This window comes from Manihot esculenta, chromosome 2 (genome assembly GCF_001659605.2).
Source record: "Manihot esculenta cultivar AM560-2 chromosome 2, M.esculenta_v8, whole genome shotgun sequence".
In the NCBI taxonomy this organism is placed as follows: Eukaryota; Viridiplantae; Streptophyta; class Magnoliopsida; order Malpighiales; family Euphorbiaceae; genus Manihot; species Manihot esculenta.
The window spans coordinates 1,307,436-1,445,884 of NC_035162.2; the positions used below are offsets into that span (position 1 = coordinate 1,307,436).

Below are 138,449 nucleotides of genomic sequence, written 5' to 3' on the forward strand. Positions count from 1 at the left end.
ATGCAACAGATGCATACGGTGTGTCTGCAACACAAAGATTTACCTGGATTCCATATAAACAAAAATGTGCTTTGGGGTACGCAGTCGTGGAATAATAATTTATTCTTTAATAAATGGGAAAATTTATGAAAACTATTTTGAAATTGCAAAAAAAATTAAAGGACTTTAGAAGTCTTGGGTATTGAAAAAGAAACCTTCAAGGCTGTAAAGCAGCGGATAGCAGCGCATGGGTCTGGTGGCATAACCTGCAAGGTGGGCAGGGTCAAGGTCTTTTTATCCTGGACTGGGCCTTGGGTTCTCAAATCTGCACGGAGCAGCTTTAGCACCTGTCTTCACCTTGAGCATAGTTCCTAGCTCCCAACACAATTGACAAGGTTTTGTAGCTTTTAAGGTGAATTACGGCATCAATGGGATATGCAAGTGGTTTCATTGGGTAGTTTTTCCCAATTTAGGCAGATTGTGAATCTTTTTGCTAATAAATCTGGTAATCAATGTAATAGGTGTCCCCCTTTTTTTGTCTTTTTCTTTTCTCTTCGTTTTTTTTCTTTGAAGGTGTCCCTTTACTATTTGTCTCTGACTTTGTGCGTAGACATATCTCAAGGTCAAACTGAATTTGTGAAGGTATACATCAAGATGGCTTTTTTTTTTTTGAAAAAAAAAGGTTAAATTTTTTGGAAGATTTCCCACTTTGCAATACACCCAAGAAAAGTGCACGCATACTGCATTTACATGTGCACACAGCACACCATCATGTATATTAAGAAGAAAAAGTTAGAAGAACTTGCTCAAAAGATCATGGCTTTAAAAATAATACAATTAAATGTATAATTTGCTCTATTACATTTTTACAAAACATCATTTTACTATTTTGATTTTATTTTCATCTTAGTTATCCCATAAGTAACTTAAGTCTTGTAACGTAACATGAAGTTAATATATATTACCACTTTAATTTTTTATTTTGTAATAATTTAGCCTTGTAATATGAAAGCAGGTGAATATTGTACTCCAATCACTTTAAGTTATTTTCACAATTTAAAAAGTTAAAAGAAATAAATAAATTAAATAAAATTACTTCTAGTGAAATTTGAAAAGACACGAGAGGAGAAATTATGCAAGAAAGTTATGTTGATATTTTTTTTCTTAGGAAGCATGATGAGTCAAAGCTATAGTGGGGTTTCTAGCATAATTATATAAAGTTAGGAAAGAAAGAAGTCACTTAGTAATTAAGGATATATTGCAATAAATGCATCAGTTCGTGTTGTGAGTCTTATAATCAAATGCGACCAAACTGATGGGTTCTTCCCTAACAACTGATCAAGGCTTCACCAAAATATTGATTCAGCAGAGATCAACCAGTTTGGGTCTTAACACCTTATTAACTGCCGGTAGCTTTCAACTTAATTCGTTTATGTCTTATGCACTTGTACACAAACCAGTTTATTTAATGTTTTTATAACTATGCATAAATCAAAAAAATACATCTGTAATATAAATCACGGATTGACGATTAGTTTGATAAATTTTTTTTACTTTTAAAATATAAAAAATAAATAAAATCTCGAGTTTAAATTTTTTTAATAAATTTATTTTAAAATATTTTATTTATAGTTCTTATAATCAAAGTATATTAAATATAATTATTAAGTAATTTTTAATATTGTTTAATAATATATAATAATAATAATAATAATTGTAACAACCGTATCAAATAATTAAATATTCAACCGGCAAAATGGTCGTGCACAGGAGTTGGAAAGTACCCTAAACCCTGCTAAAATCAGGGCTCCAACTGTTTGAAGGTTTGTCTCTACTGAAGACAAAGCGAGTGATTATTAAAAGCTGACATTCCACTTATGTTATTATCTTTGTTAATGGATGACATGGCCGTTGTCGACTCCATCGAGTCGCCACTCAGTTGGACATCTATGTATGTCTGTGCTTAATAATTTGGTTAATTTTCTTAATTAACTAATCATCAGTTTCAGAACTCCAACATTTTCTAATTATTACTATGATCTGTCCTTCTAATTAGCTCTGTTCATCACTATTTATCCTTTGCTAATGTGTTGGGTGGCTTGCATGTTCTATTAACGCACGCATTGTCATTATACTGTATAAGAAGCAAATCTCATTAATGAAACTTAGGGATATATATCTAATAATTATGAGATCCAAAGGTTTGTAAGATGAAAACATGCATACTAGTGTTGAAGATTTAGTTGAGTAAATGAATTTGACTTAGTTAATGAGAATATTAATGGGTCGAGTGTGTTCTTCGAATAACTTAAAATTGGAATTGCAATTCTATTTTTTAAACTAGTCTGATTCCTATCAATTCTCGAAGCATGCTTACTAGCTTAAAGACATGGGTTTAACAGCTCTTAGTTGTCGTGAAAGCCATTTTAGAGCATCAATCTTGCCCTTGGGAGATAAAAGCCTTTGGATCCAAATGTTTACTAAATCTTTTTCAGTTTTCTCTGTTGTAAAAATTGATAGGAAAGCAAACATCGCCGCTGATTGTTTAGCTAAACTATCTATTAGAAATATTCTTCCTTGTAATTGGCTTACAATTCTAACATTTGTTGGTCCCAAATTTAAAGCCTTAGAACCCAGTTTTCAACTAGAATCCAGCATTTACAATGGACAAACTTTAGGAATATTTTTCATATAATTTGTAGTCTTTTCTCAATTCCTATCTGCCTTTTTGTTTTATTTGGTGGAGTTTTGTCTTTGAATAATGAATATACAGCAAAAAGTAGATGAAATATTTATTTAATACACAGAAAGTACAAATTAATTTATGAGGTGAATTGAAAATAATATATGATATTCACTTTAAAATTTAATTTATTTTAAAATTAAATGAGTTAAAGCTAAAATTTAAGACTCCTTATATGACCAAGTTGAGTTTCCAACATTTTTACGATATTACTCGTGTTGCTCTATTAATAATTATTATTGAAGTTATAATAATTTATAATTTTAATTTTAAAATCAATCTAATATAAACTCTTTTTGTATAGAATATAAAAATGAATTTTATACTTAATAAAATATATATTTATATCAAAATTCATATAAAATTAATTAAAATATTCATAATAGTTATATAATTTAAATATTAAATATTAATAATTATGACAAAAATCAAAGTTTTTCTCCCTTTTTTTTTTTAAGGTCATTGTGGGCCTTGACTAGCCTAGCGGGAAGATGTTGGCACGTGGAAACAAAACAACAGCATTAATGATTTTCTTTTTTCTTTTTACCTCTCTGTCTTCTGTATTGAGTGGCTCGAAGCTTTGCTTCTACACAGTCTCGGAAACTATGCTTATTTTGAAACCAACGCATCAGAAATTATTCACTCTTCTTAAAATATTACCTCATCTTAATTAATAATAATATATATTATTATCATAAAATTATACTATTAAACTTATTATGAAATTCAAAATTAATTAATTAAAATTTGTTTTTAATTAAATTATTAATGCATGAAATGATATTCAAGTACAAATATGCTGATAAATAATTGAAATAACAAAATGATTAGGAATTTCGTAGTTTGAGACTAACAAGCCAAAAACAAACGTCAACTCTTAATAGATTTTGTCCATTCCCATGTTTTCTCTTTCTTTGTTTTTTTATTTTTGGTTCCAGCAGCCTTTTAATAATTCCAAACCAATGTTTCTCCTTTTTATTTTTCATTTTATCACTTTCTTCCATTTCCCACCTTTTCAATTTCTTTTCTCTTTTTTCTATTCAAAAATAAAAAGTTATTTTTCAAAAAAATTACATTTTATCTATTTATTTTTAACATTCTATAAACAACATATCATTAATCAAATAAAATTTAATTTATTGAAATTCTTTTATTTTTAAACTTTTCAAACACACTTACAAATGAAAAATTTTAATATTTAAGATTTAAACTCAAAATTACTAATTAAATAAGGCATTCAATCTTACTTTTGAAAAATTTAAATCTAAACATGTATGGATATTGATAACAAGACAAAGTTTAGCTTTGTAATTTTCTTTATTCTGGCCTAAGTGCCGCTTATGCTACAAATTTTATTTAATTTTATTTTTTCCTTATCTTACTTTAGTTTGTGACTAATCTTTGAGATATTTGTATTATTCATAAGTAACTGCCAATTAATTCCAAAATGATACAAGTTTAGGTAAATCACTCAATCACCCATTTCCAAATATCTACAAAATTACATGTTGCTATCCATCAAATATTTACACAAATATGTGACTGACCACTACCCATCACTAAATAATCCAACCTTTATTATACAACAAAACGGCAAACGATGTCTGATATTCATTATTCTAATTTTGATTTTTACCAGTCAATTTGCCAAAACACTCTTCGCTGTGATACTGAGAACTCACTAACCAATCATTTAGTGAGACCATATAACAGAATAAAAACAATCTTTTTTTAAGGTTGGGCTGTGTCTAATTTTAACTAAAGCCTACCTAACAAAATAGCTAAACCATTTCAACATATGATTTATTAAAAAATAAAAAGAATTTTCCTGAGGTTGGTTGGGATCCTTTTATTCGATGATAATTATCTTCATCACAAGGGTTATTAATTACAATACATACTATTTTGAAATTAAAATTTTAAATTTCCCCACATAAAGTTTTATGTAAATTTTCTTTTAATCTCATTACACAATAACATTTAAACTTTAATGTGCTTATGAATTTAATTACTCGATATATAAGAACAAGCAGCAAGTCGCCCATATGGAACTCTGCTACATTTGTTGCGACTTGTGGAAGGTAGCATAGGCATCTGCACTCTATTTTTATTTATATAATATCATAAAACTACACCGTAGCGTCTACCAAAAAATAAAATATAATTATAAAATTAGTTGGAGACAGCCAACTAGATGAGAAAAACAAACAAACAGGGTCAGGGGCGGCTTCTTTGTTTGACGCGTCGATCGAGATATATTTCGGCCCAAACAATTACGGGCCGGACCATTTATCGAGGCCCAGTTTCTGCATGCGTAATATAATTTTACCTCTTTTTCTTTTCCTCCATTTTCTCGCCTTCTTCTATTGTCGATTGTCCTTTGCCCATGAATCACTGGTCCTAAAACTCCTGGGATAAAGGAATGTGAAGTTATAGAAATATAATATATAATAATTTTGAATTTTAAATAAAATTATAATAATAAAATTCAAGTTAAGGGTTAACTCTGCTGGTAACCGTTAACCGTTCATCTCAATCCCCGTTTCCGCTCCTGGCTGTAAATTACGAGAAGTAGAGATAAACGGTAAAAAGTAAAAGTAAAAATATCAAGGCTATTACATGGTGCAACGGTCTTCAGAACTTTAATCAGTAATTAACAGCAATCAATGGGCTATTAAAGCATTTTTAAGCACATAAGAAAAGGTTTAATATTCTTAGTCAAAAGGTAAGACTGAACCAAAGTGTCCCGTCTCACGTGACCTGAATCCCTAATTCCAAGAAGAAAAATCTCTTGCCGAGTCAGCTCCGATACACTTTCTTATTGGTTCAACACCTTTACCGGGCCCACTTCTGCCACGCGTATGAATCAAACGTGCCATTTTATGCGGCGCCTCGTGAAATTATCTCCACACCGTCGCCGGAATCTAGCGCTCTCGCCTTTGGATTTTCGGATACGACGTGTCGTGCAAATACAAGGAAATTTTTTTTAATAAATAGTAATTACATATGAAACCGGGTTTAGCTAGTACGGCTAATTAGGATCCTATAAAACAGCATCCCAACTGCTGTGCTCCTCTTATCTCTCGAGAGTCCAGAGTCTCTCCTCAACTGAATCCTTTACATTTTCCTCATCTTTGCTCTTCTTCTCAAATCTTGTAGAGAAAATACTTTCAGCTGGGTTTTAGGTTCTAGCCCGTTTTTATCTAGCAGTAGTTAGTGGCTAAGGAGTTAAAGCAGTTCTTCAACAGCAGTGGTGGTCATTCTCGACATTTATTCGATTATTCCCCTTCTTTTTACGGTAAAGCTATTGGGCCAGAGCCTTCCTTTCCTTTTCTTTAAGCTCTGCAACTTTCTAAGAAAAATTTCTCACTTTTGCTTTATATTACTACCAGTTCTTGGTCACTCTCTCATTCACTTTGCAACTCTCCGTACTGTTCGTTAATCTTTACCCAGTTTGGGTCCATTCAGTCTAGTTAACATTTCCCATCTCTCCCACAGAGGCACAAACACTCGCTTTTTTAGTGTAACTTTCCTTGAAATTTCTCGTCCTTTTTTGAGAGAGATAGAGCATTCAACCTCTCTCCGTTTCAAGCTTCTCTTTAACGTTGTGTTGTTTCTCTCAACTTTCTTTATATCCTCTGTCTCCGTTTCTTTATTCTCCCTCGTGTTTGGTCTGAAAGGGAATCTCCTCCCTATTCTTTTCTTTTCTTTTTTTTTTTCCGTCCCCTATATTTCATGCTCTCCTGCTCCTTCTTCCTGGCTTACTTCACTTTCAATGCGAATCTGAAAGAACCCAAAACCTCAACAAGAAAATAGAACGAAAAAAACCCTCGAAATGGATCAAGATTGTGTGATGTCCATGAATCCAATCAAGTTCAGTGAGCACCGAAATCACACCAAACTTGTAAGGTCGTTCTCAAATCCGACAGCAGAGGCCAAACCACCGAGAGTTGTGCGGATATCAGTAACAGACGCAGACGCTACTGACTCCTCCAGTGACGAAGAAGGTGAGCTCTATAGGCGACAGAGAATGAAGAAATTTGTTAACGAGATTACAATAGAGTCGTCATGTTCAAGCGAAAGCGACTCTATTTGGAGAAGCAGGTCATCCAGGAGTAGTCGTCCAAAGTGTTCTGCCGGAAAATCGGGCGGTTGTCCGGTGAGTCTTCGTCCGGTAAAGGCTGCAGCCCCTGGAACAGGCAAGAAGTTCAGAGGTGTGAGACAGAGACCCTGGGGAAAATGGGCGGCGGAGATCAGGGATCCTCTGCGACGTGTACGGTTGTGGTTGGGTACATACGACACTGCTGAAGAAGCTGCCATGGTCTATGACAACGCGGCTATCCAGCTGCGTGGACCAGACGCGCTCACAAACTTTGTTACCCCTCCAGCAAAATGTTCGCTGCCAACAAAGCCGGCTGTTAGCTCTAGCTACAACTCCGGAGATGAATCTCATAACAACAACACGATCTGCTCTCCAACTTCCGTTCTTAGGTTTCCCTCCTCAACTTCCTCCAACGAAGAAGCCGAATCTCAAAGCGGACTTTGCAGAAAAGAAGTCCGAGAATTCAAAAAAGAGTCGAGCTTGTCGGAGAATTTGTCGGAGTTCTCGGAGTATTCTTCGATCAACACTTGCTTTCCCCACGATAATTTTGACTTCTATAGTTCCATGCGGGATATATTTAACGAAGCAAGTATGCAAAACGGATTTCTAGAAGACGATTCCGAGGACATGTTCGTGGACTCCAGTGGGGATTTCGGTTTTGGATTTTCGAACTGGAATGTGGAAGATCATTTTCAAGATATAGGGGATTTATTCGGGTCAGATCCTCTCGTCGCCATCTGAACCGGTTTTCCTCGAATCAGCATTGCCTGTTTGCTAGTAAATTTTGTATCGGCGGAAGAAATATCGAACGTATTCCAGTATCAGTTTTTTTTTTTTAAATAATAATTTTGTACCAAGTGTGGCAATGTGTATTTTAATGAGAGAGAAGAAAAAAAAGAGCGACCGTCACGGTAACGGTGACGGCCGAGTTTTTGGGTACGTGGTATCTACAATTTCTGAGTTTGTTGTTTAGATTAATAGGAGGTTTCAACTTTCAAATGGTGAGAAGGCACGTGGAGAGTGCACGTGACAGGAAATCAGAGCAAGAGATAAATAAAATGTAGAATTTAATTATAGAAATGGGACAGGGGTACACGTGCAGGGAACAAGGCCGGTAAAAAGAAAGAAGTGGCTTGACTAGCAAGCCAATGCAACAAAAATCCTAACACGTGTACCTTTTTGTCCACAGCTTAAATGATAGTTTCGATATTTGAATTATTAGAAGCATTTGAAATGAACGAGTATTAATCACTTGTCACATCCCCTAATTACATTTTTTACTACCATAATTAACTAATAATTATTCTAATTCTTTTATAAAAAAATACAATTCTTATTTTTTAAAAAAACAAGGTCTTTATGAAGGGTGGAAATGTGAAAAAGAGAGAAAAGGACGTAATATGTTGACGTGGCAACAGTTGAAGGTGGGCAAGAGCCCCATGAAGTTTTGGGGTTTCGGGACAGTTTACTTTAGAAAGCAACTGGTTCCGTTTTCCATTTTTTTAATTTTTAAGATAGTTTTTCTTTTTCTTTTTATAAACACGAATAAAAATATGTTTGCTCGTTAATAATAATAAAATTAATTTTCAATTTAAAGAATTGAAAATATTATTTATATATTTCATTAAAATAAATATTTAATTGTAAGAATAAAAATTATACAATAATATTTATTGAGTATACATCTTCTTCCACTTAAAAGAATAATCTGGAATCCTCAGTTTTTTATTATAAAAAAAAATAATTTCCATTTTTTGTATAAAAATTAACAAATACAAATATAAACCTCTAATTTTTTTTCTTAAAAAAAATAAAATATTAGCACCTGTTTCCTAGAAAGAACAGCCTTTACGAAAATTTCGGAGAGAAAATGGGAATGCAGAGGGGTGAGTAATCCATGGCCGTGAAGCAGAGAAAGGCAAGTGGCAGCGAAGTTAGCATAACTGGATACCTGAGGCTTGAATTCATAATGCTCCTTCCACGTTTCATTAACCCACCAGCACCCTTCGCAGTTTTTCCAATCCTAATTATAAATTCAGACGACGCTTGCAAGTTAAAGTTATTATTGTTTATATTCACATATCCAATTATAATTCCATATAAAGTGAAGGTGAAAAGGAGATTTTTATTTAAATCAAGTACTTTTCAAGTCTAAGTCGTGAACTCCACTAGGGGAGACACGATGGATTTGTCTGAAATAGGACAAGATTTTATATGTCAAAATGGAAGTAATTCACACCGTTAGAAAAAGATGGGTATTAATTATGTTTCAGAAGATCTTTTGGAGTATTTGTGATTTGGAGCATAAATGATAATGACTGGGGCTAAGACTTTTTTTTTTTTTTAATCGCTAATAAAGCTAAGGCTCTTCAAGGCATTTTCCAGGTGATGACACTCCTTATCCTGTGTTTGTCAGTTATATTTCGACATATTCAAAACCAAAGCCACGTAGCAATATTTGCATACCCATTTTGCGCCCACACTTCCAATCTTTCTAATCCAAATCCATAAACTCTATTATTGGTAAATCATGACGTTCGCCCATCTGGGCTCAACTCTACGGGATGAGGTCCAACAATCTGGGCTAATAATCACCGCTATTGCGTAGACCAACGAAGAAAGGGACAAATCTAAAATAGTTATTATGTCTAATGATAAGTAATTAGGAGGGAATAGGCCCAATTTTATAACATCAGATGGTCCCCTTTCATTGGCTGTAGCAGCAGAGAAGCCGCCAGATTTTGCCATTCAAATCTGCACATATACAGCTTACTGTACACATTTCCTTAGCCTTCACCATGCTTGTAAGATAGCCTTGGACCTTCCTGCCTAACAAAAACATGCCCTTTCTAGGCCACAGAGTCTATTCAAATCCTGAGTTTTTTGATATCAAAATCTATGTGAGATTTGAAATGCAAGGCATGTCAACAAAGACAGTATTGATGGCAAATGGAGAGGTCGCTCTCTGGTAGATCTTGGCAATAAGTGGAGCTGGTTAGGGTCACAGGCTTTAAACATAATTGAATAAATGGACAACATTCAGTACAGAGCTAGTTGGAAAATCCTAGAACTGGGATTTTTCTGGTCTTTTTAACCCAATTGTTGCATAACGACAGCAAGCAATTGATTTGAATCTATCTTGTTGGAGGATTTTAAAACTTGGGTCCCCTTGTATTCCAGCAAACACATCACCATCTCTGTCACAAAATTTTACCATGCGGTAGAAATTAGTTTCAAAGTTAGTGAACCTAATAATTGATATTTATTGTAATGTTTTAGTTGTGAATATTCAATGAAATCATTATATATATATATATATATATTAAAAGTCAAATATGTAATTGACCTTTTTGTATTTTCATTAGAATTACTTTACCCCTCAAAACTATGTTTTTTTTTTTTTTTTTTTTTGAAAAAGTGAATAAAGTTCATGCAAAGTAAAAGTGCCTATTACTATTTTAAGAATAATTTAAAATTTAAAATATAAATAAAATAAAAATAAAGTGAATAGAATAAAATAATATTTTTTAAAAATTAAATAATATTTGTAGGCTATTGATATATCTGAGATTCGGTGAGTTTAGGAGATAATGGCAAGTGGCTAAAGGGTTTGGTTTATGGGAAAGTTAATAGATCTGATTGGATAGTTGAGAATCGATCACAGATGGGACTGGCTTTTTTGGCTTTAGGAAGGTTGAGATCTCGGGAGAGGTGGAGAGCTTTTAGGGTCTTGGTTTTCTTTTTTATCTCTCCTTCTATATGATTGGTTCAGAAATATTAATACATTTACCATTTTGGGGCGTTTTGACAGATTGTCCTATCAGATGCGACGGTGGAGTATTGTGGCAAAAGTGTCAGGCGGCTCATTTATGACGGGCAGTCGGCTAATAAATGTTGAGCCGCTTCACCCATACCCAGTCCATCATTCATGTCTTGTCTATCAATTCTACTGTGTGCGTAATTATGATCCTAGTGAAAATCTGCGTACTTAAAAGAGGTCGACCTGCTTGCTTCGAGCATGGGTGAGGTCAGAGAGGTAGGAAGTCTGACCTGCATTTTATGACGGGTGGTCCTTCCGCAAGGTGGTCGGACCGGATGCGCCAATGTGAACCCTTCTTCTTTCTTTTATATGCATCATAATCTCAAAGAGTCCATTATTATTATATTATCAGATGTCTATTTGCTTTTCTAGGGTTATTTATGACGGTTGGAGATCAATTCAAAATCGACACTTTCATTACCAAATGTATATCCATTAACTCCTTTTAATTCACGAGACGTTGTTATAAATATGCATGACATGCATGTACATCCTTCCGGAGGCATCTTGATGACTGCGACTGTTTGGGTTTTCGAAACACGATTTTCTAAAAGCTCATAAATGCTTGACTTGGGGTATAAAATCAAGCCTTCATTTTTGTTTTCTCACTTTCGACATTCTTGCTGTTCTTGCTGCTTATGTTCGCTATTTCTTAGAGTTTCTCTCGCTTTTTTCTTTTTCAATCAAGTTTTTCGAATTTCAGGTACGCGCTTCTTTTTTAAAGGCCCATCTGCCATTCCCTCAAATCGAAAAAATTGTTTCTAGAGTAACTCCTACTTTTCTCCAGGAAACTTTCATTGATCCTTCCTTTCCACGAAGACCCATTACATTCGTGCTCGAATCTAAATGAACGGATTGCTCTGTTTTCCTAACCTCCTCCTCCTGACCTAATGGATGTCCAATAAAAAAGGAGGCTTGTTTTTTATTTAAAACAGATTGATTATGGTCTTTCTTTCCCCTTTTTTCGAGTTTGTCCATTCTATTTTTAGGTTTACTCGATCACTCCTCGGATGTTGATCCTGAATTCAAGTTTGTTCATGAGTGCCTTTGAGGCGATGTGTCGGGGCTGGGGTTTTGCCCCTTCTTTAAATTTGTTTAGGGTTTTTTTTTAAATTTTAAAGGTTAATAATGGATTCTTGAGTTTCTGTGGCCAGAGTGGTCTGGCCATTTTCACTAGCCACAAGGATTCCATCAAGCATTGGATGGATAGTTTTACCATGGTCGGAGTCAAAGGAGCCTTTGATTAGGATTTAGAGCTAGGATGGGAGTCCGTGGACATCTTTTGCAAAATGCTTTCCCTTTTCTTTCTGAATTGGAGTAGTTGTATTTTATCCATATCTCTTCCTTTCTCTTTAAATACAATGTTTTCAAGTGTCTGGATATCCACCCGTGGGAGGGGTATTATGCTGCTGGTATATGATTATTCCTTTGTTTCTGCTTCTCTATCTATTTAACTGCTTCTCTGTCTTCATTTTGTTCACGCGGGTTAAGATCTACCTGAAGTGAGATGTTTTTCGCTTTGAACTTGGTTTGTAGCTTTTGTATCCGGGTTAAGTACCGCTTCATTATTTCATCTTGGACTTCATATATTCCTCGAATGTGGTTAACCACCAACTGCGAATCGTTGAGTACGTTCAGGTCATTCACCTCGATTTCTAGGGCCAGCTGCATCCCATTGATTAAGGCCTCATATTCAGCCATTTTTTTGTGACAGGAAAATTAAAACGCAGGGCATTCAAAATGACTAGCCCATCTGGCCCCTTCTGTATTGTTCCTGCTCCACTTTGATTGGGCCCAATTTCTCCATCTACATGTAGGGTCCAGAGGTAGGTGTGGTTGTTTTCACCGACTTTTTTGGTCCGCTATCCCCCTTCCTTTGTTTTCAAGCTTCATTCATTGAATGAACATTCGGCTAACACCTGTGCTTTTATCATCGTTCATGGTCTGTATTTCAAATAGTAGGATCCCATTTCCACCGACTAGGCTAGCATCCGACCGGACATCTCCAGCCTATGTAAAATTCTTCTCACTGGTAAGTCTGTGACTATAATCCCTTGGTGGTTTTTCAAGTATACTTTGAACTTTCTAACGGCCAGAAGTAGGGCCAGCGCAGCTTTTTCAATATTAGGGTATCGGGTTTCTGCTCCATTCAAACTTTGCTCGCATAAAAGATTGGCTTTTGGACCCCGTGCTCTTTTGTACTAGGACTGCACTGACCGCATGGTCAGAAGCAGCTAGGTAGATATAAAAGTCTTCTTGGCCTATTGGTTGGCTAAGGACTTTGAGGGAGCTAAGGTAGCCTTTTAATTCTGTAAAGGCTTGCCGGCACTCCTCTGTCCATTTGAAGTTGGAGGTTTTCTCAATTTTTTGAAGAATAGTAGGCATTTTTCTGCTGACTTAGACATAAATCTGTTTAGAGCTATGACCCTTCCTGTTAATCTCTGAACATCACTGATACAAGTTGGCTCGGGCATTTCAAAAATGGCTTTGACCTTCTCCGGGTTCGGTTCTATTCCTCGTGCACTGACCATGTAACCCAGAAACTTATCACCTTTAATGAAAAAGGCACATTTGGCTGGATTGAGCTTTATCTGGTATTGATCAAGGACCGTAAAAATTTCTTTTAGATCTCCCATGTGGTCTTCGAAGGAGTGAATTTTGATTATCACGTCGTGTACATACACTTCTGCATTCCGACTTATCTGGTCTTTGAAAATTCTATTCTTTAACCTCTGATAGGTTGTTCCTGCATTCTTTAGCCCAAAAGGCATTGCTCGGTAGCAGTAGGTCCCAGCCTCGGTAATAAAGAAAGTATTCTCCTTTTCTATTTTATGCATGGAAATTCGGTGATATCCTAACATTGCATCTAAAGAAGACAAATACTTAAATTTGGTCGTAGCATCGACCAATTTATTAATCTCAAGTAGAGGATAATAATCTTTTGGACAAGTTTGATTCAGGTCAATGAAATTTATACACATGCGGTATTTCCCATTGGATTTTTTTACAAGAACGGGGTTAGCTAACAATTCAAGATAAGCTACTAGCTCTACTAACTTCTCTACCTCAGTCCTCATAGCTTCTCTTTTCTCTGCCCCATACATCCTCTTTTCTATCTCACTGGTCTTGCATTTGATCACACATTCAGTTGGTGGGATATGACCTGGGGTTCGATTCTTGGCATATCGGTCAGTTTCCAAGCAAAGTTGTTAGCATGACCTTGGACTAGTGCTTTCACTGTTGTTTTCTGCTCTCGTGTTAGGTCTGCATTCATGTTAAAAAAATTTTCTGGTTCTTCATTTAAGATAAAGCTTTCAAGCTCTCCTACAAGTTGGATTCTTTGCTTTTTTTCTTCATCCCTGACCTTCATAACTTTCAGATGTACCTCCTTATTTTCTTCTTTTGCCATAGTTGCCAGGTATACCAATCGGGATTCTTCTGGCCTTCCCCTTATGGTAGCCACCCCAGCTTTAGTGGGGAATTTCATGCATAAGTACTTGATGCTCGTGGCTACCTCAAAGTCATACAAAACCGGTCGGCCCAGGATGACATTGTATGCCAGCAGTAATTTGACTATGAGAAATTGGACATACTGGGTCTGGGTGGTCAAAGGTGTTTCCAAGGTCATCAGTAGCTTAATCTTTCCTTCTACTGGTATAGACACTCTGCCTATGCCTTTCACTGGTGCTTGGTCTTTGATAATGTTCTCGTCTGCTATCTTCATGACTTTAAAAACTCGATACCAGAGGAGATTTACCTTGCTTTCATCGTTCACCAAAATCTTTTGGACCCTGAAATTATGAATAATGGCTTGTACCACCAAAGTATCATCATGCGACATCTCGACCCATTCTCCGTCGGCTGCTAAAAAACTCACTACCCCTAGATTATGCTCGGTGACTTACATGACTTCCACTTCTTTTAGCTTGCCACCTAGGTCTTCTTTTTCTGTTAGCTTAGAGGGGCTATTCTATCTCTTCTCTTACTATCATATTTATGGTCCCACTGGATCCATCATTGATGAGTCTTGCTGCACTTTCCCTGATGGGTTCCCTTCTCTCCTCTAACCTGCCTTCGAGTGTTGTCTCTTTCTTCAAAAAATTCTTCAAATGGCCTCTCTTAATTAGCTTTTCTATTTCATTCCTTAACTGGTAACAATTATTCGTGTCATGACCATTAGTTTTGTGTAACTGGCAGTACTGGTTGGGGTCTCTAGTTTTGGGGTCTGACTGCAGATGTTGCGGCTATGTGATTAGGTACTTGTCTTGGACAACAACTAATACTTCTGCCTTGGAGACATTTAAAGGAGTAACGTCTCGATGGAGAGGGGGCCTAGGTCGGTGATCAACTTCCCTATTATCTTAGTATCTATTTAAGGCCCCGACATTTTGATTAGGCATCCGATCTACATGCTCCTTCCTTCGATCTTTCGGCCGGCCTTTCACCTGGTCCTTCTCTTGGGATTCTCTAACAAATTGACTGGTCATGAGGGCATCATCCTGCCCGATGTACTTTTTCACTCTTTGCATGAGTTCGGTTAATGTAGATGGTGGTTTTCTTCTTAGCGACCCAAAGAACTCCACCGAGGTAGTCCCCTTCTGCATGGCCTCCACTGCTTGAGGTTTGTCCAGGTTAGGAATTTGGAGGGCTTCTGCATTGAAATGGCCAACATATTCCCATAAGGTCTCGTCCTTCTTTTATCTAACCGTCTCCAAATAACTAGTTTTCCTTTGGACTGGGACACTGGCTATGAATCTCCCCATAAATGAGCTAGCCAGGTCATAGAAAGTCTTGATACTTTCTGCTTCTAGGTTATTAAACCAGGTTAGAGTTGCACCAGTGAGGGAAGAGGGGAATACTTTGCAAAGTAAGGCGTCAGAGTGAGTCTGTAACTCCATGAAGGTTTTATAGTTGATTACATGGTCCTTGGGATTGCTCGTGCCGTTATACGCACCCATGGTTGACATTTGAAACTTCTTGAGAATAGTCTCTTCTTGGATATGGGCTACAAATGGAGAATTTGTTCTTAAGCGGGGGCTCCTGCTTGGCTCTTTAACTCCGCCAATAATTCTTCTTTTAGTTTTTCAGCTTCTCCGCTACTCCCTCATATTTTGTGCTGGTTTTTTCACTAAACAAGGGAGCTTTCGAACTGATGCCCTTGTCCTCACTTTCTACTTTGTACCTCTCCAGACCGTCAGTATCTTTATCTATTTGATTTCTTACCGTACGGCTTCTAGACTTGGCTGGAGGTTCTCTAGCAGACTCACCTTCTTTTCTCTTCCTGGTTAAATGTATCGGGCGGTTTGGTCATGATTTTCGATTTCTGGGATAAAGGTTGGCGTAGGTACTTGATTAGGAGTTGTGATGGGTGTTAGAATTATGGGCATGGGTGGGGTGAGACCCCTTTGCTGCACCACATCTTCGTTTGTTACAGCTGCACAGACATCACTTGCAAATCCTGATTGGATATATGTGTTTGTGGAGAGGTGTTTGCTAGAATGGGGTTGCTATTAGAAGGTGTGTGTGGTAATATTTGAGTGGGGGGAAATGGAAACAACGTCATAGGAAAGCCTTGAGGATTTGGGATTTTGGGGGTTGGATTTTCATCTCCAATGGGTGTCGACAGATTATTTTCTTAATTTTCGATGGTGGATCTTAGAGGGTTTATGTTTGAAAAACTTCGGTTGATTGGATAATCTTCCTTCGTTTTTCACAGACGGCGCCAATTGATATATCTGAGATCCAATGAGGTTAGAAGATGATGGCACGTGGTTAAAGGATCTTATTTATGTGGAAATTAATGGATCTAATTAGGTAGTTGAGAATTGATCGTGGATTGAGCTGGTTTTTTGAGCTTTGGAGAGGTTGAGATCTCGGGAGAGGTTGATAGCTTCTAAGGTCTTGGTTTTCTTTTTTTATCTCTCCCTCTATATAATTGGTTCAGGGTATTAATACTTTTACCGTTTTGGAGCATTCTAACGGATTGTCCTATCGGATGCGACAGTGAAGTGTTGTGACAGAAATGTCAAGTGGCTCATTTATGATGAATAGTCTACTAATAAATGCTGAGCTGCTTCACTCATATCCAGTCCATCATTCATGTTTTGTCTATCAGCTGTACTGTGCGTGCAATTATAACCCTAGTGAAAATTTAGACACTTTAAAGAAGTTGATCTGCTTACTCTGAATATGGGTGAGGTAAGAGAAATAAAAGTTTTGACCTGCATTTTATGACTGGATATTTTTTTTAAAAGTGATCAGATCGGGTGCGCCGGTGTAAATCCTTTCTCTTTCTTATATATACGTCATGATTTTCATGGGTCGATCTGATATTAGCTATATTAGATTAATAATTATACTAGTAAATTGCATAAAAAATTTATGCGATGGCAAAACCAACTTGCACCGTGGACCATGTTAGATAACCAAACAAATGACACGTCAAACATTTGTCTTTGTCTGAAACGCATAACATCTTTTCTTCCTTTTTTTTATCTTCCTTTTTTTTTTTTTGCATTTCCCAATATAATTATAAAAAAAAGAAGAGAAATATATAAATAGAGAGAGAGTATCTTCATCGTGATTCTGCAGCTCCCTTCCATTCAATCATGGCCGTAGACCTCATGTCAGCTTAACGGTTTTATCGCCATTTTGTACAACTGCACTTGTAGGCGCCATGGTCCCGTATCTCAAGCTCCAGCTCATCCCTCACTGTTTTTCATTCTAGGTAGACGCGGCAGACCCCGACCGTATGTTTCCAACTGATTTCTATTCAAGGGTCAGTGTTAATAAAATTTGGATGGAATATTTCATCTTAATTTTAATTTTATTTTTCTTATTCGATTTAATTGTAATTAAATTTAAAGTTGATATTTTTTATTTTCAAAATATTACAAATTTAATTTTAGTATAAAACTGATCAATTTTAATAATTTTAATTTGAATTCAATTTGTAACTAAACGGTGAGGTTCATGTTTAGATGTGGTCCTACCTTGGATACCGATTTGGACCTTCCATTTTGGATATGGATACATCATGCAAGGATTCTTTGATATCTATACATACTTGAAGTGAGAAATTATAGGACAAAATGATACTTCCACGTGTTTTTTTTTATATAAATGATAAATTAATAAATATGTTTATAAGTGAATTGCATAAAAATTATAATTATTAAATATTTTTAAAAGAAATAGTGGTGGAGTGGATGTGGCCTTGGTGTTAGGGTGAGGTATGTACGGAAGTATAATAAAATTTTAGTGTTTCGTCTTGTGACGTCCAATATTCATTCACTCTTCTCTTGAGGTCAGTAAACAGGCACGTATTGTGGGTTGAAAACCAGGCAAGTAGGCCCATTTCACCTGCTCAATTTAGAGATTAGCTTCAGCCATCCTACAATTTTTATTATTAAATCTGTGTAATAACAGTGGTGGATGTTGGCATACATATCACATGAATTTGTTCTCAGCATTTAATTGCATGAAACATAAGCCCACACTCGTACCACGCATTTCTTGTGGGGTTTGCCTTTACAATTTACTACTACCCATGTCCTTGATTTTCATGAATTCCTCAATTTTCAGCAGCATATAATTTTTTATATTATATATTGTCAATTTCCAAATTTGCAAAAGCTCAGTTCAAAATGAATAAGAATATTGTAATGGGCTTCACCTTAAGGCCTAATGGGCCTTGTGAATTTAAATTTTCTGGCACGGGAGAGAGAAAGAAGAGTCCATAAAAGAAAAATTATTGACAAAAGAGGTTTGGTTTATGAGGGAGAGGGACAGGGCCTATAACCCCAACTCTGGAATCGAAGAAGGGGAACAATGGAGGAAAAACGTTCAAAGGCAGTGTGCGAGCAAGAGGCTTTGGATCTCCTCAACCGCGTACTCTCATTTCTCTTGCCAACTTTCAGAGAGTTCTTTGCTCAATAAGGTATCCGTTTTTTTTTTAAATAATGTAAAAAATTATTCTTTTATGTTTATCGTATTCAAGGGCTATATTCTTCTTTTTTTTTTTTTTTGAAATAGATATTATTCTTCTTTTTTAAAAGTAGTGCTCGTTATATAATATTAATCATTCAAACAATGTAACTATGAGTATACTTAATTATTTTAAATTAATTATATATATAATATTGGCATTATATTGACGGACAATACGAACTGTAAACTACGATAATTTATAAAAACTTCAATGAAATTTTATAAAATTTACATAATAATTTCTTATTAAATTCTAAATTTAATTTTTATCTAATAAAATAATTATTCCATTAATAAAAACTATAAATTGCTGTTAATAGATTTTATACATTTTAATTTAAGTGGTCAATTTTTTTAATTAAAAGTTATTTTTATTCATTATTTTAATAATAAAAAATAAAAATATTATTTTAATTTTTAAAAATTAGTGAATTTATAAGTTTTATCCATTATTTTTTATTTATTATTATAGTAAATAATTTTAATTTTTTTTAAAAATTAATATTCTGTATAAAATTAATTTCTATATTATGCAAGTATAAAAATTACAGATTGAAAAATTAAAGATTATTTTTTTTATTTAATTAAAAATTAAAAATTGATTTTTAGGAGTCCGTCTAAATTAATTTTTATAAATATACATTTTTTTATACTTGACTAAAATTAAAAATTAATTTTTATACTTACATATTATATGGTTAGAGTCTACCTAAATTGATTTTTATAAATATAAATAATAGAATATTAATTTTTTTATTTAAAATTAAATAATAATAATAATAATAATAATAGATAAACCCTACAAAATCACCTTTTTAAAAATTAAAATAATAATTTCTCAATTCTTTATTATTAAAATAGTGAATAAAAATAATTTTTTATTAAAAAATACTAGTCACTTAAAAAGGTATTTTAATTATTAAAAAATATAAAATCTATAGCTAACAGTAAATTAATAACCATATATATTTTATATTAACGTAATGATTATTTTATTAAATAAAAATTAAATTTAAAAATTAATTTGTTATTGAAAATTGAATGAGAGACTGCTTTTTGTCAATCTTGTTAAATTTGAGGGTGATACTTATAAATTACTCTTTAAACTAATGTTGCCCTTGATAGCAATGCCTTTTAGTGAAAGGCCAAGGCCCCATTGGTATTCTATTATTAATGCAAAAGAGAAGTATTCCTGGCAGAATGATTTTTTTTTTTTTTTTAAATTCTGGTAAAGTGGAAGGAAATGGGAAGTGCTCATCTGTGCACATGAAATGGGGCCAAGAATTACTCAATTTTGCACCTGAAAATAGCAAAAATCTGTTCATGGCAAGACTCAACCGTATTGACATTGCCAGTGAGAAACTGGGAACTTCACACGTGATCCACGTTCAAAGTCCCACTTGTTTCTTGTCTGGACACAACAATAATTCCTCAAAACACAAAAATCAACCGTGTAATCATTATTTCTTCCACTCTATTTTGGCTTCACTCCATATTATGCTGTCCACTGCCCTCCTTTTCATGTAGAAGTAGAAGATAACGCTCTGGCGCTCTGCTTTGCTGGTTGCTCATATTTTCCATGTAAAAGAAGATATTTGTTCATAGTTCTTTGTATCTGTAGCTGTAGATGTCCCATATTTCTGACTGATAATACATGTGTATGTGATTTCTAATAGGACATTGCATTGAATGGTTTGCGAAGAGAGAAATAAACTTTGTTTCATAGCAAAAAAAGAATTTTAAGTTGCCATCAATAGAGATGATAACAGAACCAAACAGCACTAAGTTCATAACATTACACATTCGTCCAATTCAAAACAGCTTCAATCCACAGATACAAAAAGAAAAAAGTAATAAAGAGAACCTTGATCACATATAAGCATTAAGATTACATGCAAAATCCTCCTTCCTATTTGTCTCTATCACTCAAAACCCAAAGTCGGCGGCATGGATGAGGTAAGTGAGCACCAGGGCTACCAACATCAGCACATAGGCAATCCCTTGGTCAATTGATGTCCCTGTAGCACAATATCAGAGTTTAGCATTTACCCTTGCCATTGTCAAGCCAAAACGCCCTTCATTTTGGCTTTGTATAAAATGCTCATATTCTACATTGTAAAGTAGATAAATAAATCTTTCAATCTATATATGGAGGAAGGGATTCGAATCACAAAGAAAGAAATTGGAACTAATTTGACCTCAGATCTAGAAATGCGAAAAAAAAAGGCATAGAGAGAAGCAAGTGCTATTACCATCGCTGGTAGGGGCAGGAGCTGGAGCAGGGGAAAGGGCCTGCACCGCCGGCGAGCCAATGACAAAAATGAGAGCAATAGCAACAGTCAGAACTCCAAAAGCAACCTTTGAAACCGCCATTTTCTTCTTCAAAAATGTCAAATGCCTTCTCTCTCTGTCTCAGAAAGGTCCCTGCTGTAGCTCCGAAGAGCAGCGAAGGGAGGGGGATCACAGGGACCGAAGATTCGAAACTCAACAAGTGGAGGGATGTTTATCGCGCAAAGTTGGAGTAGAACGCTTTATTATATGCACAAATGCGAGGCCGAAAGTGGGGACTGAAGAGAGAGAGAGAGAGAAAGAGAGAGAGAGAGAGAGAGAGAGAGAGAGAGAGAGAGAGAGAGAGAGCAGAGAAGGTGTGGGGCCTAGCCGCAAGTTTCGGTGTGGGCCGAGTGCAGAAACGCCATGTGACCGCCCGGGGTTTGGATTCCCGTCACTGCCTCCACGCAGGCACCCGTCACTTGTCGCTGTCTCTTTCCCTTATTTGGCGCCATATGCTACGATTCTCATTCGTCCACGTTTCTTTCACCTCATCTCTCTCTCTCTCTCCCCCCCCCCCCCCCCCCCCCCCTCTCTGTCTCTCTCTCTTTTTCGTCCCTAAATCACACACTCTCTCTCCCTTTGCTTAAAACGGGTTTATGCTGAAAATCTATTTTTTGGAAAGAATCGTTTTAAATGTTATTAACAAGATTTTAATTATTTTGCAATTAAAATATATTAATATTTGCCTTTGAGATTTAAAAATATCTAGTTGTAATAATTTTAACACTAATAACGGGCATACTTTTAAATACTTTTCTCATTCTTTCTCCATATGTGATTTTTTTTTCAAATAATGGATATTTAGATTTTATATATTTCAAAAAAATTGTAAATTAACTGAAATTCTGAGCTAAAATTTTAAATTATTTTATCTAAATTTAGAAATTATCATTAAGTTAAACGTGATTATGTACAAATAAATTGAAATAAGATTTTTATAACTAAATAATTAAAGTTTTATGTGATTATAATAATTTTAAAATATATATATAATTAAATCATACACTGAAAATCAGTGTATTATGAGTTATTGAATTTTCAGTTAAAATTAAATAATTAAAAAAATTAAGACCGAAGAAAATAATAATAATAATAATAATAATTTAGGGCTAGCAAATGCCAACAAAGAATCAGAGACAGCGCAGCTGGAGAAAATCTAATTACAGCAGAACAGATGCATCGCTAACGAACATTCCATGGTTGAAAGGTTCTTTGCAGACAGAGAGAAGTTAAGCAATAATGAGAATTAAGGTCTCAGATTAGTTGAATCATAACAATGTGTTTGAACTAATAACTTAGAATCAGACCAAAAAAAAAAAAAAAAAAACTAACAACTTAGAAGATATACAAGGGCCGAGTGAGATGATATTTAGGAACAATCAATCTTTCAGCCGTGGATTTGAATTGTCCATCTCAACATTAACAAGACCCAGTCACCCAACCATCTTAACTTATGAGGCTAGGGCTGAAATTCCATTATTTATTATTTTTTTAAATTTCAAATTATTTTTAAGACGTGATTAGTTGGCTTTACCTTGGATGAAAAGGAAAAAAAAAGGAAAATCCAACCTTATGCGATCATCTAGTCTTGGCCACGAGTGGATAATAGGGTAGAGACAGTTTGGAATTCCGATTCAAAACGGTTATATTTCGAAAAAAGTTTTTAATTCAATTACAGTTTTATTTTCAGAAAAAAACCAATTATAGTTGTAGTTTGACACTGGTTCAGAATTTTAAAAATATAATGATTATAATATTGTATACATTATAATATATAAATTTTAAAAAAAATTAATAATTTCTTTAAATTGAATCGATTTTGATTCAAAATTAACAGAATTTTTCTGTTCGATTTCAGTCTCCAATTAAGGCGGAGAAATCGGTAACTAATTATGGATACTGTATAGATTAAATAATACTTTCTTTTACATTAAGTTTTATAAATTTTGCCAGTTTCATAAATTATTAAATAGTAAAAGTCAGAGGGATTTATTTCTAACTAATATTAAGGAAAGTAATGGAAAAATTTTTTGAAGACAGAATATTACGTTTTACAGTAGAGACCAGAGAAAGTTGAGTCACCATTTGTAGCTCTCACTGAAAGGAGCATTTCTCTTGCCACATACATAGATTATGTTAATGCCAAGTCAATTACTCAAAATTGAATTACATAAATATGGAACATTACGTGGTACAGTCCAAATATAAGTATCTTTAATCACTATTTAGTAAGGAACAAACAGTAGTAGCTATTCTAATTAAGAAATAAAACATCAACTTAAAGCTACTGCTTCATGTTTGTCAACTAGGGTGCTAATCAGTTTCAACATGATATGTATTGTTTGAAGAAAATGATGATCACAATTTACGTACTTAATTAGCAGCAGCTTTCAGTCATCTGAAGGCCAAAGAAAGGCTCCCATGGCAAACTTTCTCTTTTGATCAACATCTCCAGAGATGGGTAGTCCATATTCTCTGAGCAAGCAGTCCAATCTCCATTCAGGCATGGCCTCGTAGTCACTCTTCTTGAATCTTGGATAGTGCAGTGGTATCTGGAAACAACACCACTTGTCCCTCTTGCTCTCTTCATCATGGTATCCGTTAGACCTGAGGCCTGCCGCAGCATAGCCATTGGCATTGTTGGAGCAAGCAGTTCCACTCATCTTCACTTTTAATTATGATCTCTCAGCACATATCATGACTGGCTACTTCGCCTTTTAAAGATAACCTGGAGTAGAGCGCAAGGAAACTAGAAGATGGGAGTGTGGACTAGAACAAGACAAGCATATGTAGTGATCTAATTAATTAATGCCCAGAAAATGGAACTATCTAGGGCAAGGAAATTATGATGATTTTTGCTTCTTTCACTGTGGTTTCAGCGTCAAGGGTTAAGAACCAATATCATGGAGGCTTTCTGTCATAATCCAAATTAAATGCCCAAAGAATTGTGTGGTTGATTTTTTTCTTCCCCGCTTTTAGCTTTCCTTGTTCATGTCTGAGTATTAAATGCTCCAATGAGATAAACAAGTTGTGAACGAGTGAGAAGGAAAAAGAGGGAGAACCTAGAATAATGTACAATAAAATAATATCAAATATTCAAAATTTTAACACAGAATTATCTCCTAGAGTTAAATGACAAAATTATTTATGTAGCTAATCCCACATAATTTCAGCCTTAATTGTTATTATTGTTTTAATTTTCCTAATCGTTCATTAACAGCATGAAATCTTTTCCTTTTTTTTTTTTCTAATTATGATTATGTTTTTTATAATTCTGTATCTAATTCCAATTAAATCTAAATTCTAAATGATCAATTTGGTTTCAAGTAAAAAAAGAATTTAAAAATAAAAAATTTAGGTAAAATTAAATAAAGAAATAAATATAAATATTATTTAATTAAATACAAAAAATGTATATTTACATAATATAAAAAATAAAATAATATTATATTTAAATAAAATAATATTTTTTATAAGTAAAAAAAGTTGAACTTAATTATTTAAGAATTAATTTATCTATGCATCATTTTTACTAGATTTATTTTAAAAATTTAAAATTAAATTGAATTCAAAATTAAATTAAAATCAAATTAAACCGTCAATTCAAAATGGCCAATTTCAATTTCAGTTTGGCTAATTCCAGTTTGATTTCAGCTCTAGTTCAGAAAATGGAGATCTATAACTGACCGGAGTAAAAGAAAAATGCAAATGAAAGAAAAATTAAAACTCTCTAATACAAGATTTCCGTTGGATTTACGGTCTGAACTAGACTGTAAATAGGCCTATCCTATTGCTAGAGGTAGAGAACGTAAATATGTGTAACCTGAGCTCTCTTCTACTTTACCAGCCTTGCACTACGCGAGGCAGAAATCAGGTCGCAAGTAGTCCATCTTAATTAGTATGTTCTTGCCAAATCTATGTCCTTCACCAATCCAGTAGTCTTTTGACCATAGTAGTTTCTAATCATAAATATTTTTGAATGTTTGTCGTATCACTTCTATTAATTAGTGGGACAGGACGTCCAGCGAGGTAGGCATCTTCAGTACCGAATTGGCTCAAGTTGCGAAATGTACCTGAAATATTTATGGGCTTCTGTGCATTCTTTACCTGAGTAGAGTAAAAATCTGCCAATTTCTGGCGAAGGAATTCTGCAACACTTCACAACTTGAGATGAAAGACGAGTCTTTCTAATCCTCTCGAGGATCTGTATCACGTGCAAAGTGTGTATTTCAATATTAAATTTCTTGCAGCGACGTGCAAGTGAGAGATTTATATAGATTCTATGGGATTAGCGGGTCGATATTAAATTAGAAAATTGATAATAATCATCCACGCAGCGAGTCAAAGCCCGCCACAAGAAGTACATACGTAACTTTCTTTATCAATCCAACAGAGTCCAAAAGCATGCCTAATTCCATTAATAAATAACTAGATTTTAATTTGTGCACTCTTATCTGAATCACGGCATGCCTCCAAGTTAATTTCCAACATATCAATATTACAAGTTTGCTTTGTTGCAAATTATATTCCAGCAAATATCAAAAGAATGTGTTTTGCCAACAAACTTACCTGTTGGGATTCCTTATGCAACTCGCATGACGTCTCACCAGATGGACAAATCAGTTCAACAGCATTTGATAGATTTGGAGAAGGATGACGCTCTAAAAATTGGCTCAACACCAGCCAAGGAGGCATATCCATATGAATTAAAAACCATTTTGCAATACAACTTTCAGTGAGCAACTGGCAAAAGAATTAGTTTATATAATATGAGAAATATCAGGAATCTGTTCGTTGTTCAATAGAAACTTCTTTTAGGCCCTCAGGAGGATGCGGAGCTTTAATTGTTGTCGGCAAATCCACAAGCATGTTTGGAGGGGCAAAATACATGTGCAGTGACATCATACAGATGATGATACCCAGGAAAAGCTGCAGCAAAAGACCAGAAAAATCAAGACATGCAAAGATTAAATAAAATAAAAACCATTTCATGCTATAGGGAGAGGATCCTAAGGCTTGCACAAATAGGGAGTCAATGAAAGGTCACCTGCAATGTAGGCTTGAAGCTAAAAAGGTATATTGATAATACCATCGTCAGCAACATTGCCATTGATGTGGAATATACCTGAAATTGCCAAGTGAAAGCTAGTCATTTTAAGTTTTCTCACAGCACTAATTGCAATGGGCCAATGGCACACAAGTACTTTACCAAATTAATGTCATGCCTACAGCTACATGAGTCCATGTATTTGGATCATTACTCGGTTACATTTCAGTTACACAATTGTGAAGAAATGGGAAAATATATTGAAGGAAACTAATTTCAATTAAATTTTTACAAGAAATAAATGCTGCTATTCCTTTTTGTGGTAATTGAATTTTTCTTGCCATCTGCATCACTTGTAAAGCAAGCATTAATGGACATGTTCATGTTGCCACTTTAATGAAGAAGACTGAAAAATATATCATAAGGAAACATAATACATGGTCCAAATAGCTAGAGGAAATTCTACCTTCACAATGTTGTCAGCATACTTCATCAACCATGAAACCAGTAAGCCAGTGGATCCGAGATTCAAAACCACCATCCATGTAGTAATACCATAGCCATTGAGAAGGTGTTGCCACCATGCCCCGTTCTCAAATCCGCTTCTGAAGTCATCTAGAAGAAGCCACGCCATATTGAATATCACACCAAATCTGAAAACATACAAAAATAATTAAAATCCCATATAAGAGCATGGTGGTAGAAAACAAGATTATAACTAAACCACAACTTGAAGAAAGAGTTTATCTTGCTGCATGCACATGATAAAGTATATTGAGAATTGCAATAAGATTAGAAATTCTCCTACGTTATCAGTTAACATTCTGAACAGCATAAAAAATGGACAGTTGGAATAATCACGATGCACAAGAAGGCAAGAGATGCCTACTCAAAATGCATTGGATACTGAAATATGATATGAGCAAGCCATCAAATGAAGAAAAAAAAAAAACCTACGTATACAACTGCACATTCTGCCAGTAGAAGCTGTCATTGTTCTTCTTCATCAGAAACTCCGTATAGACACCAGCCAAAGCTGATAAGCAAGCAGATAGAATACCCAACAAATAGCCTTGGATTGGAGCTGAAAATAGAGAATCACAAGAAGCTTCTCCACAACCTTTAACCTGCAACAACAACAACAAAATAAAAATAAGAAGCCATTCAATCACAGAGAGAAATATCAGAACTATATCAGGTATATGAACTGTTCAATACGTTCTCGGAATGTGCATTTTCATCAAGCATATGAATTCTGGGAGTGGATTGCATTTATTTGATACAAGTGATGGAGTATGACTTGGACTTAAAGAATCTGGGGGTTGTGGGTTCTTTGCATGAATTGAACAATAAAATCAATTAATACAAAGAGCAGTGCAATTTGTAGTTCCTTCTTTTCACAATCCTAAGATTTTAATATATTTAATAAAAGGTTGTCAAAGATGAAACAGACATTCTCATTCCAACCTCATGATTTTAGCATATTAACCATAAATAAGAAACTACATAGATAAAAACATCTGTATATTTACTATAGATTCCAAAGTAAATAATGAATTATTACTATTATCAATTCTTTTGGGGAAGTTCTAAACTCTTGCAGCCAATTTGCATCTGGAGGTATAATGCAAAATAGACGTGCCCCATGCATTTCTTCTTTTACTGGGATTAAAGAATAGATTAGCATGAATTCAATGATAGAAACGTTAATCTCAAAGAAACTTCTAGTACATAATAAAACACCAGAATTGAAATGAAAGCACTTGAACAAACAAAGTCGAAGTAGCAAGATACTCACAGAGCGCCGGGAAAGCAGTTCTTGGTTACAAGGTGACAATCAAGGGAAGAAAAACAAAGAACAGCTATGAAATATGACAGGTATCTATACTGGACAGACGGAAGTCGATACAAGTAGAATGACCAACCAAAGTACGTTCAGTTTTATCACCCGGTCCGGACCAACAGGAAAATGCTAGTTTCAACAATTGGACAGACAGTCACAGTTCCCTTGTTACCTGACTTGTAGTTGTTCCAACAGCTAATAGAACAATTGCCATCCACTGCAAATTAGACAACTTCCTCCTCAGAAACAACCTTAAGCATAAAAACAATAATCAAGCAATAAGTTTCAATTATGATAAGCTTAATTCCAAAAGACATCCAATTTAAAAAAATAAATAAATAAAAGACGCTGGTAAAAAAAAAAAAAGTAACATCCATGTACATTAAGTGATCTGAAAAAGTTCACAAAGAAGGAACCTGAATAATATGCCAGTAGTAACAATCTTTAAATTACCCATTATCTGATATGTTGATGTATCCACATAAGTCAGTGTAGCAAACTGGACATTGTTATGAATTAGATATATTACTGATGGAATAGGATATAAGCGCACAGTTCTCCAGTCTGTAGTCATCCTCACAGATGGTGATGTCCGGTGCTCTCTCCAAAGAAGCAAACCAGAAACCACTAGCTTTGGTTTAAATAACAAAATACATTACAACATAAGCTGCAGTTAGCTTCTATTATGTTCAAAGTTGTGCTAAAGACTTGAGGATAAATTAAGTGAAGAATACCTTAAAAAATTCAGCAAGAAATGGTACAGTCGCATAGTCGTACAAATACCTTCCTTCACTTTGAGATAGAGTTGTCAAAATTCCCTATCGGTTAATACAAATACAGGCAGATACATTAAACTTGATTAGATACAGAAAATAAAAACTACTCCCCTAATACAACTCCATGACTATAATTTCTGACACCAATCGAATTGAACTCGAAGAAGAAAATTTTGATCAAATAATACAATGCAAATAGCTATCTTCAGATTCATTAACATAAGACTGCTAAATTCGTGACAAGGCCAGTCATTAACTGCACTTGCCGACACGCTTTTGTCCATCGTCGGCCTACATTTTCAGAACGACCGAGGATGTAAGTTCCAATCAAAATATGGTATAGAGTTTACTTTCAGTGATTTTCAATTACTTGAAAAATGATAGCTTACAGTTTTCATTTTCAAAATCAACGACAAGGCATGATAATGGCGATTCGCTCTCAAATCAAGCAATCCATAGTGAAATTGTTCGTAGATTCGAGATTTATAAAGCTTGAGGGCGAAGAGAAGGAAGAAATTAGAGCGATCTAGTTGTTGAATGGGTGAAGGTTACTGACCTGAGAGCTAGTGAGAACGGTGAGAAGCGCGGCAACCAAGTACCACTGCATTCTGCTCTCCTCTTCCACGGTTAGCTAGAGAATTTCATTCTTATATCCTCGTTTGTTCAGATAATCGCTTGTCCATTTCCCTTGTTAGAATATAGTAAAATTAATTTATTACAAAAATAATTTAATTCTTTTAATTTTTTATATTCCATATTTTAAATTTATATGTAAAATAATATTTAATCAATAAAATATAGTAATTAATAGTAAGAATAAGATTGAATTATTGAATTTAATTAATAAAATATAAAAAATATGTATCATTAATTAAAATATATATGTATATACAATATTATTAGTTTATTTTCTTATAAATAGTATCATTATTTTATAAAGAAACAAAAAAATTATTTATATAAAATTTGTGACAAAAAATATTTATTTTATTTTATTTTAAGCCGGAATACAGCTCCTTGGATTTGTAATTTAAAAAAGCAATCAGGAGAGCTTGCTCTATACTAAACTCTTCGTTATTCTCTTTATAATTCGACCCTAAATTCAAAGCTTGTCGAGATGACTCGATCATGCTCGTCCCCAAACTTATCGCCATTGAGTTCTCTTGGGTAAGAGGCCGCATATCACAGGCCCAACATACTGTTTGATCTTTCCCAAGCTTGTATCTGTTTACAATTGAAAAAAAATAAAGAAAGAAAAAATAGGAGGAGATGAATTGCAAAGCTGATGCACCAATATGAAGTTCAACTACCACCTGCTAGCTTGGGTAATGAAGGATTCCAAGCTCATAATGTTAATGACTCGAAGAGTTGAAATTAGTGGGTGAGGCACGATTACGAATCAGAAAATTTGGTTTTTTTCTGAAATTCAATTGTGTTTTTTATTTTTTCCAAATATGTTTCAATTGTGTCCCAAGAGATACGAATGGCGATCTCTTCACAGAAATTCAAGAGGCGGGTTTATCGTTTGGGAGGAGAGAAACTAACTAAACGGAAGAATGAAGGAAAAAAAAAAGAGAAAAAGCATTTTAGGGATTTACATTATGTCTGTTTTATTTAATCACTAATTTTAACCTAAAATGACGTAAAATTGGATAGACTCATATACTGGACGAAATTAAAATTTAAGATGAAATATTGATATTTAAAACTAGGTGAATATATATATATATGGATACTTAACCAAAATATTTTTTATTGTAAATATCCAGTATTCCAAGGGTCTGAGTTCTTTTTGGATTAGAAAACAAATTAATGTAATTGTCCATATGCTTATTACGGAAGTTATTTTCCATGCCAATCTCAATATCTGAGAAGGCTCTTGGTTTTCTTAATTTTATTTTTGCTTATGTTTTAAAAATATTTTTCACTTATGAGGAAGACATATGAATGTGATTGGATAAGTTTTTTTGAATTGTTTGTTAATAAAAGATTAAGATTAAGTTTATTAAAAAATATATAACAAATTTTAACTTATAAATCAATTTAACCAAATCCTAGGTAAATGTAATGGTAAATAATCAAGCCTCTATATTTTGATAAGATATAAATTTTCACCATATTTATATATATTTTTTCAAAAATTAAACTCTTTAATTATTTTATAAAAATATTATTTAATTTATTTAAACAATATAAATAGTCAAAGTTGCTTTCAAAAAAAAATAGTCAAAGTTATAAAAAAAATAAAAATCATTAAAACTATAGAAATTAAATTGTATATAAATTAAAGATTAGCTGACATGTTTTTTTAACAGAATAATTATTAAAGAATTTAATTTTATAAAATATAAAAATATTGAATTAAATTTAAAAAAATAAGTAATTAAATTTATCAAAAATATTGACAACCTTGCAGGTAATCACGAGGACATGGGAAATCCCATTCATATTTATTTAGGATAACCTTAGAAACCAGCAGGACTTCTATTACTACTTGTAAAAGAGTTTCATCAGCAAGGGACAAGTCCCATAAAATCGCCACTCCCATATGGTATAAATATCCACTTTCTTAATAATTGGTACATCTTTTCTTGTGAAGAGCTATTTGAGGGTGCTGCATTCATCTATGAATTGCTATCACTCGACGGCCGCTGTATTCTGATTGGTACGTGTTTAATTTACTTTCGTTCTTTAACAATCGCTGGTTGTAGCATTCAATACTGTAAAAGTGTATATCAATTATATATCTTCTTCAATAAGAAGTTATGTTATGAGAATCTTGAATGTTGATTATAAGGCTCTTGAGGTTGAGAGAAAAGCTTGATTTGATTTCAGAAGATTAGTCAGTGAATACGGTAGACAGATTTATAGAAACTAGAAACGACTCTTTAGCATTGATTTATTTAAGTTATTGTACTAATTGACGTAAAATTATACTATGTGCATGCAAATATTTTAACCTTTGAGCGTATTGTTTTCTTGTATATATATTTCCTTTTTCTCTTTATAGTTCTTTTGCTCCCGTCTCTTAGTTGTTTTTTTTTTCTGCTTTGGGTTTTGTATAGTTAAAGAGACATATAAATGGCTTGGAGAGCAGCACAGAAAAGGGTAAGATATAATTTACCTTTTTATTTCTTTTGCTACTTGTGTTTGTACTTGAAGGATTTCCACCAAGCAGAAATTGAAACTTGAGCATTATGAAATTAGATTTCTTTTTTTTTTAAAAAAAAAATATTAACTGAGTTGATATTAGGATTCTGACTTCAATGGATCCCTAATTGCTACAGGAGATTTGGTTTTAATGGGTGATTCTTGGTTTTAGAAGCATCTTATATTTGTCTTGAGAATTATGTAGAAAATCAGTGTGTAGAAGAGTTGAAATAAAGACAGTTCTTAGCATTTCCTTACAGCTGGATTAGGACTAATGGTGTTTGTAGTTCTTTTTATTTCTTTTCTTTTCTTGTTTTCTTTTTAAGTACACTTTCCAAACTTTGAGCTTTATGTTGACAGAATAGATTTAGTTGTATACTTTTTGTTTTTCTATTTTCTTATTTCTGAGGCCAAGAATAAATGCCAGACAACTCCATTACTTTTATCTTTTCTATTTCAACCTGCAACCAAATGCTTACCGACTGATAATGATATTCTTAATAAACCACCTTCGTCACTTTTTCTCATTGATATGACATGTTTAATTAACCACTCATCACATTGCAAATCTGAAGATTACTCGTCTAAATATTTTGCAGTGTGCTCATGGTGATCTGGTTAGAGTCTGGACTTCACCATCACTAGGGCAAGCAGTGGGGTTAACTTCTAAAAGTAATCTTGAGGTTGCAGGAAAACTGGTTCCTGCTTCTGTTAGAGGCATACCAGGTAACTGAAAACACATTGATGTTTCCCATGCTTTTCCTTTATATCCTTGTCCTACCCCCCTCCCCACCCCCTGGTGCCGAATTCAACTCGTAGAAATCTTTGTTCCCAACTGTATGGCTTTCTTATCTTCACTTGCTCTGCTTCTCAAATTTTGTGATGCAGAGTTTTCTTTCAGCTCATTTTTCAGGGGGCATCACATTTTCTCTACGAAAGAATCCTTTATAAGGTACATTTATATATTTCTTATGGCCTTTGGTGTATTTTTTACTTTGTCCAAATAATGCTAGGTTTAGTTACCGTATGTTGTGAGAATAGAAAAGGAAGAAGCAAGTGGAAGCAAATCTCTTATAGTAAAAGAGAAAGAAAAATGAATAATTTATAAGTTAGGTGAAGCTTATTTTAAAGCCCTTGTCTAAGAGCATTTGCATTTTGGAGAAGACCACCGTAACGAGTCCAATCAAATTCCATTTAGAGTCCAATACTCTTTTCTTCGCGTGTAGACTTGGAGCGAACCCATAAAAAATTCTAACATTGTATCAAGAGCTCAAATGGCTCATAAAGATCTATAGTCCAACAATAATTTCTTATGAGTTGGGCCGGCAATTAGGGCAGAGCCACAAAAAAATATTCAAAATTTGAAATTCAAGGATGAAGACTCAGGTATATTGAAGACCAAGGCCCAAGACCTGAACCCTAAGAATGGAGGCTTAACGTGGAACATTCAGTTCAAATTGCTGAAAGCCTGTGGCCTCTGAGGTCTAGGGTTCAAGAAGAATACAAGTCCATATGAGAAAAAAAAGAAGAAAAACCTGAGCCCTCTTAAATTCAAATAACACAAGCGTAGATGAGCAAATGAATGGCAAGTCACAATTGGACAGTCGAGTTGAACATGAGGGGAGCGTTGGAGTAAACAAAAAGGAAAAGCAAGTGAGAGCAATCCCACATCCAAAAAAAAAGAAAGAAAAATGGATGATTTATAAGTTAGATGGAGCCTAATTCAAAATGACCAAGGGCATAGGGCACCGCAACAAGCCCAATCAAAAGGTCTAACACTCTTACCACATCGAGATTTGGACCAAGCCCGTCAGAAATTCCAACACTGTCTATCTTTGGTCCAAATAATGTTTCCCACTCTTTGTTCTACTCTTTGTCAGTGCATACATGTCAAGTGCATATTCACTATTTCACAATTGTAAAGTTAAAGCTAGACTGCTGTTCAGCGTTCAAAATATTCATAAAAGTGTAACTTTGTGCAACTTGACTTGTGAAAGTAAATGGCAACTGTCAGACCTTGAGCTGGTAGACTTGAGATGAAGTTGGGCCTTGATTTCAATGCAACTGAGAGTGTGCAGGGCGCACTTGATTGGCAAGGCTGCCTGCTTGGGCAGACTGGTGAGTTGGGGTGAAGTTGGGCCTTGAACTGGGAGTGTGCAGGGGCGCACTTGATTGGCAAGGCTGCCTGTTTGGGCAGGCTGGTATTCTGCTGGATGCAAGAGCTGAACTTCGGATGTCAATTCAGTCCATTATGTGAGGATGCTACTACAGTAGGGAGGGAAGTTGCTAAATGCAAAAGAGAGGCCTACAAACGTGGGGATGTCAATGTGAGGATGCTACTACGGTAGGGAGGGAAGTTGCTAAATGTAAAGGAGAGACCTACAAACGTTGCTAGAGAGGGAAGTTCCTAAATGCAAAGGAGAGGCCTACAAACGTGGAGAAGTGATGCTGGAGTGGGGCATATTCTCCCATGAGGGGTAGTGGGTAGGGATAGAAGTTGCTGAGTGATGCTGGAGTGGGGCAACATGAGGGGTAATGGGTAGTTATAACTCCCATAATGGATAGTGGTAGTTATAACTCCCATGATCAGTAGTGGGCTCGAACACTGTGAGAAGAGTTATGTGAGAGGTGTCTCTTGAATTGTTTCCTTTCAGTGAATGAAAGGTTGGAAAAGTTATTTCATGTAGTGTTGCACTTTGTTTGATTGAGAATCTGTGCCTTTCAAACCTCACTTTGTGAGAGCGTGTGACTGAGTCAAGGGGGATTTCTTGGTTGCCTAGCAGGTTTCTAAGTGATTATTGCCGCTGCTTGTGTTTTCACTTAAACCCCTGTGACAGCAACTATGGTTACTGTTTGATGGTTGAGGCTATTCCAATTGGAGTAAATTGTGAAACACTGTCTATCTTTGGTCCAAATAATGTTTCCCACTCTTTGTTCTACTCTCTGTCAGTGCGTACATGTCAAGTGCATATTCACTATTTGACAATTGTAAAGTTCATGCTAGACTGCTCTTCAGCGTTCAAAATATTCATAAAAGTGTAACTTTGTGCAACTTGACTTGTCAAAGTAAATGGCAACCATGGTTACTGTTTGATGGTTGAGGCTATTCCAATTGGAGTAAATTGTGACGTCAATAAATGTATTGCTTTGGAACCTAAATGTTTCTTTATATTGCTTAGGTGTTTTCATGCCACTCCTGAACTGTTGGCTAGAAGAAGAAATCATGATGAGCCAGTTGGTTTAAAGATCCGACCTAAAGGGAAGTTTAGGAAAAAGGACAGAAAGCCACCTATTGAAGCTCTGTATGTGGCTCCAGAACTGAAAAGAAATACCAAGTCTCTGCAAGATAAAACTCTGGACGTATTTGGTGGCATTACTATTGTTGAGCTTGCAAAGCGCACTGGTGAGTCCATTGCCACTCTGCAGGATATCCTTGTTAATGTTGGGGAAAAGCCTGGTTCAGAATTTGATCCTCTAAGCATTGACGTCGCAGAGCTGGTTGGAATGGTATTTTTCTTTCTTAGTTGCAAGACTTGTATCATGCTTCTCAATACAAGCTTAAAGATGACAGAAAAATGGAAATGTTCATTTTATATCCAGTTCTCAATTTTTTACCTGAAAGCAAATTTATGTGCCACAATATGCTGCCAAAGGAGCTAATCTGTTTTCTGTGGCATTTGATGATACGGTATCATTGTTTGACCAGTAACTGGCAGGCTGTTTGACACTTTATGTTGAATAAATTATGAAGCATGACTTTATTGTAGTGCAAGGATTATAAGCAGCAAATTTCTGTTGCTTTCAGATGCTAACCATAAAAGTGGCCTCTTTAGGATTACTGAGATGAGTTTTAGGCCACTGATTTCCTCTTTTTCTTTTGTCCCTTCCCCCCGAGATCACCCTGATCACTTCTGTTTCAGCTGCTTTGAAACTTAAAAGGGATTTATGCATATCAATTTATGCAGGAAGTTGGGATCAATGTCAGGAGGCAACACTCTAATGAAGGTGCAGTTATTCTTCCACGTCCTCCTGTTGTGACTGTCATGGGACATGTTGACCATGGTAAAACTTCACTTTTAGATGCTTTACGTCAAACATCAGTAGCAGCCAAAGAAGCTGGAGGGATAACTCAACATCTGGGTGCTTTTGTTGTTGGCATGCCATCAGGGTCATCAATCACATTCCTTGATACTCCTGGTCATGCAGCATTTAGTGCAATGAGAGCAAGAGGAGCAGCAGTGACAGATATAGTCGTGCTTGTTGTGGCTGCCGATGATGGGGTGATGCCTCAAACTCTTGAAGCCATGTCCCATGCTAAGGCAGCTAATGTACCAATTATAGTTGCAATTAATAAATGTGATAAACCTGCAGCCAATCCTGAGAGAGTTAAAATCCAGCTTGCCTCAGAGGGCTTGCAGCTGGAGGAGATGGGTGGCGATGTTCAAGTTGTTGAAGTTTCAGCTGTAAAGCATACTGGATTAGATGACTTGGAGGAGGCTTTACTTCTTCAGGCAGAGATTATGGACCTAAAAGCTCGTGTTGATGGCCCTGCTCAAGCTTATGTAGTAGAGGCTAGGCTTGACAAAGGACGTGGTCCATTGGCTACTGCAATAGTTAAGGCAGGGACTTTGGTTTGCGGACAGCATGTGGTTGTGGGTTCAGAGTGGGGCAGAATAAGAGCTATTAGAGATATGGTGGGGCAGTCGACTGATAGGGCTAAACCTGCAATGCCCATAGAGATTGAGGGACTTAAGGGGCTTCCTATGGCCGGTGATGATATTGTTGTTGTGGAATCTGAGGAGCGAGCTAGGATGCTTAGTGAAGGGAGGAAAAGGAAATTTGAGAAAGATAGGCTTTTGCGGATGATTGATGAAAGAACAGAAACCAAAGAAACATCAGATGACATGCCTGTGCGCAAGAGGATTGAAGTGCCAATAATTGTAAAAGCAGATGTGAGGGGAACTGTCCAAGCTGTCACAGATGCATTAAAGACTTTAAATAGTCCCCAGGTATGCCAAATGATGCAGCCATGTTGTTTGAATTAATCCTTCCTTCATTGTTGCTTTCATATGTGCTAATGCTTTAATGCAATTAATATTATCATTGTACCTGAAAATAATTAACTTCAATTTTCTAAACATGTTTTAAATTGTGCTGCCAGGTTTTTGTGAATATAGTCCATGTTGGTGTGGGGCCTATTTCTCATTCTGATGTGGACTTGGCACAAGCCTGTGGTGCATGTATAGTTGGGTTCAATGTGAAGACTCCACCTAGTTCTGTTAGTTTGGCTGCAACTCGAGCCAAGATAAAGGTACTGGCATGTTGTTAACTTTAAATCATTATGGGACAGATTTGTTTATGTTTTTTACCCTCCAGGGAATAATTTAAAAAAAAAAAAAAGGAAGTAACTTTCATGAGCATGGGTTGTTGATTTGTTATTTTTATTGATTAATTCAATGGATGTAGATAATGCAACACCGAGTGATCTATCACCTTTTGGAGGAAGCTGGCAACTTAATGGTGGACAAGGCCCCTGGAACTTGCGAGACCCAGGTAGCTGGGGAGGCTGAAGTGCTGAATATCTTTGAGCTCAAGGGGAGGAGCAAGTCTGTAGGAGCCGAAGTGAAGATTGCTGGCTGCAGGGTGATTGATGGCCATGTTAGCAAATCAGCAATCATGAGGCTTCTAAGGAGTGGGGAAGTTGTGTTTGAAGGATCTTGCACATCTCTCAAGAGAGAAAAGCAGGATGTGGAGAAAGTAGGGAAAGGAAATGAATGTGGACTTGTGCTTGGTGATTGTGATGATTTCCGGATTGGAGATGTCGTACAGTGCTTGGAACAAGTTGTTAGGAAACCAAAGTTCATTTCATCGGAGAGTGGTGCTGTTCGAATTGAGTGCTGATAGTGGTTTTGTGACCGAGAATTCATAAAAAAATTTTATCTTCTAGTTATATATAATGCCTGCATTTTAGTCCTGAGTTTTGGTTGATTTGCACATGTTTGCACATAATCAGTCTACTTTTATTTTTATGCAATTACTGATTTTTTAAATTTAAATAATATTAACTACAATCACATAAAAAAATATTTTTTAATTTGAATTAAACTTTAAATCGAATCTATATGAATTTAAATTATAAATTACATAAAAATTTTGTAATTTTTATTTTGACTTCACTACAATTTTATATATTTTATATATAAACTTGGTGGTAATATAAATCTTTGATATGACCCTTTGTGCTAATTTTAAGTCTTATTTAATTGAGGTAATTTAGTTAAAGAATTTAAAATTTTTTATAAGTGTAAAAATTATATAATAAAATAAGAAAATTAACTTATTTTTTTAAAATATAATTAAATTAACTATTTGAACTAAATAAAATCTTAGTATCCTCCAAGCCACATAGTTTTCCTTTGTCATATCAAATATTATTTGTTGTTCAACGAATTTTCAGACCTGCTAATATTATTTTGACATGGATGAAAGGTAAAAGAAAATTACATTTAATTAACATACTAAAATAATTTTTTTTTTAAAAGAATATTAGCTCTAACGACAATATTATATGATTTTCTGTCAAATTACAAATTACATTACTTCCTTTTTCTTTCCGTTTAAAATTATAAATACTTTTTTTTAAATAGTAATTATTAAAAACGTAAAATTTAATAATTTTAAGTACCATTTAACAATGGAGTAAATTGTTGATTTTTTTCGTCCTAAACCCTCAAAGGTTGAATCAAAGACAGATTCCTACCAAATCTTTTAATAAAAAATTGAAATGACTGTGATGTAATGCCCTAAAATAATCCCCACGCTTATCTTGCGATACTTTAAAAAGTACAAATTTGCAATTAATTACATAAAAAATTATTGTCCCTGTTTTGGAAAAAATGGATGGGTTTACATCACTAAACAGTCAAGGCACCATTTTCATCTTGCACTGCTCAAATTAAGAGCATGGACAACTCCATATACTTCCACCACTAAATTCTTGAGGTAAGAACAAGCAAAGCCCAAGCTATATATACACGTTGTTTGATGCTTACTCTGATATGGTTCTTTTGCTTGAATATGAGTATTAAAAATTTGATATTTTTTAGTGATTTTCCCTTTGAGATTTGCAGATTTCTCAAGCTGTTGAGAAACAGCATGGAGAAAGGTTTTTGGAATGTATTCTGTAATGGTTCTGAATGTTCTACTGATGGAAAATGTGCTTCAGGATTTTACGAATTAATAAACCCATATTCGTGTATCAACCACACTGTCATTATTTCTGTTGATATTCTAATTCTGTTGATCTCCATATATAAATTAATGTCAAGGAAGACTGTTGAAGCTCCATCTCAGTCTCTACGTTTCTCTCCATTGCTATGTGTTTCAGCCATCTTCAATGGATTTCTGGGTTTGGTTTACTTGGGTTTGGGAATATGGATTATTGTTGAGAAACTAGTTAAAGATCATAGCGTTGTGTTGATGCATGGATGGCCAGTAATGTTATTCCAGGGATTCACATGGTTGCTGCTGAATCTAATAGTAAGCCAACAGAAACTGTTTCTTCCACATGCTGGAGCTGTGAAGTTTTGTTCGATTATCGCCTTCTTGTTGTCTGGATTTATCGGCATTTTATCTCTTTGGGAAGCTATTATGGATAAAGCTCTGTGGGTTCAGCTGATTTTGGAATTTCTTTCCTTTACTGGAGCTATGCTGTTTATCTTTTGTTGTTTCAAAGGACACACTTATTCAAGCACCGATTCAGGCAACGACAACGACGCTTCCTACAAACCATTGCCAAGTAAGGAAGCAAATGCTACTGATGAAATGAGTTCAAATGAGAATGTTACTCCTTTTGCCAAATCTGGACTTTTTAGTCAATTGTCATTTTGGTGGTTAAATCCATTGATGAAGAAGGGCAAGGAGAAAATACTTGATGATGCAGATATTCCAGTACTAAGGCAGGCAGATCAAGCAAAGACTTGCTACTTGGCGTATTTGAAGCAAATGAGAAGGCAGAAAAACAAAGGGTCATCGGAGTCCCCTTCAGTTCTGTCAGTGATAATTTCTTTGCACCGGAGAGAAATTTTAATCTCAGGATTATTCGCATTAATCAGGGTGCTCATCAGGTCTTCTAGCCCTCTATTTTTAAAAGCCTTCATCGAGGTTTTTCAAGGCAATAAAGCTCTTAGCTATGAAAGTTATGCACTAACGGTTGGACTATTTCTGGCAAAATGCTTAGAGTCTCTATCAGAAAGACAGTGGCACTTCCGAACTAGGCTTATTGGGATCCAAGTGAGATCCATGTTATCTGCAGCTATCTATCAAAAGCAACTACGACTCTCCAATGCTGCAAAGGTAACTTATTCTTCTGGTGAAGTTGTGCACTATGTTACTGCTGATGCTTATAGAATTGGAGAGTTCCCTTATTGGTTTCATCAGATATGGACAACAAGTGTTCAGTTGTGTCTCACCTTAGCTATCGTCTACTATACTGTAGGGTTGGCAACTGTTGCATTTGTTATTGCCATGATAGTTGTTGTGCTTGCAGGCTATCCATTCATTAAGTTTCAGGTTAAGTATCACAGAAAGCTCATGGCAGCTCAAGATAAGATGTTGATGGCCATCACAGAGGCACTTGCAAATATGAAGATCTTGAAGTTATATGCTTGGGAGACGCATTTCAAGAATCATATAGATGGTGTAAGAAAAGAAGAAACGCAGTGGATATCAGGCGTCCTGATGCAGAAAGCTTATCATCTGATTTTATTTTGGTCATATCCTGTTCATGTTCCAGCTATAACTTTCTGGATATGCTACTTCCTTGGAATACCACTCTCTGCTAGTAGCGTATTCACATTTATGTCAAGTTTGCAAAATGTACAGGAACCAATTAGGGTTATCCCTGATGTTGTGGGAATTTTCATTGAAGCAAAGGTGTCATTAGATCGGATTGTCAAGTTTCTTGAAGCACCAGAATTGAACAAAAATGCAAGAAAGAAGTTCAGCAGCAAAGAGCTCAATCAGTCCATTTTTATCAGGGCTACTGAAATCTCATGGGAAACTGATTTGTCCACAAAGGCTACGTTAAGGAACATAAATTTGGTGGTTAAAGCGGGAGAAAAGGTGGCTATCTGCGGGGAGGTTGGCTCTGGAAAATCAACCCTTTTAGCTGCAGTGCTTGGTGAAGTTTCAAAAGTTGATGGAACAGTAAGTGCACAAGATAAGATTAATTTTACATTTCCTTTCTGACTTGTACATAAGAAATTTGTTGATAGATATTTCAGTTGATGGAATAGGAAAACTATTTATATGAATTGCTTCCAAAGTCTTTGCATCCTAAACTTGTATCGACCATCAAGGAGTCCATAAAAAGAAAACTCTTACTGAAAGCTTTTAAGTCTGCATTTTGCAGGTTCAAGTTTATGGAAAGATAGCATATGTTTCTCAGACTGCATGGATCCAAAGTGGAACTATACAAGAAAATATTCTGTTTGGCTCTGAAATGGATCCAATTAGATACCATGATGTGCTAAAGAGGTGTTCTCTGGTGAAGGACCTTGAGATGCTTCCTTATGGGGATCTCACTCAGATTGGAGAAAGAGGTGTCAATCTGAGCGGTGGACAGAAACAGCGGATTCAACTTGCACGTTCGCTGTATCAAGATGCAGACATCTATCTCTTGGATGATCCGTTTAGTGCTGTTGATGCACACACAGCAACCAGCCTATTTAATGTAGAGCAGCTTTCATCTCTATTCAATCTGATTTTCTGATGATCTGATTATTTTACTCACTGAAAAACTTGAATGTTTCAGGAATATGTGTTAAGTGCTTTGTCTCAAAAGACAGTTTTACTTGTGACCCACCAAGTGGACTTCCTTCCAGCTTTTAACTATATTTTGGTTAGCAGCTATCCCTCCATTGTTCTTCTTGAGTTGTAAACTAGGCTTACACATAATATCATGTTCTTGACAGTTAATGTCTGCAGGAAAAATCAAAAGAGAAGCTAATTATGATCAGCTTTTTGCTTCCAGTAAAGAATTCCAAGACCTCGTCAAGGCACACAAGAACATAGTTGGTTATGAAAGCCAGGTTGATCATCCTTCTCAAAGAAGTGCTACTACTGCCAAAGGTGAAATCCAAGAGATTCATGTTAAAGAACAGTTAATAGAATCTTTAGGTGATCAATTGATTAAGCAAGAAGAAAAAGAGACAGGAGACGCTGGTTTCAAGCCCTACTTACAATACTTGAGTCATGGCAAGGGCTTTCTGTACTTCTGTTTGTCAAACATATCCCACATAATGTTTGTGCTTGGGCAAATGGCACAAAACTATTGGTTCGCTGCCAATATCCAGAATACTCGTGTTAGCAGAATTCTCTTGCTTGGAGTTTATACAATAATCGGTTGTGTTGTCGAAATCTTCTTGCTCTTCAGATTCTTCCCCATAGTTCTATTAGGTTGTGGAGCATCAAAATCTATTTTTTCTACACTGCTATCCTCTATTTTCCGAGCACCAATTTCCTTTTATGACTCAACGCCTTTAGGAAGGATCCTCAGTCGAGTAAGAAACAAGAAAGTATAGTTATGTTCTCATGCTAAAAATAATAATAAGAATAATAATGGGACTCACTTGTGCTTTTGTTCTTGTAGGTATCATCAGATTTGAGCATTATTGACCTTGACGTGGCTTTCAAAATATCCTTCACTTTAGGCACAACCATCATTGCATGCTCCAACTTTGCAGTATTGATTCTTCTTACGTGGCCAGTCGTATTTGTCATCATTCCCATAATTTATTTAAGTATCCGCTTGCAGGTACGACAAGCATCAACACCTGGAAAATTTGTTGTTTGTACCTGTTCTTCCAATTGTTCATTTAAGTATAATCTTGGAGGAATTGAATTTATTATGGTTCTCTGACAAAGAATGAAAAGATCGTCTACGTGACTAGACTGAATGAGCAACTGCATTCCCCAGCTAAGTTTTTGGTAACAGAGCCTATTACTGTTTAAAGATTCTATTGAACTGGAGTCCTGGGAAGAGAAGCCCGGGCTCCAGAAAGAATTAACACGTTTTTACAGAGTGGCTTAAACATGCAATATTTAGTTTGCAAGTCTGAAACTCTTACCATTCCATTAATAATAGCCATTCTGCCTCAGCTATTGATGCTGTGAGCATTAAGTACATCGTCATGCTTGTTTAAGTACTCCATTGGTACTTAGCAGTATCTATTGCTTCCACATACATCAGTGCCTTCCTCATTATGATTTCTTAGAAGCACAAATTTTGAGAGACAACTTTCCCTGTTTGCTTTTATTTTTAACAATAGGGATGCTATTTCGCTTCTACAAAAGAGTTGATGAGAATCAATGGCACAACTAAGTCCTCAGTTGCAAGCCACCTTGCTGAATCAATTGCAGGAGCCATGACAATCAGAGCTTTTGGGCAGGAAGAAAGATTCTTCTCAAAAAATCTGGACCTTATTGACAGAAATGCAAGCCCGTATTTCCATAACTTTTCTGCAAGTGAGTGGTTGATCCTACGTCTGGAGTTGCTAAGTGCAATTGTTCTCTCATGTAGTACATTTGCCATGGCTTTGCTCCATCTTGGAGCTTCTGACTCAGGTAAGTGATCAGTCTCTAGTCATTTTTCTCATAATGTCAAAATATTTATTGTTCTTTTACATGTCTGGGGGACGTTGTGCTCTTCACTGTAAGTGACTTTTTTTACTTTATCTTTCATACATGCATGTTTCCTAGAACTGACAAATTAAACTCCCCAGGCCAGCAGCTGTATAGACCTTGGTATAAAAAAATTACTATTCAACTTGATTTATTTCAATTATATCTTGCAGCCTCCATGTTTCTTTGCATAGTTTTCTAACAGGAACTGGGTTTTTGATAATTTGATGTCAGGGTTTATTGGAATGAACCTGTCATATGGCCTTTCATTGAATATACTCCTCGTCATGTCCATACAGTCCCAATGCATGCTTTCAAATTTAATTATTTCTGTAGAAAGGCTGGAACAATATATGCATATTCCCAGTGAAGCTCCAGAAGTAATAGAGAGTAATCGACCTGAGCCTAATTGGCCTGCCTTTGGTAAAGTGGAAATATGCAATCTGAAGGTAAACATTGAAAGCAAGCATGCCTTTATATTCACAGCATCAAAGAAGTATGACAAGTTATAACTGAATGACTTGAAGCAGGTTAGATATCGACCAAATGCACCACAAGTCCTTCAGGGGATAAACTGCACAATTGAAGGAGGTCAGAAAATTGGGATAGTTGGCAGAACTGGAAGTGGGAAGACAACTCTCATCAGTGCATTGTTTCGTCTGGTTGAGCCTACAGAGGGAAAAATAATGATAGATGACCTTAACATTTCGACAATTGGACTTCATGACCTGAGATCTCATGTTGCAATTATCCCACAAGATCCAACACTCTTTGTTGGTTCTGTGAGATACAATCTAGACCCCTTATCAAAGCATACGGATCAAGAAATATGGGAGGTAAGGCTTCCCCTATGTTCTTCCTCTGCAAGAACAACAGAATGCTTGAAGTATGTCAACGGACAGACATTTTATTTTCCTAACCTATTTTGTTGTGATGAATGTGCGAAAGGTTCTTGAAAAATGTCATCTACGAGCAACCATTCAAGAAAAAGGAGAGGGGCTGAACTCCCTAGGTGAGAATTGTAGTACGAAGAACACATTTTTTTCACTTGCTCATCACATTAACATCCATATCTTAAATGTAGTTGCACAAGATGGATCCAACTGGAGTTTGGGACAGCGGCAATTGTTTTGTCTGGGACGTGCATTGGTAAAAAGAAGCAGGATACTAGTGCTTGATGAAGCAACTGCATCCCTCGACAACGCAACAGATTCCATCATTCAGAAAACCATAAGAACAGAGTTCGCAGACTGCACTGTATTAACTGTGGCTCACAGAATACCAACAGTGATGGACTGCGACATGGTGCTTGCCATTAGTGATGGTGAGAAACATATACGTCCCCTATATCACTTGCACTTATTTGTTAATTAGGTTCAGAATTTTCATAAATTTTCCTGACAGGGCATGGCAGAGAACCTATCAAATAATAGAAAAGTGTTTTTTAATTGAATAGGGAAATTGGCGGAGTATGATGAGCCATTGAAGCTGATGAATAAGGAGGGGTCGCTCTTTGGGCAGCTTGTGAAGGAATATTGGTCTCGAACTACAAACAGCAGCAGCCGCTCACAAGATTGATAACTACGCTTGGTAGCTGTAGAAAACGATATTGCACCTTATTTTATGATATGACGCTTTCCCCTGAGATTAAAATATTATGTCATCTTTCTAATAATAAAATTACTTATTCAAAGCATCACAGATTTCTTCTCTCTCGTTTTTTTTTTTAAAATTTTAAAAACAATTTTCAACTTATAATCTTATTATGGTTGTACGTTGAAGGATGACTTATAAAATTAAAAATAGAAAAAATTACTTTTTAATCCCTGAAATATAGTATAATTAACGAATTCGTCTCTATATTTTTAAAATTTAACACTTTCATTCTTAAAATTTAATTTCGTCAAAATTAGAGGTCTCTTGCCGTTAGTGATAGAAAAAATAATCGAACTACTTTTTTAAAATTCAACACTTTAGTTCCTGAAATTTAATTTCTACAAATTTATTGGTCCTTCTTTTAAAGAATTAAAGAAAAAAAAATATTTTCATCTTAAGATATTATATAATTAACAAATTTATCTTTCTATTTTTTAAATTCAATACTTTAATTCTTAAAATTTAATTTCGTCAAAATTTAAATAATAAAATCTCAAACTCAATTACTATAAATAAATAAAAATTTCAATAAATTTAAGATTTAAATTCAGTTAAAATAATAAAAATTAAAATATATAAAATTTAAATTATTAAAAATAAAAAGTTAAAACTCAATAAAAATTATTTTTGTGATGCCGTGACCATTCACTGTGGATCACTATTTGTCATTTAAAAATTTCATTAAAATATCTATGATATTTTAAAAGGTCTACTAATTAATTTTTTTCATTAATTTTAATTGTTATGTATTATTATAAAAAAAATTTAAAACATTTTTTATATAAAAAAATTAATACTTTTTAATAATTTAAGGAATCAATTAATAATTTTTTGAAATTATAGAAAATAAATAATAAAATTTTTAGTGATAAAATTAGTAAAAAAATTAACTAATGAATTTTTTAAAATATTAAAAATATTTTAATATATTTTTTAAAATTAAGAGATTAAATAATATTTTTTTATATTATAAAAATTATTTTTTAATAAAAAATTCTTAAATTTAATTAGAATTAAACTTTAAAAATATTTTTAAAAAAGAAATATTAATTTTGAAAATAAAAAAAATAAATTTATTAATTATATTATATTTTAAAAACTAAAAAATAATTTTTTCATATGAATTTGTAGGATCACCACGTGGGCCAGCCAGCCAGTTGGCAAAAAACAAATAATTGGAAAGTAGGAGCATTCCAAATGAGACGACGGTTTTTGTCCGTATATGCGATTTTGTTGGGCGTGATTTTTTTGAAAATGTTCTCTTTTGAGTCCAGTCTGACCATCTAAAACGCCGTCGTATATACATTTACAGTCTTACCCTTAGGAGTCATCGACGGTCACGGCACCCTCTGGTTGGTAGTTAAGCCACTCCGCACTCTTCACACTCCTCTCTGCCCTTTCAGCATCTCGACTAGTCCGCTACTTTCATTTCTCCTCTTTGCCAATCCTAATTATATATCTACTTCTCTTCCTCCGCCAACCTCGATCCCTCCTCTCTCTCTCTCTCTCTCTGCGAAAACCCACTTCCCTTCTTTACCTATGGAGGCCTCTATAGCTCTCTCTCGCATAGGCCTTGCTGGCCTCGCTGTCATGGGTCAGAATCTGGCCCTCAATATCGCCGAGAAGGGCTTCCCCATCTCCGTCTACAACCGAACTGCCTCCAAGGTTGATGAGACAATCCAACGCGCCCACAACGAGGGACCTTTCCCTTTATCTGGTCACTACTCTCCTCGTGATTTCGTTCTTTCTATTCAACGGCCTAGATCTGTCATCATCCTGGTCAAAGCCGGTGCCCCTGTTGACCAGACCATCTCCGCTTTGTCGGAGCACATGGAGGCCGGCGATTGTATCATTGATGGTGGTAACGAATGGTATCAGAATACTGAGCGCCGAATCCACGAAGTTAAAGAAAGGGGCATTCTTTATTTGGGTATGGGAGTGTCTGGCGGCGAGGAAGGTGCCCGTTACGGTCCTTCTCTGATGCCTGGTGGGTCTTTTGAAGCTTATAATAATATTAAGGATATATTGCAGAAAGTAGCTGCCCAGGTAGAAGATGGGCCGTGTGTCACTTATATTGGTGAAGGGGGTTCCGGGAATTTTGTTAAGATGGTGCATAATGGGATAGAGTATGGTGATATGCAGCTGATTTCGGAGGCCTACGATGTGTTAAAGAATGTGGGCGGATTGTCCAACGCGGAGTTGGCGGAGATTTTCGCGGAGTGGAACAGGGGAGAGCTAGAGAGCTTTCTGATTGAGATTACATCGGATATCTTCAGGGTTAAGGATGAGCATGGTGAGGGGGAATTGGTTGATAAGATTTTGGATAAGACCGGAATGAAAGGAACTGGGAAATGGACCGTGCAGCAAGCTGCAGAGCTTTCTGTTGCGGCACCAACCATTGCAGCTTCTTTGGATTGTAGGTACTTGAGTGGATTGAAAGAGGAGAGAGAAAGCGCTGCCGAGGCTTTGAAGGAGGCTGGATTAAAGGAGGAAGTGGTGGCTGTTAAGAGTGGTATTGATAAGAAGAGATTGATTGATGATGTGAGGCAAGCATTGTATGCTTCCAAGATTTGTAGTTACGCCCAAGGGATGAACCTTTTGAGGGCCAAGAGTAATGAGAAAGGATGGAATTTGAATTTGGGGGAGTTGGCCAGGATTTGGAAAGGTGGTTGTATTATAAGAGCAGTATTTTTGGATAGGATTAAGAAGGCATATCAGAGGAATCCCAATTTGGCTAGCTTAGTTGTGGACCCTGAATTTGCTAGAGAGATGGTGCAGAGGCAGGCAGCATGGAGAAGAGTTGTGGGTCTGGCTATTTCAGCTGGAATTAGCACACCAGGAATGTGTGCCAGTCTTGCTTACTTTGATACCTATAGGCGCGCTAGGCTACCTGCAAATCTCGTTCAGGCCCAGAGGGACTTGTTTGGAGCTCATACTTATGAAAGGATTGATCGCCCAGGGTCATTCCATACTGAGTGGACAAAACTTGCTCGCAAGAGCAATGCTGGTGTTGGTGCTTTCAACTGAGTTTTTCATGGCTTGGTTGCTTCTATATTTCTCTTTGGTGTTGATTATGTTTCTTTTTGAATTAGGGTTGTATGTCTCATTAAAAATTCTCTTGCCTAGGCGGAGCAATGATTGGTTAACCTCAGTTTTTACTTTTAATAAGAAATGCATGCCTTTTGGCATCTATAAGATGTTCTTCCCTTTGAATTAAACTGGAAAGAGTTTCTTTTTTCTTTTATTTCTAGTCCTTTGCAGCTTCTCAATAATTTTTCCATCTCTTAAGAGGTTATTTCAGCTTGAGATGCATCTTCCATACTTATGTAGTCCTGTAATATGCTTAATAGGCAAATATGTCAAGAGATTTGTTGTAACTTGCAAACCCAATTTGTGTTAAGGGGGGAAAAAGATTGGCTTTATCAGAATTTAAGTCTTGCTGGTTGATCGTTCCTGTAGAATACAAAGTGGTCATCACCATGGGATTCTTCCTTTTCCGTTACTTTCTATAGGAATTCTTTCCATGAGAACTTTTAGCTTTCATTTACCATATATTTGCACGTAATATGATGATATCAAAGGCAATAGAGGATGTTACTGGTAAAAATGAAAAAAAGGGAATACTGTTGCTCTCCAATTTCTTCTATAGTTCAGAGATGAAGCATTGGAGATTTTAGGTATGAGTTGATTGTGAAGTGAATTGGAAACCACTTCTTGTGAAGTGAATGCTGCTACTTTAATGGGATGGCTATAATATGGCTGGTTCTGCTTTGGTTATCAGGGGACAAAAGTAACTGGGAGCCTTACTAGCAATTAGCAAATCTACTAGTATAGAACTTTAAATTCATATCTTCATGCTTTTTTCCTAATTCTTTCTTGTTTGTCGATCCGCTGATAAGAAACTGCAGTGATGAAAAGGGGATGCTTATTTGTGGTATTGAATTCTGCATATCATTCAAAAGCAATAACCATGCAAATTACAAAATGGAAGGATCATGGTGCCGCAGGGCCACGCTTGAATTGGGCGTTATTTATGTTTTCATTCATCACAGATCATTAGGTATCAGTTGAGCAAAATTACTTCAATATCTTTAAATGATGCATCCTGTTTCTTGAATTTTGCCAAGAACTTGCCCAAGAATTCCAAGTTGGGTCTCTCTCATATTCCTTGCATCCTTTCTCCATTTGTATTTTTTCCTTGAGCTACTGAACCAAACCTGCAAAGCAACTTATGACGCGAGTGTTTAGAGGCTCCACGCAAATTCACACCCACATGTTTGTAATCTCAAGAGTTCATATGGAATTCTAAATATTTGATCCCATGGATGGATTATCCTTCAACAAAATGTGAATTGCATTCATAATAGTTTATTAAAATTAATCTTCTAATTAAACTAATGCAGAGTACCATTCAGATGGTACAATCCAAGTCTAATTGAAACCCAGTGGTAGCTTCACTCAGCAGTCCACAAAAACTGAAATCCAGACGCCCGTTCAGGGCAAATGAACATCTTAGCCTGCAGAACAGATTTTATCAAACCTTGCATTTAACCCGAAAAGACAGAGGAGAAGAGGAGGAAAGAAAGGAGAAGGAGATTAGAATCCAGAGGGATGATCAGGAAGGAAGAACGCAAAGAAAGAGTATAAGAAAGCTATGTAAAACCTCCATTCTCAATAGTGGGCTGAGTTCTTGTTACTGTTGCAGCTGGCATTTTACTCCTACCAACCCATACGGTTTCAAGAACCAAATCCTCATCAGATTGTCTTTCCATTACTTGAATCTTCTGGGTCTTCAAAAGTTTCTTGGATACCAAGCCAAAATATCCCACCAAAGCAAGTCCTCCTAGTCCAAGCATAAAACCTATAATCCACAAATAAAATAGTCTCTGCTTCGTATTGCCCTGTCCTTTCCTCTCCATTGGCACAACAATGGAGAAGTGACCCTGATCTTGAGAGTAGCATACATTAAATTGATTCATTTCACTGAGGTGAAATGTCCCATGTTCACTAAACGCTACACATTTGGCTCCTGAGTTCATGCTCTCAGGAAATGTCAAATCAGGGAAATGAATGACTATACTCCTCCCCCTTGTATCGAGACTAATCCTCTTAAGTCTCCTAGCTCTTGCATTTGATGCATTAAAAATCATGAAACCTACAACAGAGGTGACCATTGAGTAGCCTGGAACACTGTAGTAATGATCTGACCAGTTGCCCAAGTCCTGGTAAACTATAGCCAGCCTCTTCACATGAGGCATTGTCCTGGTTCTTGATGGAATCTGAAAGTTGCTAAAATTCGCACCAACATTCCACAATCTCCGGCTTCTGAGACGAACAATTGAAGCCTCCATGCCTGACAGATTGGCAGGGAGGAAAGCTCGGTATAGAGCACCAGTCTGCGGCCGGTGCTGGACCAGAGACTTGAAAGCAGAATCCTGAAGAAAAGCATCCAAAGAATCAGTATTATGGTTGTGTAGGCTGTCCACAGGAAGTGCAAAATATAAGCTGAGAACCAACCAGATAATACTCGACCTCATGTTTGTTTTGTGCCTAATAAACAGCAATCTTTCTAGTTCCTAATAAGAAAAATGTCTGTGTTTGATCAGTAGAGCCACGAAGAGGATCTATACACTATGGTTAGTATAAAGACAACATTGGAAACTTATTTAGCATTTTTTTGGAATGATGATGATTGTCTAAGCATGCTTAACATAAGATGGGACCCTATGAGGAAGGAACTGGAAGTCATTGCAGTTGACTTAAGCCTGCAGAGTGAGTTGGCTTCTTGCTACATTGGATGATGCTGTTACAGTTGCTATTAATCACCCATCTTAAAACGTTTGGCGAAAAAAGGCAGAACCTTATCCCTTAACTTGCGGGAGCATTATGTGTATTATTAGCACTACAAACAACAAGGATCCGCTGATTGCTCACCTTACTGTGGAAGCAACTGAGGTTATGGCCTTAAGGAAGAGTCCTTTGATCGATACATCATACATTTAACATCATGGCAAATTGTTTGTCTTGATTTGTGATGTGGATAGTCCAGTATTAGTTTTACACATGTTGTAGGGTCATGCCCTTGGAGCCTACTACACTTCATGAGCCTGAGCCTGAGGCTTAGCCTGAGCCAGGTAGGGCCCGAGAAGTTTTGGAGTTGTATGTTTAATGACTTCTCCAAGGAAGAAATTTGCTGGCAGGATTATGGCGTGCACTTAACGGTGGAAAATATTTTATTCTGCACTAAATAAAGGCGCTTAGGGCCTCATGATGGTCATGGGTTGGGAGGTATGATAGGGTTTTTATGCTCCTCTTTTAGAAGGCATTGGCATTGGATCTTGATGGATTGCCAATGATGCAGCTAAAAGCGGTACCTAAGATCAAGAAGCAGGTGTTTCTAAGGTATTCAACGTCAGTTCACCCTTTTACGAAATGCCAATGCAGCTCCGACACAATGGTTAACTCCGTTATTGTTTTCACTTTAGTGGACATAAACAACGTTAGGTCTTCCATCATATAATTGGCAGAAAGTTCACTGTTGAAGCTTAAAACTAGCACAACGTTTTAACCCGTTTGCGAAAGATAGTAAAACCTCTGGCCAGAAACAGAGGTTTTTCCATGTTGAGGTAGTATCTCTATTGTCATCTATGCTTGCGAGGGACATCCAGCTCAGCTCCCTTAATCATTACTGATATGGTTTCGGATTCTCTTGTCATTTTAACGCAATTACTTTTAAGTGCTGTAAGGGAGGCATTATAACCATGCAGCTCGTTTGCTGGTTAAACCTTTTTCAGTTGGTACCTCTTTTAGAAATAAATCTGTTATGCCTCCTTTAGACTTTTTAAATGAATTTTATAACCTTCTGATAATAAGAATGAAGCTGACCGTTGCATATAAATAGTGAATACGTTCTTTACATTCGTGGATAGTTGCACAAAATATTTTTAGCAGTTCAATAAGAATTAGAATTACCAAATTAATTATCAAAATTACCAATACCAATGTTATGACCAGTTCTCCATTCAGAATCAATTGAAGTTAGATTTCCCATCCAGATACACACGAATGTAGCATGAAGATAAACCGTCTTTTCCCGCCTTACTTCGCAGCAAGCATTCAGAACTGCCATACCACTTTGCTAAGAAGACCCCTAGATATCTTCAAGGTTCCAGTTTATATAGAAAAATCAAAAAAGCATAGCAGGTAATCCATTCACACATATTCCTTCTGGTATTTTGGCTGCTGGAATCAATATAATAAATAACGAGTGCAGGAACCCAAATTGTACCTACGGGCAGTTCCATATATATAACAAAAACCTAAGAGGCCAAAAGGTTCATCATGAAGACAAAAATTTATTGTCTTATGGTAAGCTCTGCCCTGAGATGGAGGATACCATTGATGAAATAGAGGCTGTCATCTGCCATGAATGCTGTCCAGGGTATGCCAAACAGGTTCCTATATCCAACAGCCTTGCCTCCTGTGAAAGTGTAGTTCCCCTTGTACTTGCTCACATACTCTTCAGTTGGCTTTGATCTTGCAGCAAATTCATAGTCAACAGCAAAGCTTACTGATCCCTTCTCTTGCATCCCCAAAAATAGTCCAAAGCAATGAAATGAGCTCTGTTGGTCCATGTTACAGTGAGCAGACAAAAAAAACCCCTGTCCACCCAAGTGAAATGCTTGAGAATACACCCGGCCTGCTGGAAATAGATGTGCACACTCCTCACGCTTCAAATCTAGGTACACAACACACTGCTGACGGGGGATTTCAAACTCTACCACTTTGACCGGCCGGTATTTGTATGCCCGCTCCACAAAACGACGATAGGTCGAATTAGCCTCCTCTGCAGCTAGAACTCGCTGCCGATATGGTGCCTCACCCTTGAAAAAGAGTGCCTCAAGGACAACCTTGGATGCAAGTTCAGGATCAAAATCATTGCAACTCAAAACCTTCTTCAGTTTTCGACATGTCATGAATGGGAAACGTATCAGTCTACCAAGTCGTGTGGCTAGAATTTCTCGTCGATCCTCCAATCTGGGATAATGAGTTCGAGCCCACTTAAGTACAAAGTCATATACAGCATCCTCTGAAGCTACCTGGAGATCATCACTAGATAATACAGCCTCAATACCAGCCAAAGGCAAGTTAAGGACCTCTTCTTGGAACCTAGAGAAATTAGCAAAAATATGAATCCAGAGATCATAATTCTAAAAGTCAGTAAAATTATGGCAAGCAGGCTCATGGACATTTTTCCCACGTTCCACAAGAAATCAGTACTACTAGCCAAATAAAAAAAAATATATAAAAGTGCACAATGTTTCTATCAAGTGAAAGTAGCAGGTCTTTCATGCGACACTGTAGTATCAACTACCCAATCAAAAGGAAACAAAACGAATTTCGCAGGGAAGTTGATTTAAATTTAAAACATAGAGAAAAACTCTCCAACAGTAGCAGAAGAGATGTCAACCAGATTGAAAATGAAGCTACAAATAAGAAACGGACTCACTTATTTATGTCCTTGTATTGCGCAGCTAGAAACTGCTTAGCTGCATCTGTCAGTGGCTGTACTGCTTCTGCCATTAAAACAGTAGAAGGAAGGTCCAAGTAGAGCAACGCAGACTCGCAGGTCATAGGCAAATTTCGCAACAGTCTACTGCAATATCTCATGCATGATGCCACCTCGAATTTGTCAGCAGCCATCAGCACATCCAGTAAAGCAGTTGGTGTGGTTGTTGACAAGGTATGACTATACATAAAATTGAGGAGGTCCATTAAGGCTGCTTCTTCTGCCCCATGCAACAAAGAGCCAAACCAGCCAGCACCTAATTAGCTTATGTTGTCTTCACAATAAAATAATTGCTATAGTACTAATAATTATAAGGACACATAAATGAGCATGGAGCAAAAGTGATTAGTGAATAGATTTTTTAAAAAATAACCCAAAATTACCAATTTTCCAATCAGGCACTACTGAACAGAAAAGCAAAAATAATTGTGGTACAGTATTTACCAGAGGCATGTATCCTTAAAGTTACATGTCGCTGCTCTGACTCTCTCATCCCATTTGAAAACAACTGCAAGAAACAACAGAAGTTTATATTACATACAAATAAAATGACCATAAATAAAGAGAGAAATAGGGGCCTGAACCTTACCTTGTAAAAGAATGGGCTTTTTGCAGCTAATATTGGAGAACTAATATGAAGAGTCTTAACTCTAAGAACAGTTGAACAGTCCATGTTCCAGGATGAGTCATTACCATTATCGACATCTTCACCTACAGAGAAGTAAATACACAATCAACTAACATCCACCGATTCCCAATATTTATTAATTGCAGACAATAACAAAGCACACTGAAACATGCAATAGTTTAAGTGGAAAATAAATACCAAGTTGATTCAAATTCCCATCAGGATCAGTAGGAGATTCTTCAATCATTGCCATTGGTTCCTCATCTTGATTTTCATAGGCAACACCATCCTCTGTGTCCGGCATGTTACAGTTTATTATCTGCTCCTCACTTTGCCCAATAACCTCCGCAGCTAATAGCAGAAAAAGCATCCATACTTTCAGTTAGTCAATTGTACCAAATGCTAAAACTTATAAAGCAAATTTAGCTAACCCTTGTCGACTTTACAGAACCCTTAGTTGCTCAAAAAAATTCCAAATTATAAAATGGAAATTGAATTTAGAACTATTGCCCAATTTGACTACAAACAAATTGTATAATGGAATTCAATAAAAAGACAACGAATAGTCAACTGGGAAAAAGAAAAAGAGGAAAATGAAGAAAAAGTTACCATTTTCTTTCTTGATGTCCTCCCTTCGCCTCTTGCGATTACGAACCCAGTCAGCGATACTGGTGCAAGGGTCGCCGTCCGACTTCGTCTCAGGCAAATCGGGGATGATCTCGATCCTGAGAACCCGATCGGAGAAGTTGCTGTCGTTGAAGGCGAAGGCGAAGTCCGGGTCGGACCCAGGAGCATCAGGCCCACCAGGAGAGTAGTCCGAGTCCATGATCGTTCGAGGATCGAAGAGGTCCGCGCTCGGTACTCTCATGCCCAAAAAACCCCAAGGATTAAATGAAATTTAAAATACAATAACAAATTTTGCTGTTACCTGAAAACCCTAGAAAACAGCGAAATTTGGAAGGGAGAGAGAAAATAAAAAGAGTTGTTGAGATGGCAGTTTGGCGTTTTACGGTTTTGGTGGTTAGTCTCTTGATGCCAACAGAGAGTCGGTTGAGCGTTGATGGCGATGTCGTTTGACGGGGCAATTCACTTCTTATCCTCACACGGTGCCGTTTCTCTTACTTCATTACCGTTATTTGTATAAAAAATTTAATGTTTAATTCTTATATTATAGATAAATTTATTAATTGATCTTATTAATTAATTGTTTATTTTAATAAATATATTAAAATATTTTTAATATTTTAAAAAAATTATTAATTGATTTTTTTTATTAATTTTAACTATAAAATATTATAAAAAAATCAGAATAATTAGTATATATTTTTATAAATAAATAAATTAATTAATTTTTTAAAATTATAAACATATTTTAATATATTTTCCTTTACTGTTTTCCGTAACCTTTTCTCTTCACTTCTTGTTAGGGCCTGGGCTATGGCTCATGAGCTATGATCGCTCAACAGATCAATCTAGAAGAATGATGGGCCGAAGGCAAGCAAACCCAAAAAAGCCATAAAATTTTTTTGTTTCATACATGTGTTTTGCCAGATTTACTCATGCCCTTCAACAGTGGAATCAATCCATCATTTGTTGTAGTATTTGCAGTCCAAGGTAAAAAGCAAAAGCTTGTGTACAATGCCATATGAATCGTCCCATCTCATTTTTTGATGTGAATCTTTCCTTTATTAAATGATCATTATCAACTAATTTCTCCTTAACTTTAATTGCTTATTATCATCAGTGGTTTCAAAAGTAGAAAAATTAAAAAGAAAAGCTAAAATTCTTCTCCCCTTTTCAGTGAATCAACAACTTGTTTATATTCGGAAAAACCGACTCCGGCCGGCAAGAAGAATTTAAAGGATGCCCCTAACTAATTAAATTATATAGCAAACAACTTTTAAGCTTACGCATTGTAAGCATCTCAAGCAAGCTTCGTGATATGAATATAAGCTTTTTACCATCAGGCAAAGTATAATAAGCCTTTTTAATGGCATCTCTCTGAATTACTGTTTCTTGCTTTTCTGGACTTACAAATAATTTCTCTGGGAACTAGACATGAATATTACTTCCCAAAGAAGTACAAATGCTGCTTCTCATGATGTGGAGAATATATTTATATCTTAATTTTCTTATATATATATATATATATGGAAATTGATAGAAAGCATGTTTGGAAGAAAAAATAAATAAATGAATTTTTGTAAAATCATACATATTTTTTTTAAATAAAAATTTTAAAAATTAAAAAGGAATGAATTCTATCATTCCTGACAAAGAAATTGATAGAATGAAAATTAAATTGAATTGAATTTTTATGAAATATTTGATTTTAAATAAGTTATACAAATTTCTACTTAAATATAATGTAAATAAATTCTGTATCAAAATAAATAAATTAATTGAATAAAATTTTATAATCGCTTACTACAATTATTTTTTTATTATAAATTATCTACATCTTTACAAAAAAAAAGCACTTTCATTCTTCTATTGTATTTTTTCTTCTACTTTATTTTTTTTTTTATTTTTTATGTTTTCTACTATATTATAAATTAGAAATAAATTCTTATTATCATGATTTTAAAAATTAAATTCCGAATAATCTATTTAATTTTAAAAATTATAAAATAAATCTTTAACAACAGTGTGACACGACTCAGATTTTATAATTCTATTATATTTTTTTAACAATTTCTGCCAAGCGTGTTGCTCTAATAGAATATGATATGCACTAGAATCATATGATAAGGCTCAGAATCTTTGTCCGAGACATGTGATGCTAAATATCATACTGATAGCCCAAAAATAAATTATTTTATTTTTATTATTCTGATTTTGGAAATTAAATTCAGAAAAACCTATTTAATTTTAGAGATTGCAAAATAAATTTTTAAGAACAGTGTGACACGATTCAAATTTTATTATTTTATTCTATTTTTTTAACAGTTTCTGCCAAGGGTGTTGCTCAAATAGAATATGATATGCACTAGAATCATATGATAAGGCTCAGAATCTTTGTCTGAGACATGTGATGTAAATATCATACTGATAGCCCAAAAATATAAAAAGACTGGTTGCATATACTGTGCAGCCTGAACATTGAAACTGCAAGAACAAGAAAGACAGGTGAGAAAAAGAAAATCCAAGAGTGCAGAAAGTGAGAATAACATTGAAAATGTCCAACAGATCATAGCATGTGAGGCAGGTAAAAAGACTAAGGATGATTGATGATTCTGGCAAAACTTCACCATGAAAGAAGTTGAGGATTAAAATGATATAGAAAAGGTAAAAAACAGTAACAGGTGAAAAAAGAAAATGGAAACAAGGAAATGGGAAAAACAAAGAAAAACTGAGAAAGGAACAGCTGGTGGGTAGCTGAGCTACCCTGTTTGAAGCATAAGGTCATTTCATGGGACAGCCCATTTGTCCAATAAAGCAAGAAATAGGGCTGTGGGGTTTTTGTGGTTGCCTTGGTACTTGCTTTTTTTACCTTTCCTTATTGCTCTCTGTACTGATGTTTCTCTTCAACCCTCTCTCTCGCCCGTCTACGAAGGGAGGTGTCTTTTCTGCTTTCTTTTCTTCTTCTTTTTTCTTCTAATTAATGTTCCTTTATTTGATTTTTTTTTTTTTTTTGTGTTAACTTCTGCAGCATAATAATCTTTTGCAAATTGGCTTAGCCTATGGTTGTTGTGTTCTGCTGAGTTTTCTCTTTTCATGTTTCCTTTCGTTGAGAAAGGCAGAAAGCTTGTGTTCTAATTTTATACTTAATTTTTTGTCTGTTCCTTGTAGTTTTTGGGAAGAAAGTGTCATTTGAGATATTCTTTACACTATTAAAAAAAAATATTAATGCAGCAGGTAGAAATTATTATTTTATATATTTGAATTTTAGTTATAAATCAATAGTAAGGATTTAAAATTTATTTCATCTATCTATTATAAAATAATATTTTACTTATTTTTTACTATAAATAAGAAGTACAATTAAAATTATAATTTTATTAAATAAAAAATAAATTATTTATTTATATATAATAAATAAAATAAAATTTTTTGTGCAATAATTTTAAATTATTGAAAAATCATTGCATGAATAGTATTAAGGTAATAGTTTTATACTCAATGTTTTGATACTACAGCATAAACCTAAAATATATTAATAATATTTAAAAAATACTTATTATTTACATGAATTTATAATATAAAATTGTAATGAGATTTATATAAAATTTTATATATAATTTATATTATAAATTTATATAAATCCAGTCTATATAAAACTTATTCCTAATATTTAACACTTAAAAGATTAAACTATACTTCCATTTAAAAAAAAATAAAAAAATTAAACTATACTTCTTTTATCTCTAAAATAAAGCAGTGGCTTCTAGGAATTTAAGGTGAAAAAAAAAAGTAAAATGATTACTAAATTAGAATTTGGAGGTAATAAGTGACAATATAGCATGATGTCTTTTCATTTTTTTTCCTATTGAGGAAGAGATAACGAGGAGCAAAATAAAGCATAGTCCCCACGGAGGACACATCAAATATCTCATAAGATCGTTGAGTGTCAATGTTGTCTCCAAACCTATACAGTTCTTTGTTTAAATTTTCCTGATGATATCTTTGTCAATATCAATTAGATTGTCTAACTTTACTTACAAAATTAACCGAGTCCTATGCTCTACTTTTATAAACATAATTAGTACGATGATAATTGATTCGATTAAATTTTATTAATACACATTCAATCTAGTTTGACTTCTCTAATCTGTTTATATAAATAAATAAAAATTAAATATTTTATAAAATTATCAAAAAATTTAAAATATAAATCATTAGGAAATTTCTCTCTGTGATCTCTTTGTGACTCGATACTCTCGCCTTTTCATTTTCGTTAAATCTAACTTCTTCTTTCTCTTTCTCATTTTCCATGAAAGATGATCTACATCAATTGACTATCGATGAATAAGAAGATGTTGTTGTCATTATTAAGAATTCCAGAGATTTTCCGATCGTCACTTATGATTTTTTTAGTGATTACAATCCAATCAATTTTCAGAATATGCAGACCTCTTTGGCATATCTATGACATTGTTTAGAGGGGTATCTATTATTAAATTAGGAGTAAAATTATATCTGTTTAAGTTTTTTAATAATATTGATTTTGAAAAACTTGATGAGGAGAGTGTAGCTGGAATAAATGATGATGCTAAAAAAAGGCTAAGAAACACTAAACATAAAGTTGTTACAACAGGTTTTTATTCCAATCAACAGGATGCTTCTAACAACACCCATGCGAATGTTAATTTGACAGGCAACAATGAAGCGGCTCATCCCGTCAAAGGTCGGGATAGCCGAAAGCAATGATCGTCATGTGTTGAAACTGCCGAGAACTCAGCAATTCTCGGACAGTTAATGAATTGAAGGATTTGGTTATTAGTTACAAGTCGGACATTTTATTTTTTATGGAAATAAAAACTCTTAGTTTTCGTATGAAATTTTTTCATAATTTTTTACATTTTAATGGTTGCTCCTCAGTCAATAAATAAGTATTAGGATGAGACATTTCGTTAATGTGAAAGAGTCATGTATTTTCTGGGGTTGGCTTTTCTTCAAATTTTATTGATTTGGGGCTTTTCTTCAAATTTTATTGATTTGGTTGTTTCGCAAGGTAATGTTCAATGGAGGTTTACTGGTTATTATGGGTTTCCGGAATCGCAACGACGACGTCAGTGTTAGAACCTTATTCGAGCTTTATCTCGTAGAAGCTCTCTTCCGTGGTTTTGTTCGGGAGACTTCAATGATTTATACTCGAGAGATGAGAATGAAGGAGCAGTATCTTTGTCAAATTATTTTATGCAGTATTTTTACCAAATTATTTTTTGTAGAGGTTTGATTTTAAATGATTGTAAATTTTTGTTAGACTCTAAAACTGATATTTTTGTTAGATAAATTCGTCGTAATCCTACTCTCATACTTTTGCTAGAAAATCTATTAGATATAATCATATATCTGTTTGGAATAATATCCCTCTTTATTTGATGAAACTTTATTAATACAATAAATAGTTTTACTTTTAAAAAAAATCATTATGTATATTTTATATAAAATTTTTAATTAAAATTTATATAATTAAACTAATTTAGATTTTAGAGAAATAAAAATTAATTTGAATTGAATTAATATCATTTGAGATATTCTTATCAAATTCTTATCAAATTCAAGTATTATAAATCACTATAAAAAGGTGAAAATATAATTACGATGTATAATTTTATGGTTGATAGATAAAAATTAATAATTTATTTTATTAATAATTTTTTAATAATTTAATCGATAAATTTTATTTTTATTTTATTTAATTAAAATAATAAATATATTTTAAAAAAAAATACATTTTTCGCTTTTATTCAAATAATATTTTAATATTGCACTCAAGTTATTTATTAAAAACTAATTATTGATATTGTATGAAATGAGGGGCAATGAAATCATAGCCAACTCAATTATTTAATCCACTGATTTGATTTGAATGATATGAACCGATAGCTACAAGATGGCTAAACTTATATGAACATTTGAGGTGGAAAAAGAAAGCTTATATGAATATGGCCATGCTATTCAAAGATTATAATCTCATAACATGTGTTATAAGTTGAATTATAGGGGAAAGTAAACAAAACGTTATATAGTTTAATTTGGGTTAAAGTAATATTACGGTTACTAATTTTATATAAATTAAATTATAAATTTTAAAATAAAAATAAATAAGATCACAATTTATTTTTTTATTTTTTTATTTTTTAATTAATAATTATATATATTTTAATTGTCATTTCAATATTTATTAATAATATTAAAAATTATTATTATTTATTGATAATATAATATCATAAATATTATTTTAGTATAAATTAAATTATACAATATAAAATATCGAGTTTAATAATTTTATTTTATTTTTTCACTTTTAGATGTTAGTATGTAGATAAAATATCGAATTTAAGTCTATCAATCTACTCGTGTACTTAGTTATGTGACTCATTGATAGCCCTAATAAAAAAAGTAATGTGAAATATATATATATATATAATCGAATTAGGATGAAACAAAAAAAACTTCCAATTAAAACTTTCGACTGTGGACTAAACTAAATTATTGCTATTACTGTCAAATCGATTTTACCCTTTATCTTCTGATATAATTAATTTTCTAAAAAAAGAATTCTATTGAAGGGTGGCAAGATTTTATCTTTTTAGAATGAAATTTTTTTAATTCTTTTATTGTAAATAAGAGAATTATTAAAAAAATTAAATTAAATTTTTATAAATTTTTTTTATTAAATTTCTCGGAAGATATTGAAAATAGATATTGAAAATAAGGTTTCGTTTGATTGAAAATAGTATAGTTTCAAGAGAGTTATTTTAATGGGAAGTATAATTTCGAAAAAGTTAATTTTTAAAAAATATAATTTGAATATATTTAATTGATATATTTAATTTTTAGAAAATAAATAGAGTGTAATTATATAAAGATAACATAAATATTTCTATTTTAAATATATGTATAATATTTAAAATATAATATTTAATTTAATAGATAAAATTATATATTGATCAAATACTTAAATTTTCAAAAGTAAATACTCAACTTCTATAATAATCAATATATAATTTATTTTATGATAATAAAAATTATCATAAAATATAAAAAATATTTATGTTTAATTTAATTAATTTTTTTATTTAAATAAAATTATATTATGAAATTTTTACACATCATTATTTATTAATAAATATATTTTTTTAATTTTCTACTAATTTTTATTTAAATATTTAATTATAAAAAAAAACTTGAAATTACTTAGATTGGCGAAAAAAATTTACTTTCTTTGCAGGAGAGAAATAGCATAAAATAACTTTTCAAAAAAGTTATAAATTATATTCACTAAACAAATTAGTATTTCATATTTTTTGAAAAAGTTAAATTTTTCTTATTAAATTATCCCACCAAACATAGCCTAAGTTTTTGAGAATTAATGGGATGTGTTAAAGGTGTTTTTGCTATCTGAAAAATTGGAAATTTTTTTGATAAAAATTAAAAATAATGTGTTCCACATAAGCTTGCATCTGGGAAGTCTTGTAAAAACAATACAATTATAGCAGTGAAATGACCTTGAATTGCATGATGTCTGGCTGTCTTCGTGTCTTGTGCTTTCTGAGTTGATACGAAAATCTCTTGAATTGAAACAAATATACGAGCAATTTTCAAACTACAAAATTATTGATCCAACTTTATTATTTTATCCTAATTTTTGTGTGACCTATGCCTCTATATGGACTTACAAGTCAAATTTATTATGCATAATGATGATTAGTCTTGCTAATTAAGCTAAAATTAAATTCACCTCATTAAAAAAAAAAAAAAAAATCCATGGCCAAAGTTCTTCAAGTGTGTGGAAGAGAAGAGATATGATTAAGTATAGGTTAGAAAAGATTAGATATATAGATTGAGAGATTAAAAAGAGGAGAAATGCAGTGATTGGACAAATGGACATGGAATTGGTAAATGAGAAAGAAGAAGAAAGGCAAAGGTTTTGTGGGAGGGGAAAGAAAAAAAGGTACTTTAAAAAAAAATTAAAAAATAAAAAGGGATGACAAGACAGTGAATTCAGTAGGTGAGTGAGAATCTGATGTGATGTTTTGGCACAAATATATGAATATTTCCATATGGTCATTATAGTCCCATTGGCTGTTTAGCGACACGCTGTCTGTTTCCCCTACTTATTTAAGATTTTGTTTCAGGATTATTTAAGCAATCCATTAATATTTTGAATTGCTCCCTCTAATCTGCATGCTGTCTGTGAAAGAATTTTTCTGCTTTTTCTCAGTTACATTCATGGAGACGAGCATTTTACCAGAGTGCAAAAGGTAGGTTCTCTGCAGGATTTGTATATATATATATATATATATATGTACTTGCAACTAGAGTTGAAGACCATGCTGAACTGTGCAAATTGGCTTTTTGAAGCACAAGTGCCTAATTTTAATTATTAAATTTTGGAAGAACATAGCAATTGCAGTTCCGTATGAGACACATATGCCGCAACAAAATTAATAAAAAAATTTAACTTCAAGGTGACTGCATGTTCTCTTGATGAGTAATTAAGATTATATTATGGATTACAGAGTTTAATTAACAATGGAATCAAAATTAAAGATACCAAGGACTTGGCAAAATAGCTAGCTAGGGTTTCAAACCCTAGCAGCAGATAACTTTTCTTCTTTCCTAGTGGAATCTCAAATACAGATGATTTATGAAAGGTTGGAAGTTTAAAAAATTTCTTAAAATAAATAAATAAACAGATTCTTATGTCTCATTTAATTGATTCAAACTCCTTACTTCACTTTTTAACATAAAGCTCATATATACGAACTAATTCTTTTTACTCTATGGTACTAATTTGTTTAGTTCAATTTGAAGATTCTGGCCAGTTTGAATCTCTTGTAATCTAAGCTAATGACAATTTTAGAGTTTTTTTTTTTTAATTTTCTCTTGGGTTTATTAGGTGATGGTTGTACTTTTAGCAGAAAAAATCTCATCTATTTAAGAGGGGTTTGACAGAATTAATGTTTGGAGTAAATTGATTGAAAATTATTTACTTAAGATGTTCATTGGACAAAAAAAAATTTGATGAGGACTTAAATGAAACTTTTTAATAATTGTCAAGGGCTCAAAAGGCCTTTTGCATTAAATGGTAATATTTAAACATTATATCTAATTTTATTTGAAATTTTATTGCATGAGTACTTATATTTACCATTAAAGCCGAAACTGATGTTTGTCAAAATGGAAAAAAGGAATTTACAGAAATGAAAATAATATAAATGAGAACCAATACAGTTGATGATACAATATTTAAAATATAATTTTATAAAAATTAAGAATTAATACTTACTAAAATAATAATTCATAAAAGGAAGATTATCTGACTGACAAGCACACCTAGCAAATAGGGCTTGAATATAAGTACAGTTTACATATTTTTAGGGTGAAAGTACAGTCCATGCTTTCTATATTATGAATTTAATAATAAAAATAAAACCAAAGGCATATGCAAAGGCAAGTGATGGGGCTCTCCATAATGCAAGGGATTTGTAGGGAAGGGAGAGTTCTACATGGGATGGGAAGAAGAAAGCAAAGCAAAGCAAAGCAAGAATGTGAATATCACTCTCTTTATTTTCTTTATTATTAATTTGTGATTTACTATTCAAAAAGAAATGATTTCTTGTCTGATCTCTGCCTTCCATTTAGCTATATAAATCCATCCCTACACCAACATATCCATGACATGTTTGGATGAGTTCTAGTGATGCTCTCTCCTCTCCTCTCCTCTCCTTTCCTTCCTCCCTTCATCCACCAACAGATCCATCAGCTTCCCTTCATCATTCTCTCTCTCTTTCTCTGGCTCAGCTTCCATCAGTGCAATCTTTGTCAGTTGCTATATGCATAAGAATATTGTATCAGTTACATGCAAATCTTTAACAATTTTGCATTTGGTAACTTAATCTTTGAGTGTGTGTGTGTGGGATAATGATTGATGAACAGTTAAGAGAGCTTTCTTCAGTCCAGTCATGGGTGGCAATGGGATTTAATTAGCTGCCGACTCATTCATCCAAATACTGAGTTAAAGGGCTAGCTGAGGAAGTTACCCAGTAAATGAGTGAATGATGCGGGAGACAAATTGAATCTTATGCTTCCTGTACTTGGACTGAAGGGAGCTCCCTTTACTGTTCTTAATCCAATATACTATATATAGATATGTTTGTTGTTGCTTAGTTTTTTTAGCTTATCTGCATATACATATGCTCGCAATTTAATATTCTTATGGCTGCCAATGCTGTTGGTATAAAGCACTTAGATGCTCAAGAGGTAATGCTAGAGAACCCCTCAACTGATTCATTTTCTTTAAGCTTTATTATCTTGCTTGGTGACCTATAAAGAGAGGTATTATTATCTCCAAGGTGGTGCCTTTTTCTTATACTTGTCTTTTTCTCCCATCTCTCTGATCTCTCTTTTGCCTTTAAACAACCATTTTACTGAGCTAGCTAGGGTTAAGGAATATGGCAATCCTTTTTCTCTCTCTTTTTTTTTTTTTTCCTTTTTTTTCTCTAGAGTGGGAAATAGGGCAAGCTTAAAAAATGAGATTTCCTAGCTTTGATGGGCAAGTTATTTTCTTAAATAAATATCAGCTGATCTACAAAATTTTCTTGCAGAAACAGCGATTTACTGAGCTGACAAGGGTTGGTTTTTAGGGTTTTTATCAAGCTGCAGCCAGTTCTTGTAAAAGCTACCTTTGCACGGGGGAGATAAGCTCACAAGCTCACGCTCCTCGACAATAGCTTCTTGGGTCTTGCTCTCTAACAGGCAGCAACAAGTTCCTAGAAGGGTTAGACATGTCCACCATATGTTCAATTACCAAAATATCCTCAAACTGAGTTTCGAGCAGCGGTTCAAGGAGGATATTTTAATTAATACTGTAGCAAATAGAAGAACTTTCTCTTCATTTCTAGTTTCCTTCTGAGTTGCTTCGCTTACTGGTTTTTCCAAGTTAATTATGAGTAGAGATTTTCTTTTATTGGTTAACGGAAACTTCTATTGAGCGTCTTCTTCACTTGAGCACTGTATTTGTACATGCTACAGATTGAAAGCAACTATTAATCATGGTGTCCTTTTCTTTATATGAATTCCGTCTATTGGGTTTGTTTTTCCTTCTCTTTTAGGCAAAAGATCCAGACTTTTTTAGGTCCTTTTCTTGAATTGCAATTTAGAGAAAACGTGAGATTAAGATGTTTGTGGCTGTACAAGGCTGGGGAAAGGGAAAGCTGAAGCCCCGTTGCTGGTTTCTTTTTTTTTATGATGTCCTTTTAGGACACCACCAAAATACCTAGAGGCATCATCGAAACTAGAAGACTTGGGAAAAGCTAGATGATGAGGTCTTCAATTTTCCCTCTCTCTCTTTCCATATCTCTTCATGATCTCTAATTTGATTTTCCTTTGATCCCCCCAGTATAGTGGATATCTTTATGATTTAATAACTTTAAGTTCTTCATTGTTATCATAGTGGATATCAGAAAGAAAAGGTACAAGAGTGTTGTTGTTGTCTGCTTAGATATGATACTTTTGTGTCTTTGCTTAGATTTGATTCCCCTTGAGCAAAATTCCACTTGGGAAAGATCCCATTTAAAAGAAGAAAATAGGGGATAATACTAGAATTGAAATTAATTGCTGAGAAGCTAAAAAAGTTAAAACTTGACTCTTGGTGAAACCCTAGAATACATAGTATAGTGAATGGCTAGGTTAATTAATCAAAGGAAAAGAAAGAAACATTTTTACTGCAAAGTGGGTTCTTTTTCATTTATATATTACCACAAAAATTGAGTTCTTCGCCTGCTGCTTGGCTACCTGAAGGCTGAATTCAGCTAAAGGCAATGAATGACAAGTTGACACTATGCTTTCTGTGGTTCTCCTTTCCCCAAGCGAGAATCTCTGCAAGAAGAAAACAGTTCCCACCACAAATTAATATATGCTTCTTTTTAAGCTCTTAGAAACTACTCTTTTCTTTAAAATCTCTAAGCCTAATATCACTATGCTTAATATGGATACGACTTATGAGCTTTTTCTGCAAGTCTCTTTCCACTTTTCCAAAATCCAACGGCTATTTCTCATGCCATGATTGATCATTGTGCACCATCTTTAACGAACACATTTCCGATTCTAGTCTGTCATTTATTAAGACTAATAGATTCTGAAGCTATGGAAATTTTCCACACGTCCATCCCCTAGTGGTTCCTAGCTAGATTTGTTTCGGAAGTTTTGGTTGCTACCTCTATCAAATAATATATTAAGCAAAAGATTTGGCAAGGAACTTTAGCAAAATAAGGTTCAAGAGCGTTGTTCAAGTAATTAAATTAAGATCCATCTAAAGAGTATTATTAAAGTTTGATATCTCTTTATTCTCTGGGGCCTGGATGTTTCCAACCCATCTGGAAAAAAGTTTGAGAGTAAACGAAGTGGTTTGATTTCTTAATCACCTTGTCTTATCCAGCATCATCTAAAGATACAAAACTAAATCTTGCAAGGGATGTGAATTTGACCAAGTAATATTAGCTGTTCTAATAACTTTTGATTTTTTTTTTTTGTAATAGTTATTAGCAAAAATTAAGACAAATAGCTTTTCCTTAACCACTCTAAATAAGGTTTTGAAAATGTTACTTTAAACAGTAGTTGAACACGACAAAATAACATGCAATGCACAATCAATCCAAGAAGGTAGTGAAGACAAAATTGAAATTTCTTCAGCTACTCTAACTAAAATTACACTTCGTCCACCTAAATATTTGGTTACCAGCTGCCAATAATAAACCTTCTGGTGTATTAATTACTTCCTGAGATGGATTCTTTAATTATATGGAATCATATCTTACCAATTAGCACTGTTTCTGCATATTCCAATATATATATATATATATATAATATGTGTTTCCATATATTCTCGTAGCACTTGTTGGAGATAATTGTTTGTACCAAGTGAGAAACTTCTGCGAAAGCAAGTAGCCTATGGCTAGTTTCGTGTCAAAATAGACGATTTTGGTCCATGGAATTATGATCTTGGATCGTGATCAGACTACAAGAGTTGTTTTTAACTATGGTTCCATTTTGTCCAACTTTAGTCTGAACCAAACTAATCCAATTCTGATTTAGTTATATCCGCTTCAAAGAGACAGAAATAATTCAGTTCTATCTGGTTTTGAATATAAACTTGACTGTCTGGTCTGCAATGAAATATATAAATTTTGGTAAATGAACAGAAAGAAACTTGTTCCTTTTTTACTATGAGAATGGAACCAGAACAATACTCAACCCCAAAGATAACTGTAGTTTTTCATTCTCATATCTATGTGTACTGTAGAAACTGGGACCATGAATTCTTTGTTTCTTTAACAGATATGGTTGACTGGTAATCATTACAAGCATGAAACTATTAGTCAATTGCAGAAAAAAAATGTGAATTTTCCTGAAATATGAACTATGAAGCTGTTCCTTTTCAGACAAAAAAGGGAGGCTGTTCTGAAATTTAACTATAGCGTTTACATAACCAAAGACTTCCCCAAGTTGTCAGGAAAAGTAATGTTTTAAAGAGGAAATATCCAAAGGTTTAAGAGCATAAAGTTCAGATTTGAGTGCTCTTTGGGTACTACTCTACAAGGCAACGCAATAATGTTAATGGATTAAGGATTCATTTTTGCTTACCCTTAACCCTTCAAAATTCCTGTGGTGGCTGTGTGCATGTCAGGTCTTTGCACTACTGCAACTCCTCTTAACAGTAAAACAATCTACTACGAGGATTGTTTTCTTAATTAATTTGGGCTAAGTTTAGTTTTTACAGTAACCAATATTCTGTGAATAAATTTTTTTCCCTTTTTTCGAGATATCAAATAAATCCAAATACACAAATAATTAACTAAAGCATAGCTCTTCATTAGATATCGGTGAGGTCATCACATGCCAGCCCATGTTGTGGTGTTTTCAAATTTCAAGTGGAGATAACAGCCTTTTTCATAAGTTCTTACAGGAAATTGTAATTGATGTAAGCTTTGTCAGCAGAAAAGAACATAATGAGTACACATGTGAAGATAACAAAAAGGATAAGGTACTCAATTTACCATAAAGATTATTGGCCACATAGAGAGCGTTGCTGCAATGGGGAGCTCTATCATGGAAGCAAAAAAGTTGGAGGTGTTTGAAGTTGGACCTTGCAATGATGCCTACCAGATGGGTTTCTTGATAGGGCAGAGGTTTTCTAATGAGATAAGAAGCAGGTTATCTAGAGATCTCATTCTTCAAAATCAGCTCCTTCCTTTTGCTCAAACGTTAGAGTCGCAACAATTGATTAAATCTCTCATAGACAACAATAGAAAGAAATTTCCTGGATATTGGGATGAGCTAATAGGGACAGCGGAAGGAAGTGGGGTCCCTGTTCTTGATGTAATATAGCAATTCAAAAGAATCATTTTTGATATCTTGTACATGTATTAATGAGATTACTAATTAACTATTTATGTGCAGGTGATCCTAATCAACTTCAGGAAGGAGATTCTTCCTTTTCTTCCAAAAACACAAACAAATACTAAGGTTGATGCTTCAGATGATTGCTCGGATGTTCTCGTTGTTAGTGACACCATGGCCATTGCAGCCCATAATGAGGACGCAAATGTTGCTCTAGTTGGTCATACGTATGTTTTGAAATCAATTGTTTCTATTCAATCTAGTTTATTTAATTCTAGAAATCTTTGTGGGTATGTAATGTAAGTTTTTCTTGTGGGATTTGCAGTTACCTAATCAGGGCAACTTTGTCTGACGGATCATCCTTCGTTGGTTATACATATGCTGGAGAACTTCCAAGCTGTGCATTTGGGTTCAACACTCATGGACTAGTAAGAATTATAATTCTCAGTTCACCAAAGATTTGTTGGGGCAATGTTTTAGGACTGAAATATACTTTGCTGAAATGGTAGACCTGACCCACTAGATACTCATGGTCAAAACCTAACTAATTAGAAGATAGAACCACCACACAAAATGTCCATCATTAGACAGATTGGGCCCTGCACTGCATGTTGATTCCTGAGGAAAAATCATTTTCACTTCATTTACCTGGTTTAAACTTTTAAGTACCACAGGCATAAATTTAAAAATGGATATTAAACGACAACTTCTCCTCCTAATCCTATCAGGCGTTTACGCTGAACTCGGTGCCCCCATCTGAGAGTGAGATAATGGCTGGTGGAATTGGACGAAACTTTACCTCACGGGACCTCCTTGAAGCCACGAGCATTGATGATGCATTAAGTGTAAGATCTCGTAGCCTTTTAACTTTTGGGATATATTACAATTGATTATGGAGTTTAATAACTTAGATTCTCTCTTCCAGAGAATACAATCATCAGAAATTTCTGTAGGGCACAGTTATAATCTCATCGATACAAGGTGGCGTAAGATTTTGAATGTTGAAACTGCATCGCGAAATCGAGTTTCGGTTTGTGAGGTCGGAGGATCACCTTTCTTCCATGCAAACATGTATCTTCATCTTCAAATTGAGCAGGTAAATACTTCAACTCTGAAAAAGCTTGCATCAATTTTGAGCAGCACATTCTCATGAATTAAGGCAACTTTATTCATGACACTAGAGATTGAGCAAGAAGCAAAACCGGTAATTATGCAAAGCCTCAAACAATATCCCTTTTGAGGTGGAGAATCTCAATTGATCAATATGAAGCAGAAGCGTGGTGGCTTTTTCACCAAATGCAAGCTCATAAAACAATTTAACAAAGATTTTTCAGCAAGTTATTTTCAGCAAGTAAAATCATTAGTTTCATGCTAAAGGTACAAGATGACAACTCAACAAGCAGGCAAGAAAGAGCAACTGTACTACCAAAAGAAACAAAAGATGATTTCCTGTCACTTCTCGGTGATATGGAAGACAATAGATACCCAATTTACATGACAGGTAGTCCTGGAATAATTTGAATACTTTTCATCTTCAATAGTTCTATACTTAACATTCGCTATATTTTTAGGTCCAACCCTTTACACCCTATGCACGGCTCTGATAGATCTGGATGACCAAACGCTAACAATTATTGAGGGAAATCCAAAGAATGGGAAAGTTTCCTACGTCTTCTCCATGTAAAGAAGGAAAGTTGAAGACATCGCCGTAAGTGCTGCCGGCAGCCACTACACTGGTTTTCCCTGTGAAAATAACTTGTATATGGAGCTCCTATACAGGTTCATAAAGGCCCAATACATGGCCATCCAGACATCGCATGGCCGCAACCTGATAAAAACAATATGTATGATGTCTGTATGCCTATTATAATTAGACACAAAGATTTTTGTACATGTCTAGACATTAAGCTGATTACCTTTCCATGGATTTCATACTTGATTGGGCCATCTAGTTCAGCACCCAGGGCCATTAGTTTTGCCACTGTACTATTAATATCAGTCACCGTAAATGATAGCATGGAAGAATATCCCTTCTGCACAATATGGTCACTGTAGAAGTACGTTAGAAGCTGGTAGAAAGCAGAGCTGTGCAAGCATATGCCAATGCAAATGATAGAAAATTATAATTAATTCTCTGTAAATGATTATACGTGTGGCCTAATCAACCTCATTAGCATAATCTACGCAACTATTGACAAAGCTTATGTTGGCTAATTCATATAGTTTCCATTATACATGGATCTCAAAATCCCCATGAAATTCATTAAAGCTCAATTTTGCATTAACAATATAATCCACCTCCCACTCTCAGGCTCTCCTAATACTTGCATTCTCCACATATTTATATATATATGCGCGTTTACTCGAAAGAACAAAATGCAAATTGCTTATACGCCACTTTGCTGGTGGCATCACATTGCCAACCATACATTGAAATCCCAAAGATCTGAACTTCAACTATTCAAGGCATGCCTAACATCTATAATTGTCCCACGGATCCCTGTAAATGACAGTTTGTTTTCCACAAAGAACAAATATTACTTCCAAAGGGCCAAGGAAATGATGTAGATGGCAGTCATCTAAATTACCAATCATGCGGCAGGCAATTAAGAATGGAAATTTTAAGGGAAGGGGAGGGCTACCATGGTGTACAAACAGTGCCTAGCGCCTCCTGCTATGTTCTCTGTTCTTGTAGACAAATGATCAAATAAAAACAAGACATTGTACAAACGGAGCACAGGAGAGGGTATTACTTGGGAGACTGCATGAGGGCGAGTTTAAGAGAGGCGGATTGAAGTTCGGCCCAGCGAAGAGTGCACACATTTACTGTGAAATCCAATCCTTCGGAGTAGAAACGAGCTGCTCTAGGCACGTCCTTGTGTAGCTGCAACAGCCACCTAAAAGAAGCCGCGGCCATCTCTCTCCCTCTCTACGCGGCTTTCACTCGCTGATTCCCTCTGGTTCCTCCTTGCTTTTGCCTTTTGGGCTTGTGGAAGAGAAGCGGGGAGGGATTTTGAGAGACAAGGTATCGGTCAGGGGCAGACCTAATATTTTAGAGCGCAGCGATCAAAAGCTCCAAAGTCCAAGCCCAATAACTTGTTCCAACTGTCGGAGATTGTCCGCGATGTCAACTGGACAATGCGAAAACCTACTGGATGAGCGCAAGAAATTAGTAAAACTCTTTTTTTTTTTCGACATTAAAGATATATTTGCATAATGATTTTATTTCATTAAAATTATTTATATTATTAAAATAAATAATTTTAAAATAATCCCAGTAAGTCGAATTTTAATAATTTTGATTGATAATGATAATAATAATAATCCAACATCAACTAACACAGCTTAAACAAACAAAAAAAACTATCAATAAATTTTAATTTATTATTATTATAGTCATTTTTAAATAAAAAATCTTAATTAGAGCTAATTATAAAAAAATCTCCTTAGATAAATTTTTGTTTATTGCTTTCGCTCCATGTTATAAAAATGCTAAGAATACGAAATAAGAAACATTATTTTTACTTTTTTCGAGAGAAAAAAAGGTTATTTTTATCAAAAATCCATTAGCACTCGGGTAATAATATACATATAATTACTATAAAAAAAAATTATATACATATATAAATATTGTCATGTACTGCAATCATTATCAACTGGTTGCCAATGGACTGATTAATTTTTCGGCCAATCACACAACGACAGATCGTTGGCTAAAGGGACAAATTAAATAGAGCACATTCCGTGTGAGTTTTGACAGCCGTTTACAATAAATTAAAACTTTCGCATTTGTTTCCGCAGAATGCAGTTCACCATCTATCTATTTATCCAATATGAATGATGGGCATTTTCAGCTGCCACTCCACATCTCAACGAGCTTGCTTTTCCAGCAAACACAGCCAGACATTAAGTTACAAACTAGGGGATGAATATATAGTGCATAGAGAATTCAGCCGATAACAAACCTAGAAAATTACTCTAAATTGCTATGCGTCTTGAAATTTGTCTCATCCCTGCAGCTATGCAGCAGTATTACACTCACATACAGAATTGAATTTCAAATTACAAAAGATGAAAATAAAGCTGTATTTGAAGATGCAGCAACAACATTCATACTCAAGATAGCTGTGGTCAAATATTCACAAAAAATGAGTTCCTGAACACCGGATAAGACAAAAGAGCCAATCCCATATGCCAAAAGGAGCTCTGAACACTTAAAGCTGGTTTCTGAACAGCTTAAGAGGAACCTCTGAATATTTTTAAACGTGAACGTGGTCCCTTTGATCGTGCTTCAAGAAGCTTTGCCTTCAAAGTATTTTCCTTCAAGGTTGGAGGCACTTTTGTAGAAGACTCGGCTACATCAAGATCTGGGGTTGTAAGTTTTGCCATCCACTGTCTAACTGGACTAGCATTTCTCTGGGCTGGGTAACTGCAGGATGCCTCACCTGCATCATTCTCATGATGCAGGTTCCGAGCTTCTGATGATGAGATATGACTTTTTATCAAGTTATCAATCACATAATTTGGATTCATCCCATGGATCTCATCAACTTTATTCTTTCTCTCAAGGCTGCCACCTTCATTAGCATCATAATTTTCAGACTTCTGGGAAACACTCATTTCATTTGCATTCCCTTCTCCTGTTTTTAACTCTTCTGTGTCAACCACCTGAGACTTCTTGTTTCCATTAGTTGCCATTGCCCAGGCCATCTGTTCTTCGAATTTGACTTGCAAGCTTGATGGACTTTGACGTCTAATTCTTTCACGAGATGCAAACTTCTTCAATTGACTATAATTGACAGTATCATCAATGTGTCCATCTCCAGCATCGTCTCCATGCACGTTAAATTCACCATTACTTGGTTTGTTAAGCTCAAAACAATGTGAATCACTACTTGCAGAATCCTCTTCATCACCGACATCCTGAGGTGCGCTCACAACCTCATTCAGAGGGACAGATTCTATGGAATTCCGCCGCTCCCTTGGCAACTTTTTGTCAGTAATTCTAGAATTGGACATCCACTTAGCTTTAAGGAACGTCTCTATTTCAAAGCCTAACTTTTCCACTATTGAATTGTTTTCAGCAAAACCATGTTGAGCTTCCTCTAGCCTCATCTGCATCCGTTCATCCAGCCATGACTCAGATATATGGAGAATTAAATGATCACAATCAGCCCTTCCAACCCAATCCTTGTCAGATTTTGGCTTCAGAACATGCACTTCCTGTTCGTACTCTTTAATTCCCTTGGCAAACTCATCACACAAATCTTCCAACAACTTCCGTGATTTTCTCTCTTTTTCCATCTCTTTCACAGCATTAGAAAGAGAATTTTTTACCTCAGAAAGTTCACGAGCTAGTTTCCTGTGTAGGCTCTCAGATCGCTTTCTTAACTTCCTCTCATCTTCTAGCTCATCCCTAAGAGACTGAATTGCAGCATGTAAACGATCCTGTTCCTTGCTCTTTCTAACTAGTTTATCTTCTGCAATTTGTTTCATCAAATCATCTATCTCATGTCGATCTGCTTGTTGATCTCGAAGAAGCTCTTTGATCCTAACACGAGCGTGATCCAGCTCCATTTTCAATGCCTTTATCAATGACATATTAGATGCATGTTGTTCTTCCAGGCTCCAGATTCTATTTAATACTTTTAGCAGTTCAGTGGATGTTTTGAGGCTATAGTTTGACTCACCAATCCTTCCCCTAAAGTCTAATGAGCTGGTTGGTGTAACCGAAGGGTTATAAGGTGCCACCTGCATAAAAAATGCAGGTCAAAGTATGAGCACACTGACAGGCTCTCAAGAAAAAAAAAATACAATTTCAATGTAAATGGAAATGATTATCTGGCAACAATTTTTCATTCTCCACTGCTCTAGAGTTTATTAGATATGCATCATGAAAATGAAACTATTCTGTTATCATTTGTACAATAATGATGCTTTGTTTGGGGTGCAATGTTAACCTACATTACAATTCACTTGTTAATCCTGTTTATGAAGATGGGGGATTACATATTACAAGTGCAACCATTTCTCTCACTGTATGCATAGATACAAATATACAACTGTGAATAAAACATTAAGATGATAAAAAATGAGAGAGAGAGAGAGAGAGAGGGAGGGAGGGAGATGGTGAGTATCAGAAATATTGTACATAGACTTTTAGTTAGTCAATACAGCCATGGACAAAAAACAAGGGGTCAACACAAAGATTCCACACAATTCAGGGGATGTAGTTCCATATACTAGAAGTTGGTATAGACTAATCAGTTAGTCTCTCACTGCTTCAAGTCGATTCTACTCAATTATATATGGTCATAGAAAACCTATATTTGTTCTTCAAGAAAACTGAAAGTGGTGTGTGATTTAGAAAGAACCAGGTAATTTACCTCCATGGAACTGCCATAACTTGCAGGAGAAACTGGCGGTAAAGCACGATTACTTCTTTCAATTGATCGATGATGCTGAATCAGTGATGCAGCAATATGTCTCCTCAAACTGCCTGCACTTTCTGGCTGGTTAAGAAATGACAAAAAGATTAAAAGCAGAAAAGAACTCAAATTTTCATCCTTTTATGATGGCTACAAATGCTATTTTGCAGTGCCCCAAAAAATAAATAAATAAATAAATAACTTGCATTGCATAGGATCAGGTAAATTCACTTGAGAGTCAGCTACAGCTAGGACAGCTAGATAAAAAATATGAAGCAACTTACACCAATCTTCATAAGAATTTGCAACAAGTTAATATCAACTCATTTAGCTATTGATTGTAGTTATTGGTAGCAAGATCTAGTCATGCAAGATCCATTGAATATTTAGCACTATAGCATTTTTGAAATTTTATTAAGCAGAAGTCTCAAGGGACACCAGCAGCCAATGTACTCACAAGACATAATGAAAATAACAAGAGCACAAGCATTGACCAAGCATAGCTGGCTCAAGAATGATTGCTAATAAGCAGGCTCCTTGCTTCTTGAAGAAGCAATTACAGTAAGTGGAGAAAACAAAGGACATCATGCAGACTAAGCAGCCCATTCGATAGGAATATAAATTTTATCAGCATATCAAAAACAACCAAGCAGAAAAGAGAAATCTAAATTGGATAACAACAGATATACTCCACACACACATATTTATAGACCAGAATAATGTATATCCTTATAATATATCTTGCAGCCTATATCCACCAACTAATCGTCACATAACATGGCCTAAGCTTTGAACAAGTCAAAAGCCGATTGTAAAAAAAATTCACAAAAAGAATCTGAAGAGCTACTATCTATGGTAAGAAATTCCACCTAAATGAATGAGATCCATAATTTAAATTTCACGGATCATGCAGAAGTGACAAAGCATCCCAATGAACCAAGACATAAATGGACCCATCAACATAATTGGCCAAAAAAGACCCAGCTCAAATATTTTATCTTAACACCCGACTTCAACAACCAATCAAGTCAGCATAAGTAAAGCAGAAAAACCCCAAATCAGCCAAACAATCAGAAGCCAAGTAGCCGGGGAAAGAAATATACATATAACTACTAAATACACACAAAGTAAAAGTTGCGTGTATATACCTGGTCTGGAGAGCTAGGGGAAGGATCAGCCAAGAAGTGGGATAGGTCAATTCCCTTGTCCTTAAAGAGATGGTGGCGGTTCTGGCGCCGGCGCAACCTAGGATCACTAGCAGCAGCACCATTACTAAGATTGTTAATATGAGCACCCCGGTGCATTTTAGAGAGAGGCAGGAAATGCTGGAATTCCCACAGAGCAGCAGCGAGCTTTCTAGCAGACACAACAGTGGCAGGCTTGTTAAGAGAAAAAGGGACAGAAGAAGAAGCAGGAGGAGGCTCCTCCTGGTTGTTGATAAAGATGCTAAAATGAGCAGTGGGTGAAGAGGAGGAAGTCCAAAGTCTAATTGGAGTGCAAGAAAAAGGCCCCACCCTCTTCCCTACCAAAACCCCTCTCCTCAACTTTTCCCCCAAACTTTCCTCCTTTTTGGCTGCCCCATCTCCACTTTTCTCTCCCCTTTTGGCTCTCATTTTTTATTTTTATTTTTTTCCCTTCTCTCTCTCATGATTCAAGACATGGTTGTTTACTTTCTTTCTCATTCTTTCAAGGGTTTTGCTCTTTTTTTCTTTTTTTTTTTTTCCTTTGAACAAAGCGTGTAGAGGATCTTTCTTGATCAGAATCTGGGATAGAAGGTGAATTGAAAGTGAAATTGAGTTGTTTTTAGTTAAGGGTTGTGTTGTTTCAGCAGTTTCTACTCATCCATGGCAGCTGGGAAGAAGGGGATGGAAAGGGGAAAGTAGTTGGATTACCTGTCATGCATTAAGTTGGGTCACCCGCCATTTGCTACTCACCCTCGCTCTTACTCTTCTGTGTAATTAAACTCGTCATTTTTGTAACATATGGATACGGGTAAATATGTACCAACCCTACTTTCAAATTTTTACAAAATAATAAAATTAATCTCAATAAAATAAAAGTGACTTTCTCGTTCTACAAAAATTAATTTTGTAACGTTGTACTTATTGTACTTATTACTTATTTTTTATATATAATATAATAATATTATAATATATTATTTTGAATTATCTATTAAAATTTATTTTTTATTTTTTATTATATAAAAGTACATTTACATTTAAAAATTTTGGGCGAAACAATAAATACAAAACGAAAAAAAGTCTAATTTAAAACTCAACAATCATAGTACAGTCTAAATTTAAACTCAACTCCCACCGTTTAGAATTTCTAAGATCACCGAGCCACTGCTTAAAATCATTGACATCGTAGATAATCAAAAGAAAAAAAACAACATATTTAAAAAATAACATGTGCAAATAGATTTAGATGAGAAAAATCTGAAAAATAAATATAAAATTTAAAATAAAAAATATTTACTAAATAATAATCAATGCAGATTAAACATCCTCATGAGGTGAAGAGACTTTAATACAAAATCCTCCTTGCATGCCAAAGAACCCCTAGCTTAGCGTTTCTTTTCTCCCATTGAAGTTTCAACTTATCACAGAATGTTATCCAAATTTCATATAAACTAATACTACATTATTGTAACCGTATTCGTATTTAATTAAAGTTTATTAAAAAATTATCATGAAATAAATTTAAGAAAATAAATTTATTTTATTATTTTTATCATTATTAATATATGATTATTTTTTAAAATTTTATTCAAAGAAAAATTATGATTTTTAAAAATTATTATAATCTGATTATAGCATAAATTATAGATTAAAAAGAAAATTTATTCTTTAACTTTATGCAATGCAATAAAAAATTTAAAATTAATATTTTATATTTTATTTTATTTAAAATTGTTGTTCTATGTTTAATCATTTATAATTAAAAAATATAAGTAATTTTTTAGAATATATATTTAATATCTTCTTTGGCATGATTGAAATAAATTATTACTTTTCCATGCCCTATATTTAATCATCATTTATTTTTCATTTAACCTGATTTATTTTATAAAAAAATTTAAATAAATATTTATAAATCATATATGATTTTATTTTATTTTTTCATCTGCATTGTTTTCACTTCTCTCCACAAAGCATCAACACTGTTTCTTTTATGTACTCATTTGCCAAAAGACATCCGCAGAATTTCAATGTATTCTTCAGTTTCCTTAAGCCGAAAAATGAAAATGCTAATGATAACATATAAAAAAATATAATATGTGTATACGGAATGCAAAAAGATTATATAAATTAAGCCATTTGATTTAATCAAGTAAAAAAAAATTTTGACTATAAAATATGAAAATCACACCTCTAACTCTCTAGATTTTACTAATGTTTTTCAAAATTCATATTATAAATAAAACAATTGAACACACAGTTTACTTCAATGACTGAAATAAGTTTGCTTTTATATTAATTGGATAAATTGAATACAAATATAATGAAATTAGAGTAAGACACTGACCTCTCACCCAATGGCCAGTCCCTCTAACTCTTTTCAAGACATTAAATACGCATATAAAAGGACCTTTCAGCTGCTTAACACACCTATCAAAAGATGTGGTTAAGCCTACTTTGCAATTATGAGCCGTCTAATATACCTATCAAAGGATATGAGCAAAACAGTTTTGTATTGATTAGTCGATAGTTAGTTGTTGGCATACCAACAACAACACGCCATTATTCAATTTGATAAGATATAAGGCAAGGAATCAAAGTATAAATATTCCTAAACTAACTTATTGCCACAAGTTCTCACCCTTCCCAAAGCTCTCTCACACTCTCTCTCGTATTCTAACTCACTAAAAATTAATCTCTCTCCCACACTCATAAAAAAGCTAAGAAAAACCCTCAAAATATAGGTTTTTTGAAAATTCTTTTGAAATATTTTATTTTTCCTTTGCATTAATAAATTTGAGATAATTTTTAGTCCAACTTGAATATCGAAAAAATCTCTACCAAAAGCATTTTCCGCGGACATTTAATTCTATTTTTTATCTTTTAAGCCCTTTTCCTCAAATATAAAAAGATTTATTGAAATTAGTTAGTGATGAATGGTTAATCCATTAAATTGAGTCCCTGCTCAAATTTCCATATCTGGACAGCCCGCCGGATCTCTCCTCCTCAGTTACTTCAATGAATTTTCGCTTCATCTCTACTGTTTTGATGGCAGGAATGGATAATGGATATAGTATGATGCTCCACACCGTATGAATCTGTGGTCTGTTTCGTATTTACTGTTTAGCAAGGATTTTGAACGACAGGTCGTTTCAAATAATAAAGGTGCCATTTGGATCTATCACGTGTATATGCTTTTGACACTGGTTGAGCCTGCCCAATACGAAGATTATACACTTTTGAAACTGGTGGGCCTATAAACAGAGGAGGCCCAATTAGGATAAGTAGACTGTTTATAATTTATACGAAGATTATCACGTGTATTTTCGCATGTAGTTATATGAACTTATTTATAATTTATTTTTATATTAATTTTTTTTTTGAAATGGAATTTATTTTTATATTAATTTATTAACTGTTTTCCCCATATATATATATATTTCCATTTCCATTATATAAATATTATTCTAAAAAAGACAAGGTTATTTTCCTTTTTCTTTTAACTATTTTCCATTATAAATAACTTTCTTCTATAAATACTAATTTATTAATTAAATTGCTGATATAATCTTATTTGATTCGTATCGAAAAATAAAATTTATTAATTTTAAAAATAATGTATTACTTTTAATCATATTAATTGTATTTTTTTATTTCATGTAAAAATATAAATATATTTATTTTTGTAAGGCCAAATGAGTAATTTATGAATATGATTGAACATTTTTAAATGTATAAAAATTTAATTTATTTAATTATTTTTAAATTAAAATGACGATAAATTATTGGGGCTCCTATAACAATTTGTACAAGACTAATTGATAAATTAATTACAAAGGTCTATTTTAGTTAACAGAATAAAAATATAATAATATTTTAATATAAATTTAAAGTTATAGAAATATTTTAATTAATTAAAATATCCATTTTATTATAAAATTTATATTGGTGTATGTATAAATTATCCAAGTGAACTTTTAAGGATGGGCCTAAATAAGACGAGTAGTATAAAAGCATAAGTATGGCATCCTAATTTTTTGTTTGAGAGGATATTTTTTAAATTAATATTCTCTTTTTTGTCTTATAACTTTTATTTATATTTTTTTATTTTAAAATTATTTTTTTAATTATTTAGACTATATTGATTATTATAATTTTATTTAATATTTTAAAAAAATTAAAATATCTTTTAATATTTAATAAAAATTAATGTATATAAATTTTAAATATGTGTTTGAAAGATAATGAGTGTTTTGAAAAAAATAAGAGGTTTGGAAGTTCTATTTAAGACTTCAAAAAAATTTCTATTTATTAATTTGGTGAGTTGAGAAGTTTTTATTTTAAAGAAAAAAGCTTAAATTATTTTTAAATAATTAAAAAATTATTAAAATTTAAAAATTATGAAAAATCATATTTTATAAAATTATACTCTAGAAAGTCTTAGTGTACTCTGTACAACTGTAATAAAGCGCAAATTGGAGTAGGCTTCAATTTTATTGGATTAATTTTAATAGTTGTAAATTTGATATGGAGTGGAACACGATATCATAATTAGGTAAGCTTTGCAAAGCGTGGAACTGCGTATATCCTCGCAAAAAATTAGGTAAGGCTACTAAATTAATTTTTTACTCACCCTAATTCATATAAAATATTAAATAATTAATGATTTAAAAAAATGAATTAATATGTTTTTAAGACATAATGAGACGAATTTCAGAAAAAATAATAATTTAAAAAATAAATAGTTATTTTTTTATTTTTTACACCTTTTAAAATTTAATTAAAATATTTTAATTTTAATATAATTTAATTTCGTTATATTATTCAAAATAACATATTATTATCGTTATCAGTTCTGTTTAATTTTTTTAATCAAAATCGAATCGAATCGAATCGAAATAATCGAAATTTTTAAAATTAAAAATCAAACCGAATTGAATTAAATAAAAAATTGAATCAAATTTTAAAATTAATTCGGTTCGATCGATTTTTTCAGTTTGAATTGAATAGTGCTGAACTTAAGACGGATTAAATAAAATACATCTTAAAAAGATTTTACTAAACTGGGAAGATACCCATTAAATTTATTTTTTTAAAAATTAAAATTTTATTTTATAAGAAAATTTTATAAGTTTCTTTATGGAGATGGATCTTTTGTATCCCCAAAACGCGGTGCACCTTCAATAGTGTCTTAATGCCCCTCCTATCATCATGTCATTTTGCACTTACCAAAATCTTAAGATTTTCGAAGCTGATTTAGAGTTGTAGTGGGACCAAATTGGATCTCGATCTTTCAATCCTTAAGCAGATTCCAGTATTGATAAACTAGACATTATTAATTTAAATTGATTTTTTTCAAATAAAAAATAAATTATTTTGTTTCAATAATATAATTAATAAAAAAATCAATTAAATTTAATTATTGAAAACAAGGGGTTAAAGATAAGTACATATTTATTTGAATTAGTTGTGTGTATTTGAATCTCATTATAATTTAATTTGAAATCAAAATAAAATCAATTTAATTTAAAATTAAAATTAAGTTGAAAAATTTTAAATTTAATTTTACTTATAATTTGTTTAAGTAAATAAATTATATTATCTATTTCTTAAAATATTTTAATTAAATTATATTTAAACAATAAATTTTGATGACGGTTGGTTATTCGCACACAGATCAAATCGGATATTTGCAATAGAGAGTTGCATCTAAAGTTTATTAAAATACGCTAATTCAATTCAATTTATATTTGAAATAGATCGGTGAATCGAAATTTAAATTCATTTTAAAAGAATTCTAACTTTGATGATGTAATAAAAAATAGAAATGAAAAGTAGAGAATAAATTTACCACGAAAATAAATTAAAAAATAATTAAATAAATTAAAAAATAATTAAATAATCGCTGAAAGTGATAAGTGACATTATAGTATAAAAATAATTATTGAGAAAAATGAAAAAAAAAAGTGAGAGGGGTGCACTATTTCAATCAACTTTATTTATATATATCTAAACTCTATTTTTTTTAATTTTAAGTAATTAAATTTCATTTTATTAATATATTATTTTATTATTAAATTATTTATAATAATAATAAATTTTCATTTTTTTTATATTTTAATTATAAATATAAAAAAATTATCCTAAGTAGGAAGCCTACACGTAGAGTATAGTACTAAGTTTAAGCCGATTTTGTCGTCTAGGCTTTGCTATTGAAATTGAAATTGACTAAATATACGAAGCGGTTTCTTGTTTTTTGCGAGTAAAAACATAACAAACTTAAACTGACACTGTTAGGCTCTGATGGGTAGCGGCGTAATTTTGGCGATGAGAAGCACAGTGGCTCACACGTAATTTGCTGATTACACGGTCGTATAAATGTTGAGACGCAGGCCCTGTAACCTGTTCTCATCAGAATACAGTTCCGCTCTCCCTTCTTTTCCGTCCACAAATCTTTCCGTTTCTTCTTCTTCCTCTTCTTCATTATTTTTTTAAAGAAGGATCAAAGAGTGTGATTCAGAGAATTCAAACGAAGTTGATTGCATAAATAGCCTGTCAATTTGCTTGCATTCCACACCAATTTCAGGTGATTCCTTCTTCCTCTGTCTATCGTCCATATCTTAATTTCTCTCACCGTGGAAAGAGAAAAGCTTATAACTTGGCATGCATCAGTTCTTTTTATCGATTCAAATTTGTGTATTGACAAGTGGTAGTTGAAACTAGAGTATTCGCTTTTTTCGTCTTTTGAGGTCGAATAAATATAAATTTGCAAATTAGGGGCGTGGGTGTGCTTTGAATTTTCTGTGTTTGTGCGTGTTTAGTTTACTGTGAACTTTTACCGATCATTGCATCTCAAGTTTTCACACTGGCGGTGTTTGGACCGACTCGTGAGCCCTATAAGGCACGGATCAACACACCTCGTTGAACCATTCAGTCACGACACCGAACCATAAATTTTATATACTCTGAATGCCATAGCCAGGCAGGAGCCACCATGTTTTCAATTTCCAACGTTTGCATTATGGAATTGAAGCATTGGGAATGACATATATGCCCTCCACTCTGTCTCTCTTGCATATATTTTTTTTTGAAGGGTTGAGAGGGCATATATAAGAGCTAAGATTGATGTTAATTTATTAATACTGAAAGAATGACTGATTGAGAGATCTCAAATCCATTCATTATCAAAATACTCTCTTTTTAAATGCTCTCTGCTTTTTTTGTTTTTAATATACCACGACGCTACTTCCAAATATCTGTTAATTTTTTGTCTTCCCGCGGGAAGGGCTGCACAGAAGCCGTCACGTTAGAGTCAGACCTTTTGCAACTATAGATACAAGGAAGCTAAAATGCCATAATAAAATATTATTGATGGAAATTACTTTTTATATATAATAAAAATATTTTAATTATAAAAATTATAAACGATCAAATATTTTTTTCTAATTCTCTTTCGGTGCATTTAATTTTTTTTTTTGAATTTTTAACTCCTTTAAAATGTAATTTGTTTTTCATCTATTGCCAACAATCCTAATCTGATCTTAAAGTCGTCCTACTTTTCTGTTTCTTGCTTTTCCTTTCCTAACCAGGTTTGGTTTATGTAGCTTTTAGTTAAGTTATTAATAGTGTTTTTTTGGGAAAAAGAATATTTGCCTAACAAATTTTTCTTAGCAGCAATTCTGTTGATTTTGTATAACTTCTACAAAATCAAAATTGAAAGATAACAGAAAATATAATTTCCTGTCCTGTGAAACTTTTTCTTTGATGGGTGCTATTCTGTCAAACTTATCAACAGCAATTCTAAAAGAAACCAGAAAACTTATCCACAATAGCTTTATTCTTCATAAGTAAACAACGTGTATATTCATGACTTTAAAGTTTATTTTCTCTACGATTAAAAATTTAAGAAAACAAATACTAATAAATTTTATATAAATAAGTTAAAGTAGAATTCACTAGGAACTTACCTTCTTTTTTCCTTGTTCTTTTTGCTATTTGTTTTCCTTATTTATCCCGTTTTCCTGGATGGATAAGTAGGATAACGCAGAGGTTGCCAGAAACTTCGCCTATCGATATTTACGTGAAAGGGTAGGCCTAAATTTTCAACTATCTCCGTCCACCTAAGCATGACCTGCTTTCTATGTTTGAAACAAACAACTACAGAAAGATTTATGGATATTTTCATGTATTTTTGGCCTTTTGATAAAGGCATTCAGTTAATAAGGCAACTAAGCATCAGCTTATTTCTTTTTTGTGCAGTGAATATCTGCGTTTCTTTGTGATTTAAAAGAAGAAGAAACATGGCTTCCAATGCAACGGCAGCGTCATGTCCCAAACCCATGAAGCCTACATCCAATGGGATCTTCCAGGGGGATAATCCGCTTGATTATGCACTGCCTCTTGCCATCATACAGATTATCCTTGTGATTGTGCTCACTCGTATTCTTGCTTTGCTTCTAAAACCATTGCGACAACCGCGTGTCATCGCTGAGATTATTGTATGTTTTATCTCCCTCCTCTCCTCCTTTATATCTGTTCTTCGGTTTTTCTCTATTTTCTTTTTAATATTTGCAGTTCTATTCAGCCTTTTCATTGATGTTATAGTTTGTTTAACAATATATTCTTATAATGGACCCCCCCTCTGTAGTCCATTTTCTTTAAAACATATGGTGTCAATTGATTGTCCTAGATGTTCCACTTTTTGTACAATGCATTTTTTAAATTTTGAAAGAATTCAATTCAATTAATTTTTTTATATTAATTCTTTATTTGAAATGAAAGAAATCAATTTTTTTAAGTTAAAAAATTTCATTTAAAAGAAATTAAAATTATGAATGATTTTGTGATAATTCATTTGAATTATTTTTCGTAAGGAAGCGTTTAGAAAAAGAATGGGGCCATATATATATATATATGTATATTTTGTATATGCGACAGGTAAAATCTGAGGGATTAAAGTGATTAAGCAAGAGTACTGTATGAGTGGGATTTGGGGAAGCAGAAAATCCTGAAAGTTCCACTATTTAATTGATTCCTATCTCCTGGAAAGTTGACTCCAAACCATCTTTTTAAGTTGAATATGTGAAACTTGATGTTGATGACGGTAGTTAATTGGATGGAATTTCAAATGCCATATTTGCTGATGATATAAGGTAGCTTCTATCTCGAGTGTGGAAAGGATCTACTGGACAATAACTTCAGCTGTCAATGTCTATAGTGATTGAGTTAGAACATTCTTATATCTGCAACTAACAATGACAAAATTGTTATTGTCTTTTATTGGTTAATATATCTACCTTTGCCTTCTGATTAAGTCTGAATTAGACTTTCACAGCACTTTTCACTTCACAGTGCAATCCACTAGAAGCAGCGTCTACTCTTTTATGGAATAAAAGAAAGTTTCTATGTTTCATTTAGAATCGTAGATCCCATTAAACAGTGTTATTCTTGTGTTATATTTGCACTTCTTTGCAACAAGAAACAGAGTGTATGTAAATTATAGGTTTTGACTTCCGATATTTTTTGGATAGGGAGGCATACTGCTTGGGCCATCAGCTCTGGGTCGGAACACACACTATCTGAATAGTATTTTCCCGGCAAGAAGCCTCACAGTGTTAGATACTTTAGCCAATCTTGGTCTCCTTTTCTTTCTGTTCCTTGTTGGCCTTGAGTTAGACCTAAAGGCCCTTCGTCAGACAGGAAAGAAGGCTTTAATGATAGCTGTTGCAGGGATTAGCTTTCCCTTTGTTTTAGGAATCGGAGTATCATTTGTTCTTCGGAAAACTATCTCTGGAGGTGTTAAAGAAGCTCCATTCCTTGTCTTCATGGGGGTGGCCCTTTCTATCACTGCTTTCCCTGTCTTGGCTCGTATTTTGGCAGAACTCAAGCTTTTAACTACTGATGTTGGTCGCATGGCAATGTCGGCAGCAGCCGTAAATGATGTTGCAGCATGGATTTTACTTGCTCTTGCCATTGCTCTCTCTGGAACCGGACATTCACCTCTCACATCTTTATGGGTGCTTTTGTCTGGGGTTGGATTTATTATCTGTTGCATAGCCATTATCCCTTTCGTCTTTAAATGGATGGCGCACCGTTGTCCTCAGGGTGAGCCAGTAAATGAAATGTATGTGTGTGCTACATTAGCCACTGTTTTGGCAGCAGGTTTATGCACTGATTGTATTGGAATTCATGCCCTTTTTGGTGCATTTGTGATTGGTATTCTTATCCCAAAAGAGGGACCATTTGCTGGTGCCCTTGTTGAAAAAGTTGAAGATCTTGTATCTGGTCTCTTCCTTCCCTTGTATTTTGTCTCTAGCGGATTGAAGACTAATGTAGCTACAATTCATGGAGCTCAATCATGGGGTTTATTGGTTTTAGTCATAAGCACAGCATGTTTTGGGAAGATAGTTGGAACCCTAGTGGTCTCTCTCTTATGTCGCATCCCTATCCGTGAAGCTGTAACTTTGGGGTTCTTGATGAATACTAAAGGGTTGGTGGAGCTCATTGTCCTCAACATAGGTAAAGATCGAAAGGTAAATTCGAATTCTGTTATTCATTCATTTAATTAATTTAATCCATTAACCTGTTAAGTTATTTGTTCTTGTATTCTCCAATTTATGATTATAATCATTAAGCTGATACCTTGCAGGTGCTGAACGATGAAACCTTTGCTGTCTGTGTTCTAATGGCTATCTTCACAACCTTCATCACAACACCTATAGTTGTAACAGTATATAAACCTGGTAAACGAGCGATTAGACCTGATTATAAGCACAGAACAATTGAGAGAAAAGATCCAGATTCTGAGCTTCGGATTTTGTCATGTTTCCATAGTACGTGGAACATCCCTACATTGATCAATCTCATCGAGTTTTCACGTGGAACTGAGAAGAGACAAGGACTCTGTGTCTACGCTCTGCACCTTATGGAGCTCTCTGAGAGGACATCTGCAATCCTTATGGTCCATAAGGCAAGAAAGAATGGACTGCCTTTTTGGAATAAGTTGCGGCAGCATGATACCAACCAAGTAGTTGTTGCTTTTGAGGCTTTCAGACAGCTGAACCGTGTTTTTATTCGTCCAATGACAGCAATCTCAGCAATGCATGACATGCATGAAGATATCTGCCGCAGTGCTGAAAGGAAAAGGGCTGCAATGATAATCCTCCCATTCCACAAGCATCAGAGATTGGACGGGACATTGGAGACAACTCGAAGCGACTTTCGTTGGGTCAATAAGAGGGTCCTTGACCATGCTCCATGCTCAGTTGGGATTTTGGTAGATCGTGGGCTCGGTGGAGGCACTCATGTATCTGCAAGCAATGTTTCATCCACTGTGACAATCTTGTTCTTTGGGGGACGTGATGATCGGGAAGCTCTTGCTTATGGTGCGAGAATGGCTGAGCACCCTGGAATCAGTTTAAATATCGTACACTTCACAGCAAGCGATGATATTATGAGGCAGATGGTGAAAATTGATATTACTGAGGAATCCAGCACTTCATCAGAATCAGCTGATAAAACATTTCTAGCTAGCTTTAAGAAGAGTTCAGATGACAACTCCATCAAATTTGAAGAGAGAGAAGTGAGTAGTGCTAAAGAAATTGTTGAAGTCGTTAAGGAGTTCAGTCGCTGCAATCTGTTTGTTGTCGGTCGAATGCCTGTGGGTCCTGTGGCCGCAACTTTGACCGAAAGGACCGAGTGTCCTGAACTGGGTCCTGTAGGCGACATCTTGACTTGTAATGATTTGGCAACTTCAGCATCTGTCCTGGTGGTGCAGCAATATAATGGTTCAACAACTTCTCAAGCGGATTCTAGCAGCTTCAAAAGGGTTGCAGAGTCGCCTGGGGATGATTCAGATACTGTGTAGATTAGCTCCTCTGTCTGTCAAATAAACGGAAGAAAGAGGAGAATAGAAGAGGAAGTTAGCAAAATTATCTTTTTGAAAAATAAGATTTATTAATTATTTTTTCTTATTTTTTGACTACACACTAACATTTTTTTTTTCTTTTTTTATAGCTTAACTATCTTGCTTTAACCGGTAGATTAATAAACAAATAATTATTAAAATTGAAGTAATTATGAAAAATAAAAATATAATTTAATGAAATTGAAAAGTATCTATTATAATTTTAAGTAAATTTAATTACTTTCTCATCATTGTAAAAACGTTAACCGATAATCAAAAGTAGGTGCATGAACCTGAATGCAAAATTCTAGTGGTTGATTATATGATGAGCATAGGGATAATTGAAAAAGTTTTTTTATTTAAAATCTCTGGATACTTTACAAAATATTTATTTCCCCCTAAATAATAAGCCTTCAACAGTAGCTTCACAATATAATTCCACGATCTGATCTTAACTAGGAGATTTGCGAGTCAAATAAAATGAAAAGAGAATAGAGACAGAAGAGAAAAGGGAGGAACCCGTTCCCCTCCGTTACCTGATCATATATGTGAAAAATAAGGGCATTTACGTCCAATAAATTATTTTTTTTGGAAAAAAGAAGATATTCATTTTCTTAAAAATGATTAACCCCAGAAAAAGTATAGACGTAAGCCTCCTGACAAGGATGAAAGGGGAAGGAAGGAATTAGATGATAGGACGAAAGTGTTAGTTGAATGTTGAAGTGAGAATATTTTGTAATTTTGCATAAGAGTTTGGTGGTAGGAACATGTAATTTTCAACGAATAAAAGATAAATCACCAGCAGAATCCATCGGCATTGTCAGTCACTATATAAATTGCAAGAGTATGGTTGTTTTAAAGACAAATCCGACCATGAAACAGCTTGTAGTGAAATCTTGGTTCTTTTTCTTCTTTCTCCTTGCATCTCAATCAGTCTCAGCCCACAAAAAATCATTTAACCAGAAAGAACCATGCAAGCGATTCGTGCTCTACTACCATGACATCCTCTTCAACGGCACAGATTCAGCAAATGCAACATCTGCTGCAGCCACTGAACCAACTGAGCTAAATAAGTTCAACTTTGGTATGCTAGTTGTTTTTGATGATCCCATGACAAAAAGACAACAGTCTTCGAACCCATTCAGTGGCACGAGCACAAGGGTTCTATTTCTATGATATGAGATCTTCTTACACTGCCTGGTTTGCCTATACTTTGATCTTCAACTCCACGAAAAATAAAGGTACTATCAATATCATGGGAGCTGACTTGATGATGGAGAAGACAAGGGATTCAGTGGTTGGAGGGACAGGAGACTTCTTCATGGCTAGAGGGATTGCCACTATTCAGACTGATACTTCCCAGGGTGATTACTACTTTCGTCTCAAGATGGATATTAAGTTGTATGTGAATGTTATGAAAATTATCAGATTTTATGAATAAATAGGTGCATTTATGGGTGCTGAAAATTTCTTATTCTTATGTAAGTTGATTTACTATACTGTAATAAAATAAAAATATAACTACCGCCTTTTATTAATAAAAAATGGTTAATTTTATTATTGATATTTTAAATAATCGATAATTAATTTTTTCAGAATATTTTAAATAATTAATGATTTATTTTAATTATATTTTTTATAATTTGATAGGTCACTGTTTTTTTTTTTTTTTTTCTTGTAATAGTTATATTTGATGACTTCATTGTTACTCTAATTATTACAATATTTGCCGGCCATCACATGCATAGGAATTTATTGTTCTATTGCAGAGGAATTTCAGGCTAAATTTGGGCAACATGTAATTTTATTTATTTAAATTATTTGATTGTTCATAAAATCAGTATTAGTCTAAAGCTACTTGGCTTGGTAATTGCAAGTTGCTCCAGATAATTAGATCCAAAAATATCTTATATAAGGACTTGAATTAGACACATGGCGGTGAACTCACACACCGCAATTAGACACAATGAGTGCAAGAAGCTGCAACATAGTTGTTTTCTTCATCATCATGTGGCTTGCTGTATCTTCAGCCTATGCAGCAGGCTGCAGGAAGAAGAAGAAGAACCCTAAAAAACCATGCAAGCAAATGGTCCTCTACTTCCATGACATAATTTACGACGGAACCAATGCTGATAATTCTACTGCTGCTATTGTGGCAGCGCCGGCCGGAGCTAACTTGACCACGTTAGCCCCTCAGTTCCATTTTGGTAACATAGTAGTGTTCGATGACCCCATTACCACAGGCCACAGCCTTGAGTCACCACAAGTTGGTCGGGCACAAGGCATGTACATTTATGATTCAAAGAACACCTTCACTGCTTGGCTAGCCTTTTCATTCGTCCTTAACAGCACACATCACCAAGGCACTATAAATTTCATCGGAGCCGATCCCATAATGAATAAGGCTAGGGATATTTCAATCGTGGGAGGCACCGGAGATTTTTTCATGCACCAGGGAATTGCTACTATCACCACTGATGAGCCAGGGGATATATACTTCAGGCTTCGGGTGCATATTAAGTTCTATGAATGTTGGTAAAATTATTATATGCAATTAAGTTGTATCAACTATCAAGTAATTTCATTGTTATTGTCAAGTTTAATGCAACTTTATGATTGGAAAATAATGATGACATCAAAATTATCAATCTATTCAGATCGAATCATTATATTTAATTTTATTGTTTTAATTCTATTTTTTTGAGTACATTAGTTTTGATTGAGGTTGAAATTCGACTTGCATCCTTGCATTGGACTTGTGCATGTGCATGAAAAAGAATCTTATAAATTCCAATTATTTTATGAAAAAGGAAAAAAAAAACTTATATATATATAGATATATAATTGTTTTGAATTTATGAGCTAGCATCTTGTATAAGTTAGAAGTTCAGCATAACTTTAAGCTAAAGTTAAGCTATCACAACGTGTATTTTTCCATTGCTTGCGAGATTTTCAAAGTCCACATAAGATCCAAGAAATATAATTATATATAAGGACTTCAAGATAAGCAATCCGGACTAACTATTATCCGACTAGATCATCATCATTCATCAACTTTAATTTAGGAGCGTAAAAACAATGAGAGCAAGAAGCTGCAAGAACGCTCTTTTAATCTTAATCTTTCTTGCTGTTGTATCTTCAACCTACGCATGCAAGAAGAAGAGATACCATGCAAAACCATGCAAGGAATTAACCTTATACTTCCACGACATTCTTTACGATGGCAAGAATACTGCTAATGCTACTTCTGCTCTTGTGACAGCACCACAAGGTTCTAACCTCACCACATTAGCATTCCCATTCCATTTTGGTAACATGGTAGTGTTTGATGACCCCATTACCAAAGACAACGACCTTCAGTCACCGCCAGTTGGTAGGGCACAAGGCATGTATCTCTACGATACTAAGAACACCGTTAGTGCGTTGCTAGCTTTTTCTTTTTCCCTGAATACCACACATCATCACGGCACCATAAGTTTCCTTGGAACCAATCCGATTATGGAGAGGACTAGGGATATTTCTGTGGTGGGTGGTACCGGAGATTTTTTCATGCATCGAGGAGTTGCTACTGTTATGACTGATGCATTTGAAGGCGAAGTGTACTTTAGACTACGAGTGGATATCAAATTCTACGAGTGTTGGTAAAATCATGCGTCTTTGATTGTAATGACAAAGTATGTAATATCAGTTTAATACAATTTCAGCCTATGGGTGCAAGAAGAACTTGATTTCTGTTTTTTTCTCTATTCCAATTTTGATTTAGTTTGATTTATACCAAAATGATTTAAAAGAAAAATTTATCTAAGTGTAAATGATCTTAATTAGCTGTATCTGATGACCTCATTAGTAGTTGTGTTTGATAATGTGCAGTCAACCCGGCCCCGGAATCTGCAATAGATCACGAGTTTGCAGAAACTTTAGGCTAAAGTTTGGGCGGCCATGATAACGTGCAGTCATGCAGCACTATATATGATCTGGCATATATTAAGCGAGATGGGCTCTGCTTGTAGTTATAATGATTAATTAAACGTAATAAAAAATAATTTTTATAATTTATTTTTTAATTATTAAATATTAATATTTTAATTCAAATAAAATATTAACTATTACTTTCAATATTGTTGCTCAATAAAATTTTACTGTGTATATATATATTTTGCAAGAAATACTATAAAGTTTGAGGAGAAAAAAAAAAGGAATACCATAAAGAGCTCCATTGAAATCCCTAAAGCATTAATTTAGTTAATAAAATATTATATATTTTTACATAATATTAATAATTTTTTAGAGAAAAATTATGAGATCATCATCCTCTATTTAAAAAACTAACATTTATTTATTATTCATCAAATAAGAATTAATATATTAGAACTTCAGAAGTTCAGAGGAAACTTTAGCCTAAAGTTCAGGATAAGAACGTGCACCGCTGGTATATAATTTCCCTTGGTCAACGAAACTAAACAGCATACTCTTAGTAAAATTTTCACACTCCAACCCCAAGAAATATCTTATATAATAACATGAACGTAGACTGAACCCACAATTAAGAGCATTCTCTCATAATCATTATCAAGATTCAGGAAGGAAAGAAACAATGAGGGCAAGAAACTGCAAGATTTTTTCACTAATCTTCATGTTCCTTGCTGTGTCTTCAGCCTACGCAGGCAAGAAGAAGCGGCACTACAAACCATGCAAGGAATTTGTGATGTACTTTCACGACAATCTTTACGATGGAACAAACGGAGCTAATGCTACTTCTGCCATTGTGGCTGCACCAGCTGGTGCTAACTTAACCACATTAGCACCTCAGTTCCATTTTGGTAATATAGTAGTGTTTGATGACCCCATTACCCTAGACGACAACTTTCACTCGCCACCGGTTGGTAGGGCACAGGGCCTGTACCTTTACGATGACAAGACCACCTTCACTGCATGGCTAGCTTTTTCATTTGTTCTCAATAGCACCGATTACCAAGGCACCATTAATTTCGTCGGAGCCGATCCCACTTTGGTCGCTGTTAGGGATATTTCAATCGTTGGAGGTACCGGAGATTTTTTTATGCATCGAGGAATTGCGACGGTCAGTAGTGATGCTTTTATTCCTCCGGCATACTTCAGGGTTAAGATGGATATTAAATTCTATGATTGTTGGTAATATATGTTATAATAGGTAAATTTAGAATCTACTATTTATCTGTATTGTAATAAGATGATATTTATTTCCTTTTACGGGAAATAATAAATTAATAAAATGTATTAATGTTAGAAATTTTCTGCTTTATCATTGAATAATTGAATATAATAATATATAATAGATTCATTCAAATCATTAATTATAATAAAATTTATAACAATTTTATAATTTCTCTTTATCTAGAGATCTCTTGTTCCATTTTGTCCTACAAAGGATATCAGCCAGCTTGAATCAACTTGGATTCAAAGCCCAATTGAGCCCAACCCAATTTCAAAATTTGAGCCCCAAAAAAGAAAGGCCCAGAGGCATGCAACTGAGTCAAATGTAAATAAATCTCCAACAAGGCAGCAGTGGCCAAAAGGTTCTTTTCCTGGAGCCGATAAATAGCGTGGAAATTGTATTGGCGCGACAACTTAAAGCTTATCCTGTCAATCAAAAACACAGAACCACAGGTCCAGACAGCAGCACTTGCACAGAAAGATTGAGACTTGAGAGTTGAGTGAGAAATGCGAAGCGTAACTCTCTCACAGATGGCTTTGAAGCCACATTCATTGCCTCCATGTCCTAAACCTCATAAGCCCCATTCCACCTTTAGCTTACTTCCCTTGAATTCTCTGTCCAAGAAGCTAAGCTCCAAATTTTTCTTTCGTAACCAATCTCTTATTTTCTCCAGGTATCTCTCTTTTTTGTTTCTTGTTTTTTTAGTAATAACTTCTCCTTTGCTTCTGCAAGAAATATTAATTCTTTTCTGTTTCTTTTTTGCTTTGGATGAATGGTTTCTTTTTGGCTTTTGCATCTAATTTTCAACTGTTTGTCAAGTATGAATCAAAGTTGGTAATGCAGTTTTGGAGTGGAACCCATGGGATAATTAGTTGCGGTAGTTTTTATTTGAAATGAATAGTAGAACATGAAATGCTGAGTATTATTGAATTCGCATTTTTCTATTTGAGTTTGCTATAACCAAAATTTCATGCGTAGGTATCCAAAAAAATGGTGTGAGAACCCAATTGAAGAGGCATTTAGACATGTTCTGCCAACAGCTTCAAAGAATTTGGATGGCCTTGTAATATTTCCTTGCACCCTTTTTCCCTCTTTGATTATTTCGTACTGTGCTTTTTGTAGAAAGTGGAATTTAAGTTTCTGATAGTCTTCAATGTGTAATATAAACTATGGACGAGTAGGTGCACTGAATCTTTGGAGTGAAAAAGTTGCTACTTTTCTTTTTTGTCAAGACCTCTGCCTTGTTTTCTTGGCATACATGGGTTTAACTGTTCTCATTTTCTATTCGGATGTTCAATTTTGTTACAGGAGGTTAGGGGCCTTGATTGCCAGAACGTCCAAGCAACTACAGAATCCATGCTGGATCTGGATGATTTTTGTGGCTCACTCGCAAAGTATAATTCAACAAGGGAATATCAAAAGGCGGCTTCCACTAAATCATATGGTGGTTGGCTGAAGTTTGTGCTTCTGTTTGGATACTTAACACTTCAAGGCTCTCATCAGGCATTAGCTGGAACAGATTTTGCCTCTGGATTTCAGTCAATTCCTTATTTGGGTGACTTTGGTGATATTAGCACAGGTTTTGCTTCAGTTAGGAGAATCTCCCTTTACCTTGTGCAACTGGCATTTTATTATGGAAGTAAAACACATTTAATAGCTTCTTCTAACATTACACATTGATTTTATTAATTTTCAACAATATGTTCCATAATGTTTGAATATAGTAATTTAAAAGTTTTCACAAAACCATCTTGAGGCAGAGACTTGACCTATGTCCTAACAGCAATATTTCTTAGCAGTCCTTTTTGTAGAACAAAACTTAACTTTTGCATGAGAAAACTGAGTGCAATGTACACATTATAGACACAATGTCAGTTCAATTTATTTATTCTATTCCTCTAGAAAGAATTTTGGAAGAAACACATTTTCATATTTCCTTTTACCAGATAAACTTCTTCATTTGGCAATATTCATCCATGGAAACTAAAGTCTTCAATTCACCTTTTTGTTGGTGCGTCTTGTGTGTGTGGTTTACAGGCATTCCTGCTGATATTTTTCTCAGAACTGGGAGACAAGACCTTTTTCATAGCGGTAAGAAGGAACTAAATGGCATTCTTTTATGAAACAGAATTCCCGTTTCATACTCAATCTGCTGGAGAAATCTTAAAATTGATATCTCACTCAATATTAGTTTTTTGGGACATAAGGCTCAAGGTTATACGGATGTTTTATGTCTTGTGCAGGCGCTTTTAGCAGCTAGGAATTCTGCTGCGATTGTTTTCACTGGGACCTTTGGTGCACTTGCGTATGTTTTCTGCTCAAGAATGGTGAATTTAGATGTCCTTTGCATTTTTAATTTTATTATAGTGAAATAGTGAATTCTCTATAGGTTCATAGCATAAATGATTTAGTATGTACTGTGATAATTTGACTACTCCAGGAAGTGAATCTAGGAAGGAATCCTCCTATATTAAAAGTTAGTAATTTAACGTCAATAGACTAGCAATCTTAGCCCAAGATTAGGGCTTTAACTGGCCCAGTGGGGTATTTTCATATAAAGTTTTTATATTTTGCAGTGTTTTTTCTTCTTATCTTTTTATAGTTGAACCTAATATGAAATTAAAGGCCTCAGTAAGCTGTTCTATTATTCAAGACCAAGTCATTAATCCATTTCTAAAAGTACATTGCTTATTATTGTGGTATAAAATAAAGATGTTGATTCTAACAGAAGTGTCAAATGGCATGGCAGGGCAATGACTATCATATCCGTGGTTCTTGGACGAAGTTTTCACTACATTGATGAAATTCTTCCATTCAAGTATTTTCCTCAAGACTTACTTATTTTAGACACTTATGAACTTGGGAATATTCCATGCATGACATGGTGTTGGATGCTAGAAATGTTGAGATATATTGGAGGCTGTATTCAATTGATTTTGCCTGGTGGTTTTGCTATGCAACGAAGAACAAGTGGAAATTTTTCATTCATCCATCCTACTGAACTTACTATTCCATTTAATCTGTACTTGAAACTGTTCTATCAATCTGTGAATAATTTCTCTAATATAGTCCACTTACATATGTAGACTTGGTGAGACTGATTTGCCTGTTGATGATATTGCTGCTGTTTGCCTTCTGGTAAGTTTTCTTTTGCCCCCTTTCCTTTTTTGGTTTAGAAAACATGAAGATCCTAGTAAACTCTTAAACATAAGCAGCATAATGAGCTATGAGTGAATTCAGGTATATTTTGGGGTTTCGACACTGATTGATGCTAGCTCAAGTGATAGTCTAAAAGCAGAAGATGAACAAAAGGAGGTGAAATTTCAAGTTCACTATATGATCTTTTCAGAGTTAACCTCATCAATAACAAATCTCCCTTGTCAATATCCAAAGGAAAAAAAAAAAGTTGATCAGCTATGGATATGCAGCCTTTGAAATTTGGCCCTTTTTCTCTTATCCCAATGTATTACAGTCTTCCAGTTGATATTTTGTGGTCAGAGTTAATTTGATCATATGTTTTATTTATGCTATGCACTAGGCGGAGCTAGCAGTTTCAGAATTTTCTGGAAATGGTGCCGGCATTTTAGCAGCTGCTAACACCATTGTCAGTACCTTCCTATTGGTTTTTGTTGCTGAATGGGGTGATAAATCTTTTTTCTCCACTGTAGGTGAGTCATAAAGCTAAAAATCTGTAGGTATTTGATTATATACCAGAGGAGTTGCATAAAAAATAATTTCTTGTTTGACTTAGTTCAAACTTTAGATTATATTCCAAACATTGGAAATGATTTTACTCCTATGGTTTACAAGAGCATTTGTCTGCATAGCATTTGAATTGTCCAAGTGGCGGCACCATTTGCATACACATTTGAGCATGTGTAACACTTGATTGCATTTAAAGGGTAAGGGAAAAATATTAGAGATTATTTGTGTACGAATAATTGGAAACTTTGAGAGAGGCAAGGGAAGAAATAGCAAGGAATCATAGGGAACGAGATGCTTCTTGAGAAATGTGGATGAATGTGAAGTAACTTTTAGAGTGAGAAAGTGCCATTCTAGAGAGAGAAAACAAGTTCTATGAATGATGATACTAAACAGTGACCATTGATATCATGCTGCTTGGCATGATTGTGGGTCAAAGAATGTAAAAGGCCGTGTGTGCTGGAAAACACATGGGTTGCACCCAAATCCACAAGCCCGGTTCCGCTTGGTGAATCCTACTTTAAGTCTACCAAACAAGATCTCCCGATTTTATACCAGTATGCAAGGATTAGCTTGCAAAATTTCCCACCAAATCATGACATCCTTGTCCCCTTATATTTTCGGGTAAACATAAGGATACTGATTTTTTTTTCTATAGACAATATTGCTGTTTCAAGAAAAAGCTGGCCATATCTGTAATGTAGATTTAGTAAAATTGTTTTAATAATAGAGCTTGCTTTCCTGGAACTTCTGTATATTAAAGAAACAAGATAGCATCCTGCAGGCATCCAACAGTACCATATATCCAGGCCTGCCTCTTATAGCTTTTTAACTAATAGAGTTTCCCCTTCATATGCAGCCCTTGCAGCAGCATCTTCGCCTATTGGTGTTATTGGTGGAGCCCTGGCTGGCCATGGTGTTGCAACTTTGGTAATTCCTTGAAAGAATACGTAACCCTAGCTCTGCCTGCACCTTGATAGGCTGTCACAAAGACATAAATTGCACATGTGTTTAAAATAAATAACCACTCTGCTTTGCAAAATGTTTGAATAATTTATTATTGCTACAAGTTGGTTTTGCTAACTTTATAGTTTTCAGTAATAAAATATTTGAATTAAACATGTTGTTGTTAGATTACCTGATCTATTTTTGTTCCCTTTTATTACAAAAAAGGTGCAGAGTTACAGTGAAAAGTGTTTTTTCCTCACTGCAAATTCAGCCTTTTTTTTTTTTTTTTTTTCATTTTCTCTTTCTTCATGCAAATTGATTGGCCTTGCTGATTTGCAATTTATTTGTACAGATTGCTGTTCTGGGAGGTTCTTTGCTTGGCACGTACTTATCAGAAAAGGTATACTTAAAAACTTTCAACGCTATCTAGTATCTACAATCAAAACACATTCCATCATCTCCTTTCCTTCTCTCTATCTTCAATCAATTTATTCCTCCACTTTTAGCCATCGATTTGTTCTTCGGGCTGTAGAAAAACATAGCAGCCAACTATCATAATACAGAATCCTATAATTAGAATATTAGATATTTGATTTTTACGTGGTGCAGTGGAAGTCTTGATTGAACTATTTACAGCTATGACAAATCCAGCCATTAGACAATTTTTTCCTAGATCGGCTCTACATAGATATTAAGTGTAGGTACATGGTACTTACTTTTATGTCTGGGATCAATGTGGACTCCGATCTAGACAAGCTTTTTCCTAGACTTCATTTCTACTTTGGCACAAATTGTCTAATCCAAAGTCTTAGGGCGGCAGCATAATGGTATTTGTACCTCAAAAAGGTTCACTAGTTGAACCAACATGATCAGGCAGCCACATAAATTTTATCCCCGAGGACTTCTTCAGTAGGAAAATAAAAGCTAGTGGGCCTGTATGCCTGTTGTAGAACATCTTTCATCCCTTGAAATGAATTCCTGATAAGCGACGCATAACGTAATGCAGCCAGGGAATTCAAGAAACATATCATATCATATCATGAAGATATTTCTCGTGTAAGCATTAAGGAAACTGAACTGTATTTCTTGGGCAGACCATCGCGTACACTGGAGGCATTCTTTTTCTCGTCTTTGCTGCTGTAACATTGATTGAGATAGTGAGTTAAATTTTGTTGTAGATCAAACATTCAAATTCATATTATGTTTCTATAATCCATGTTGCTAAGAATTGTTTTTATATTGATCATCTATTCTTGTGGCCTACTATGTATAAATAGGCTATTTTGATTTGTACTTATATTGACAGAAGTTTAAGTCCAAAATGTTGAACTAGAACAAGAGTGGATGGCTGTATATGCTTGGATTTTCTTGTTGATATGAGTATAGAAGTTGGCCACTTCTTTTTCTGTGTGAAATTCTATTTTACGATGTGAGAAAAGAATTAGTACAAATTGAAGGGTGGAGAAAAAGAGGTGGCAGATTTTGGCAGGCGTGGCAAAGCCATGGCCATCCGTGAGAACTTTATCAGAGAATCAAATCAAAGAGTCGAAGACTAAAACGATTACACAGACCCCACTTGGCCTCTCCCTAGCTTTTGTTTTTCCATTTCCCCACTTTTCTTAGTAGATTTGCTCATCTGTCCAGTGTTTCTCCACTTTCTTTCTTCAATGGCTACAACTTCACTATCATGGAACTTGACTGTATTTATATAAATAGAGTTAATGGAAAGTCTGTATTTTTTATTTTATTATAATTACACTTTATAATTTTTTTCGATTAAAATTTAATTTTTTTAAAATTATTCCAATTGTATCAAAATTTAAAATTAATCGTTATAAAAAGAATATACTTTATTTTTATTATAATTTTACTTTATATTTTTATATTTTATTAATTAAATTATATTATTTTAATGTCTAACTAAATAGATTCTAAAGACTTAAAAAATTATCAAATTATTTTTTTTCACTATTAAATATATTTAAAATTATTATTATTTAATTTTTTTAATTTTTATTAATAATTTTATAATAATAATCATAATAATTTATTTATCAATCATTTTTTTAATCTGACTAATATGCGTACTATTTAGTATTACTTTATTTAGTATTACATTTTAAAACTATCGTTAAAAAAATAATTTTATTAAATACATTAGTTATGAAGTATTAAAAAATAATTTAAAATAATTTAATTTGAAAATATTTAAAAGTAATAAAATATTTTTTTAAAAATATTTTTTTAAAATTATACTTTTAATTCTAAAGTATAATACTAATCTATTATTTTTCTAAATTATACTAAGTAATAATACTTAGAGTGAATTTTTAAAAAAATTAATAATATACAGATTAAATATTTAATTTTCTTTTCTCTATTTTTTTAAAAAATAAAATAAATAATTACTAAAAAACTCCTATACTTTTAATTTTATTATAATTTTATTCTAAATTTTTAAATTATTATTAATTTTATTTTAAAATTTATTAATGTAATATATTGACATAACAATATTAATGATATAAATAACTGTAGAATGTAATTAAAGTAACTTTAAAATGTTATATTTTAATTGATAAAAAAAATATAAAAAAATAATTGAAACAAAATTAAAGGTATGGACTTTTTTATTATTATCCCGTAAAAATATTTAAATATTCAAATATAGTCTATTAATAAAAGTTTTGGTATTTTCTTTTTCCCCTTCATATTTTTAAGAATTTTTTTTCAAATACAATTTCTTTACACTGTTTGAGCTGGCGCGATCTTATTTTTACATTATCTCACAAGAATCTTTTAATGCAATTCCATACACAAAGATAATATATTTTTCAAGTAATTTTTTTTCTATTCTTTTTATTTATACTTGTGATAAAATTAATATAAAAAGAGATGATTTGTATTTTTTGCAGGGATATTTAGGGTAATATTTTTTTAAGCTCCTTGATAGATTATTAAACATCATTAACACATTATAAAACACAAATCCACAGTTTGATTAGAGTTTAGCATACGTGTATTAGGCCTATTGTAAGATGATGAGACATAAATAAACTACTATAATTAAAAGAGTTAACCAGCTAGGTTAGGCACGTGAATTTGATTTGTGCTGGAAACATTGCACGTGCAGCTTGGGTAAGAGATCGAATATTAAATCGCATATTCTTGACGAGAGATCGCAAGGAAAAGTAGCATTCAAATCCCTCAATCATTAATTTATTATGCCAGTTTTTTTATTTTTTAATTCCTATTTATTTTATCAAAAATATTTTTTTAAAAATAATTTTGATTTTTTCTAAATTAAAAACGAAAAATTAAAAAAATATGACTAAAAATCCCACAAATTTATTTAAATATATTTAACATTAAATTAAATCTGTAAATATAGTTTTGATATTTTTTTATTTATTTTTAAATAAATATTTTTAATATTTGAAATATTTAAAAATTTTAATTAATAAAAAATAAACTATTTTAAAAAATAATTTTCTATTTTAAAAAAAAAATTATTTTTCACCATTGAGATTTTTATTAAAATTTCTTTATATAAATTTATTAATGAATTTTATTTTTTAAATAAAATTAAATAATAAAAAATAAATTATTTTATTAAAAATATTCTTTACAGAAAATATTTTTTAAATATAAATTATTATTTACAGAAGTCTTAATTTTAATAATATTATAATCAATGCCTGTTTAATAATTAATGAGATGTGACGAAGGGCTTTTTTTTCGTCACTTCTAATAACTCATTTTTTACATATTTATGTTATATTATAATTCTAATTTTATTTCCTAAAAAATAACTTTAATATAAATGTGAAATAAATTACTTACTTTTGATTTTATTTATATTCATAATTGTGATTATAAAAATAAAATCGATATGGAATATGAAGATTTTTCTAAATTCTAGTTTCCACCCTGATTTAATTTAAATTAAATTTAATGTAAATTATACTCTACGAAGGATTTAATTAAATTTATCTGTTAAAATTTCGATAGATAAATGTAGATTTTATAAAATAATAATTTTGTTAATAAAATAAAATATTAAGATTAAAATGCTTCTCATAAAAAATAAATGTGTTGATTTTATCGAATTTCATTGACTATATCGTAAATAAATAAAAGAAAAATGGTGATAGAACATTTGGCTGAATAGGGACCATCTGTGAGTGGGGATTGATGATCAGGCGGCCCATGTTTCAATGGGCGTTGTGCGTGGCAAAATCCAGTGGTGGGGAGATAATGATAAGGTTTCACAAGGGGAATCAAATTCTTTTGACTTTATTTATCCTATAAATTTGACCTTTATGCGGGTTAGAAATTTATTAGCACCACTCTTTTTTTGTCTATCGGACTTAAGTGTTGAAAAAATACTTTTCTTTCATAATATGGATAATTGAGAATAAAAATAAAAGGGAAAAAAATAACATTTAAATAGTAAAATACTTATTCTACTTTTTTATTGGAAATTAAAATAATTATAAAAATGATAATATAATTTTATATTTTTACTATTTCCTTTCTCTTCAATTTATTATTTTTTAACTTATATTTCATTTTTCTCTTTTATTTAATTTTCCAAATAAGAGTAGTAACAGTTCTTAAATATATATTTTATGTTAATTTAAATATATATTACTCCATAGCCTATTACTTATTATTTAGTTTAATAAATTTTATTACTAAAGTAAAAACTCAAACTACAATTTTACAACTGTGAACTCTGATTTTTACTTAAAAAATTCACACCTTAATATTTTTTATGATTAATTTTTAATACATAATCTTTAAAAAAAATAAAAAAGTGTTCTATATTTTTATTAATTTTTTAAACTTTACCTAATTATATTTTATAAAATATTAAATTTAAAATTTAAATATTAAATATACATTTTAGTTTGATAATAAATATATCTTAATAAATTTAAAAAATTTTAAATTCTAATATCTTTGATCTTTAATTTTTATTTAAGAAAAAAATTAAGCATTAAATATTTATAGTATTTTAATAAGCTCCTTGATGGTGGGTGGCTTGGCCAGATCAAAAATTGAGTGGAGCTCGTAAATCACGCGTCGATTAGGAACGTGGACGAGAAGGAAAGAATCTCTGTGGGTGTTGAATAAATTGGAAAACTGCTAACCGCCGCTGCAACGAGGAAGATTTTACGAGTTACGACTCGGTAGTTTGGAGACTCCCCCTTTCGCAAGGTAATATCGCGTGGGGTCCATGTGAGCCCGATCCAGCACCACGAACGGTGACGAGCCGCTGCCGACTATAAAATTAAATCGTCGAAGTCTCGTTGAGGTGTCATAATTGGAAAGGTAGGGTCCTTACTGGTTTCAGCATCGCTTCGCCACGCGCGACGTGACTTGACCTTGGATCTCCTCTCTCGAATTTTAAGCTACCATCGAACCGCTCGTTTTTTCACCGCATACTAACACGCGTCACTCGTTTTATTTTTCCTCTTAACGAACCTTGCCTTCAGTTTTGTCTACATTCAATGGTGTGGTTTTCCTATGCACACTCTTTTTCTCTGTTATTATTATAGAACTCAATTGAAATTAAATTATAATTTTTTCGAGTAGATAACTAATTTTAATATAAAAATTTAATAAAATATTAAGTAATATGTCAATTAAATATATAATTAAATTTAAATTCATGAGTGAATGACAAAATTTAATAAATATAGTGAACGAAAATTTTATAATTTTTTCATATATATTAGTACAATATGAGATGGATTTTAAAAAAGAAAAAACTAAGGCTACATCTATAAAACAAGAGTAATGCTTATGAAGTGATTTTAAAAAAATTATGATAATTATATTATTTTTATTAATTATATTTACACACATATCTTATTTTCGTCTTATAAAAATAAAATCATTTTGTATTTATTTTAAAATATAGACTATGTTTAAGACGTTGATGTATTTATTATTTTATTTAAATCTTTTAGCAACAAATTTATTAATTTTAAAAATGTGCTAATTATATACATTATTTAATTTAAAATAAAGAAATATAAATGAGTGACATATTTAAAAAAAATAAATTGGAGGCATCATTTGCGAATGATTTAAAAATGAATGAACATTTTTTTTATTTAGGTAAAAATATTTTTTAAAAAATTATTTTTCATATTTTATAGTATATAAAGCATTTAAAAAATAATTAATATAAAATATTATATTAAAAAAATTAAGTTATTTATACACTTTGAGTTTTTTTTTTTAAAAATTTTATATAAAAATATAAATATTTTTTAAATATAAATTATATTCACAAATAAATGGTAAAAAATAGAGTAAATTATATTTGAATCTATAAATTTTAATGTAATTAATGGATCGGTCCATATATTTATAAAATCGAATACTTAAATTTTTATATAATCAATTCATTCAAATTAAAAATTTTTTATTTATAATTTTATTAATTAACCGGTAAAAAATAGAATAAATATTTTAAATATTTAAAATACTCATGAACACTTAATTTTTTTTAATATAGATAAATAATTTTATATTATGTAGACTATTTTAGTTTTTAAATTTTATTATTGTATTTTTAAAATTAAAATTTTAAATTTTTTTATATTTAATTCGTTTAAAATTAGAGTTTTTTTATTTATTATAAATATTAATTTAATTAGTGAATGATTAAATTTTTTATGGCATTAAAATTTTTTATTAAAATATTTTTTATAAAATTTTATAATTTACTTAAAATTATTTAATATTATTTAAAAATAATTAAAATTGTGAGTATTTTTTTTAAATTTTAAAATTATAAATATTAAAACATTAATAATAAAAATATTAAATTTAATTAAATAAGATATTATAAATAAAAATTTAAATATTATTTTAAATAAAAAATAAAAAGTAAAAATATTTAAATTATAATAAATTATAACAGACTAATAAGTATATATTTTTAAAAATATAAAAATTAATTTATTAATTATATTAAAATTTAAAAATTTAAATATAATTATATATTTAAAAAGATAATAAAGATGGTTTTATATTTTTAATTTATTTAATTTAAAATTTTAAATGTAATTTATATATTTAAAAAAATAATAAAAATAATTTTATATTTTTAATGATAAAATAAATAGAAAAATTTATTAATTATAAAAAATTTAAATATTTAATTTTAAAAATATAAATATCCATAAATTGTAATTAAAAAAAAAGTGAAAGCATAAAAATATCGTGAACAAAGTAGGTTTCCATTTATTTATTTTTCCCCCAAGTAAAGAATGATAAGTAGTGTAAAATCCCACAGTTTTGGCACGTGCACAGTCCCTCCATCATATTCGTTATTTCCACCCCACACTCTCTCCCTCTTTCCTCGTGTCCCTGCGTTTCTCTCTCGCTTTTTCTCTTACTCTCCGCCTCGTCCCCGCCTACGTCGCCGCCGCCCTTAAGCCCTGAAAGCCCCCATCCATAGATCCGTACACTTCCATGTCACCGATTATTTCATCTATTTTTATCGAATTATGAGGTAATCTCCTTGATTCACGCGATTTTTCTTTCCAATTTTTTTTTATCCCGCCTGCTGCATCGTACCATTTTATTTGCCTCTTTGTTTCTTTTTGAGTATTAATATTTGTTATTAGAATTCAAGTTTTAAATCGAAATTCTTGGGTCTCATGCTCTGTTTGACTGCTGAGAAGTTGTTGGAAAACGAGAAAATTGAGAAAAAGAGGTTTCTTTTCTTTGAGGTCCTTCTTCTTTACGAATCTAAGATTCTATACTTGTGAGGACTAAATGAAAGTTTTTGTAAAAATTTGCCTCTTGAAAGTTTTGTCAAAATCTTTGCTTATGGCTTCTTTTACTTTCTTATCATTAGAACAGATAATTCGTTCTGTGTATATTTTTTCTAGTTGTTATTTTTGTAGTTCAGTTAAGCTCCATCCTTCATGTTGCACTTGGGTTCATGATTTCTATATAATTGAGCGTAATTGCTTATCTCGTATGTGGATTCCCATATTCGCCATTCTGTAGCTTGTTTAGCTGTCATATATATATATATATATATATATATTCTCCTTTTCTCTGTGTGTGTGTGTCTGTCTTTGTTGTCAAGAGCTAGAAGATTGAGCATGTTCTTTGGTTTTGTGATTAAGCGTTAGCTTTTGGCACTGGTTTAGTGGCAATTTAAGCAGTAACTTGTTTTGCTATTGATATTTTATTTTTAGTTATTTCTGTTTCTTATTTTCACTTTGCATTTCTATGAGAAATTTCATTGCTGTATTTTATATTGCAATCCTGTTTGATCCAATAAAATGCCAGTTATTTTCTGGAATTGATAGCTGTTGAAATTTTGAGGGATAATAGATGATAGAAGACTGTGTGTTTTAATCTTTCTCTATCTATATAAATTTATGCACTCACTTTCTTGTTCATGTTGTATGAACTACAGAATGGCTGGAAGCTTTAAAGCTGTTATGAAGGAATTCATTCTATTCGGATTTGTTCTCCTCAGTTGCAACTAACCACCCAATTTGCCATAAATTTACAAGAAAATGGACCGCTGTGATACTTCTGGATTTGTGAGCGGGGGTGGGATGTTCTCTTTAAGAGACATCTAACCCTAGTTTTGTTGCTAAATTTCTTGATCCCAGAAGTCAGGTGTCTGTTCATTGAGAGTGATATTAGGTTTTGGAAGTCGATTTGGAATTTAATCATTGTTTTATGGAGAACAAGTTTCAGAACTTGGGCTTTGCTTCTAATTATCCCTCAAACCCATTCAAGATGGGTAGTTCAGTGCAAGTTGGAGGACCTGTGGCTGAATATAGTGCAGATACTGTCTTACGGCTCGATTCCCCTGGTTCTTCAGTCACTTACATGTCTCCAGCAAAGGGGATTAAACGGAAATGGAATTTGATGGACAGATCCATGGGTCAATGTGTTGGCTCTTCACTATCTCTTGGGCTAGGCCGCTCATCAAGTTCCTCGGACAGCAAGGGGAGTTCAGCAACTGCTTGCACTACAATGTCTTCAGCCAAGGAAACTGACGAGGAGTCGTCAATGGATCTTGAGTTGGACTTTTCCCTCCATTTGGGCAATGAGAAGATGTCCAGCCCAAAGAAATCTGCTAGTTCAAATCTTAAAGAACTGGAATTGCATACCAAGGTTGATCTGGAGTTGAGTCTGTCTACTGGGCTATCTGAATCTGACATTACTAGTGTGTATCCACATCCAAACTCCACTCCACTTGAATTTTGCATGGAGATGCCACTTACTGTTGTTGGGGCTTCAAATGTGAATGAAGGATCAACATCCTGTAGTTGGAAAACAGGGATTACATTACTCATGACACAGAACAAAGAGGCTAACCTTTTTCCGAACCAGGTTCAAAGAACTTGTGATCCTACCCCCAATGTTCCAGACCTCTCCTTAAGTGCGATAACAGTGCCAAAAAGTTCAGTCACCTGTACTTCTGGGATAACACAGCGGCAGCAGGCACATCAACGCAGCTCTAGTTCCAAGATGTGCCAGGTTGAGGGATGTGGAAAGGGAGCCAGGGGTGCTTCTGGCCGTTGTATTTCTCATGGTGGTGGCAGAAGGTGTCAGAAACCAGGCTGCCACAAGGGAGCTGAGGGCCGAACTGTGTACTGCAAGGCCCATGGTGGTGGCCGGAGATGTGAATTTCTTGGTTGCACAAAAAGTGCAGAAGGTCGCACAGACTTTTGTATTGCCCATGGTGGTGGTCGAAGATGCAGTCATGATGGTTGCACTCGGGCTGCGAGAGGGAAATCAGGATTGTGCATTCGGCATGGTGGTGGAAAGAGATGTCAGAAAGAAAATTGCACAAGAAGTGCTGAAGGCCTCTCAGGCTTGTGCATTTCACATGGAGGTGGTCGTCGATGCCAAGCCACAGGATGCACAAAAGGAGCGCAAGGGTGCACAATGTTCTGCAAAGCACATGGTGGTGGAAAACGCTGCACAGCTCCAGGATGCACCAAGGGTGCTGAAGGGAGCACACCTTTTTGTAAGGGCCATGGGGGTGGGAAAAGATGTGCCTTCCAAGGTGTTGGTGTTTGTACAAAAAGCGTTCATGGAGGGACCAATTTCTGTGTTGCGCACGGGGGTGGTAAGAGATGTTCTGTACCTGAATGCACCAAGAGTGCGAGAGGAAGAACAGATTTTTGTGTTCGTCATGGTGGTGGAAAAAGATGCAAGTTTGAAGGGTGCGGCAAAAGTGCCCAGGGCAGCACAGATTTCTGCAAGGCACATGGTGGGGGGAAGAGATGTTCTTGGGGTCATCCTGGATCAGAATATGGAGTCCAGCCTACTGGTCCATGCAACTCATTTGCAAGGGGTAAGACTGGTCTCTGTGCACTTCATAGTGGCCTGGTGCAGGATAAGAGGGTTCATGGTGGTGTTACTCTAGGACCCATCATTCAGGAACCCCATGTTAGTGAGAATGAGAAGATGAAAAAGGCTGTCATTGCTGAGGATATGAGTGTGGATATTGTGAAGATGGGAACTAATATTGGGGCTTCAGCAAGCATAGCTACTTCTGATATGAAAACTTTAGGTGTCCCAAATGTCCAGATCCCTGTTGGGGAACCAGGCTTACCAACGATTTCAGTCTTTATACCAGAAGGCAGAGTGCATGGTGGAAGTTTGATGGCAATGCTGGCAAGTGGTTCAGGCATTGGCTCAAGCAGCAGCCAAATTATAAATGGTGATTCATCAGAGTCAAGGAAATCTTACATGATGCCTCAGAGTTGGGTGTAGGTTCTGTCTAAGTTTGTGTTTTAGTCTGTTGCTGTTCTGAGCTTGTTCTTATTCATTTGTTCAAATGGCAAGAAAGGTATAAGAGCTTCGACCATCCTTGTGTGATAATTTGGATAAATCAAGTACGAGTAGGACTTAGCATTGAATCATGTCTGTGGTGTTCTCCCCTGTAAATACCTGCATATGTTCAGCTGGTCGTTGTTTACACAGGTTATTGCCTGTAAAGTCTCAGTCAGTTTGTCAAACGTTCTCGCATTAATAAATCTGTCTAGTGTATCATCTTTACCACTGATTTATGTGTTCACTGTTTAGTAATCGAGTTCTATTACTGGTTATAAGATGCTTTAACGTTATGCCTTATTTTCTTCGTGTCTGTATTTTCCAGAGCGTCCACAATTTATGGTTTGATTGATTAATCAACTTTATTTTTGTTTATTGGTCTTCCATGTGAATTTACACCTAATTTCTCACATTAAAATTAGAAAAGTGATTTTGAATATCGAGTTTGAATTGATCTGAGATTGCAGAATTATCAAAATTAATGTTTCTGCTTTCTACTGATTGAGGTTCACTTATCTATATGTACTTTTCGTAACAGCAATTAAGATAGGGGAAATAGAATCAAGGGTTTTCTGGAGCAGTACTCTTTTAAGTTAAACAAAGGGCAACAAATGGGAACAATTTGAGTCTGGAGGGAAAAGTTTCCATGTCTTTTTCTATCGAAATGAAAAATTTTCCGCCCGATGGTATGTGTTTTCGCTCTACAGGAAAATATTTCCTTTGTCAAAAAAAAAGGGAAAAAAAAGGTCTGTTTAAGCGATCCGTCTGTTCTTTCAATCTGTTGAAGGAGAAGCGCTACAGTTTCAAATCCAAATGAAAAGACTCGTGAAATTGCGTATCCAAGAGTGGAATAAATCCACCCAAAAGATCGAGAGTATGTGCAGAGTTCAAAATTCAGCAGCCGTTGCATATATACGGATTTCTAGAGGCACATCAGGTGTTCGCCATTCTGCATCTTCAGCAGCATGATGCTCTAACAGTTGTGTTTTCCATGCTGGCGAAGGAAGCTGGAAAGATGATCCTCAGGTTATTAAAATTGAGCTTTTCTAATGGAAGTATTTCCCTTTGATACATCGTCAAAGTTTCTCTAACAGACATTTTGTTCCCCTCAAATCTTGAATATGAAAATCCTGCCATGCCTTCATTCTACGTACGCAGCGTGGAATTTCCACAAATGTTGAGGTTATCCGCTATGCAAGGAAAGAGGTAAATTTCTCCTGGTAATTGGGTTATGGGACAAATTCAAAACTTACGACTTCGTCATACCTTATTACCAAGTATAATTATAAGGAACGGCTCCATGATATCTCTTTTAGATTTTGCTTGAATAACTGTGGGAACTGGGGACTCTCCCACTTCACTTTTGCCATCAACACGGATGGTTTTAGGCAGTGGTTTAATACTGATCAGTTATCAAGCTAGTATTTCTCTATGCTCTCGACTACAGAAAAATATTTTCTGTCAAACTATGAGCTTAATCTTGGTCTTTTTCTTTTCTTCTGTTCTTTCTTTCTGCCAAAAAAAAAAAACTGAAGAACTAACTTGGACCAGTCAGTAGGCAAGCCAAACTGGGAAGTTGACTAATTCCTCACATTTTCTTTCCTGGATGAAATTATGGTCAATGAAGCTAATTATCATTTCTGCCACCCAACTTGCGCAAGCTTATTTTAGCTGCAACTGTAATAAAGAAATAGTGCGTATTGGCACCATCCCAAGTTCCTTTTCATCTTCCCTGCGGACCAACAAATAATTATGCCTGATTGAGATTGTCTTTAATCTTTAACAACTTTGATTAATTTCTGTCATTTGAACTTTATTTTCAGGTGATCAAGTTCCTTGTAATCAATATCAGATCAATCTCTGTATATGCAGACATCTTCATCTATGAATTCTCATGCTTGAATTTGGCCATCTTTGAAAGCTCATCAACTGCTTCAACCAAGCGATCAAGCCGAGCAACAAACTCAATAAGCAAGGAAGCGAATGTGTCAAGTGACTGTGCTGCGGTGCTCTCTAATGTCCTCATTCTGGGCCCTCCCTCTTCTTCAAAAGCATCCACTTCCCTTGATGGCCATGAATGCAGCCTCCTTGATTGCCTTCTCATCATTTCATGGTAAGACTCCACCAGTTGTCCTGGTGGGATAGTCTCTGAAGATGCAGATTGGTTCAGTGCTTCTGAGTTCTTTACTAAGCAATTGCCTTCAAGCTCGGGCAATTGATTTGAGATATCATGCAGGGTAGTTGAATGTGTATGAGACGGCTTGAGAAATGGTTTGTAAGAGTTGTTAATAGCCTCAGAATTAGATATGAAGAGATAAGAGTGCATGTCTGTGGCATGTTGTAGTCGCTCAGTTGAGATGTGAACCTTCTTTAATAGTGAGGTTTTGAGGCTCCACTTCATGTTACTAATATCTTTGCCCCAAGTTCCTCACCAGTTCTGCAGCCTGGGTTGCTGCATCCTGAATTTCTGACTGGAATGCAACTCGGAGGTTGTGAGGTGCCTACAAAAGGTAAGAAGAGCATTCAAATGAATCATGTTTAAGTTACGTGTTAGTAAAGTGTTTACAGATTATTTTTTTGACGTATCTGGATTATGTTAATTTCTGATGATAAAAACTACAGATTCCACTGCTATTACTATATTGGTTCACTAACTTGACTGGATTGGCTTAGCCAGAATGTAACAACAGAAGGTGGAGAAAACAAGCTCAATGAATCCAAGTCATTTCCATACCTAAGGCAAAAGGCAGTTTCTCCCATCGAGTCAACTGCTTTGATTCTGAAAACCATGAAATTATTTTCTTGAACTTCGTTTTGGATTATGTTAATTTCTTATGCTAAAAACAACGGACTCCACTGCTGCTACTATGTTGGATCACTGACTTTATTGGCTTAGCCACAATGTAACAACAGAAGGTGGAGAAAACAAGCTGAACGAGTCAAAGTAAGTTTCCATACCTAGGGTAAAAATTAGTTTATCCTGGTGTCTACTGCTTTGATTCTGAAAACCATGAGGTATTTATTTTCCAACATGGCTTGCAATAACTCTGCTTCATGTAGTTTGCGGCTCTATATTTATCCTTACATTATATAAGCATACAAAAATGTGGAATATAGATTGAATACAGAAGTGTCACTATTTGTCTGCAGTATTAAAATTTCTGCTCTTGATTTGCATCCTGCTGTTTGAATCCGCATCAATATTTTGCATTTGTTTTTTATTGCAGAATCTCTTGTTCGCATCTCCTTTTTTTCCCGTTTGTAGATAATTTTGGGAGCTCCACATATGCACGAGGATGCGAACTTTGCTTGATCATTTTCAGATGGGGCTCCCAAATATAGTGGAAAGTTATGCTGTGAACCAAATTATATGAATCCTGTTGCTTTGTTGTTGCGGCAATCCCGTTTACGAAACAAAGAATAAAGTTAAACATTAAATAATGTTACCACTTAGCACTCACTGAGTCAACCTTCTTGTGCCATCCACCCTTTAGTGGAAGCCAATCGAAAGAACAAATGCTTTGTATAATTCTTCAGCGGTTCAGTTCGTGGTTTCATTTCCCTTTTTTAGTATTTTCTTGTTACAAGAAATCGGATAAAGGGAAAAACTATTGAAGAATCCTCAATTCCCAGCATTATTAGGTGCAGTTAGGGTCTGGTTCTGTTAGAGAGGCATGTGAATACCCATTTGGTGATATATAAATAAATTAAGCATTGTTCAAATTGCACGTTAAACACACAACACACATTAAGACACATGCACAGGGAGATATAGAAGAGAAGGTTGGAGTTAGTACCTGAATCTCAAAGTGTAGGACTCCATGAAGTGCCATAACCTCATAACCGCAGTATCGTAGAACTGCTCCAACCTTAACGTACTCTGACCATGGATAGAAGATGTGTTGAAATCTGCCATGTGGTGGCTCCCATTTTGCTGAATTAGCCTGTCAAATAAAACCGGCAAGAACCATAATCAGTTCGTGAAACTTGCATTCTCTAGTCCTGGGGAAAAGGAAAATTTGCAAATAAACGTATAACAACGTACCAAGGATTCGAGTTTCATAGAGGAATTTAGGGTAGCTTTACATTTCCTGTAAGCAGGCTCATCTGGAAACTCATCCATTATTGTCTTGGAGAATTCTGGATGATTTAACCCATCATCGTCTAAGTATTTCTTCACACATTCTAAAATCATGGAAATGCATATTTTGATATCAGTTCTACACATATAGATCTTCTACTCAATTTTTATGTTTGTTTTGATACCCCTGCTCCTCCAGCAACTTGGTCATAGTTTTGTTCATATCCATGGAGATTACGAACATGTACAATATAATTATCTTACCTTCAAGAGAGTCAGCGACCGAGTTAAAGCTGCTGACTAGCTCATTGTGCAATTGCTCTCCAGACCATATAGGAAAAGCTAACACATTCACTAGAACTCCTACAAACCCTCCAATGGCAATAGAGTATAGCCGATCCATTGCAGTCCTAATTGGATTCCCCATTCGATAACCAGAGATTATGATCAAGCAGTATGTAAAGAGTATGACCCTGAATCCATACTCATACGGCACAAGGGATGGCCATAATCTCACAAAAGATGTGATGGTCCCTGCATTTAGATGTAACTTTTCTTCAGTATGCTAAAGATTTTCATTCTATGTGCCGCTTATATTTTAGAATTTTTTAGAAGCTACGCATACGGCACAAGTAATGGCCATAATTTCACGAAAGGGGTAATGGCCCCTGCATTTAGATTTAACTTTTCTTTAGTATGCCAAAGGTTTTCATTCTATTTTTAGCTTATTGTAGCATTTGTTAGAAGCTATACAATGAGGAAAATGCTAATTCCAATTATAGTAGGCTCTGCAATCCTGCCACTACATAGAGCTAACTGAGCAACTGCAATAGCCAAAATCCCTGCAAGCAAGCTCCCAAGTGCTCGGTTGAATCCTCGATTGAAAGTTGCACCTAAAGAAATTTACAGCCAAATTAGTTTTTACATCTTCCATATGAACATATCCTTTCTAAGTACCCACATGCTGACATTTTATTTACAGGTAAGCATACAAACATAAACATGAAAAGGAATGTAGGACATAAGAGTAATGCTTATACTTTGAAAAGGAATGTGGCACATAAGAGTAATGCTTATACTTACCAACTGTACATTCAAACATGACAACCACTGTGAGGATGGACCAGATGATTTTGGTGCCAAATATAGCATAAGGTGCTTGGCATAGTATAAGCAAAGACACAAGAAGAACAGAAAGCCCCACTTTGAACGAGAATGTCACTCTGTTGCTATCTTCTCTGGCAAATTCCCACACCTTCCACATCCAAGCCTTATAGGAGAATCCTCCAATTCCAGCATGCTTTCCTGTTTCTTGCTGCTTGGCTTTGGTAGCCCCTTGTGGAATGTTGATCTCAGAATGACTCTTCGTGCCATTCATTCTCCAACCAAGTGTGATGTATGAGATCTTTCATATCTTTCAGCTTATCTTGCTTCGAGCTTCTGTATTGTTAAATGATGTTAACTTGCTTTTTTGAACTATATCTTCCTGCTCTTGAAGAAATGAAGGCTTCCAGTGAAGTTGAAGAACTAATGCGAAGAGTTGATGTTGTTCAAGATGGGATGTGTATGCGAGCATGTAAAGCATTGTAATTTAAAGACGAAAGGCTGAAGCTAAGATGTAGGTGCAACTAGGGGAGGAAAGCATATAGAGGAGAAGAATAAATGACAGAAATAGAAGTGCAGATGGAATTAAACAACGTAAGATAAAGATGCTTAACTCAATAATGCTGCATAGATAGAGAATTAGAATCTAAAATTGCATGGCCATGCAAATTTCAGTCACCATGTTTTGCTCTTCCGAAATACCTTCACCATGATAGGGCAATAGCAGTAGTGGCAAGTGGTAACATATCAGTAACCTCAACAACAATAGTGGTAAATATCTCAGCTGAGTAAGATCTTAAGTTTCCTTTCTCTCCTTTGTAACTTTTTGGGAAAAAAAACAGCAATAGTGATTCACATGTGAAGAAACCAATCAAGAGATGCAATATGTTAAATGCATTGTATAGGTGCAGAATACTTGGCATTCTTCCTTTTCTTTTTCTCTCATTTTTCTTGATTAAAAGAATTTTCACTTCCATTTGCTTATGGTTATTTCTTCTATTCTGCATGAAGCTGTTTCCTTAAAGTTACCCAGAAAGGGTAAAAGGAAATATGAATAGGAAAGGCTGGGTCTCCTCATGTAAAGAAATCTCCATGCTTTCTTCCATAAATTGAATATTATCTTGACTAATACTACACGCGCTAATATTTTATCTTTGTTAGGTTAAGCGATGCACAAGTTGAGATAATTACATTGAAGAACAGAAACACACACTTCCTCTCTTTTACTTCATCTTCATCATCATTATCTTGGCTGCTCTTCCTCTCTATCCAAACTTTATGAAGTATTTTTTTTTCAGTTAAAAATTTTATTCTAAAAGTAAATACTAAGGTATCTATTCATTCATGTGTTGTATATGCTTTCACTATCTCAGCTTAGTGTTTGTGCTATTATTCTCTTTGTCACAATTCTTCTTGTGTCACTATTTTTTTTCTCCTATAGTGTTTATGCATCTCATGAATGAATTCTTCACAGAAGAATAGATGCCTGGACTTTTCTTTGAATTAGATGTGTGATTGATGGCTCACGCAATTATATTCTACTTATATTGTCATAAGTCATGGCGGAAAATCTAAGTGCATATTAAAAGCTTTAGAATTAACATGTAAACTCCTGATATTTTTCCTATTAAATCTTAAGTTAAGTAGAATAATTCAACTGCTATTGGAAGGCATTGATATCTCTGAAACAAATGGAGGATGACTTAAGAATTTCAAGATGAGGAATATATTCAGGGGAACTGTTTAGTTTTCACAAGGAAATGAAAATAACATTAGAGAATTTTCAGAGAATCAGTTGACCAAAAGGTGATGCAAGTTATGAACCCAGAAGATTTTTAATTTCAATGATATTCTCTATATGTTAGAATCTTATTGACTGCTGTTTCCTCAGTTATGCAAGTCCTACTACTACTGTCCAGTAGCCACTAGCCAGCCAGCCATGTTAGATACTGTGAGTCTTTCCAGAAACTCATGTTAATGTGCCAATGAGGATTTAACTTTGCAGCAACAAACTGAATTATTTGATTCTGATACCAAAGAAAAACCTTCCCTAGGCAGATATAGAGCATATAATATATTCGTCTGATGGCATAAGTATATTCATCTGCTGAAGGATAACTGATATAATTATGTGCTTACTGCTCCTTAATTATAATAATTAAGCTGAGTTTATACCAACATGAATTATTTTAAACTAGTCGTTTGCTGGCACATTGTGCAAATATTAAAATATTTTTTATTATTATTATACAAGATAATATAAAGTTATTTTATAAAATAATAATTATTTTATAAAATAATACATTTTTTATATAAATTCATCACGATTAAGAGAAACAAAATATTTTCTCATTTTTGATTGATGGAGAGTAGATCATAATCTCTTATTTTGTATCTTGAAATTCAAAATAATATAAGAAAAAACTATTAATTAAATATGCAACTTATTATCATAAAACAAAGAAGATAACCGTCGAGAATAATGAGAAATCCAACTAATATGTATGATTTTTAATTCTAAAGTAAAAAATTTAAAGATCTCGCATATTAATCAAGTACAAAACCATGTATCAGCAAATTTAATTGTATAAAAAAAATTAAAAATTTTAGTATTTATTATCATATATTATTAATATTCAATATTAGATTGAATTATATTTTTAAAAAAATAAAATTTACTAAATTTCAATCGTTATAGACGGGATAGCAACAGTGTGCTTCCAGCAGTGGAAAGGAAAAATCATTTAAATAAAAAAATTTCAATATTTGAATGGTTTTCATCTAATTTCTATTTATACAAGAGGGTTGAGTTGACTAGTAAGAATCCATGCAACTTATCTTAGATGCTAATAAGAAATTAAAAAGTCATATATAAATTATAATAATAAAGATAATAAATTATATTTATTATATATATATGCGCTGGCTGTTTATTCTCCCTTTTCAGCCTTTCCAGATTGTCTTCCTCTGTTGGAAACGGACTAGAGAAATTACTGTCTGCCAATGGAATTTGCTCCTTTCACAATTTTTGTGCATCCAATCTTATTTCTCTAAATTGTTCTTTACGGTGCAAATGCTTTGTCAAATCCCGATTGTCTTTGTACACCAACCTCTCAATTTACAGGAGAAAACTTGCCTTTTCCTGAGCAGCTACTGATGCCTTCTTATCTTATAATTGGTATATCTGACCATCATTTAAGACATCTGAATGGTGGATTATCTATGTAGAATCACATCTTTTGTGATTAATCACTATGTTTGGTATGCCGTAATACAACATAATGCAAGCAAACTTTCTATTGAGATTCAATAGAAATTTTGATTGCATTATGGCGTACCAAACATAGCCCAAGTGTTTTTGCATCTTCAGTTTTGATGTGATAATGTGAGGTTGAAAATTGGCATTGATGGTGGAGATGCATTAAACCATATACTGTAAAGGAAGCACTAGAACTTGTTTATCACTAACCATAAGAAAAAAATTATAGTATGTGAGGAAGGAGAGATACAAGAGAGAATAGACAAAATGAATAAGCTTTTTTTTTTTTTTTCTTTGGAATAATTTTGGTATTGCCTTGAATTGTCTTCTCTAATTTAACTTTTCTTGACTTGGAAGCATTAAAATAATAAAAATATCTGATGGGAACCCAGATTTTTTCAAGTGCAAGAACAGAAGATGATCATGTTGTGCAGGAACTCCCCAACTCAAATGCATAACCATTTACCCAACACACCGTGGAATTGGATGCCCTTATCTAAAAATGTTTCAACAGCGCTACAATTACAAATGGCAAGTAACTTTTGCACTTCTCTCATGCAAATGGGGAGAAAACAGATCTACGCCCCTGATGTGTGTGTAGTTGACACTGAAAGCAAAATCCACAAACTTGTTCCAGTTGGGAAGTTTTACAAGCTTGGTTTTGTATATTTGCTTTTATGAAATAGAAACTTTAGCACTAAATTTAGAAAAATATTGATAATAATTAACGCACAGCGTTTGTAGTCCAACGGTTAGGATAATTGCCTTCCAAGCAATAGACCCGGGTTCGACTCCCGGCAAACGCAGTTATTTTTTAATATTTCTTTGTTAAATAATAATTGTAATAACTAAAGGATTTCAGCTATTGGATCTATGGGAGGTTTCCATCCCGTGAATAAAGGATTTATAAATTACACTCTATTAAATAATAATATTATTATGTATTTTTTTTTATTTCCAAACCCACTATAGCAAGCATGCCATCAAACGCTGACTCAATATGACCCGCTATGAGTAAAAGAAGTGAAATTACTAAAGCTTTATTTAGTGGTGGGTACTTTCATTAGATAATTTAAAGTTTTTAAGAAGTATTTGAAATTATATTTGTTTAGTTAGTATTTTTACTCGATTTTTAAAAGAAATTTAAAAATATTTTATTTAGTATAAAAAAAGTAATTTTTTTAATATATTTAAATTATTTCTTAAAAATTAAATTTTACATAAATTAAATGATATGATTACATAATGTTTAGTATGATTTTTTAAATTTCAAACTGAACTGAAATTTAAAATTAAATTAAAAAAATTAATGCGTGGAAATCGAATCATATTAAATTAAATTTATTTAATTATTTGATTTTAATTTTAATTTTTTTATTAAAAATCATATTAAAATCAAACCGTTGTATATATATATATATAAATATTTTTAAATTATTTATATTGATATTATAATTTTAATATATAATTTTATTTATTTTATATATTATATAATTTCAATAAAATTATAAATATAAATTTTAATATTATTTAATTATTAAATATTTTTATTATATTATTCAATTAATTTAATTAATTGACGATAATTTATTATATTTAAATAGTGTACATATATATAATATACATACTAATAGAATTATATTATTAGAATATAAATTATTAAAAATAATTATATATGTATATGTAATTATAATTATTATTCATATATATATATAATAATATAATATTATTATATTTTTAATTATTAAATATTTATAATAATATAATTAACTAAAATTCGTCTTATCTAAATAGATACACATATGTTACTTTAATATTAATAAAATATAAATTATTAAAATAATTATATAGATTGATATGTATATATGTGTTTATAATTATCATTAGTAGTTATATATATATATATATATATATATATATATATATATATATTTTATCACCAATAAATTATTAAAGATTTACAAAAATATAATTCAATTAATTTAATTTATTAATTATAATTTATTCTATTTAAATCTCTATGTTAACAAATTTATATTAATAAAATATAATTTATTAAAATTAATTATATATATATTTGTAATTATTATTATTATTATTCATATATATATATAATTATTAATTAAATTATCTATTAATAAAATATAATTTAATAAATTAAATTAAAATAATTTTAATTATTTAAAAATATTATTCAAGTTGAATTACATAATTTTAAATTCTATAAAGTTTTATCATATAAAATCACATAGTTTTATATAAAAAAATAAAATAAATTAAATAAATTTATAATATATTAAAAAAATAATAAAAACTCATTTAATTAAAATTTATTTTTTATAAAAATATTGTAATAAAATTTTTAGAAACTGTATTGAGAGATTTTTATTTATAATTTTTTAAGAATTTCAAATATTATATTTAATTATTTAGTATTTTAATATAGTTAAATAAAAATTTAATATACTATTATAGATATTTGATATTATTTTAAAGTTAAAATATAAGAATTATTATTTTGATATAAATAATATTAATAACATGTAAAAATATTTAATTAATTTTATTTAAATTTTATTATAGAAATTGAAAAATTAAAATTGATATTAGAATTAAATTAAAATTAAAAATATATAAAATTATACTAAATTTAATTTTAATTGTAATTTCAAAAGATTTAAAAAATTAATTTTCAATTTTAATTTTGATTTCTATAAAAACCGTCCCGAAATTCCTAAACGTTCTCCCGATTAACAGAAAAAAAAAAAAAACATATGTTGTGCTATGCTATATATACATACACAAAAACATAATATTTTCATTTTTATGAACTACATATAATTTATTATTATTATTATGTTAAATTTATTTTATATAAATATTTTTACTTCAGTTTATTTTATTTAACTTGCATAATAAAAATAAAAAGTCTTCAAGCGAGATGACCTACATCCACCAAAGCCACTATGCTAAACACACGCGCTCTTCCGTCCTTTGGACAAAGCACCGTAAAAGTCTCCCCCCAGCAATTCCTCTCTCAATTACGCGCTTCCCGCTGTCCCTTCCTCTATCCATCTTTCTCTCTCATCTGACTTCATTTGACCAAACCAGATGGGCAACTGCAGCAGCAGCAGTCTCCCCTCCACCTTCTCCGCCAACGCCTCTGACCCTTCCGCCGCATCCCGCCCTCCTCCTCCTTCCAATGGCATCACGGTCTACCCACCATCTGCCTCTCCCCCGCCTCGCCATCCACCACCGCATTCACTACAACCCACCAATCGCCCCTCCTCCGCAAATCCCGCCGTCGGCCGAGTCCTCGGTCGTCCCATGGAGGATGTCCGCAACACATACACATTCGGCCGCGAGTTGGGTCGTGGCCAGTTTGGAGTCACCTATCTCGTTACCCACAAGGAAACCAAGCTGCAGTTCGCCTGCAAATCTATAGCCACCCGCAAACTCATCAACCGCGATGACATTGAAGACATCCGCCGGGAGGTCCAGATCATGCACCACCTCACTGGTCACAGGTCAATCCGTTGTTAAAATATTGTACAGATTATCTTTCTATCAGTTTGAGGTAAAGATGAGAATTTCAGTTCCCTCTCTATCTTTTGCAATAGGAATATAGTTGAGCTTAAGGGAGCATATGAGGATAAGCACTCGGTGAACTTGGTGATGGAACTATGCGCGGGAGGGGAGTTGTTTGACCGGATCATAGCAAAAGGTCATTATTCAGAGAGGGCAGCAGCCAATCTGTGTAGGCAGATCGTGACTGTCGTGCATAATTGTCATTCCATGGGAGTTATACATAGGGATTTGAAGCCTGAGAATTTCCTTTTCTTGAGTACCGATGAAAATTCCCCTTTGAAGGCTACTGATTTTGGTCTCTCTGTGTTCTTTAAGCCAGGTGAGTTTTGGTGTTACCTGTGGAGTCCTTTGCGGTTAGATACTTAAGGTTCGGTGATTCTTTAACCGAAAAATGATTAAACCAAAAACAATATTCATATTAACAACTGAAACGGAAATAAGCCATTGATTTAATGAGGCTCTCTCTCCATTTTCTTCTCTTCTCGTCACACAAGGTGCTTTGGCTTCTAGCTGTCTTATTGATTCAAAGGTCTATTCTTTGAGTTATGTTTTTCATTCCTTATTCAGCAGTGAGGATGGTGACTATGGCTTCACTTTTTTAGAGTTTGGACCCTAAATTTAACCGCTTAACATGCATGATAAGGGTACTGTGTGGTTAGTTGAAAATCTGGATAACGTATGGTTAAGAGAGAGGTATATCACTCTACTTGTATGTTCTTATCTTTTCTTTGACTTGAAAGACTAATATTATGAAAATGAAAGTTTATTGGCAATCGACAAATAATAAATGTGTTGCTGCTCTAAATCCTTGGATATCCTTAAGAATAGAAAGCTTAGAGGTAATTTCTAGTATGAGTGAGGTGTAAAGTATCAATCAGATTTTACTGCTGAGTGATGTTACAGAAAATTAGATCCATGACGTGGTCAGAATGGAGTTATTATGCTTTGCGCTGTGATTAGATAGAATCTGTAAGGAAGAGAATGAGAACAAGAACGAGAAGTGGTTGAAGTGGTGGTGGGTGTCCACACTCCGACACTCAAGTCAATGACTCAAGTCAATATCTCCGAGACTCAAGTCATTTAGAGCGTTTAGAGCTTGAGTTGTATTAGACAATAACGTACTTTTGTTTTTATGATTATTTTTTTTATACTGTAAGATGGTGGTAATGAATATAAGATTTTTCAATAATCTGGACATTATCGCCGGATGCTCGATAAGGGATGTTGCCAGTAAATGGTTTGGTGATTCCGTAATTACAGGCGCAATGGAGATATGATGGGCTTATTGGTGCTGAGACTCTCCCTGTTGTGGGAAGGGCGAGTCTTGATAATAATTCAAGTGTTACAGTATCCGATCTTTTTTTCTTAGAAAGGACTGCATTTCCTATGTATTCTGTCCTTGCCACTGGCCCTATCTCATGTTTATGGCTTACGACGGTTGCTATGAAACATCACTGAGTTAACTTCTCAGGAGTTTATTGGTCACAAATATGTCAACACAATGCCTTAACTTGGTGCTAAACATATTTTGTCTTATTCCTAGAGTGTAATTCTTGCCTAGACCCAGTTCACGGCGGAAATAAGACACAAACAAATAGATCCCATTTAATTTTCATATTGAATCATCCTATTATGTCTTGAATCCAAGTGGACTAGATCTAGGTAAGTTTTTCTCTGTTCCTAGAATATTGAATTCAGAATATGAAAGCATCCTCCTTTCTTATGATTATAAAGCATTTCCTTTTCACTATTAGTTTTGAGGGCATATTGGTGATGGGATTGAACTCTACCGTCTATGCGTGATTGCAGGTGATGTATTTAAAGACCTTGTTGGAAGTGCATATTATGTAGCTCCTGAAGTACTACATCGAAAATATGGAGCAGAGTGTGATATTTGGAGTGCTGGGGTCATACTGTATATTCTTCTTTGTGGGGTCCCTCCCTTTTGGGGAGGTAAGTCCTTTGTTACTTAATGCTGGATGAATAACATGATGTTGATGCCATACAGGTGGTATATTCGATGAAGTCCCAGTCTATTATGGGGTAGACATTAGACTGAACATAAATTGTTGGCTTGTTGCTGATTTTAAATTAAGCTTATATAAAAGAGTTCCAATTGTGGTTAATATTCATGATCCATATCACATCTCTTATTTATTTACTTTTTACTTACTTTTTTTCGTCTTCTTCTTCCTTATAAAGTCAGCCCTCTCTTGCCCATGCAGAGACTGAACAGGCAATATTTGATTCTGTTCTCCGGGGACATCTTGATTTCTCATCTGACCCATGGCCTTCCATTTCAAGCAGCGCTAAAGATCTTGTGAAGAAGATGCTAAGAGCTGATCCTAAGGATCGACTTTCAGCAGTAGAAGTCCTAAGTAAGTTCTGTTTTTGGAAATATTGTCTAGAGAGGAGTTATTTCCAAGAGAAGAGCTCTTGAAACTTTTGAACGTGCTTACCTTGCAGTTCAACCTTTGATCTCATTTTCCTTAGATTGCATGAAGGCTTGTGTTGCTTTTTGGTACTCAACATCTTTGCTTGTCATAATTTGACCAAGTAACCAATGATTCAAGCTTCCTATGTGTTACAATATATCCATGCTTTCAACCTGTATCTTATAACTACTTCATGCTTGTGTGATGAGCAAAATATGTTTAGCTTCTTAGGTTGATTTGAGCTTGAGAACTGCCAATATGATTTTTATTATGTACTGTTCATTTCAACTTGTCTAACTGTAAGCAACTTGATTTCTATAAATGAGGAATGAGGCTTGATGAGATTGAAAATGCATTGCAGATCATCCATGGATGCGAGAAGATGGTGATGCATCTGATAAGCCGCTTGATATCGCTGTGTTAACTCGAATGAAACAATTCAGAGCAATGAATAAACTTAAAAAGGTAGCTCTAAAGGTGAGTTGTCTTATACTGTTAAATATGTTACAGTTTTTTTTTTGTTTATTTATCATTTTTAGCATTGAAGATCATTTAAAGAGTAAAAGACAAGGTGAGATGATATGTTATCAACTTAAACATAAGAGCAAAAGGAAAATATTACAAGCAGGTAAGCTAGAAAATATTCACCTTCTTTGTTGACATGGCGCCTAAGTAAATGAAAATTCTAAACAACCTGAAATATCTCAAAGCAAGCCACAAATTTTGTTGAAGGCTTAATCTTCTTCGGTTCCATTAGTTTACAGAGCATCAGTATTGTCATTTATCATCCAGTCTACAATAATAACCAAGTGACAATTACTTTCTTCTCTTTCCAGGTAATTGCTGAAAACCTTTCTGAGGAAGAAATTATGGGCTTGAAGGAAATGTTCAAATCCATGGACACAGATAACAGTGGAACAATCACTTATGAAGAGTTGAAAGCAGGTCTTCCAAAATTGGGTACCAAGCTTTCTGAGTCTGAAGTGAGGCAATTAATGGAAGCGGTAATATGTCTTATCTTCTTGTAATTTTTATACTGCATTAGCTTAGTTTGTACTTGGAAAGCTACCCATTTGACAGAAGTACGGAGAAGATGTTGACAGTTATCATCCTAGAAATTCATCTTTTCAACTGCTGTCCAGTCCTAAAATATTCTTGTCCCAAAGTGAATCCCAAATTTCCATATCAGGATTTAGAAAATGGAAGTCAGCAGGATTAAGAATTGGTGTGGAAATCTTCGCTAGATTCATGATATTGATGATTTTGATGAATGAAGGTGTTACATTATCCTGCGCTTTTATGATCAACATTATTACAAGTGTGCATGCTTAAACTTCATAAAAAACTTGTCCAATTCTGAGCAATTGACGAACCATCATGGGATTTGGCTAATTAACAATCCCCAGGACCATATTTGATTATCTATTATAGTCTGAGGAGTTTATTTCGTCTTGTAAAATGTCCATTCATTTTAGTAGTTGAACTTTTGCTTCCAATCTCTCTCTCCCTCCATCAATTGCCTGTTTCTTTGGTTTTCTCTGGCACTCTGGATCACAGTTCAAACTGATGCATTCAATGGTTCAACTGATGAACTTCACTGTTTTTTCAGGCCGATGTGGATGGAAATGGAACGATTGATTACATTGAGTTTATAACAGCTACTATGCACATGAATAGAGTGGAAAGAGAAGACCACTTATACAAGGCTTTTGAGTATTTTGACAAGGACAAAAGCGGGTAAATCTCATTCAACTTTCTTGCCACTTATTGTGCTACTCGGAACTTATCCCCATGTTGTTGTGTGAGAAATATCATTTACTTTTCCTCATTGTAGGTACATCACAATGGAAGAGTTGGAGCATGCTCTTAAGGAATATAATATGGGGGACACAAAAACAATAAAGGAAATCATTGCAGAAGTTGACACCGACAATGTATATTTCTTGCTTTTCTCTTATTTCTTGGACTTTTCCTTTAGGATTAGGACGGAAGCAAACAGTTCCATTTTTACTAAAATCTGTTTGTTTCTAAACTATTCACCATGACATTAATCCTGAACTTCTTTACAGGATGGAAGAATTAACTATGAGGAGTTTGTAGCCATGATGAGAAAAGGCAATCCAGAGTTGGTCACCAACAGAAGGCGCAAATAAGCTTCAAGTTTTGCTTTCTAATGGCTTAATCGTTTGTGAAACACCAACCCCATTTTCCCCTTTCTTTTTCTTTTTCTTTCCTTTTTGTACTGTAGTTGAGATACCATTCATAGCATCAATTAACGGACCTTGGATTGCACAGCAATCACTGCCTTGCGAGATCCTTGGTGGTTTGCCATGCATGGCCTTTGCACAGAGAAATAGGCTTCAATGGCACCGGATGTGGGAAGATTGTTCTCCGTTATTGGTGGCACGTATGTTTCTTAGGCCGTGTGTATGAATGCATATGGACGCAGAAATGGTTCCACTTTATATTTACGGCTCTGGTTTTGTAATTGGGCTTATGTTGATGCCTGCTTGATTTCCTCTTTTAGTCTATCAATCAAAGAATGAAATTTATTTTAATAATAATGAATTCTCTATAGAAATTTAACTTGAATTTAATATAAGCATATTCTCTTTAAATTTAAAAGAATCGAAACCGTTGTTTAACCCTGTCGAAAGGATTGTTTGTCATAGATAATGCTTGGTTTTGTCAATCTCTCTCCATCTTCTAGATGGTGTTTTTCTGTCTTTTTTTTTTTTTTTTTCGTTTTTTGGGTTGCTTCTGCTTGTAGATCCATGTATTTTCTTGGAAGAAGGCTCTGGCATTGATATGTAGCTGAGGTCTCTTTTGGAATGGGTTCAAAGCTCTCTGTTCCGGGGATAGATCGACCATTCTGTCCAGATTTGGCTTCTCTTAGGCTACAGGCTATATAAGAGTGAGATGCGGGCGAGCTTGGTCCCATCAAACCTTCCGAATCTGTTTCTTTCTGAGCTTAGCCAGAGATTGTACAATCATGATAAGGCAACAAGCTTTATCTATTTCCTCCGTTGTTGCTTGTTGGAGTTTGTAGCAGAGAATGCTTAGGACTATTTAGCTTCCTTTTTAAAGTTGTTTGTGTGTGGAACTGGAGGATTGAAATGGGTTACAGTGGTGGCAGTTGGTTGAGGTGGCGGAGCGCCTGCTCTAAGTGCTACTGGGTTCTTTAGTTGTAATATGGGCTAGGCTGGGTTGATAATTTGCATTGGGTAACATTGGGTTGGGAGTTAGTTTTTATGTTTTGAGTCCGTACTTGTACCCTCTGCCCCTTTGGGCCATGTAATATATTTTAGTAATTAAAAAAAGGAAAAAGGCAAACCAACTATATTTGGTTTTTTTTTTTTTTTGTTGAATAAGATGATTTTTAATTATTAACTTTATAAATAAAATTTTGTGTTTTAAATCGGTAAATGAATCAATCAGCTTGCCAGCTTGACAATGTCACAGTTGCACATCCATGTACTAGGAGCATCCTGATTCCTGAAGGCTAAAACAAAGTCGCAGTTTCTTAGACCCCGCCTTTAGAATTAGCAGAAACAAACAAAACGCGAAGAAGTACCCGCGGGATTTGGATCAGTTCGTTACAGCAGAGTTTTACTCTGCAAATTTCAGTTACCCGTTACATCAAACAACCAAAACCACTCCTCAGTTCCTTCCAACCGAATACACACACACACACACACAAGGACGACACACGGGAGGACGCGCAGCCATGGTAGGTGTATGACTCTCCAATTTCTCACCAGTAACTTTCCCTTTCGATTTCCATTTCTAAATCACTGACAAAACCCTAACTTTTCTTTTTTCAATTTAAATCCTTCCACTTACTCACATTTTTCCGATTTTGATTCGTTCCAATTCAGTTTCAATGCAGATTACTAAGTGTGATTGTGATTAACCAAATGATGTTATGTTTTAATGCACAATCAAGAGTAGGATTAATAAGATCATGTTATTGCCTTCCATTGGATTATTTTAGATGTCTCCCAGCAAGCACACTAAATTATAAGAATTTGTTTATTGAATGGATATTATATGTTTTTTTCTCGAAGAATGGATATTATATGTTACTTGCGCATATTCTAGGCTTGGACACCTTTTACAAGTTTGATTGGGCCTAAAGTTGTTTTCTACTTGAGCAGGTTGAAATCAAAACTCCCCGAAAACATGTTCTTCTGTTGGCATATCAGAGTTTCGGTATAGTGTTTGGTGACTTGAGTACTTCTCCTCTTTATGTTTATAGAAGTATATTTTCTGGGAAGTTGCGCCATTATCAAACTGAGGACACAATTTTTGGAGCCTTTTCCTTGATTTTTTGGACTTTAACCTTTTTTTCTTTGATTAAGTATGTTGTTTTCATGTTGTGTGCGGATGATAATGGAGAAGGTTAGTGCTGATAAACTTATAAACTTGTTACTTCATACTTTTAAAGTTTAATTTTTGGGTTGTTGGTCATTCAGATAATTATATGTACTGTTGAACTGTTTGCAGGAGGAATTTTTGCGTTGTATTCACTTCTTTGCAGGCATGCAAAATTTAGTTTGCTTCCTAATCAACAAGCTGCGGATGAGGAGCTTTCTACATATCATGGTGAGGGTCGTTCAAACAGAAATGTCCTTTCCTCTGCATTCAAGAAGCTTGTTGAGAGACGCAAGAAAGTAAAAACAGCTCTGCTTCTTGTAGTCTTATTTTGTGCTAGCATGGTTATTACCATGGGTGTACTCACCCCTGCAATTTCTAGTAAGTTGCTGATGGTGGCATGCATTTCCACACCATTTCGTTTGCCCACGCTTCTTCTATTTCTATTACTATGCTGATAAATATCTGTTCTTTACAGTCCTCTCATCCATTGAAGGGCTGCAAGTTCAAGCCAAGAATTTGCATCATGGTGAGTAACTAAAAAAAAGAGAGATGGACATAAAACAGACTTTTATCTTTTTACCTTTTCCTATCTATGGCATGAAACATATGCATGCATTATGATTCCAATATCTTCGTGAAGCTTGAGAGTTGATTTTAATAAGGTCTAGGTGTCTGGTTTTATTTGAACTACACAAAATAAGAAATGACAACAGTCAAAGAGGAATGTAGTAAGAAATAAGAACCCCTGCTTTGTCCACATCTGCTTTCTTATGTTGAGTTTGAGGTGAAAGGACACTTTATCGGTCTTTGTTACAGTGGGATTGTGCAACTTAATGATTTTTGATAACATGATATTTTGGCTTGTCCAACTACTAGCTTGATTTTTCGATAGGATGCTTTCACTTGGTATCGAGGTCTAGTTTGCGGTTTCTTAGTCACCCACATTTGTTTAGTCTTGGTTGAGTCTGGTTAACAGTAGGTAAGGTAGGGGTGGAACGTTGATGGATCTCTCCTATGTTGCATCCTTGCATGATAACAAAAAAAAGCTTTAAAAGAGGAGGGTGATTTGCCACTCTTTTTTGCTATTTCCATCTTAATGTGTGCATATCATTCAAGTTGCTAATACTCGTATATACCTACAGGAATGGTGGTTCTCATTGCCTGCATTGTATTGATTGGCCTTTTTGTTTTGCAATATCGTGGCACTCACAGAGTTGCATTCATGTTTGCTCCCATTGTGATTATTTGGTTACTGTCTATTGCCATCATTGGTGCCTACAATGTCATTCACTGGAATACAAGAGTATACCAGGCTCTTTCTCCATACTATGTCTACCAGTTCTTTAGGGAGACTGGAAAGGATGGTTGGATTTCTCTTGGAGGGATACTTTTATGTGTTACTGGTAATATGGAGTTTGAATTTACTTCAGCCCATTTAGCTTCTTAGTTGTCAACTTATGTAGTTCTTTCTCTTAACTACAGGAACTGAAGTTATATATGCAGAACTAGGCCAATTCACTGCTTCATCAGTAAGGGTATGTGCAAATTGTTGTTCGAAAATAAGTTAGACTTGGAGTCTATATAAAACTTGACCCAATAAATCAAAGGGTGATGTTGTTGAAGATCCAATATTTAAGTTGACCAATTGTTGTTTTTGATGATATAAAATGGCCGCATTTTAAACAAAATGTTCATGCTTTTCAGATCCTTTTCCACATCAGTGGTGTAGAAAAAAGAATTTTTGATGTAGGATGTTAGGATAGGAGAATAGTATGTCCTTCATGCACAAATAAAATTACAGTAGTCCTTCAGTATTTGGACTTGGTCTATTGTTCTTTTCAAACTGTTCTTTAGAAGAGAAAAGTTTGTACTTGCAATTTATGAAGAATCTTCATTTGGCCTTACAATTGTGTTTTAAAATTTAGCTTTTTAGTATTTTAGCTTAGGCATATGAAGTTGCATGAGAAAATAATTAAAACTTCTTCTATTGTGCAGCTTGCATTTTCTTTTGTTGTGTACCCATGTTTGGTACTGCAATACATGGGGCAAGCTGCATTTATTTCAAAAAATTTTTCTACAGTATCCCTGAGTTTCTATTCTTCAATTCCAGGTAAATTTTCAATCATTAAGCTATTATTTATTATGAATGTCTTCCTATTTTTACCATATTTACATTTGTATGCTTTCCTCAGTTTGTATGATCTTAGTGTTCTAAATGTGATTTGACAATGCTATTCAAATTTATGCATAATATATTGAGATAAGTCGAGGTATAAACTTGTTTACCGATGGCCTCCTTTCCTTTAAGAACTGTCTAATGAAATTTAACTTACTGGAATTTTCTTTATTCACTTTCTGTTTCTAGTCTCTTACCTAGTTAAACAAAAATGCAATTGTACATTTTGTTTGAGCTTTATACCTTGAGAGACAACATTTAAATCAATTTTTTATTCTTATTAACATTGTTGTTGTTGTTAAAAGAATGCTTGACCTGTCGTTGCAGATTCACTATTCTGGCCAGTACTGGTGATGGCAATTTTATCTACAATTGTTGCTAGCCAAGCTGTAGTATGTGCTACATTTTCAATCGTCAAACAATGCCATGCATATGGATGTTTCCCTCGCATCAAGATTGTGCACAAACCAAAATGGATTGATCGTCAAATGTACATCCCAGAGATAAATTGGATACTTATGGTTCTCTGCCTGGCTATCACAATTGGCTCTCATGACACTAATCGCATAGGAAATGCTTATGGTTAGTTTCCTTTTTTTTTCTCGATACTATATATTACACTAAAATTACGTAGATATGTAGTCATGTTCTTGATTGATACATCTGCATGCTGTCATGCATTTGTACTTGCAAAGTGAATGTGAACTTGATTTAAAGAAAATGAGAGATTTCCTTTTTACCCCATTAGAAAGCCTGTTGGACATTCCATCTCCCAAGATCTGTGTGAATCATGTTAGTTACTAGAAAGTATGAGCTGTTTTTGTTAGCAATACCTGTCTTTATGTTTTGGTTAGAAAAGACATGCCTAGTGCGAAATAAATGTAGGATCATCCCATTGGTGGAGAGTATTTACCATCATAAGAGTGGCAACAATAATCATATGTTCTTTACTAAATTTTACAAATGCCATGAGTTGAAATCTATAATAAATTTAGGATCATATTCTTTTGCATAAAGGTGACATTTCTGCCTTAGAAAAATGCTAACTTTGCCACGTTAATTTCAGGGATTGCATTCATGACTATGATATTCATGACCACGTGTTTGATGTCCTTGGTCATCAACTTTATATGGCATAAGAGTGTCGGGTTTGCCCTTTTTTACTTCTTGTTCTTTGGAATAATTGAATTCATCTTCCTCTCATCTTCTTTTATGAGAATCCCCAAGGGTGGATGGGTTCCTCTTGTGCTCTCTGCAGTCTTTACGTTCATTATGTTTGTTTGGCATTATGGTAGCAGGAAGAAGTATTTATATGATGTCCATAACAAAGTACCCATGAAATGGATCCTCACTCTGGGTTCTGATCTTGGCATTGTAAGGATTCCTGGGATTGGTCTTATCTACACTGAGTTAGCCAGTGGGGTACCAGCCACATTTTCCCATTTCTTAACCAACTTACCAGCATTTTACAAGGTTGTTGTATTTGTCTGTGTTAAGATTGTTCCTGTTCCTTATGTCCCCCAAAGTGAAAGGTATCTTATTGGTCGGATTGGCCCTAAATCTTACCGTTTGTATCGCTGCATCATTAGAAATGGCTATAAAGATGTCCAGGAAAAAGAAACTGAATATGATGTGGAGAATGCACTTGTGATGAGCATAGCAGAGTTTATCCAACTGGAAGCAGAAGGTTGTGGGAGTGCTGATGGTTCTGTGGATGGTCGGATGGCAGTTGTGAGGACATCTGAAATGTTTGGGAAAAGATTCATAGTTTCAGAATCTGATGGTTACGGAGAAAGTAGCAGTTCGATATTCCCAACAACTGTAGGTTGCAACAGCAGGTCAGCTGCACTGCAGAAATTGCAATCTATGTATGAGCAGGAGACTCCCCAACTAAAACAAAGGCGGCGGATCCAGCTAAAGCTTTCAGATACAAAGTGTAAGGATTTACAAGCTAAAGATGAGCTGTTGGAGCTTCTGGAAGCTAAGCATGCTGGTGTAGCATATATAATAGGTCACTCACATGTCAAGGCAAAATGGAATTCATCATTCTTGAAGAGGCTTTCGATTGATATCTTCTACTCTTTTCTGCGTAAAAACTGCCGGTCTCCTTCTGTCTTCTTGGATATTCCTCGTATTTCTTTAATCGAGGTGGGCATGAACTACTATTTATAGAGCAATCTTCTGTGTATAAATCTTCTTTGAATGTGTTCTCTGGCTGCAGACACTGCATCGGGTTCGCTTCTTTGTGAGAGTTCTAGGCTATAGCTCATGATTGTGATTCTGGATTTTGATTTGGTTGGTCGTATCGGTCGAGCATACAAGTCGCACCTTCTCCCTAAATAATACATAATAAGTCTCATAAACACAAATGGGGTTTCATCTGATGAATAACAAGTCATTGAGTTCGTTTTCGGTAGTTTCAGCAGAAAGATTTGTACTGATTACACTTGCCAACTATGTCTCCTTTGCTATTCAAGTGAATTTTTGCATGGCAAGAAGCATATCATTTTCTGGAGTTGGATATAATCGGAGGCAGAGGGTCATCCAATGCAGGTGTTTCTTTTGGAAATTAAATGGCTCGCTGCCATTTGTCCTGTTTCTGTGACAATTATAGACTTGCAATCATTTATCAATCACAGATTAAACTATGAAGGGTCAGTGCTGAAGCATAACTTCTTTCTTTCTTTCTTTCTTTTTTCTTTTTTTGAAAAAATAATTTTCAATAAGCGTAACTCTTTCTTCCTCTGTACTTAGCATTCACAAAAATGTGTTTTCTTTTTCTGCATTATGTGAGACAACCAGAAGGGGAACTATTATTATTATTATTATCGCTCACTGGGCTATAGGTTTTTAATTCATTTGGAAAACGTTTTTTCCTCTGTAATAGTATTTTCTGTTCTCTTTTAGCATACATTTGTTAAGGGGAAAAACGAATATCTCAATATCAGTGTTCACTAGAATTATAATATCATAATTTTTTTTTTCAAAGGTGATTATTTCAACGAAAATTCTAATTGATATTCTATTAAGAGAAAAGTCCTGCCACCTATTAGTAGGAGCGGCAAGACATAGTGGGAAGGATTCGATTCTGCCCATAAAAACTGGAAAAAAAAAAAAAAAAAAAAAAAGATAAGAAGACTAACTACAAAGTTTCGGCTTCAATCCATAGCTCTTTAAAAGCAAAATCCCAATATTCCTGCAATAAAAATATAGTTGATGAGCTGGTTTAGTATTTAGATTGATCAAGTAATTAAAATTACTATCTATATATTAAAATGGTAAAGTATAGATTAGTTTAAAAGGCTGTCCTAGACAAAAAAAATTCACACTTTCATTATTTTTTACATTCATATTTTAATTTTAAAATTTAAAATAATAAAACTAATCGTTGCACGTTTACTTTAATTTTTAATTATTTATCTTAATTAATTTTGATAAAAAAGTTTTAATTTATATGACACGTAGAATTATTCATTCATAGCACATAAAATTATTTCTTAAAAGATCTATTGAATAAAAAAATTAAAATATTTATGTTAATTTATATTTATATATAAAATTTTAAATTTTAAATAATAAAATTAATTTTTTTTCATTTTATCTCAATTATTATAAAAAAAATAAATTGAATATAAAAAGTTATTAAAAAATTACAATATAGTTTCAAAAGTTTTATTTGACTAATAAAATAATCTTTCATGTACAAATTTTTATTTCAAACAATATCTTTTTTGTTAATTCTATTATTTATTTCTCATTTTCATTTTTATATATGTAGTTTAATAAAAATTTAAAATGTAAAAAAATTATAATATAAAATATATAATATTTTATTTTATTAATATAAAATATAATTTTTTATCGAATCAACCAAAAAATTAATATATATTACAAGTTTAATTGTTATATAGATCATCAAAATAAAAATATTAAATATCTCAAATAACTTATAAAATACACTGTTACTATATTTAAGTTTTTATAAAAATTATGAAAGAATGACGTAAAATGGTAAAATATGTAATATTTTTTAATTTAATATTATGATAAGAATGATGTTACATGGTAATATGTAATATTTTTTTATTTAATATTATTAGTATAAAGTATAATTTTTTATATATTAAAAATATGTACATAATTTATAATTGTGAGTGATATTCTAACATCCTATAGAAGATAGACTCAATATAAGTATTTATGAACTTGGTTTGGTTTGCTCATGCCTTTCTTCGTTTATTTTTTTCCCTTTTATTCTCTAGTAACGAATAATCGTCATCCTGCACTGGTATACTCTGCCATTATCACGCGAAGCCGTACGTACATAAGTATTATGCCATTTCCCATCATCAGGCGGCCATTTATTTCCTTCCGGCATTATGTGGACACGATCCCGGATGTATAGAGGTCTGTTGTCCCACCAACCCATCAAGTCAATTGAGTTGAATCTCCCTATGATGGGTCCGAGTCCTCTTCTATTTGCACGAAGTTAGGGTTGTGCGCTAGTGGTGGATCCGTGTAGCAGGTTTTAATGAGGCTATGGTCCAACCTCCCTACATGGGTTTAGCTACCTCCCTACATGAGTTTAGCTGTAGTCTGGGTATCCGATACCCAATAGTTATCAAGTACCCCTTTATCCACTCGTTAACTATTTAATGAGGGGTAAATTCTGAAACTCCAATTATAATTGTGCGGCTTTAGGAGTGTTTTTGTCAAAACGTCTTCTCTATGCTTTTACCCATTTCAAATTCACACTTTTGCTTTCACTCACGGTTCTTCCTCTTGCGCTACCTCTGCTATCTTGCTCTCCTTCTTCTCTGTAATCCCTTCTTTCTTAATTTGAGGTACGTCCTACTCTTCTCATGATTTCAGTTAGAATTCCTGATATCGTGGGTCTGGTGTCCTCCATTACCCCATCTTCCTTTATCGACTTCTTCTCCAACAACTATGCTGATACCACGATTTATAGGATTAGGACTCCCCTTCTTAATGAAAGTGTAACGACCCGAAAATCGGACCGCTACCGGCGCTAGGATCCATATCGGCTTAAGGCCGCCGGGACCCGTAGCAAGCCTGACATGCAACCTGTAAACCTGTTTAATCCCATACATGATCAACAACATACATAAAAATTAAAACTTTTCTTTCATTCAAACACCAAACTCAACCTGTGCATGCACTGAACATAGACATAATCATAAACATCGACCCCTCTGTGGGATCCCATCAATGCCCCAATGGGCAAATACAACATGTGTTGAGTTGGTTTACATAAATATCAAAAAAAGATCTAGGATCATGCATTAAAAGGGATACCTTACACATAGGTCAAGCACAACCTCTAATCCTCAATATCATTACATTACATAACTATTCATAACTTTACATTTTATCATGTCCACATTCTATCTATTACATACAAAAGACTTCAATACTCTTGCTGACCTCCTGGTCTACCCTGTACCTGCAAACCTGGGGAATTTGGAAAAGGGGTGAGCTACTAGAGCCCAGTGAGCAGAATAAGAAAGCATTTAAAACATATGCCATCATGAAATGCATCACATCACAACTAATCATATCAAGGATGAACTTGTCACCATTTAGCCCTCTACATATTCCAATCATGCCAGGGGCGTAGTGCAGGCCACACCTGGTCTTTCTCTTATACATAACATAACATACATAATCCATGGTGCCGGGGGCGTAGTGCAGGCCACGTCCGGTCTTTCTCTTACATAGTGCCAGGGGCGTAGTGCAGGCCACACCTGGACTTCCATATCATATCATCATGTCATAACATATGAGGGCTAATGGATCATTCAACATTCATCCGCATCAACAACATTTTATGCAATGCAACATATTCGTGTAACTAATGCAATCAACCTATTACATATAAACATGATGCATGAATATGCTTTAAGCATTTGATTTCATAAGATAAAAGGTTTAATTTAGTTCTACTCACCTCTGGCTAGCTCTGACACTGACAGAAGCAGCTGACTCACTGCTGAGGTCCTCGGTTCCTCGGGTCCGAACCTACACAAGTGGACTCAAATGAGGGACCAACATACTATAGCATGACTCTGAAACATCCCCCAAAAACCCCCCTAAAACACCTTAAAGCAATCATGCAAAACATGCAAAGGAAGGCTAAACAGGGCAGGTTCGGCAGCACCTTCGGCGGCCGAAAGTCCCTCCAGAGCCGAAACCCAGGCAGGTTCGGCGGCACCTTCGGCGGCCGAAAGTCCCAGACAGAGACGAAAGTCTCTTTTCGGGGGCAACTTCGGCAGCCGAAAGGCCTGCCTCCCAGGCAGGTTCGGCGGCCGAAAGTCCTTCGGCTGCTGAACCTGGTTTCTGCTAAAGGGCAGAAACTTGGTTCCCTTTGCACAAAAACCTCTCCTTCCCATTCCAACATGCATATAACTCATTCAAATCATGCAAATATACATACATTGGCTCCTAGGGGCTTTAAACTAACCTAAACCCCAACTACAACACACAACAACAACACATTGCTCAAAAACACAACATAAGCTCATAAACCTAACCATAAGCTAAACATGCATTCTACCTCATAGATCTTACATAAAACTTACTTAAAACATGCAATGAGCTTAAGATCGGCTCTTACCTCTTAAAGATCGAGAGAGAGACGACCTAAACTCGGAGATGGGAGAGATTTGAGTTCTTGAACCTCAAAGCTCCAAAACTTGCTCAAAACTTGAAAATCTTCAAAACAAGATGAAAACTTGTGAAAATCGTGAAAGATTTGAAGGAAAAGCTCAAAGATTGGTGAGGGACGGCGGAGAGCTCACCTTGGTCGACAATGGGGAGAAAAACTCGCCCGTTTTCGGCTAAGGGACCCTTTTATAGTGGCTGGCCAGGCCACGTTCGGGGACCAAACGTGCCTCCGCATGCATGCCATGTTCGGCGGCCGAACTTGAGATTCGGCGGCCGAACCTAGACTTCCCTCACTTATGCCTTCGGGGGCCTAAGGCACACCCGAAATGCCTGCATGTTCGGCGGCCGAACCTGGGTTTTCCTCCAAAGTTGTTTTCATGCAAAAACTCATTTCCTTTTTACTTAAAACCATGGAAAACATTAAAACATTTTATGAAAACATGTTTCTACCCTACTAGGAGCTTCCGACATCCGAGATTCCACCGGACGGTAGGAATTTCGATACCGAAGTCTAGCCAGGTATTACGGATTGTCCTCCTCAATCCACCTCCTGCGGGCTTAATAGATACCCAGTAAGGGCGTAGCTTGGTCTTCTTTGTTAAACAGCACGATTTCGGACTGACCTTTCCTTTTACCCCATTCTTTATTGAGGTCTTCCGTCACTTCAGAGTGACTCCCTGTATATTGTCTCCCAATTCCATTCTTTATATGTGCTACTTTGAGTCCGTTTGTCTGTGTTGGGATTTTGTCCCCTCTATCGCTTTGTTCTCCACCCTCTTCCGTCTCGTCCGGTCTAACCACGGGTTCTACTACTTTGGTCCCCGGACAGGGTTATCCATCTTCACCGGGTATAAGGACTCAATAAAAGGCTGGGCTGAGGCCTTTGTAGTTGTCGAGCTAAAAGAGAGCTTAGGGATCGACTGGGATGTTGATCTCTCTTAGGGGGAAGTCTTTCAGAGCTGCAACGACTTCCCCAGGTTGACCCTGTTGGACCAAGTCTGCCTTCTTCGACTGACCTCTGTAAGGAAGAAGTATGACGTCGAGAAGTGCATGTTCATGTCCAACCTTCAAAACTACCAGAAAACTGGTATTATTATTTTTCTGCTTTTCTTTCTTGTTGCATTTTCTTTTCGCTATTTTGAGTTCTAACTATATTGATTT

At 34.0% G+C, this 138,449-nt stretch overlaps 22 protein-coding genes, 1 long non-coding RNA gene and 1 other non-coding gene across 37 annotated transcripts; 16 read left to right on the top strand and 8 right to left on the bottom strand.

The window, feature by feature from the left end:
* The first annotated feature begins 5,775 nt into the window (after positions 1-5,775).
* LOC110607625 (ethylene-responsive transcription factor CRF2) lies at positions 5,776-7,775 on the top strand. Its single transcript, XM_021746778.2, has one exon. It carries the CDS (start codon positions 6,558-6,560, stop codon positions 7,563-7,565), a length of 1,008 nt encoding a protein of 335 aa, XP_021602470.1. The 5' UTR covers positions 5,776-6,557; the 3' UTR covers positions 7,566-7,775.
* Positions 7,776-20,396: 12,621 nt separating this feature from the next.
* LOC122723101 (arabinogalactan protein 41-like) lies at positions 20,397-21,164 on the bottom strand. The gene is made up of 2 exons (XM_043953875.1): positions 20,886-21,164; positions 20,397-20,651 (listed from the first exon to the last, which is right to left on the bottom strand). The coding sequence occupies exons 1-2, from the start codon at positions 21,004-21,006 to the stop codon at positions 20,560-20,562; spliced, it is 213 nt and encodes a 70-aa protein (XP_043809810.1). The 5' UTR covers positions 21,007-21,164; the 3' UTR covers positions 20,397-20,559.
* Positions 21,165-23,115: 1,951 nt separating this feature from the next.
* LOC122723100 lies at positions 23,116-24,181 on the bottom strand. The gene has a single exon (XM_043953874.1). The coding sequence runs from the start codon at positions 23,625-23,627 to the stop codon at positions 23,355-23,357; it is 273 nt and encodes a 90-aa protein (XP_043809809.1). The 5' UTR covers positions 23,628-24,181; the 3' UTR covers positions 23,116-23,354.
* A 1,437-nt stretch (positions 24,182-25,618) lies between these two features.
* LOC110609521 (CMP-sialic acid transporter 1) lies at positions 25,619-29,324 on the bottom strand. Of its 5 annotated transcripts, none has more exons than XM_021749142.2 (9): positions 29,187-29,324; positions 28,589-28,672; positions 28,384-28,481; positions 28,027-28,071; positions 27,576-27,673; positions 26,969-27,138; positions 26,478-26,664; positions 26,012-26,089; positions 25,619-25,893 (listed from the first exon to the last, which is right to left on the bottom strand). In XM_021749142.2, exons 2-9 carry the CDS (start codon positions 28,621-28,623, stop codon positions 25,744-25,746), a joined length of 861 nt encoding a protein of 286 aa, XP_021604834.1. In that variant the 5' UTR covers positions 28,624-28,672; positions 29,187-29,324; the 3' UTR covers positions 25,619-25,743. The 5 variants fall into 5 exon arrangements, with proteins under 5 accessions (XP_021604834.1, XP_021604831.1, XP_021604833.1 ...); XM_021749139.2 differs by having other exon boundaries at positions 28,308-28,485; XM_021749141.2 differs by lacking the exon at positions 27,576-27,673 and having other exon boundaries at positions 28,384-28,485.
* Positions 29,325-31,711: 2,387 nt separating this feature from the next.
* LOC110610075 (translation initiation factor IF-2) lies at positions 31,712-37,754 on the top strand. Its single transcript, XM_043954385.1, has 8 exons — positions 31,712-31,738; positions 32,356-32,506; positions 32,669-32,732; positions 33,895-33,908; positions 34,944-35,287; positions 35,746-36,789; positions 36,942-37,091; positions 37,247-37,754. Exons 1-8 carry the CDS (start codon positions 31,712-31,714, stop codon positions 37,679-37,681), a joined length of 2,229 nt encoding a protein of 742 aa, XP_043810320.1. The 3' UTR covers positions 37,682-37,754.
* Positions 37,755-38,788: 1,034 nt separating this feature from the next.
* LOC110608231 (ABC transporter C family member 10) lies at positions 38,789-45,158 on the top strand. Of its 2 annotated transcripts, XM_021747442.2 has the most exons (11): positions 38,789-40,987; positions 41,193-41,513; positions 41,595-41,681; positions 41,755-42,342; positions 42,432-42,596; positions 43,111-43,405; positions 43,697-43,911; positions 43,993-44,298; positions 44,411-44,474; positions 44,547-44,786; positions 44,919-45,158. In XM_021747442.2, the coding sequence occupies exons 1-11, from the start codon at positions 38,825-38,827 to the stop codon at positions 45,038-45,040; spliced, it is 4,566 nt and encodes a 1,521-aa protein (XP_021603134.2). In that variant the 5' UTR covers positions 38,789-38,824; the 3' UTR covers positions 45,041-45,158. The 2 variants fall into 2 exon arrangements, 1 of the variants encoding a protein (XP_021603134.2); XR_006348897.1 differs by lacking the exons at positions 44,411-44,474; positions 44,547-44,786; positions 44,919-45,158 and adding an exon at positions 43,564-43,585 and having other exon boundaries at positions 43,993-44,135.
* A 1,342-nt stretch (positions 45,159-46,500) lies between these two features.
* On the top strand, positions 46,501-48,362 carry LOC110609707 (6-phosphogluconate dehydrogenase, decarboxylating 3, chloroplastic). Its single transcript, XM_021749482.2, has one exon. The coding sequence runs from the start codon at positions 46,658-46,660 to the stop codon at positions 48,143-48,145; it is 1,488 nt and encodes a 495-aa protein (XP_021605174.1). The 5' UTR covers positions 46,501-46,657; the 3' UTR covers positions 48,146-48,362.
* A 492-nt stretch (positions 48,363-48,854) lies between these two features.
* Positions 48,855-52,136, bottom strand: LOC122723102. Its single transcript, XM_043953876.1, has one exon. The coding sequence runs from the start codon at positions 50,653-50,655 to the stop codon at positions 49,771-49,773; it is 885 nt and encodes a 294-aa protein (XP_043809811.1). The 5' UTR covers positions 50,656-52,136; the 3' UTR covers positions 48,855-49,770.
* A 137-nt stretch (positions 52,137-52,273) lies between these two features.
* On the bottom strand, positions 52,274-55,332 carry LOC110609706 (BTB/POZ domain-containing protein POB1). The gene is made up of 6 exons (XM_021749481.2): positions 54,925-55,332; positions 54,514-54,666; positions 54,277-54,398; positions 54,132-54,195; positions 53,628-53,907; positions 52,274-53,287 (listed from the first exon to the last, which is right to left on the bottom strand). The coding sequence occupies exons 1-6, from the start codon at positions 55,181-55,183 to the stop codon at positions 52,474-52,476; spliced, it is 1,692 nt and encodes a 563-aa protein (XP_021605173.1). The 5' UTR covers positions 55,184-55,332; the 3' UTR covers positions 52,274-52,473.
* A 9,079-nt stretch (positions 55,333-64,411) lies between these two features.
* LOC110608696 lies at positions 64,412-66,059 on the top strand. Its single transcript, XR_006349472.1, has 2 exons — positions 64,412-64,538; positions 65,595-66,059. It is a non-coding gene; the product is annotated as an uncharacterized LOC110608696 (long non-coding RNA).
* Positions 66,060-68,951: 2,892 nt separating this feature from the next.
* LOC110604872 lies at positions 68,952-71,319 on the top strand. 2 transcript variants are annotated; one of them, XR_002486303.2, is made up of 7 exons: positions 68,952-69,366; positions 69,448-69,614; positions 69,713-69,815; positions 70,116-70,232; positions 70,313-70,483; positions 70,569-70,888; positions 70,959-71,319. XR_002486303.2 is itself a non-coding variant. In XM_021743168.2 (7 exons), exons 1-7 carry the CDS (start codon positions 69,082-69,084, stop codon positions 71,069-71,071), a joined length of 1,080 nt encoding a protein of 359 aa, XP_021598860.2. In that variant the 5' UTR covers positions 68,955-69,081; the 3' UTR covers positions 71,072-71,319. The 2 variants fall into 2 exon arrangements, 1 of the variants encoding a protein (XP_021598860.2); XM_021743168.2 differs by having other exon boundaries at positions 68,955-69,366; positions 70,765-70,888.
* LOC110604882 lies at positions 70,786-72,538 on the bottom strand. Of its 2 annotated transcripts, XM_021743178.2 has the most exons (3): positions 72,141-72,538; positions 71,304-71,436; positions 70,786-71,215 (listed from the first exon to the last, which is right to left on the bottom strand). In XM_021743178.2, the coding sequence occupies exons 1-3, from the start codon at positions 72,302-72,304 to the stop codon at positions 71,159-71,161; spliced, it is 354 nt and encodes a 117-aa protein (XP_021598870.1). In that variant the 5' UTR covers positions 72,305-72,538; the 3' UTR covers positions 70,786-71,158. The 2 variants fall into 2 exon arrangements, with proteins under 2 accessions (XP_021598870.1, XP_021598865.1); XM_021743173.2 differs by having other exon boundaries at positions 70,786-71,436.
* Positions 72,539-73,297: 759 nt separating this feature from the next.
* LOC110609532 (uncharacterized protein At5g41620) lies at positions 73,298-77,787 on the bottom strand. The gene is made up of 3 exons (XM_021749156.2): positions 76,964-77,787; positions 75,774-75,899; positions 73,298-75,138 (listed from the first exon to the last, which is right to left on the bottom strand). The coding sequence occupies exons 1-3, from the start codon at positions 77,426-77,428 to the stop codon at positions 73,624-73,626; spliced, it is 2,106 nt and encodes a 701-aa protein (XP_021604848.1). The 5' UTR covers positions 77,429-77,787; the 3' UTR covers positions 73,298-73,623.
* A 7,243-nt stretch (positions 77,788-85,030) lies between these two features.
* LOC110608777 (cation/H(+) antiporter 18) lies at positions 85,031-88,973 on the top strand. The gene is made up of 3 exons (XM_021748070.2): positions 85,031-85,494; positions 86,527-87,528; positions 87,645-88,973. Exons 1-3 carry the CDS (start codon positions 85,297-85,299, stop codon positions 88,860-88,862), a joined length of 2,418 nt encoding a protein of 805 aa, XP_021603762.2. The 5' UTR covers positions 85,031-85,296; the 3' UTR covers positions 88,863-88,973.
* Positions 88,974-89,681: 708 nt separating this feature from the next.
* LOC110609976 (dirigent protein 5-like) lies at positions 89,682-90,388 on the top strand. Its single transcript, XM_043951790.1, is given in 2 exon segments — positions 89,682-90,017; positions 90,019-90,388. Coding segments are annotated over 2 exon segments (594 nt in total). The 5' UTR covers positions 89,682-89,747; the 3' UTR covers positions 90,343-90,388.
* A 462-nt stretch (positions 90,389-90,850) lies between these two features.
* On the top strand, positions 90,851-91,553 carry LOC110610161 (disease resistance response protein 206). Its single transcript, XM_021750039.2, has one exon. It carries the CDS (start codon positions 90,868-90,870, stop codon positions 91,438-91,440), a length of 573 nt encoding a protein of 190 aa, XP_021605731.1. The 5' UTR covers positions 90,851-90,867; the 3' UTR covers positions 91,441-91,553.
* Positions 91,554-91,944: 391 nt separating this feature from the next.
* LOC122722061 (disease resistance response protein 206-like) lies at positions 91,945-92,614 on the top strand. The gene has a single exon (XM_043951694.1). It carries the CDS (start codon positions 91,980-91,982, stop codon positions 92,544-92,546), a length of 567 nt encoding a protein of 188 aa, XP_043807629.1. The 5' UTR covers positions 91,945-91,979; the 3' UTR covers positions 92,547-92,614.
* Positions 92,615-93,433: 819 nt separating this feature from the next.
* Positions 93,434-94,161, top strand: LOC110609981 (disease resistance response protein 206). The gene has a single exon (XM_021749833.2). The coding sequence runs from the start codon at positions 93,496-93,498 to the stop codon at positions 94,054-94,056; it is 561 nt and encodes a 186-aa protein (XP_021605525.2). The 5' UTR covers positions 93,434-93,495; the 3' UTR covers positions 94,057-94,161.
* A 290-nt stretch (positions 94,162-94,451) lies between these two features.
* On the top strand, positions 94,452-100,151 carry LOC110609984 (GDT1-like protein 1, chloroplastic). Of its 6 annotated transcripts, none has more exons than XR_006350006.1 (12): positions 94,452-94,768; positions 95,074-95,158; positions 95,404-95,685; positions 96,133-96,186; positions 96,339-96,400; positions 96,845-97,065; positions 97,182-97,233; positions 97,336-97,410; positions 97,634-97,763; positions 98,657-98,727; positions 99,098-99,145; positions 99,840-100,151. XR_006350006.1 is itself a non-coding variant. In XM_043954150.1 (12 exons), exons 1-12 carry the CDS (start codon positions 94,602-94,604, stop codon positions 99,803-99,805), a joined length of 1,161 nt encoding a protein of 386 aa, XP_043810085.1. In that variant the 5' UTR covers positions 94,452-94,601; the 3' UTR covers positions 99,806-100,151. The 6 variants fall into 6 exon arrangements, 5 of the variants coding, with proteins under 5 accessions (XP_043810085.1, XP_043810083.1, XP_043810086.1 ...); XM_043954150.1 differs by having other exon boundaries at positions 96,845-96,913; positions 97,336-97,422; positions 99,752-100,151; XM_043954148.1 differs by having other exon boundaries at positions 96,845-96,913; positions 97,336-97,422.
* Positions 100,152-106,044: 5,893 nt separating this feature from the next.
* LOC110608957 lies at positions 106,045-109,814 on the top strand. The gene is made up of 2 exons (XM_021748235.2): positions 106,045-106,279; positions 107,201-109,814. Exon 2 carries the CDS (start codon positions 107,473-107,475, stop codon positions 109,522-109,524), a length of 2,052 nt encoding a protein of 683 aa, XP_021603927.1. The 5' UTR covers positions 106,045-106,279; positions 107,201-107,472; the 3' UTR covers positions 109,525-109,814.
* Positions 109,815-111,090: 1,276 nt separating this feature from the next.
* Positions 111,091-115,590, bottom strand: LOC110608734 (aluminum-activated malate transporter 9). Its single transcript, XM_021748018.2, is given in 7 exon segments — positions 111,091-112,003; positions 112,005-112,085; positions 113,382-113,528; positions 113,630-113,769; positions 113,930-114,215; positions 114,419-114,558; positions 114,749-115,590. Coding segments are annotated over 7 exon segments (1,626 nt in total). The 5' UTR covers positions 115,044-115,590; the 3' UTR covers positions 111,091-111,466.
* Positions 115,591-118,762: 3,172 nt separating this feature from the next.
* Positions 118,763-118,834, top strand: TRNAG-UCC. The gene has a single exon. It is a non-coding gene; the product is annotated as a tRNA-Gly (tRNA).
* A 2,184-nt stretch (positions 118,835-121,018) lies between these two features.
* Positions 121,019-126,612, top strand: LOC110609991 (calcium-dependent protein kinase 1). The gene is made up of 9 exons (XM_021749843.2): positions 121,019-121,555; positions 121,649-121,935; positions 123,426-123,569; positions 123,842-123,994; positions 124,413-124,528; positions 124,888-125,055; positions 125,661-125,788; positions 125,886-125,985; positions 126,121-126,612. The coding sequence occupies exons 1-9, from the start codon at positions 121,140-121,142 to the stop codon at positions 126,202-126,204; spliced, it is 1,596 nt and encodes a 531-aa protein (XP_021605535.2). The 5' UTR covers positions 121,019-121,139; the 3' UTR covers positions 126,205-126,612.
* An 855-nt stretch (positions 126,613-127,467) lies between these two features.
* Positions 127,468-133,288, top strand: LOC110609665 (potassium transporter 3). Of its 2 annotated transcripts, XM_021749417.2 has the most exons (9): positions 127,468-127,781; positions 128,209-128,452; positions 128,558-128,806; positions 128,904-128,954; positions 129,571-129,831; positions 129,911-129,963; positions 130,424-130,538; positions 130,932-131,186; positions 131,671-133,288. In XM_021749417.2, the coding sequence occupies exons 1-9, from the start codon at positions 127,779-127,781 to the stop codon at positions 132,774-132,776; spliced, it is 2,337 nt and encodes a 778-aa protein (XP_021605109.1). In that variant the 5' UTR covers positions 127,468-127,778; the 3' UTR covers positions 132,777-133,288. The 2 variants fall into 2 exon arrangements, with proteins under 2 accessions (XP_021605109.1, XP_043809812.1); XM_043953877.1 differs by lacking the exon at positions 128,209-128,452.
* The last annotated feature ends 5,161 nt before the right edge of the window (positions 133,289-138,449 follow it).

Coding starts and splice junctions, on each gene's coding strand:
- LOC110609706 (XM_021749481.2), bottom strand. CDS start 55,183: ATGAGAGTACCGAGCGCGGACCTCTTCGATCCTCGAACGATCATGGAC. Junction 54,399..54,513: donor TGGGAATTTGAATCAACTTG/GTATTTATTTTC, acceptor ACTTCTCTGTAG/GTGAAGATGTCGATAATGGT. Junction 53,288..53,627: donor CAATACAAGGACATAAATAA/GTGAGTCCGTTT, acceptor TAATTTCTCTAG/GTTCCAAGAAGAGGTCCTTA.
- LOC122723100 (XM_043953874.1), bottom strand. CDS start 23,627: ATGAGTGGAACTGCTTGCTCCAACAATGCCAATGGCTATGCTGCGGCA.
- LOC110610161 (XM_021750039.2), top strand. CDS start 90,868: ATGAGTGCAAGAAGCTGCAACATAGTTGTTTTCTTCATCATCATGTGG.
- LOC110609532 (XM_021749156.2), bottom strand. CDS start 77,428: ATGAGAGCCAAAAGGGGAGAGAAAAGTGGAGATGGGGCAGCCAAAAAG. Junction 75,900..76,963: donor CCCCTAGCTCTCCAGACCAG/GTATATACACGC, acceptor TTTCTTAACCAG/CCAGAAAGTGCAGGCAGTTT. Junction 75,139..75,773: donor GTTATGGCAGTTCCATGGAG/GTAAATTACCTG, acceptor TTTTTTATGCAG/GTGGCACCTTATAACCCTTC.
- LOC110608231 (XM_021747442.2), top strand. CDS start 38,825: ATGCTTACTCTGATATGGTTCTTTTGCTTGAATATGAGTATTAAAAAT. Junction 42,597..43,110: donor ATTTAAGTATCCGCTTGCAG/GTACGACAAGCA, acceptor TTTTAACAATAG/GGATGCTATTTCGCTTCTAC. Junction 44,475..44,546: donor AGAGGGGCTGAACTCCCTAG/GTGAGAATTGTA, acceptor TCTTAAATGTAG/TTGCACAAGATGGATCCAAC.
- LOC110609521 (XM_021749139.2), bottom strand. CDS start 29,237: ATGCAGTGGTACTTGGTTGCCGCGCTTCTCACCGTTCTCACTAGCTCT. Junction 27,139..27,575: donor CCCCAAAAGAATTGATAATA/GTAATAATTCAT, acceptor TTGTTGTTGCAG/GTTAAAGGTTGTGGAGAAGC. Junction 25,894..26,011: donor GCTTCAAGCCTACATTGCAG/GTGACCTTTCAT, acceptor CTTTTGCTGCAG/CTTTTCCTGGGTATCATCAT.
- LOC110604872 (XM_021743168.2), top strand. CDS start 69,082: ATGGGGAGCTCTATCATGGAAGCAAAAAAGTTGGAGGTGTTTGAAGTT. Junction 69,615..69,712: donor GTTGCTCTAGTTGGTCATAC/GTATGTTTTGAA, acceptor TGGGATTTGCAG/TTACCTAATCAGGGCAACTT. Junction 70,889..70,958: donor ATACCCAATTTACATGACAG/GTAGTCCTGGAA, acceptor CTATATTTTTAG/GTCCAACCCTTTACACCCTA.
- LOC110608777 (XM_021748070.2), top strand. CDS start 85,297: ATGGCTTCCAATGCAACGGCAGCGTCATGTCCCAAACCCATGAAGCCT. Junction 85,495..86,526: donor GTGTCATCGCTGAGATTATT/GTATGTTTTATC, acceptor TTTTTTGGATAG/GGAGGCATACTGCTTGGGCC. Junction 87,529..87,644: donor ACATAGGTAAAGATCGAAAG/GTAAATTCGAAT, acceptor GATACCTTGCAG/GTGCTGAACGATGAAACCTT.
- LOC110608957 (XM_021748235.2), top strand. CDS start 107,473: ATGGAGAACAAGTTTCAGAACTTGGGCTTTGCTTCTAATTATCCCTCA.
- LOC110610075 (XM_043954385.1), top strand. CDS start 31,712: ATGGCTTGGAGAGCAGCACAGAAAAGG. Junction 32,507..32,668: donor TTCTGTTAGAGGCATACCAG/GTAACTGAAAAC, acceptor TTTGTGATGCAG/AGTTTTCTTTCAGCTCATTT. Junction 36,790..36,941: donor AGACTTTAAATAGTCCCCAG/GTATGCCAAATG, acceptor TTGTGCTGCCAG/GTTTTTGTGAATATAGTCCA.
- LOC110609991 (XM_021749843.2), top strand. CDS start 121,140: ATGGGCAACTGCAGCAGCAGCAGTCTCCCCTCCACCTTCTCCGCCAAC. Junction 125,056..125,660: donor TGAGGCAATTAATGGAAGCG/GTAATATGTCTT, acceptor CTGTTTTTTCAG/GCCGATGTGGATGGAAATGG. Junction 125,986..126,120: donor CAGAAGTTGACACCGACAAT/GTATATTTCTTG, acceptor ACTTCTTTACAG/GATGGAAGAATTAACTATGA.
- LOC110604882 (XM_021743173.2), bottom strand. CDS start 72,304: ATGGCCGCGGCTTCTTTTAGGTGGCTGTTGCAGCTACACAAGGACGTG. Junction 71,437..72,140: donor GCCCTCATGCAGTCTCCCAA/GTAATACCCTCT, acceptor GTACTTCTACAG/TGACCATATTGTGCAGAAGG.
- LOC110607625 (XM_021746778.2), top strand. CDS start 6,558: ATGGATCAAGATTGTGTGATGTCCATGAATCCAATCAAGTTCAGTGAG.
- LOC122722061 (XM_043951694.1), top strand. CDS start 91,980: ATGAGAGCAAGAAGCTGCAAGAACGCTCTTTTAATCTTAATCTTTCTT.
- LOC110609984 (XM_043954148.1), top strand. CDS start 94,602: ATGCGAAGCGTAACTCTCTCACAGATGGCTTTGAAGCCACATTCATTG. Junction 95,159..95,403: donor CAAAGAATTTGGATGGCCTT/GTAATATTTCCT, acceptor ATTTTGTTACAG/GAGGTTAGGGGCCTTGATTG. Junction 95,686..96,132: donor TTAGCACAGGTTTTGCTTCA/GTTAGGAGAATC, acceptor TGTGGTTTACAG/GCATTCCTGCTGATATTTTT.
- LOC122723101 (XM_043953875.1), bottom strand. CDS start 21,006: ATGGCGGTTTCAAAGGTTGCTTTTGGAGTTCTGACTGTTGCTATTGCT. Junction 20,652..20,885: donor TCCTGCCCCTACCAGCGATG/GTAATAGCACTT, acceptor ATTGTGCTACAG/GGACATCAATTGACCAAGGG.
- LOC110609981 (XM_021749833.2), top strand. CDS start 93,496: ATGAGGGCAAGAAACTGCAAGATTTTTTCACTAATCTTCATGTTCCTT.
- LOC110609707 (XM_021749482.2), top strand. CDS start 46,658: ATGGAGGCCTCTATAGCTCTCTCTCGCATAGGCCTTGCTGGCCTCGCT.
- LOC122723102 (XM_043953876.1), bottom strand. CDS start 50,655: ATGAGGTCGAGTATTATCTGGTTGGTTCTCAGCTTATATTTTGCACTT.
- LOC110609665 (XM_021749417.2), top strand. Junction 128,807..128,903: donor ACTCACCCCTGCAATTTCTA/GTAAGTTGCTGA, acceptor TGTTCTTTACAG/TCCTCTCATCCATTGAAGGG. Junction 129,832..129,910: donor GATACTTTTATGTGTTACTG/GTAATATGGAGT, acceptor TCTTAACTACAG/GAACTGAAGTTATATATGCA.